General features: G+C 32.9%; 3 protein-coding genes and 1 long non-coding RNA gene across 12 annotated transcripts; 2 read left to right on the top strand and 2 right to left on the bottom strand.

The window, feature by feature from the left end:
* The first annotated feature begins 1,684 nt into the window (after nucleotides 1–1,684).
* On the top strand, nucleotides 1,685–4,220 carry LOC126852262 (ruvB-like 2). Its single transcript, XM_050596872.1, has 7 exons — nucleotides 1,685–1,805; nucleotides 2,216–2,323; nucleotides 2,413–2,847; nucleotides 2,925–3,357; nucleotides 3,428–3,696; nucleotides 3,778–3,883; nucleotides 3,953–4,220. Exons 1-7 carry the CDS (start codon nucleotides 1,800–1,802, stop codon nucleotides 3,988–3,990), a joined length of 1,395 nt encoding a protein of 464 aa, XP_050452829.1. The 5' UTR covers nucleotides 1,685–1,799; the 3' UTR covers nucleotides 3,991–4,220.
* A 140-nt stretch (nucleotides 4,221–4,360) lies between these two features.
* Nucleotides 4,361–71,406, bottom strand: LOC126852303 (uncharacterized). Its single transcript, XM_050596967.1, has 3 exons — nucleotides 71,176–71,406; nucleotides 36,744–36,875; nucleotides 4,361–4,842 (listed from the first exon to the last, which is right to left on the bottom strand). Exons 1-3 carry the CDS (start codon nucleotides 71,279–71,281, stop codon nucleotides 4,814–4,816), a joined length of 267 nt encoding a protein of 88 aa, XP_050452924.1. The 5' UTR covers nucleotides 71,282–71,406; the 3' UTR covers nucleotides 4,361–4,813.
* A 4,780-nt stretch (nucleotides 71,407–76,186) lies between these two features.
* Nucleotides 76,187–80,083, bottom strand: LOC126852304 (uncharacterized). 8 transcript variants are annotated; one of them, XR_007687806.1, is made up of 8 exons: nucleotides 79,418–80,083; nucleotides 78,291–78,366; nucleotides 78,089–78,202; nucleotides 77,838–77,980; nucleotides 77,659–77,711; nucleotides 77,352–77,523; nucleotides 76,620–77,179; nucleotides 76,187–76,561 (listed from the first exon to the last, which is right to left on the bottom strand). It is a non-coding gene; the product is annotated as an uncharacterized LOC126852304 (long non-coding RNA). The 8 variants fall into 8 exon arrangements; XR_007687807.1 differs by having other exon boundaries at nucleotides 76,187–76,800; nucleotides 77,007–77,179; XR_007687804.1 differs by having other exon boundaries at nucleotides 76,187–77,179; nucleotides 77,620–77,711.
* A 10,322-nt stretch (nucleotides 80,084–90,405) lies between these two features.
* Nucleotides 90,406–117,600, top strand: LOC126852240 (serine/threonine-protein kinase BRSK2). Of its 2 annotated transcripts, none has more exons than XM_050596827.1 (13): nucleotides 90,406–91,704; nucleotides 100,965–101,145; nucleotides 101,269–101,409; nucleotides 101,578–101,728; nucleotides 101,919–102,134; nucleotides 102,273–102,472; nucleotides 102,592–102,819; nucleotides 103,295–103,596; nucleotides 106,079–106,227; nucleotides 106,627–106,779; nucleotides 107,012–107,186; nucleotides 113,603–113,814; nucleotides 115,975–117,600. In XM_050596827.1, the coding sequence occupies exons 1-13, from the start codon at nucleotides 91,605–91,607 to the stop codon at nucleotides 116,197–116,199; spliced, it is 2,433 nt and encodes an 810-aa protein (XP_050452784.1). In that variant the 5' UTR covers nucleotides 90,406–91,604; the 3' UTR covers nucleotides 116,200–117,600. The 2 variants fall into 2 exon arrangements, with proteins under 2 accessions (XP_050452784.1, XP_050452783.1); XM_050596826.1 differs by having other exon boundaries at nucleotides 113,603–113,832; nucleotides 115,975–117,597.
* The last annotated feature ends 5,755 nt before the right edge of the window (nucleotides 117,601–123,355 follow it).

Raw genomic sequence — 123,355 nt, 5'->3', positions numbered from 1 at the left:
GAACAATGACCAGATGCAGAGCGGATGAATGATTCGAAAATGAGTTCGTGAGTGAATGAATTTAATAATGAACGAATAATACGGAGCGAATACTTGTACGAAATAGTAATGAAATAGTAATGAATAATGCTGACTAAGAATGCTTGAAGATCTTTTTATTGAATGACTCGAATGCTTGAATGTAAGAATGAATGATTCGAATGCTTGAAGACCTTTTAATTGAATGACTCCTTGAGGTTCAAAATCGCTGGCTTATATACTGTCGAAACAAAGGGTTTTCGGGCCGTGTGCAGATCACGCGTTGCGCTCTGGAATGTTCTTAGGATGATTCAGTGGAGGACTTCTGAGAAGAAAGATTTTTAACAACAATTCTTCTGAGAATTGTCGATCGATATGTTTATCTGCCTATTAAGTTTCGGCGCTCGTGGTCGTAGCCGTCGCGAGTTCTTTCGACTTATCGCTCGCAATATCAGGTTTCACTGATATGAGGCCTCTTATGCGCATTCTTTTCAGTTTAATTAATATTTTATAATATAAAATCCTTAATAATATGGTTGATATTTATGCTTATTAATTTATGGAATCATTTGTTCTATTTATTTCAGTTCTGATAATAAGTTGGCAATTTATATAAAGTTATGGCATTCTATAGTTTAGAAAATAGATATTTTAGATAACTTATATGTATTATATGTAATGTATATAATTTATGATTCCATAGAATATAAGCCTCTTAAATTTATATTTGCGATCGCTTGATCGATACTACAATAAAGCATATTAATTTTATTAAGATCATTTCTTTATGGAAGCATTCGCGCATTATATAATAACCTGTTTTAATTATTATAATTTTAATTATTTATAAAGTTAAATTGTATTGAATATAGTATTGAAAGTTTTGTAAGTGATGTTTTGGATAAAATAATTATAAATATTTTCAACAAATTATTATTATATACGTTTCATGATTCCATAAAGTACGGCGCATTTACTCCTCAATTTAAGAGTGAGTAATTTTTATATATATTTGTCTGTATGATTAAATATTAAAATCTTAAAAGCTAGATATTAGTATCGATATTATCGAGTGTGAAATTCGCTCGCAAGTCCGTTCTTAAAGTAATTAGCAGATTAGTTCTTGAAAGTCACTGCTGTACAGCTAGCTAGTTCTAAATAATGCTTTCTGATTCGTCGATCTAAGGAATTCTCAATTCCTTGCGCCATCGATTATTATTATTAAAAGGATTAAACGGGGAGCACACACTTTTGCATAAGCGCATAACTATAAGCATAAGGAAATTGATTGGTTCATTTCCTTATGCATATATTTGTGGACCAATCAATTTCTTTGTGTTTATGATTATGCGCTTATGCAAAAGTGTGTGCTCCTCGCTTTAAAATATATTCGGTTTTTAGGCTAAATAACCATATGGAACTAGAATGATAAGCGATTAATGAAATTAGTTAACAATTGAAATAAAAGCAAATGGATATTAAATAATTGTTCTATATTCCACAGGTATTTTGCAGAGGTAAAAGCGGTACTTAATTACTAGCTAAAATAAGTTTTTTTAAAATTGGCTGGACGTTACAGAAGTTTAGATGGTGTTACTAGCGAACTTACTTATTTCGCGCATGCGCACTCCATTTTGGCCACACAAAATCGGGAGAGTTGCGCTACTGTAGATACTGTGTTCATGGGCCTGTCTAACAACATTGGTGCCAATGCCAACGAGGAGATTGCGTTATATTCGTAGTTATATTAGATTTAGAAAACACATGTATTATTATTAAGCATGGCGGTAAGAATTTTCTTATTTAAATAAATTTATTACAAATTTTACTACAAATACTCTACTAACTTTACTATCTAAATAAATTATAAATGCATTTTTTAAAATAATTTTATAAGTTTAGTGCAATAAACACAATGTCTCTTATTTATATCGATTAACCTATACCTTTTTTGTGTCTGATATATTTACAATATATTTTATTTGTATTATACTTTGTATAAAACATTAGTGTATTTATATGTTTTATTTTATAACATTTTTTGTAAGAGTTTAATAATCGATATTTTATGCTCTACATCAGTTGGCATAGCAACCAAATATTTGATCAATTTCATTGCAATTATGCATATATTTTGCATATATACAGATTTGGAAAATTTTGATATGTTGATGTATCTAATTATTATTTTTTTCAGGTTATTACTAATATCCAAGATGTTCGTGAAATTACTAAAATAGAGCGTATTGGTGCTCATTCTCACATCAGAGGTTTAGGACTAAATGATAGTTTAGAGCCTCGTAATGTAATTATTTATATTGTGCAAAAACACTTTTATTAATTAAATAATAAAGTAAGCTAAGTCTTGTAATTATTAATTATATATTATATTAGGTATCTCAAGGTATGGTTGGCCAATTTATGGCACGACGGGCTGCTGGTGTTATTCTAGAGATGATAAAAGATGGCAAAATAGCAGGTCGTGCGGTTTTGTTAGCTGGACAACCTGGCACAGGAAAAACAGCTATTGCTATGGGAATGGCACAAGCTCTAGGCATAGATACCCCTTTTACATCAATGGCTGGTTCTGAAATTTATTCTTTAGAAATGAGTAAAACAGAAGCCTTAACTCAGGCCATTAGAAAATCTATCGGAGTCAGAATTAAAGAAGAGACAGAAATTATAGAAGGTGAAGTTGTGGAGATCCAAGTCGATAGGCCAGCAACTGGGGTTGGAGTAAAAGTTGGCAAATTAACATTAAAAACAACCGAGATGGAAACAATATATGATTTAGGAAATAAAATGATTGATTGCTTAATGAAAGAAAAAGTTTGTGCATTTATATATATTTTTTATATTTATATTATAAATAATTGATTTTCATTTTGATTTTGCATTATTTTTAGGTACAAGCTGGCGATGTTATAACAATCGATAAAGCAACAGGGAAGATCAACAGACTCGGACGTTCCTTTACTAGAGCTCGAGATTATGACGCAACTGGTTCACAAACCCGTTTTGTACAATGTCCTGAGGGTGAATTGCAAAAGCGCAAGGAAGTTGTTCACACAGTGACTTTACATGAAATTGATGTAATAAACAGCAGAACCCATGGATTCCTAGCGCTGTTTTCCGGAGATACTGGAGAAATTAAATCAGAGGTGCGAGATCAAATAAATGCTAAAGTTGCCGAATGGCGGGAAGAAGGCAAGGCAGAAATTGTGCCAGGTGTACTATTTGTCGATGAAGTACACATGTTGGATATTGAATGTTTTTCGTTTCTTAATCGAGCATTGGAGAATGAAATGGCTCCAGTTGTGATCATGGCAACAAACAGAGGTATAAAAAAAAAAAATAGAAAAGAATTATGTTATCAAAGAACTGTTAATAATATTTTATAATTATTTAGGTATTACGAGAATCAGAGGCACAAATTATAAGAGTCCTCATGGTATTCCAATTGATTTATTGGATCGTTTGATTATTGTTCCAACAAGCCCATATCAAGAGAAAGAACTGAAGGAAATTTTGAAAATAAGATGCGAGGAAGAAGATTGCGAAATGGCTGATGATGCCTTGACAGTGTTAACAAGAATCGCTTTGGAAACGTCATTAAGATACGCGATACAATTAATTACGACGGCTTCTTTAGTTAGTCGCCGAAGAAAGACTACAGAAGTAAGTAGTATATGTGATGTAATTTATAACATCATGTATTCAGATATTATTGTAATTTTTCTTTTTTTAATTTATATTTAGGTCAGTATTGAAGATGTAAAACGTGTTTATTCATTGTTTATTGATGAAAATAGATCTACGCAATTTCTCAAGGAATATCAAGATGATTTTATGTTCAATGAATTCTGTAAGTAAATGTAATTATTATGTGTAATTTATCTCTCCTATATATTTAAAGTTTGTTTAATTGTTTCAGCTGTTTCAACTGGGGAAAATATGGACGTTTCTCCATAGGACATTAAAAAAGCGCATAAATCGAATTTTTTTATTAAGTGCTATATATTTTACAATATAATTAACATCTATAATTTACAAAGATTAATAATAAAAATTTTTATTAAATATAAAAACAATTGAAACATCTCTTAATATTATTACTCTACGATACTTATTAGCGCAAATATTGTTCATATATGTTAATTATGTATTAACAAATTTATCAAAAATAAATGTTTTGCATTATTTTTTTATCTCTTAATAAATAAACAAATATATTTTACAGTTCACAATTTTAGTAAAGTGGATGTAACATTTGCACACTTAGATACATAACACTACTTATTAATTTTGATTTAACATCTTGTAGATAATAATACATTTTTGATAATAAAAGTATCATTAATAATTGTAACATTTGTAGAGGAGGTATATTATATTTTTGGTGTCGAGTTTTTCTCTTAACCGTATTAGTAGATATAGGCTAGATATAGCTTATATCTGCATTTCCATATTCACTATCAATTCTGAAAATTTATAGTTTATATCACATACACTATAGATTTTCAATACTGAATGTGGGAACGCAGCCATAATATAATATGAAACTATATTTTATTTTCATTGTTTAAATATTTTATCTATTATCAGATTCAGGTTTGCTTTGTTGCTGAATAAGTTTACAAATCATGAATCGAAAAAAAAAAAAAAAATAGTACGAGTTTTACTGCAAAAAAATCTCATTTTTTATGGTTTTGTATAGCGAATAAAGTATTTACTATAGTGATTTAAATACAATATATATATTCGTCTCCATTTATGCTTGACTGCAGTGTATCTCTTATGTCTTCTTCTCCTGGATTTTCTTAACTAGAAAAAAGAAATTGATATTAATCAATAAAATGTGTAAAATATGTAAAATCATTATATAAATGATGTAGAAAACTTGTTTTCGTGAATCCGTGTATTTATCTAAATAATTGGATATTTTTTCAAACAGCATACTATTGTCAGGATCATTTTGAATATATTCAAACATTCTTTCATATAAAACGTTGGTAGAATGTTTTGAACTTTTTAACAAATATTTACATGAAAATTTAATGTGCATATGTGATTATTCTTTTAATTATATATTTATAATACACAGATTTATTATACACATTTATTTAATAAATTGTTAAGAAATTGATGATATAACGCGTGTATTACAATTTGAAAGATGGAATAAGTTAATTTTTTTTGTCAACTAAGTTAAGTTTAAAGTTAATGGTCCAAAAATTAATTAAGTTCATGTTAAAAAGCTATTTAAACAAATATTAACTTATTAAAAAATTAAAAGTCAATTATGCTAAATTAAATATGTTTTTTATATAATAAATTTTTTAATTGTACATTTTAAATTAAACTTTCTAAATTTAGATAATATATAATAAAAAGGTGATCTTTTATAACAGAGATAAACTATTTTTCTTTATATAATAATTAATAATATATATTTTATTTAAATATATAGATATTACTTTTATTTAAATATATATATATATATATATATATATATATATATATATATACTATAATTGTTTATTAAAAATATTATAGTATTTAAAAACAAAACGATTAATAATTAAAGAAGATTCAGTTAAGCGGAATTTCTTGTTTACTCTATCTGCACACGAGCGTTTCATCTTTATCTTTAATTGTTAGATACTCTAACAATAAATTAAAACAATTTAAAAACATTTAATTACTATTAAATTTTAATAAAAATGTCATCTCAAAATTATGATCCGTTATTTTTCCACTTAAAGTCATCATAAGGTCTATTCTTTATAGCTGAACTGACTACATTACAACTGATTACAGTTCAATATCTTTTTCTCTCCACATTAGAAAGAGAAAGAGAAAGATAAGTTCTAAAAACTAGTTCAGCAAGTTCAGCTATAAAAATAGATTTATACTGCAAAATCATCTGCACTAAACATATATATCCAGTTAGCAAAGTCTATTCGAATAGATTTTGCCAAACATCTGCTATAAATTTTTGTCAGCAGAAAGATTGCAGATTGTATACAAAATCTGATATATCATATAATCAATAGCGTAACCAGGGGGAGGGATTAGCGGGATAAATCCCCCCCCCCATCCCCTCAAGTTTTAGAACCAAATATGAAAATGAAAGATTGAAAGCGGAAAGAAAAATAAAATTGTAACCACGGCCTCTGCTGAACGTTCATTTTCAACATTAAAAATTCTTAAAAACTATCTAAGAAATACAATAAGTGAAGTAAGACTAAACAGACACAAATGTACATTCATAAAAATTTGATTTCGTCGATTAACATAGAAGAGATACTAGATAGATATTTAAAAAACTTAGACGCATGCTTCTAGCTTATATTATTTCTAGTTAATATTATTTAATAAAAAAATTATATGTTATTTTGTGATTTTATTTTTTAAATCAAATCTTGGCTATGCCCTTGCATATAATGATAGCAGAATGTCAGCAGAAATATATTACAAGACCTGCTGACATATAATTTGACTGTAGATCAGTAGAAGAAACCTATCAAGATTTGCAGAGAATTATGATAGTAGATTGGCAGCAGAAACTGAACAGGTTTTGCGCAACGCAGTTTGATGTCAGTAGGCGGCAGACACCAAGCAAGATTTGCAGATGGCACATTGGTAGCAGAAATTGAGCAGGGTCTGCTAACATGACATTAGATTGTCAGCAAAAACCGAGCAAGATCTGCGCGCGCGTAATATCTGATAGCAAATTGACAGCAGAAATTGAGCAGAATTTACAGCTTTTAGTCATTTATTGAAATATATATGTAAATATGGTGGCTCAGAGAGTTGTACGTCTGCTCTCTGTGCCAAAGATCTCAGGTCTACCTGATAGAAATATTGAATGATTCGCGATCGCCACCTCTCGGAAAGCAGCGGCAGACCACCGAGAATATTCTTGCCATGAACACCCCTCTAAAAGTTAAGGCCGTTCGGAAGCGCTGTTAAATTGTAAGTCCTATATGCACACCGTAAATATATATTGAGAGATGTATACAGGGTGTCCCATAATTCGCGGATCACCTCTCATGTGCATGTAAAGCATGTTAAACTGAATAGGAAAGTCCTCTACCCTTTTGCGATTTTCACGACAATTAAATAAGAAATTAATTTAAAAAGATAGGCTAATCCGCCTTGTATAAACGCGCGACGAGAAGAGACATCCTACTGTATCGCGATACTAGGTGCGCGGCAAAGCGGTGGGAGGGACACTCTACGAAAGCTATATACGAGCGTGTAGAACACTCCTCTCACCGCTAAAAACGTGAATATTTAATAAATATCTTTGATAGTTACTTAATGAATATGGATACGTATATACGTGAAAATTTAATAAATATCTTTGATAGAATTATACTTAATAGATAAATGATACTTCTCTATCTAAAATAAAATAACAAACAATCAATATAATAACTATAATAATAATAATATTAACTTAAATCTAACTTAAATTAACTTAAATAATTTAAATTAAAAATTCAAAAATTTTTAACTTTCATAATTACAATTAATTCATTTAACTCATGTAACCCAGAAAAAAATGGCCCATATAAATTTATATAAAACATATATAAAGCAAAATATATATATAAATATATATGAAATATGTTCATATATAAATATATACAAATATATATGATTATATATAATTATATATAATTATATATACAGTATACAGTATACATATAATCACACATAATCTTGTATAATATATATATATATATATAAATAATTTGTGAGTACATATGCAAACCAAAATTTTCCCGATAGATTAAAATAAAGATTTTATTTATATAGAAGTTAATTTCTATTTTATATTTTAAGCAGATAATAACAAAAACGATTTTTACTCTTTCGAACAGAAGTCCAAATAAAATAAAAATCAGACATTCATTTGTCCGATTTTCTAAAAATCGGTTTAATCTTGAATTCTTCTGTACGGGAATCGTATCAGAAATTAAACTGTTAAAATAATTACAATGTTATTAGCCGCATTCTGCAGACTTTATATAGAATAAAGTCACCGATATCGTACCGGCTCCTAAATTGTAGCATTTTTATAAAATCCAAAGGCCGAGCGTCATCTACGTATTATGCGAAGTTTATCTAACGCCATAAAGTATAACTTTATGTCGAATTGAACTTGAGTCTACTGCGTGAACATTTTGCATTTCGCCATTATATACACAATAGTTTGAAATATAATAGTCGATAGTTTTTCCTATTTCCAATTAGATTTCCTTTGTAAATTTTTAGATCAAAATTTCGTGCTAAACAAATGTATACAATTAACTGTAATTGATTAAATAATTAGACTAAATTCATTCTGTTTTATATTGAATACTTAAACAATTCGAACAGGTTATGGGTCCAGTGTGCTGAAAAGATATTATAAAATAAAAGGAGATATAAACAATACAGTGAAAAAGAGTGTTAAAATTAATAAATAACATTAGTCGATAAAACAATTTTTTATTTGCCTTAAGTTCTAAGTCATTTCTAGTAGATTTTTTAGCTAATTACGAATCTGGTTGTAAAAATTGTGTATCACGTCAAGTTTTTGAGAAATCCGCAGTCGAAGTTGCTAAAATAGATATTTTTGATATTTTCATATAAATTATATCTTTCGATGAAGACGTGTTACAGTTGGCAGCGACAGCTCAAAATAAAACTCAAGATTTATTCTCAATTTAAACTTAATTTATTCTTTCTTCATAAAAATGCCAGAAGTCGCAGATAAAAAAGATTTTCCTGAAAAAAGTAGTCGAAACATCTATCGAAGTATCTCTCAGTTATATATCTCCAATTGTCTACTTATTAACATTTTTTTTAGTAACACGAGTAACAAAATATTATTCTAATGCCTGGTCTGGGACTTCTTGTTTTTATCTGAAAATATAAATCTTGAATTTTATTTTGAGCTATTACTACCATCTATAACACGTTTCTGTCAAATATATAATTCACGCAAAAGTATGAAAAACGTGTTTAGTTTTGACTGAGATTTTTTCTTGACGTGATATATTATTTTACACCTAGATTCGTAAGCGCTAAAAAATCTACCAAAAATGACTTGGTAAAATTTAAGGCTGAACAGTGTAATTAAAAGATAAAACTGTGTAAAATTAATGTGCGATTAAATAAACTAAATAAAAGTGCAAAGCAAAATCAAAAAAACATAGCGAAAAATAATGTTTAAAGGGCGTTACTACAAAAAATGGTAAATAACATGCGCGTTTAATCGTGATTTGATATAAAGAAAATAAAGAAGCATTTGGTCTCAGTAAAATAAAAATTAAAAGTACAAGCGTTCAGATATTAGAAAATAAAAGATATAGAGAAAACAAACAATTGAAAAAGCAAAATGACAAGGTCGCGGAAGACTTTGTGAATCTGGAGAAATTAGCAGATAGTAATTACTTTCAAACTTGGAAACTTCAATTAAGTATATTGTTTTGCGTAAACGATTTATTCGAGATAGTCATGACAGAAACTGATGAAGCTAAAAGGGACGCGGCGTGGAGAAAGAAAGACGCAAATATATAAAAACTGATTGTAACTACAATAGATAAGAAACCATTGTTTTATATATTAAATTGTACGAAATCGTACGAAATGTGGTCCAAAATTTCGAATATTTATGAGAGAGAATTAGAACAACCAAAATGTAACTTTTAACAGAGTTTCTATATTGCAGCTTATGATAAGAGTACAAATATCGCAACATATATTAACAAATTAAGAAATATCGCGTACAGAAAATTAGAGATTAGAAAATTAAATTAAATATCAAAATTAATAAAAGTATATTGATTTCGAAAACACTGTCTACTTGATTAATTGAAACATTTTGTAAGCGCCTAGGATTTGTCCGAAATAGTTAAGAAAACAGTAGAAAATTTGACTGCTAGATTAATGGCGGAAGAAGCTGGAAATTCTAAAGAAATACAGTAGCTTTTAAAATCACGCAACAAAGATGTTATAATTGTAATAAAATTGATCATCTCGCGAAAATATGTAGAAAGAAATCAAACACAAAATATAAAAGCAAAACAAAATGCTTCAAATGTAATAAACAAAATCATATTGCTAAATATTGTTCAGAAAAGCAAAATAACTCTAGACATGGATATAGGTGTCGTATGTCAAACTTCTGTCACTTTACACCTCTACAGAGTTAGTTAGAAATAAATATTGATATTTATTAATTTAATTTATATTTTTTATAACTGATTAAATATTTTTTAGTTGGATAACAATCATCATGTTCTTCATGTTTCTTGTAATTGTGTGTCAAGTGCAGAAAATAAATGCAAACATATTTATGCTTTAATATAATATATAAACTCTGATAGAAGTACATCAAAAACATCTATATATCAAGAGTGGGGAAAGCTTTCAGATTATCAACTTGATAAAGAACTCCAAGCCACTAATAATTTCCAAAGAATTCAATCGAAAGTCTATTAAAAACTAAGTAAGAATTTCAATCGAAAATCTATATTACAAGACAAAAATAATAATTCCTTTTAATCTTCAGATATCAGATATCTGAAAAGTGATTGTGCATTATTAAGAATTTTATAGGCAAGCAATATAACAGAAATTCAAACTATTGTAAAAAAAATTATAATATTTATTTTGGACAATGTTATGAAAAGATTCAATGATAAGCAAATAAAAGAAACAATTTTTAAATTAATAAATTTATCTAAACATAATATAATTTTCTATAATAAAACAAACATTATGATAGATGTTAAATTAGACAACTTTTATAATATAAATGAGATTTACAGATGATCAATTATTAGATTTGTGCGTAAGAACCAATTATTAGATTTGTGCGTAAGAATAAAAATCAAAGTAAATGCAAAAAATAATTCGATGCAAGATGTACAAGAATAAGTGCGAGTACTAAGGCACATAGTATAAAATGTAACAAAAAAAAGATAAAAATGAATTAGAGATTGAGCTTTTGACATAAAGATTTGAAAATAACTTCTTTAGAATATGAAAAAAAAAATGAAAAAAGAGCTATATGTAATTATATTAATAAATACAATAAAAATGTTCAAATAGTAGATTTATTTGTAAATCCATTTCAACCATGGTTTTGTGCGAGTGTTGATGGCATTGATATGAATAAATTGAAAATAATTAGAAATAAAATGTCATTCATCTTGTAGTTATAAACCAATTTTTGATGCAATAAAAATACATTTAATGTATCTTATTTATACTTAAATGAAAATCATATGATAAAACTTAAAGCTTCCCATTCGTACTACACTCAAATGTATATAACAGGGCTGCATATATGTCTTTTCTATGTATGGTCTACAAAGGATAATTGTTTAGCAACAGTAAGTATTATGTAAGAGATTAAATATTCCTGCAAGAAATAGTTCCTAAAATATAAAATTTTTATTTTCAATATTATTTAAATGCATTATATAATTCTTACATAACTTCTAATGATAATTTATAATAAAAAGTTTTTGTTATTTAAATTATTTGAAGTAAAATTGTTTTTAAAAAATTATAAATTTAATTATTATTCATATTATTAAGTTTCTAAATTTTAAATAAAAATATTAATATTGAATAATTTTATGTATTAAGTTATGTAAAAAAAATGTGAGAAAAATTATTATTAAGTTCTAATACACATTCTAATGTTTATATAACAAATAAGTATTATAATGTAATACGTAAATCAAAATATTTATAATATGTAAGAGATTTTCATAATTCAAAAGTAAAATGTTTTATGAATAATTTTGATTTATATTTAAAGTTTAAATTTTTCAAAAATACAAATTTCACAAAAATACTAATCGTTATCATTATCTGCTATGATTGGCGATTGCAAATTCACCAACATACAGCACATGGTAATGATGTCGTCACAATATGGTAGCATTTAAGCTGAATTTATTTAAAATATGATATATTTGAAGACATTGCATTATACATTCTATGTGAATACATATACTAGCCACTTTATAAATTTTTTCTACTTCCTCTTCTGAAAAGATTCCATTCTTCAAAAAGGCGGTATAACTATTAAAACATTTTTTTCCTTTTTCTAATCTAATTTGTTTTTAACTTGAGGAAATCCTTTGTCTGCAAGAATCTGATCATTTTCTTCGAGTAAATTTAATATTTCGGATGCTATTGTTATTTGTGAATCTGTTGCGTATCCATCAAAATATTTTGATTTAAAAAAAATGAACCCTGATGAAGTACAACTAACTAAAATTTTTATTCTGTATCCTTTATTATATTGGGAGTAAAAGAACACTCGATGTTCAATAGAAGAAGATGTCTCGACCAAGAACTCTGTGCAGTCAAAAATAATAACTCTATTATATACTCAATAATAACTCATTTAGAGTAATTTTCTTTGAAACAATCGGGAAACAATAGTTTCATCTACGACGTATCGACTAGGTCATGTAATAAAATTTTGACAAGCACTGCTCAGATGCTGATGTATAGAATAAAATATTCTTGTTATTATTGTATTCTATTTATATTAAATAGCACATTTAAGACTGAAAAACTTAATCCACATTTCATTTTAAACAGAAATATAAATAATCTATTTTCTTAATTAATTTTTTTTTATAATTATATTGTTAGTAGGAATAATAGGCCGGTTCTAACACAGGTTCTTTGAGGGGGGTGGCGGGTCGAGGGGAAGCCGCGCGGGGAACTTGTGGGCGCGGGGGGTATGACGTCGCGCAGGCAGGGGACGCTTATCGCGAGCAGGGGTCGCTTTTCGCGGGCAGGGGACGCTTATCGCGGAAGCGGACATATTTCAAAGACGAGTGCCGATGTCCGGCTGCTATATTTATTGTAAACAAATAGCATTTATTACACGTGCGGTATGAAGGGAATTTTTTTCTAGGAAGAGTCATGTTCTCGAAGAGACGCTTATCGTGGAACATGTTTAAACCGGTGCATAAAGGCAAGCGCCGATGTCCGGCTGCTTTATAAACATTATAAACAAATAGCGTATATTGCCCGTGCGGTCTGAACGCTGAGAATTTTTTTCTAGGAATAACCGTTTATCGGCACAGGTATAAACAAAAGACGAGAAAAGGAAAGAAGGAGATTTCTTTTTTAATATTAATATAATTTTTCACATGCATGCAATCATTAGCGCTGTCCCTCTCTAACTCACCGCCTTACGAACGCCTCGCGCTATCCCTCTCTAATGCATCGCCTTATGAACGTCTCGCGCTATCCCTCGTCCACTGGTCGCGCCGCGGTTATATCTATTAGCGGTATTATCTATCTTATATGTAAGGAAGGGAAGCGAAAGAAATAGATAATTATTTTTTTTTCATTTTCTTTTAACACATTTATTTATATTACCATATATCACCCCGTTTCAAGGTTTCACACAAAAGTTCATCCACAGCATAAGCTACTAATTCGCAATCTATAATAGATGTTTTATCACAAACGTCGCGCAAAATTTTGACTGCATCTTCTCTCATGGCACTAGGCATATTACTTTGCAAACAAATTGATCAAAGCTCGCATTTACGTCTTCTGTATTCTCATACAATGATGACTTCATCAGGGGTTCTCTTGAAGATCAATTCGTACAGACCAGGTATGCCGGCGTCGATAATTATGTTATCCGCGTTGTCCACGTCAAAACGTTTATTACCGAACATCATTCCGTGCGTCTCGCCCGTCCATAAGTAACCATTCAAATATTATTGTTTTTTCTACAAAGAATTGCGATGTATTAGCACCGATGTCTGACTGCTATAATTTATAAATACTATAAACAAAATTGACGTCGCGCCTGTTACAGACTCTCGAACGTTAGAAACTTAAAACCGTGTGGACGCGAAGATAAACAGACGGATCGGATATTCGAACTTTAAGGTCTACACAGCAGACTTAGGAATTTCTAAACAAAAGATAATGAGAAGAACGACGCATTCACAGATGATTCGATAGCCGAATGAAATATATATATAATGAAGAACGAAGAGCGTCAACACTGCAGTATACAATTTGAGGCGGTATACATCAGTTGAAAAAAGTATAGCGGATACTGTATTGTGTGCCAAGTGTTTAGTATAGAAGAAGATTTTGTGATAATCTTTGGTGATAATCTAGAAAAATGGAACAGATAAACAATAATAATTTCGAGGCAATATTAGACGAGTCTGATGAAGATCACGCATTGTCCGATGATAGTAATTATATTAGTGATCAAAGTGAGAACCTTACGGAAATAGTCGACAGGGTAGTGTCTCATTCGGAAACCATTGCGCTAAATGGACGTACAAAGTTTTGCACCATCTACTTTTGTTATTCCACAGGTGGTGCTTTAGTTTTATGCATTTCGTGCATGATTGCTGTAACAGACACTGATTTCGGATACATGTATGTTATTCGGAAGCATGTGATTGAGTTACATGATGCAGTGAATGGTCGATTCTGCTCCAATTGCAGCAATTGTATCAGATCTTTCCGTGTAATATGTGCCCAATTTGTACACAATAAAAAAAAGAAAAAAAAAGAAAAAAAAACATGGAAAACAGCGAACAGACTGAATGCGACCTGTTGGAGCTGTCGCACCAAGTCGCTACCTTAGGCGAATATTTCGCGTGGACGTAGCGGTGCGAAGAATTTATCAAACAGCTCGAAGAAAGTAGTCGTGCCAAGCGTCCTCGACTCTCGATCGGAGTTCGACAATCTTTGGTGGCCAGAATCGCGCGACTCGAAGGTGTAAAGACTCGATTACAGAGACAGTTTATACCTAGTGGTGGTGATTATAGTGGTAATAATAACGCGGAAAGATTCGTATGGCGAGAGATCGATACCGCGTTCGAAAATCGCGTATTGACCGGTGTAGTGATTAACACAAACTATATCGAACCGCGCCAATTTCTCGAGGAAGTCAAATTGTGCTCGAACACGTGCAAAACGCGATAAAAAACATTTTAATGTGAAAGTGAATACTGTGTTCAACGGCGAGTTTGTGACAGATGACAAGCGAGCAAATAAAAGCATAAATACAAGAAACTATGAACTATTTCGCACATCAGATTTATGCGAATGGTACGAGCAGCGCGTTATCGAGCCTACTTTAGCATCGCTTGAAGAATTTCAAGAACGCAACAGTGAGTGGGCTTTGTCGCGAATTCTTGATTTAACTATAAACATAAACAAGTATAATCCAATGCCCGCGGGATGTCACGTAAAATTACCGCAAGAAATAATGAAGAAGAGAGCAGTAATAAACGTGCAATCTAATGACAATGCGTGTTTCGCGTGGTCAGTGGTTGCTGCTCTATATCCAGTTGAAAGAAATGCAGAACGAGAATCATCGTATCCATATTATACGACAGTGCTGAATCTCCAGGACATTGAGTTTCCAGTGACTGTGAATAAATTAAAAATTCGAACGTGCCAATGATATCTCCATAAATGTATATTGCCTTGAAGAAAAGAACATTGTCCCGATTCGACTGAGCGAACTAAAGAGAGATAACCGTCAAATCACAAAACACGTCAACTTGTTTTACGTAAGATCCACGAGACGACAACGACGGACATTTTGCGTGGATCAAGAATTTATCCCGGCTCGTGAGCTCGCAATTGAGCAAGAAAGAGCACAGAAAATATATTTGCGATCAGTACGTATATTTAATAATAAAAAAAAGTGCAATATATTGGATTGGCAACTAAGTTCCCGCCGTTTTTTTCAAAAGTTTATTTTTCAATAAAAATTAACAACTAATTAATCAATAATATATTCTCCCTTGTTATTTACAACTTCTTCCCAACGTTCAACAAGATTTTCAATACCTCGTTGGTAGAAATCACCCGGTTTCGACTCGAAAAATTCATCCAGCCAAGTTCTCAATTCTGCATCAATATTGAATGAAACTCCGCGCATAGCATTTGAAAGAGATTAAAAGAGGTGGAAATCCGAGCTTTTGCGGCTTTAGAACCTTGATTAAAAGCAAAAAGAAGGAAATGTCGAAAATGCTCATTTTTCTCAACTTGACATTCCATTTTAATGATCTGAAAATTAACATAAATTAACTTGAACAAAAAAAAACATAGATTCCGGTAGAACAAAACATCCTCTTTCGAATGATTTAAAACATTATGCCAAAAACATTTAATGACATGCGGAATGTTAAAATTTAAAAAAACGGCGGGAACTTAGTTGCCAACCTAATATATAAAATATATACAAATGAAAAATTAAATGAAAAAAAAATTTTCTTTTACAGATGTTCACACTACTTTGAATCCGACAACAAGTTGCAGTCGCATACGGTGGACTGTAGAGAAATGAACGAGTGCGCAATCCGTTTACCGAATGAGAACAACAAGTGGCTCAGCTTCGACAATTATAATAGAAAGGAGCGGCTTTCATCCATTGTTTACGCTGATTTGGAGTGCATGCTAAAGAAGACCAACAGTGATCCGACGACGTCTATGTACACATTTCAACATCATGAGGTATTTAGCGTTGGATACTACATGCAGTGTTCGTATGACGAAACATTATCCGCGTATCGCTCTTATCGCGGCGCCGATTATATCGCATGGTTCGCCGACAAATTTGAAAAATTAGCGCACCGTGTAAAAAATATAATATCCACGAATGTCCCTATGGTAACTCTCTCGCACGAACAGTGGGAGACATTTCGTAGCGCGACGCATTGCCACATTTGCGAGAAACCATTCGCGCCGGACGATACACGAGTACGCGGTCATTGTCATCTGACCGGGCGATACCGAAGTCCCGCGCATTTAAATTGCAATTTAAATTATAAGGACTCTTTTTACATTCCAATAGTTTTTTATAATTTATCCGGTTACGATTCATATTTTATTATCAAGAAAATAGCTACAGCGTTTGAAGGGAGAATCGACGTATTACCGATAACGAAAGAAAAATATATATCTTTTACAAAAAATGTTAAACTTGCAGAAAAAAATTATCATATCAAATTGCGTTTTATAGATTCATATAAATTTCTTTTACCCAGCCTTGACAAATTGGCATCTTTTTTAAATAAAGACAAACTCAAAATTTTAAAATCCGAATTTTAAAATGTACAAGAAGACAATTTCAATTTATTAACACGGAAGGGCATCTTTCCGTATGAATATATTGACTGCGTCGACAGGCTGGAAGATACGTGTTTACCGCGTGATTCATTTCACAGTTCTTTGATCGGTGACACTGTATCCGAGAGCGATTACGCGCACGCTGAGACTGTCTGGAAGCGGTTCTCCATTCGCTAGGCGAATACAGTGATCTATATTTAAAAACAGATGTCTTGTTATTAGTAGATATTTTTAAAAATTTCCGCGAAAGTTGCATTAAAAGTTATGGCCTCAACCCCGCGTATTACTTTACTCTCCCCGGTTATACGTGGGATGCCAAATTGAAACATACAAATATTACGTTCGAATTACTTACTGATTTCGACTGATATCGACATGGTTATGTTTATCGAACGGGAGATACGCGGCGGTTTGAGTCAATGTTTCGGCAGATACGCGCATGCTAATAACAAGTATATGCAGTCGTACCGTTCATCGAAATCTTCATCGTATTTGATGTACTATGATGTAAATAACTTATACGGATGGACAATGTGTCAACCATTGCCTTATGCCGATTTTCGATGGGTCGATGACATCTTTGATTTTAACATTAGCACGATCGCTTCAGATTCGTCAACAGGTTATATTCTCGAGGTCGATCTGGAGTATCTGCAACATCTTCACGATGCGCACGCTGATCTACCGTTTTGCCTGATACACGATAAACCTCCCGGTAAGCAGGAAGACAAGCTCCTCGCGACATTATATGATAAAAAGCGTTATGTCATACACTATCGCAACCTGCAGCAGTGTACGCGTCATGGTCTTCGCGTTACAAAAATACATCGCGTATTACAATTTGCTCAATCCGCATGGTTCCGCGATTACATCAAACTCAATACAAAATTTCGAACACTCGCGAGAAATGATTTCAAAAATAATTTGTACAAATTAATGAATAACGCGGAATTCGGTAAAACTATGGAAAACGTGCGCAATCAGGTTGATGTAAAATTATTAACAAAGTGGGACGGACGGTGCAGAGGCAATGATCGAAAAACCGAATTTTCACAGCAGGAGTGTCTTTTCTGAGAATCTGATCGCCGTTGAACTGCGCAAACTTGAGGTAAAATTTAACAAACCGATCTACATCGGTATGTGCATACTTGATATATCGAAAGTATGTTTGAATTTCATCACGAATATATATTACCGTTATATCGCGACAATTGTAAAATTATGTACACCGATACAGATAGTTTAATTTATTACATTAAATGCGACGATATATATGAGAATATGAAACGCGATATCGATACGAGCGATTATCCGGCTAACAATGCGTACGATATACCGCTTGTAAATAAAAAAGTACCGGGTTTAATGAAAGACGAAAATAATGGCGCGATCATGATCGAATTCATTGGACTTAGAGCAAAAATGTACACGTTGCGAGTAGATGGTAAAAAGGATACAAAAAAGGTTAAAGGCGTCAAGAATAATGTCGTTGCGCATACTATAACTTTTGACAATTACACGCGATGCTTGAACGAAGAGATTGAATTGACACGTCAACAATCGTGTATTAGGTCAAAATTGCATGAAGTATATACCATCCGCGAAGCAAAAATTGCTCTGAGTCCGTACGATGACAAGCGGTATATCATACCCTAAAGGACCGATACGTTACCATGGGGACATTACCGAATACCCTTATAATGTAATGTAATACAATGTAGCGTAATGTAACGTATTATAATGCATGTATGTATGTGTGTATGTATCAACTTATTGATAGGAAAATTTATTGATAAGAAATATATATCTATTTTTTCTCTTTTATATTTTATCTTCTTACATATTATATTTTTATCCCATCTTACATATATTTTAGCCATCTTACATATATTATAATATATTTTTATATATTTTAGATATTTTATATGTATTTCATATTTTGCATATGTAAAAATAAATACAGTTTGTGTTAATTAAACGACATTGTCTTTGTGTATCCAAGAATTGTGCGATCCATCGAATCCCAGCCATTTCACGAAAACCTCATCACCCTTCCTGCGTAGTACTTTCTCCACGAGGTACACAGTCAAATAATTCGCGCGACGCAACTCGTACTCGTAGAACGCTCCAGCAATGGATTTTCCGCGATAGTCCTCGAGATAGATTACGGGATTAGTACGCTGCACTTTAACGATCTTAAACACCTCGGTAGTCCAATTCAGTATATAACCTTTCTCGAAAATCGTCTTAAATTTGCTAACGCGTACCGAGTCGCCTATTTTGAACTTTGCTGGACCCGCTATCTTTATCGCGCTGCATACCGTACCCCAGAGTCTTTCGGCGATCGCGGGGATAACATCGACGGGTCGCATACCGATCGTTCGATGTTTGCGCACATTGTAATCCGACACGAGTCGCGGCAACTCATCCACCCATTTATAAGATCCGTTGAGCGTAAACATCTTCCACATAGTGTCTTTCAGTGTACGATTGAATCGTTCGACCGATGTCTTCAACACCGAATACGTGGAATAATAATTAATGTTGTTTCTTCATAAGGCGTTGCACATCGGTGTTGTAAAATTCCTTCCCCATATCGGTTTGCATGTTTCTCGGACATCTCTTACTATCTCGAATTATCTCAGCGATAGCATTAACCGTCTCGCTTCCACCTTTACTCTTGAGCGGTACGGCCCACGCGTACTTACTCAGCACATCTGATGACTGTAAGTATCTGGACTGCAAGTGGTGGCCTCTGTTGAAACGCGAGTACGGACGCATCTCGACGATGTCAGCCTGCCACAGGTCATCGTAACCCTGCACTATGACGTGTCTTCGAGGAAAATTTCTTCTCGCCGGAGCATGCAGTTCCTCGACGAGTCGTAGCTTCTCGATATTTTTATCAGATTTTAATGATGTCATGTTTTTAGCGATGCAACTGGTATTTCGGCGCGTAATAATATGTATGAAAAAATTACATTATCATTTATATCTCAAACTTTTCTTTTCTTGTTAATTTATAATAATGTAAGCTTCGCGAAGTTCCTCGATGATCGACAAGATTTCGTTGTCGTGACCGTTGTGACTTACTTGTCGCGAAGCGTCGAGCAATTGTAAACGATCCACCAATTCGTTGAGATCATCCCAATGCACGTAATCAATCTTATTGTCGGTTAGCGACATCGCACGAGACATGAATACTCCTTTTCCAGACTTTTTCTTTTTCGGTTTGATCGACATCAACGGTGCGATTATTTCTTTGTACTTGTATCCTCTGTTGCCCCGTATTCGACCATGCGCATTGTGATTGTCTTTATGCGCGCTCGTTGCCACAGCATGCTCTCACGTACGTTTATCATCATCTGTATAGACTTCATCAGGGGATCTCTTGAAGATCAATTCGTAAGAGACTAGGTGTGCCGGTGCATCGTACGCCGTCGATAATTATGTTATCCGCGTGTCTATGTCAAAACATTTATTACCAAACATCATTCCATCCTGACCGAGATAAACACCAAACACGTTGTTTATACCGCTATGTTGATCACCGCTCAGGACAGGTCAGATGTACTTTTGACCTAGTGGACCTAACTGATCTCGCAACATTTCTTGACCTTCGGCGTTTGCAATTGATTTCGAACGGACGTTACGAGCGAGTCGTCGGTGGTTTCGAAAACATCCTCGCGAGCAAGTCATTTGGGCATCGTAGGTACGATTCTCATTGTTGCGGACGGTGTAGAAGTTATCGGCTATTCGTCCAGTGAAGCGTCCAAGTTTTGATTTATGCTGTGTCGCTGAGTGATTCAACCAGACGTTAAATTGTTTCTCTCTCTTTTTCAGTGTCGCATCCTTCTCACGCTTCCGGATGATTAACGGTTCGATTTCCGCGTCGATATAACTCCCCGGCTCGTTCTTTAACACGATTGAACTAGAGTTGTCGACAATTTTTTGTAGCGGTCCGATGAGAGGTCTAAAGTCTAATACGATATCCTCCTCGATTTTACCGGTCTTCAAAGCGCGATGTTTCTTGTGAATCGATTCGCTCGATTTCGCAATTTTCCTCGCTATCTTTTCGCGCTCACGAATATCCTCGCTGCCAGCCATGTCGGTAGAGTGTCAATTTCTCACGTTTCACCACGACGTATCGGCAACGACTAATCGCTTTGCGGTATCTCGAACACGTTAAATCCTTTTGCGTACCGACTATCGTTGAGCGAGCTGTCTTTGTCTATCACTACAAATCCATACTTGTGCTGCCAACAATCGCGACACAACGCGCAAAATTCATCGTACGACATATTGGTATTCACGTGATCGTTATACACATGTTTCAGATTGGTACCTTCCTGTTTGAACAGAATCAGAAGGTTCGCATTGTCGCGTATCAGATGTTTAGGTATTCTCGCGTACGTTTGACAGAGATAAAAGCAGTCGACGCTCGAGTGTCGATCCATTGAAAAGTACTCTCTCACCGCATCTTGCTTATCGCATGCCACGTCATCGAACCCGAAGATGGAATTTGGACGCGCCTCGCTCGGCGGATTGACGTCACTGTTGTTGGAAAATAAAATAATCAATTTCGTCGATCGATGTTGTAACGGGCCGCTTCACGAGCGGTTTCGTGCGCGGACAGCGCAATCAGGATCAGGGTTCGTGAAGGGAAACACAATTATGAGACGTTAGGTAAAATATACGTCGTTTATTTGCCTCTCGATGGCAATGGTCAGCTGTTACAATTGTGTACGCTTATACAATAGTATCCGCGGTGTTGTGACGCCGGTCTAGACGGTGTTTTGCGCGTCTTGTTAAAGGTCCCGACTCGTGGCGCGTGTCTACCGGTGCGTTTTGGTAGGCGCGAGGCGCGCGCAGTAAGGCGGGCGTGTGTTGTCAACGCGTGCTTGTGAGCGCGAAGCGCGCCGTGATGTTGTTATGAGCGGCAGTGTTGTTATGTCGAATCTTCGCGGGTGCCCTATGCGAGATTATCTTCGATATCTCGCGGCGTGATATTTACAGATGCGTGAAAGCGCGTACAGGGTGTTACCGGGTGGTCGGTGCGAACTGCAAGGCAGCAGCCTGCAGTTGGTGAAAGCATCGGTATCGGTGACGCGGTGCGTGTTCCCAGAAAACGTTCGTGGGATGCGTTGTTGCGCGCAGTTTGGTCGGGTGTGAGGACCGTAAAGCTCGAGAATACTCGAGGAGAGCGGCGAACTTGTCCACTCTTGGTCTCTACGGAGATTTGTGACAGGAGTCGTCTCTGGAGCAGATAGTCGAGAATTCTCGACGGAGAACACGTTAACCTCCGGTTCACTGTCTTTCGACGGTTTGGAGCAGTTTCTGGAATTGTCTCGTGCGTACTGCTCGAGCGGATTCAGTTGCCGGTCTGGTACAGATCTGTCGGGCTTTTTATACCTAACGGGTTACGGTGCCCGCGTCGTTTACGTCCCCCTCGGGGTGTGGGAAACGGCGCGGGGTTTTTAGCGTGGAGCGCTCAGCGTCCTTCGGGGACGCTTGGCGCTGTTCGGCGGTCGGTGATTTATTCACTGTGTTTGTTGTTATTAAAAATAGGGCGCTAAGCGCCTCTGTCTTTGCCCGACTGATGTTCGCCGGGTGGCAGACTTTCGACGGGCGACGTGTCGGAAACGATGGGGTAATGCATTGTTACATCCCCCCCCCCCCTCCTACTTAAGCTTGAATTTTGAGGCTTTCGGTCTAGACTATTTTGCGGCGGTACCGCAGTTTTCCGTCGGCGGAAAATTTTCATCGTCCATCGGTCCTGCGGTAGACAGATTTTATACCGCCGCGAGACGTGGACCGCGAAGTGTGGCACTGGAGCGATCAGGTCTGGCTCCAATTCCATCATGATCGGCGGTGGCAGAGTAGGGCCCATGGGGACCAGGATTTCGAGCATGGGGGGGGATGTGGTGTCCCCTGATATTCGTCCTTGGTCCGCTTTTTTGTGCGCCTAATTTGGCCGCCTTGAAGGTAGTGGCGGGTGGTCCCGTCGACGGCGGCAAGTGGACAGCGGCGGCGATGGAGTGGCCAGCATTGCTGCCTTTATGCGGTTTATCCTGTCGGACCGCTGGATGGATGTGTCGACTTTCGGTGGCCGTGGTGTTAGTGGCGGTCGGTCAATCGGCCGTGCTTCCAGCACTGTCCCGGGTGAGTCGTAGGCCGGTTCAGCCTCTCCGAGGAGCTTATTGATTTTCTCAAGAATGTCTTCTTCTAAGCTCCTCTTGTTGACTTCTGAGCTGCCGGATCTTTGTTCGTTTTATTTATTTGTCTGTCTATTGTTATCCTCGTTGTTCTCCCCGTCGCTGTTGTCGTCGTCGGATGTCTCCGTTCTGTTGTTGTTTTCTTCGGGAGCGGGTTTAAGGTCCTGGATGTGTACATGCCGGTACCATTTCCCGCTTTTACTTCGGAGATCGGCGATCACGGGCGAGATTATCCGACGCACTTCCAGCGGTCCGATAAATTTCGGCGCGAGTTTCGCGTTGAAGGCGTTCGCCTTGCTTGACAGAGGGTATTCGCGTTTCCAGACTGCATGGCCGATTTGTGGCTGCCACTGTCTTCGTCGCAGGTTATAGTAGCGCTCTTGTTGTTGGAAGCTCCTCGCCAGGTTGATTCATACCACCTCCTCGGCCTCCTGTAGGCGGCGTTGGACGGTATCGGGCATTGGGGCCTCTGAGTTTCGGGGAAGGGCCGGGGCGGGCGGGGTTAATTCGCGGCCGTGGTTTATGAACGCCGGCGTATACCCGGTGGCATCGTGTACGGCGGTATTATAGGCAAACTGTAGCGCCGGTAGTGCCTCGTGACATTCCCGGTAGTCGCGGTCGACGTATTGGGCGATCATCGTCTTGATCGTCCGGTTCGTGCGTTCCACCGGGTTACAATGTGGGGCGCGGACGGGCGCGGTACGGTGCTCCACATTAAATGCTTGGAGGCGGGCGGTTGACTTGAATTGTGTCCCGTTGTCTGCGATGACAATGTCGAAACGGCCGTGTCGCAGTATCACCCGGTTAGTAATTTCGCTGGTTACCGCTTTGGCGGAGGCTTGCCGGAGTGGAGCGAGCTCGGTCCACTTGGAATAGCGGTCTTGCATTACCAGGAGCCACGTGTGGCCGCGGCGTGATTGTGGGAGCGGACCTACGAGATCAACCGTGATGTGCTCCCAGAGGCGGCTTACGTTCGTCGCGTGCATGGTTCCGGCGGATTTCTGCTGCAGCGGTTTATGCGCTAAGCAGCCGGGGCACTGTCGGACGTACCTGGCGATGTCCCGGAATATCCCGGGCCAGTAGCATCGTTCGGCGATCCGGGCGATAGTCTTTGCTCCCCCGTGTCCGGCGGTGGGCGCGTCGTAGAACTGGCGCAATACGTCCGCCTTTTTCTCGCGTGGAATGCACACTTTCCACTGTTCTTCGGTGGGGTTATCTTTGAAATTAAGTGTGTGCAGAACGTGTCGGTATAATTCGTCCTCCCTGACACGGTAGTCCGGATGGGCGGCGGGTTCGCGTGCTTCTTCCATTTTTCGGGTGTACCAACGGCATCGGACGGTCTGGATTGCTCTAACCTCCGGTTGACGGGAGAGAGCATCGACCACGCGGTTAAGAGTGCCGCGGCGGTATTTTATGTCGTAATTGTATTGTTGGAGCTCGAATAGCCAGCGGGCGAGGCGACCGATCGGGGCCTCCAGTTTTTGGAGCCAGAGGAGTAACTGATGGTCGGTAATGACCGTGAAAGCATAGCCTTCTAGATAATTCCGCATCCGGCGGATGCCCCATACGACCGCGAGACATTCGAGCTCCGTCATGCTATACTTCTTTTTGGAGCTGGTCAGGGTGCGGCTCGCGTAGGCGATTACGTCCCGCTCGCCGTCCTCGTAGTATTGAGTTAGGACGGCTCCGAGGCCGCTGATACTCGCGTCGGTTTGCAGGAAGAAACGGCGGTTGAAGTCTGGGCATGCGAGTACGGCGCGGTGGTCAGTGCACTCTTCAGCTGTTTGAACAAAGCTGCCGCTTTGTCTTCTCCCCATGTCTAGCGAGCGTTCTTTTTTGTCAGGCGCGTGAGGGGTGCGGCGAAGGTCGAAAAATTTTCGATGAATCGTCGGAACCAGGAGGCCATGCCTAGGAATTAGCGTATTTGTTTGACCGAACGCGGTTCCGCCCAGTTGGCTACCGTGCTGACATTCTCCGATATGAATCCCGGCGCGGTCTACAACGTGACCCAGATATTTTAACTGGTCCACGCAAAATCGGCACTTCTCAGGGTTCAGGCGGAGACGGGCTGGGCGGAGGCGGCGGAAAACTTCGGCGAGCGAGGTGCTGCTCGAACGTTCGGCTAATAACGATGATGTCGTCGAGGTACACGAATACGTTCGGCTCGAGCGCGGGCCCGATGACGGAGTCGAGCAGGCGTTGAAACGTGGCTGGAGCGGAGTGTAACCCAAAGGGCATGACCCGGAACTGCATTAGCCCCTTCCCCGGTACGGTAAACGCCGTGATCGGCCGGCTCTCTAGTGCGAGTGGTATCTGACAGTACCCGTTCTTGAGGTCTAAAGTGGTGAGATATTGGGCCCCTCCCTTAGCTTATCCAGCGTGGCCGTGACTTGCGGTAGTGGGTAGGCGTCCTTTTCTGTTACTTCGTTGATCCTTTGGAATCGATGCAGAAGCGATGCTTCCCGTCCTTCTTCCGGACGACCATGATGGGCGAGCTCCACGCACTTCGTGACAGTTCGATAATCCCGGTTTTCTCCATTTCCTCCACTTCGGCGTCGATAATTGCCTGCATGGCTGGATTGCGTGGCCGGTATCTCTGTTTGATCGGCATTCGGTGCTTTAGACGGATTTGGTGTTCGGCCAATGGCGTCGGCCTGGAACCTGGGTAGTTCGCGATCCAGGAAAGCGCGTAGATGTTTGCCCTCTTTGGTTGTGCGAGCGGCCAGACCGCCAGTCATCCCGCAGGCCGGATGATGTTGTTGGCGGTGCTCTCGTCGTGGCGGGGCGATGTTCAGTCCTAATTGGCTCCACAAATCTACCCCGATGAGCATGGCTTCTCGGAGGGACGGTAAGATGGCGAATGTATGCGTGTACGTGCGCCTCTGCAGGCGGAGGGGCGCTCGGACATAGCCCCGTGCCTCGGCATGCGTGCCGTCGGCCTGTATCTGCCCTTCCGCCTTGGTTGGTTTGAGGCCCTGCCATTGCATCCTCTCGACCGTCTCGGCGTTGATAAACGAGAGCTCGGAGCCGGAATCCAGGAGTGTGTTGATGAGGAGTGCGGCCGTGGCGTGTATTTCACGCGGTGCTGGGTGTCCGGAAATCGGTCGTAGTATTCCCGGCACGGTTGGCGTTTCCCGGCGGTGGGTGGCAGACCTTAGTGAGGATCCCGTCCTTTCCGCATTGCAAAACCGTCGAGGGGGGCGTTTGCAGTCGAACCGGGTGTGCCCCCGCTGCTTGCAGCGCCAGTAGCACTCTTCCCGGTTGTACATTGCGGCCACGGAGGGTGGGTTAGTGGCGTTTTTAGGCGCTTTCCGGAGTTCGCGTGTCTCTTACTCGATCCCCTCGAATTCGGCGGCTTTCTCGAGCAGATCGCTGAGGTCGTGTACGTCGCGGCGTTTCACGTATCCCTTGTACTCGGGGCGCATGTTTGCGTAGATTCGTGCGAGCCTCTGTTCGCGGGTGAACCCCCCGGCGCGGCGCATCATCGTCATCATCGTGTCGGCGTATGGCGCGAATTTCTCGGTTTCGCGCTGTCACCGGTCGGCAATCTGTCGCTCCAGTTCTTCTTGGTAGCGCGGCGGCAGGTATCGGCGGCGGAAGGCGTGGCAGAAGTCCGCCCAAGTTTCCCAATCGCGGCGGTTATTGCCGGCCCATGCCAAAGGGTCTCCGCGTAATAGTTCCGACAACCCCTTCAGTAATTGTTCGCCGGAGAACCCCTATTCCTCGCGCAGGTCGTCGGTTCGTTCGAGGAACTCTATGGGGTCGCGGCCGTCAAACGGCCGTCCCCACTTCCTCAGCTAGTTTAGGATCGGGTTTTGTCCGGCGTACGATCGGTGGGGATGGCCGGTGGATGCACTTCGATTCGCGGCGTCGGGTGCGGACCGCAAGTTTTCCCGAATTTTTCCGGGTGCGCTTCGAGATGTGCGCGCATATGGCTACGGATCTCATCGAGCGTGCCGGTCGTGTCGAGGTCGTATGCGGCGGCGATTGCGGCGAGTTTTTCCTTAGAGAGCGTGTATATCCACGTTTTCATATTGGACGGGCGGTCCGAGCTGACCAAGCTTCGAGGGAAAAGAAAAAAAATTGTGCTTCACGGACAGGTCCCTGTTCGGGCGCCAATTGTAACGGGCCGCTTCACAAGCGGTTTCGTGTGCGCGGATAGCGCAATCGGGATCAGGGTTCGTGAAGGGTTGAAACACAATTACGAGACGTTAGGTAAAATATATACGTCGTTTATTTGCCTCTCGATGGCAATGGTCAGCTGTTACAATTGTGTACGCTTATACAATAGTATTCGCGATGTTGTGACGCCGGTCTAGACGGTGTTTTGCGCGTCTCGTTAAAGGTCCCGGCTCGTGGCGCGGGGCGCGTGCGATAAAACGGGCGCGTGTCTGCCGGTGCGTTTTGATAGGCGCGAGGCGCGCGCGATAAGGCGGACGTGTATTGTCAACGCGTGTTTGTGGGCGCAAAGCGCGCGGTGGTGCGGACGGCGGTGTTGTTATGCCGAATCTTCGCGGGTGCCCTACAGGAGATTATCTTCGATATCTCGCGGCGTGATATTTACAGGTATGCGTGAAAGCGCGTACAGGGTGTTACCGAGTGGTCGGTGCGAACTACAGGGCAGCGGCTTGCAGTTGATGGAAGCGTTGGTATCGATGACGCGGTGCGTGTTCCCAGAAAAGGTTCGTGGGATGCGTCATTGCGCGGAGTTCGGACGATCGGGTGTGAGGACCGTAAAGCTCGAGAATACTCGAGGAGAGCGACAAACTCGTCCACTCTTGGTCTTTACGGAGGTTTGTGACAGGAGTCGTCTCTGGAGCAGATAGTCGAGAATTTTCGACGGAGGCTGCGAACACGTCAACCTCCGGTTCACTGTCTTTCGACTTTTCGAGTTTGGAGCAGTTTTTGGAATTGTCTCGTGCGCACTGCTCGAGCGGATTCAGTTGCCGGTTTGATACAGGTCGGTGATCTGTCGGGTTTTTTATACCCAACGGGTTACGGGGTTTTTAGCGTGGAGCGCTCGGTGTCCTTCGGGGACGCTTGGCGCTGTTCGGCGGTCGATGATTTATTCACCGTGTTTGTTGTTATTAAAAATAGTGCGCTAAGCGCCTCTGTCTTTGCCCGACTGGTGTTCGCCGGGCGGCAGACTTTCGACGGGCGACGTGTTGGAAACGATGGGGTGATCGTTACATGATGTCAATAAATTCTCTAGATATCGATATTTCGGCTGTTGAAGCGATTTTAATTACACGTACACGTTCTCGAAACATACACCGTGTGGACTTTCTATCAAACTTATCAACACGTTGGTTTTATCGCAATTCGAAGGACCGCAAATGATACCGCGTATAGTAGACGGTAACTGTACCATACTTGCGCATCGCCGCGTTGACCCCCATCGACCGTAATTTATCGTCACAATTCATCACTTAGATTATCGCCAACGTTTGTTGCACGAATTTCATTTTCACACTGCCGACTGAGAGGGCAGTTGGATCGAACGCCTCTTTATAGGTGTACGGAACCGCAAATCGCTCAGTAGCGAAAATGTTCATCTTGCTATCGAAACCTTCCAATATTTTCAATTTGAGCGCCGAACAGTTACAATTTGTGCCGAAAATCGTTTTGCTGCGAATGTGCGATGATCACATCCATTATCTGTGGGATAAATTTCCGGAATATATAAAGGCGGATTCGGAGGTTCAACAATATAGTCGCTGCTACGAACATTACAATCAACCGTGGCAACGAACGCACATCGGGCCAGCACCGTTGATAAAAGATTGCAGCGAATGTCAACGAAAATAGGTAGAGGCCTATTAAATCGCACGATAAACGCACTTCCTATCGAATTACGTATTCCTGGCTATCAATTTTGCGGCCCGGGTACACATTTGGAAAAATGATTGGCGAGAAGTGATCAGGTATAAATCGATTGGACGCGGCGTGCCGCGAGCACGACATTGCGTATTCTCGGAGCACCGATCTCACCGAAAGACACGTGGCTGACAAGATACTCGTTGAGAGAGCGCAAAAACGCATCGTCACGAAAGATTCGACTTTGAGTGAGAGAGCCACAACTATAGCTGTTTGGGCAGCAATGAAAGCTAAGACAAAAATCGGTATGGGTATGAAGACGAAGACGAAGACGAAGAAAAAGACGGATACTTCCAACAGCGAAACGAGGCGGTGTATTGCCGATTTTACCAATATTGGGCGCGCTCGGATCCTTGATCGATGGAGCGGCCGGCGTGGCAAAAGCGGTGAACGAAAGCAAAACCGCGCGGCATCAGCTGGAGGAGCTGCAACGCCACAATCGCGCGATGGAAGGTCACGGGCTTTATCTCGCTCCGTACAAATATGGACAGGGATTGTATCTCGGCCCGTACAAACGTGGACAGGGCGTGGTAACAAAGAAAAAAAAAACGTGAAAGAGATGTTAAATATGCCTACGGTTGTGACAACGAACATACAATTAGAACAACTAGCAAAACGTATGCGTATACCATTCTTTAGAGGTGTTTTTATGCGTGATTCTTTACCAATCGGTGGTATACGTCGAAACGAGAGTGGCATCGTGAATTTGGATAACACCAAAGGACCAGGTACTCATTAGATGGCCTACGCAAAGAGGGAGAATCGCGTTATATATTTCGACAGTTTTGGCAATCTTCGACCACCGAATGAATTGGTGCGATATTTCGGGCGGAACGTGACGAATATACAGTACAATCACACACCTGTTCAAACTTACGATCAGAGTATCTGCGGACAATTGTGTCTGCAGTTTCTTCGTATTGTCGACGACGATCAGTATGAATTTAAAGCCTGACGATGTGCCGTTAAGACTCAGTATTCGTTAAACAGTTTTCCCGACATGTCTATGACATTCACGCTGACTGGGAAGAGTAGCGTCCTCGCGGCACACTACCATCCAGCCATAGATTTGAGCGACGGTGACTACGAGCTCGGTCTAACAAATTTTGAGACTTATCATACGATGTCGAACGTGAATTCCTCGAATAATAAATTTAATTTCGATGAAAATGACACGGAAATTACGATTCCCGAAGGATCGTACGAGATACACGCCATACATGAGTTTTTGAAACGTGAAATTTTACGGAAACGCTCGCGACGCATGTTTCGCTCCGGCAATCGTGTTGATAAACGCGGTGATATCCCATCAGGAGAGGAGACCGTTCGAGCGAACGGTGACGAGGACGAAACTGTAGAATACCCGATAGTACTCCGTGCTAATTATAATATGAAGAGCGAGATCAGATGCGCTTTCAGAGTAAACTTTAACAAATCCAACAACATTGGATCGTTATTGGGATTCTCGAACCGCATATTACAGCCGAGACAGTGGCATCAATCGGACGTACCGATTAATATCATCAATGTAAACATTATCCGCATAGAGAGTAACGTGACCGCGGGTGCATACAGTAACGACAAACGCGTTCATACGATACATGAATTTTCACCGACCGTGCCGCCAGAATATAAGATATCGGAAAGGCCTGCGCAGATCATTTACCTGCCGATCAGTGCGCGGAGCATTACGGATCTAACGATACGTGTCACGGATCAAGACGGACGATTGCTCTATTTTCGAGGAAAAGAGGTCACCATCAGATTGCACGTACGACGGCGACAAAGTTAGTGTGCGATACATGCTCGTGTTGAACGACTCGAAGAAGAACGTGAGATATAATAATATCTTTACCGATAATATCAGTACCGATTGATGATATCATCCGATCATCATCATCATTATCATCATCATCATCATCATCATCACCATTAGGTTGCGTTAAAAGACGAGAAAAAAGCTCAGCGCGTCGAACATTCAATTTTTACAATCTTTGGGCTTCGCGGTACAAAATATCTGAGAAAACATGACCAATATCCTTAACATTGGAGGCGAACCGGTCTTTGACGATCGTATCGTCAAATTGAGACTCACACGTACACCAACACAACGGTTGAACACAGCGACGAGATACAAATATCCATACAACAACAGGATCTGTATACATTGCTGTATGAGAGTTTTCTATACATTGAAAGAAAACTAACGCTAAACAAACCAGCTGAAGAATCTGCTGTAACTCTGGGAAATAATTGCATCGCGTTTATGTTCGATGAGATTCGATACGAATTCGACGATGTGGAGATTGATCGTAACAGAAATGTGGGAATAACTAGCACACTCAAGAATTATGTAACGATATCATCCGATAGAACCGTTGTTATGAGGAACGCCGGCTGGGATGCGCAGACTAATCCGACTGGATACTTTAATTTTTACATATCACTCTACATGTTATTGGGATTTTGCGAAGATTACAAACGCATTGTGTTAACGCTCGTCACGAATTGATTTTAATACGATCGTGCAACAATTGTTTGATTGGAAATTTGGTGTTGGAGCCTGTGATTAACATATTCAAGATACAATGGCGAATGTCACACGTTATATTGAACGAGGTCAACAAGCTGTCGATTCTGAGCGGTTTGGAAAGCGGGCGATATCTCAGCATCTCAGGTTTTCGCTTGTGGGATCTGTATGAGTTTCCGCTATTGCAGCGTACAACCAAACATTCATGGGTTATTAAGACCGCGACTCAGCTGGAGAAACCGCGATACGTTCCGACCCGCAGACAGGTCGGAAAAATGTAATGTCTGAGGATACGAGTCGATTCAACGACTGCAAATTGAACAACGTGAAACTCTATCTGAACTCGGAATGTTATCCGTACGACGATATGAATTTGGATTTCGATAAAAACAGATGGTTGATTCTGTACGATACGTATCAGCGTTTCTGCAAAAATTATTACGGATACGAGTATCTCGAGCCGAATCTCACTGTCACGCAGTTTCTACGCAACGGTCCGTTCGTGATCATCGATTGTTCTCGACAAAACGAATCGGTCAGGAGCGCAACCATGGATGTGACATGGAATTCGAGTGTAAGGAGAACATGCCGATGAATACCACTGCATATTGTCTCATCATACACGATCGCGTGATTCAATACAACCCGTTGACCAACGTTGTGCACAAAATCACCTAAGTGTGGGGGCATAAAACGATATAAAGCCTGTAATGCATTAGGATCAATCGCAGTTTTCTTCTCGATGTGCTGATATAAAAAACGTTATGTCCGTATCAACGTTCGTGGACTTGCAAGGATTCCTCGTCGGGATGAAATTTGTCATAAAGCAGGTGGCGGTGCTGAGAAAGGGGACCATTCTGGCGCATTACATATTTACATGCCCCATACCATGGAATCTTCTCACAAGATCTGACAAATCATGTGCTTCCTGGTTGATTACGAATCACCATGGATTACGATGGGAAGACGGAAACGTGCCGTACAGTATGGCTAAATGTTTGATTACATCGGCCGTGCTTGGTACAGAAGAGGATGACGAGACGTCGACTCTCGTGTCAAGGGAAGCCAGAAACGAGAATGGCTGGTGGATTTGCTTGAAAATTATGCAAGAGAAAACCTGATTATTGAGACTTTGGATGCTGATTATGAAGATATTGATTCTTTAAATAATCTAGATGTTGCTAATACTATGTGGAAAACATGTTAAGAATTGTGCATTACAGAATGTATTAAAAATATTTAACTGATGGTCGCAACGTCAAAAAGAAGTGCGATATTTTTAAAAATAAAAATATGCAAACATTATTAATATGTTTTATCTCTTATTTTCCCCACTCTTTTCCTCGCGAGTCGTTTCTAAGAATTCTTTTCAATTGGCTGTCTCTCCCTTCTCTTCAATTCTGAGCCTTCAATTGGCTGTCTCTCCCTTCTCCTAAATTTCAAAGCATTAATCTCCCACCACATCATACTTTTAAAAATAAACGTATACTCGGTTTTATATGATTAGTGTCACGTCAACTGCTCTACTTTTCATAACCGTTCTACTTTTCATAACCGAGAGACAAAATGTACTCCGCTGAAAAAAGCAGCAATAGTGGTAACGCTCCGCTGAAGGAAACAGCAATAGTGTTAAACGCATGAATTATTATGTTCCTCGAGATGAAATTAAGTCGTACAAGAAACCGCTTGATTCGTAAGTATCATAAAATGTTTTATATATTTTTTATATATGTTTTTTCCATACTTTTCCATATTTAATTGTATTCTTTTTTTTCAGACGTGATAGACCTCGTATACCACGAATTTTGGTACGCAGATTTGCATTGACGCGCACAGCATATAAATACTTGGACATTGGAATCAGCGTGGGACCTGAGTTCTTTGTGGAATTACATCTTGGCGATATTCGAGGAAATCACATAATACTACCTCATGAAACGTGCGAAATATTCATCAAAAGATGTGTCAATATTGAGCTATTCCTGCAGTCGAATACACCTTCTTCGCTAAGAATTGAATATCTAGTAATGGAACATGTTAAAATACATGATGTAAGTGTTGTTAAACTTACAGTAGGCGATTCTTGCTTATACATGAAACCAGCAACTATATTATTTTTATTCGAACTTCCTACTATTATTCCTACTATTGTTCATTTGTAGTAATAATTTTTAATAGTAATGAAAAATTTTCTAATGTTACTGTAGCCAGATCAAGCATTTACCTGTCAGTTTTTATTCTTTTTAAACCATGAAAACTATTTTCACATTTTAACAAACCAGGTGTTCCAACACTTTTATCAACGTATAAAATTGAATTTTCACAACTTTTTTCAGTCGTCTTTTTTTTATTGTATATTATTTTTGGCTCTTCTGGGCAATATATTTGTGTTATATTCGCTATATATATATGCTCTATCCGCTATGAGCGTTGGCACAATCTTTGCCAAACACTCTGTAAAGCTTGCAAAAAGCGATTAATAAGATTAAGATATAATAACTATTATATCAGTTTAATTTATACAATTCCTACGCAAGGAATTCAGACATTGAACTGTGTTCGAGAGCAATGCGATGTAAAGCGCGAGACGAGACGTTAAAGTTTATTGGACGGGCTGAACACGAAAAAAGAATTTAGCACTCACGTTTTGTATATTATGTCTTTAATTGTTAATTAAATAATAAATATACAAATGTCAAATACACAATCTTTAACAAATAGTCTCTGAGTAATTAGAAAAGAAGCAGTTGTCTAAAAAGAATAAGCGGTCATATTATAAAGCGGAGTCAAAAGAATAGCGATCGTCGTAAGTGATTTGTCAAGTCGAATTGCGGTTTGTCTATAAGGCTGTATCTAGCGGTTATTCTGCGCGTGTTAAGCGAGTGCGCCCACTTCTCTAGAGCGAGTTCTTAAATATTCGTAGCGAGAAACGATATTCGTCGCTTGCTACCAATAAATTTGAACTACCGTGATCAGTTCGAATTTCCGAAGCGGAACATTATCAAAATTTTGGTGCGAGATTAAAACACGCACGAGCAATAGGCTGGTATATGTCACGGTGTATGTAACGACCTCGTGTGTCGGTTGTTGTACATCGAGCGCTCAACTGTCAAAGTTGTTTTCGTGATATGTTTGCGATATGGGCTTTGTTAGCGACATAAAAACTCTTAAAGATAATAATGTTTGTATGATTATTATTGTTTTTCGATTTTGAAAATTGTGATTTTCCAAGATGTTGAGAATTTTGCTAAGCCTATGTCGCAAAGTATAATTAATTCAAAATGTCAGAAATCTAAAATGTCAAAATATTTGACGCAATCTCAAACAGATTGAAAATTGTTTAATACATAGTTTCCATTTCTAATAAAACTAAAAATTTGATAATATTGATATTTTTTAATATGCAGGATATTTCAGATTTTAATAGATAAATTTTAAGAATATATAAAGACATTCAAGAAAGATGAGAAAAGACTCGTCGTAATTGTAAATTCACAATTTTTGCATCTGAATATCCGAATATTTTGGATGGAAACAGATTGTGAACTTACACAAAGTTTTTACAAATTTAAACAGACACAAGTTTTTTCTTATCTCTTGCATACTCTAAGTTTACCTATGGCTCCTGAGTAGTCACCGCGGCCATATTGAGATTGTAATGTCAGAGGCGAGAATGACACGCTAAGAATTTTTGCTTGCTATTTTTAAATAAAAAGATATTTTGATGAAATAACACTACAAATTACGTTAGCCACCGACGAGATATCATTAAAGACCGGTGATTTTATGGGATTTAATGTGACTGGAAAAAAAAATTCGCTGCGCGTTATTTTAGTCCATCCAGTTATTGTTTTATTATCGAAAATGTATAGATCTTTTATGTAACTACTTCAAGAACAATAAAATAAACATTTTATTGCAAAATTATTGTTTTATTATTGACAATACAAAGATTTACTTACCTTCAGTAGCGCGTGGCAAACTTTTTTTTGAGTAATATATTAAATTCTATAAGACCATGAATTTTTAATGTTATCTCGTAGATATTTTCAATAATAAAACAATAACTGGACTAAAACAACCGTATGAATTGAATATTTCATGTAATTATCTTTGATGCAGTCAAACAGTCTATAATGTCAACATTCTTTAATTACCTTCGGGCTCACTTGATGGTCACAAAAATTTACTCAGGGTTGACGGTCTTTAGTACTATCTCGTCGGTACTTTAGCACACTTATAAAATTGTCCAAAAACTATTTTCCCTTGATAGTTAAAGTGCCATAAAATGTGTATGATACGAAGCATATATGCTGTTGGTGTAAATTAATCATGCTTTATTATTTCATATTCACCGCCCAAAATAATAGCAGCGGCTCTGCTATCAATCTCACGTTCAATATCATAATATGTATCGATCGGAGTCAGTCGTTCGAAGTCAGTCGCCTGATACGTACGTGTGTTAGAAATCATTTATACTCCAGAATTTTCGAGACTATTTCTTTTGTTCTTTTCTTTGTCGGTTATACCGAAGTGCTATATTAATAAACTATTTCAAAACCCATAATCTCTTGTTTATTTTCACTGCGCCAACATATGCTTTTAGCATTTCTATAGTGTTGTTCTATCAAAATATCTTTTTATTTAAAAGCACGTAGGAATTCTCAACGTGTCATTCTCGTTTTTGACGTCACAATTTCAATATGTAATAATAATATATTTGTGACAACGCGTTTCAATATTACAAATGCATTATTGTAATGTTACAATGTTGTAATATTTCTAAGAGCGGATATTTTATCATTGTCACAGGTTTGTGCAGGAACATTGCAGACATTTCGCAATTTCCAATGTTTCAATATCAGGTTTATGCAACGTTTCTGCAATCTTTCGGTGCTATATGAGGAGTAAGTTACTTTTATAAAGTAACTCTGCTCTTTAATACTTACTGGTTATCAGTTTTATGTCATCTTCCGGTTTGAATGACAATTGGGCCTTCTTATCTTTTGATATGAAACCTAAGCCATAGCCTACCTTGTACACGGGTATTGGAATTACCGTAGATGATATGGGTATCATTACTAGAAAAAAATTATATTTATAATTATTAATTATTAATATAAAAAAATTATTGCACTGAAACCTCGTAATAGTGAATCTTGAAATAACTTTTCATACATCATGGAAGACGTGAGTAGTATGAGTGTTGATAGTGGTATAATCGTGCGAAAACACTATCTGTTTCTTGGCTGCATTGGAATTTAATGTGTGCACGAATCAATAACACAGACTGCTACAGCTCTAAATTTCAAGACCTCAACTTCTTTTGTTTTGAGGTTTTGAGGTTAAGTGAAGATACCCAGATAGCCAAGTCTGTTCAAACAAATTTTGTCAAACGTTTGCTACAAATTTTTGTCAGCAGAAAGACTGCAGACTGTATACAAAATCTGTTATATCAAATAATGATAGCAGAACATCAGCAGAAATATTACAAAACCTGCTGACATAATTTGACAACAGATCAATAACAAAGCAGAAACCAAGCAGAATTTGTACAGAATTATTATAGCAGATTGGCAGCAGAAATTGAACAGGATCTGCGCAATGCAATTTGATGTCAGATTGGCGGCAGAAACCGAGCAAGTCTGCGCGTACGCATTTTGATGGCATATTGATAACAGAAATCAAGCAGGGTCTGCTAACATGACATGATATCAGATTAACAGCAAAAATCGAGCAAGATCTGCGCACGCGCAATCTGACAGCAAATTGGCAGCAGAAATCGAGCAGAATCTGCAATAATTTATTGAAACAATAGTTTATTTGCTTACCGCTATGCAGTATTCATTTTCTATATCTCGTATTCAAGTTCTTGTCATGAGCGTATATGAAGCCTGCAAAATGCGGCTACAACAACATATATAATTATTTCTATCGGTTCAATTTTTTACGATTCTCATACAGGGAATTCAGATATTGAACTGATTTTTGAAAAATCGGGCAGATAAATGTCTGATTTCACTTATTCGTACAATTTCTGTTCGAATAAGCAAAATTATTTAATTATTATTTATGATATAAAATAGAAATCTAAGATATAAAATAGAAATTCTATTAAATGAAATCTTTAATTGTATAAATTAAATTATTTAAATTTTCCAATATTTATTACATTAATATTATATATTTATATATTATTAATACAAAAAACAGAAAATGACGTCCCATGAATGTGATATATCGATTATTGACATCATTTTTGGGTTTCATGAGACCTAATTCAGGATGTCTAATTATTTATGTTATTTTGTGACCAAAATTTATTGTCATTTTGTTACTTGGGATTCTTTAAATGTTTAAATCCATTTAAATGTCCATTTTATATAAATGTCTAGAAGCTGCAAAATCTGCTTGATTTCTGCTGTCAATCTGTTAGCAAATTATGTTAACAGACTCTGCTCGGTTTCTGCTGCCAAGTTATGTCAACAAAGTCTGTTCAAATTTTTCCGGCAATCTGTCGATTTATTATATTAGCAGATTCTGCCGGTAAAACATTAGCTGAATGCAAACGCAGTTGATGTCAGTTTGCTAACAGATTTTGATTAAATCTGCTACCAATCTGCCGTCATACTGCTAACATTTTGCTTAAGGGGTAATCTCGCTTATGTTCAGAGCCTTGAACATTGAGCCGTGCACTATTAAGTGGTTTCAGTGTCGTATTACAAAATAATTATAACTTTTGTAATTTTTTATAACTTTAACAAAGTAAGATCGCTATAGAATATCCTTTAATAATCGCATAATTTGAATAAATAGATTTTTTCTAAGAATATTAATACAAGTCATCATTTTCTAATTTTCGATAAATTATAATGCTATATCTCAAATAAAAATTTTTTATATTATTCATAGAATGGTTTGTTCTATTGCGTTTGTATTTTTTGCTTGTTCCTCTGAAGTTTTTTTTTATTCACATGTAAAAATTTCTCTTTCTTAATCGTTTATGTTTACAAAATTATAATTATCTCAACGTTTTTTCTAACAAAATAAATCGATTCCAAATCAGTCTCACAGAAAATAATTTGAAAAATATTCATATTAAGTCAATCTCTTTAAAAGTCAATAACTTTGACATATGTTGTCATGGTCATAATCCTGAGTAACATTCAAAAAAAGTTTTAACCGTCGCTTGTTTTTATTTAATTTTTATTTATAAAGTAAAAATTGGTTTGGGTTAGGTTAGTTTTTTTGGAAAATGGGAATACAAAAGAAGGGACTCCGCTCCTCCTTCATCCATGCTTTCATATTGTAATGACTATTCAGATAAATAACATCTAACAAATTTTAGCCATCGCTTGTTGTTTATTAAAAGTTAATAAAAAATATGTTTCCGTAAACGAATGATGAAAATCCTTATTTTTCTTATTTATTATTTGTAATATTTTATAATTACATATTTTCGTTATTAATAAGATATATCACAAAATATTTTCTGTCTAATACAACTTTACTAAGAAAATACATGTCTAATATAAAAATAAAAATTCTTTTTCCCAGACAGCACACATATTCAAAAAACATTTAAGGAATGGGGGTGATTACAATAACTACCTTACAATAGCTCCTTTTATTTGAAGGGTCGTTTCTGTAGGCATTTTTGACGAGGAACATGGAAAAAATTATTTAAAAAAAATTTTCGACCAATAGTTTTTGAGATATGCAATTTTAAAGTTTCACAGTTTTAAAGCATTTTATGTTATAAATTAAGAAAAAATAAAGTTTGTTTACGTTGTATTTGTGTAAAGCAGACGTGGAAAAGGTGTTTGTTTACATTTCTCTTCCAAAACTCCTTGAGTTTTTCCACTCCTCATGCAAAGCAAGGTTCAACGCAAATTTATATGTCTAATTGTTTGATAGTGGAGCCTCTCCGCAGAGGGGGCGGAACATACTGCCTCCACGCATATACTTTTTAATGTGAAATGAGGTTCCACATGGGTTTACAACTTTCTACGCAAAGCGAGGTTCAACGCAAACCTATGTGTCTAATTTTTGTGTCTAATTGTACAGACGTGTTAATACACATCAACAACATATACATAACGATTATTGTCTTCGCTCTAAAAAAAAGAAAGACGTAAAGTTATACGTCGGTATCGTTTTGGATTTCCTCGTCCCGTTACTGAAACTTAAAATATGAGAGATGTGGCAACTTCTATTCTAGCAGGTAGAAAACAATTGAAACATAAAAGTAGACTTTATGATCTTCCTCGAACAGATAATGAAGTTAATATAAATGATTATAATCCTGTCTTCTTACCGCATGAGAAGGTAATATGGATATACAATTTATTGATGAAAAATCATAACTACTTACGTGGTACATTACTAAATATATGAATAAAGTAGGAAAAAGTGAGTTGTTTGATACTATCCTTAATAGTAAGAATAATAAAAACAAATCATTAGCCAGTTATCTTTGGAATACTGTTTTACGATTTACGAATAATAGAGAATGTAAAGCTCTCGAAGTTGCTGATACACTGCTAGGTATTTCTTTATATGGAACTGATCAAAACATGACTATCAAATGGTTAGATGTCAATCAAATACAATATAGAAAATTAAAAAATCGCAAAGAAATTGAAACTCTCGATAATCATTATCCACATAGACCAAACAAACTAGAAAATATATCTCTTTATGAGTTTGCACAATGGTACGATATTTCGAAAATAAAACCGAAAAATGAGGACAATGAATATTATAAAATATATATATATATATATATATATATATATATATATAATAATATATATATATATATATATATATATATATATATATATATATATATATATATATATATATTCAATATATACAGGGTGTCCGAAAATTCGCGCAACACCCTTTAAGAAAAGATAGAAGGTGTTATTCTGAACAGAAAAGTCCTGTATCATTTTTTTTCTATAACGCTTAATAAAAGAGTTATTATTGAGTGAAATCTGACCTATCATTGCCGATCTTTAGCTGGACGCACGGTCGGTGAGTCGCGCGCCTGGTAGTGCGCGTGAGCGCTCTGATGTTTATGACAGCTCACCTATATATATATATATATATATATATATATATATATATATATATATATATATAAAATAAATGATTATTATCTTAAAGCGTGGTTATCTTATTAATCATTATAGATATGATGTTAATACACATCCAGAAAATTATTTCTTTTCGTTATTGCTTATGTTTTAACCATGACGAAAATTAGAGGATCTTAGGAATGAATGCGACACTTGCTGAATCGTTTCACAAAGTAAAACTGTATCTTGTAGAAGTATTGCAGTATTACAAAAAATTAAAAAAATTGCAAAAAGCATTTGAAACTGCAAAAGAGTTAGTTCAGCAATGTTTAGATGACGATTTACAAAAACAGCAGCTTCCGGATGATTCTGAAAATCTGATAGGTGTTCAATATATACAGGCTGATGAAGCAATGCAAGATTTTAAAGATTTTGGTGATAAAGTGATTCGAGAAATCGATGTATCTAAAATGATAGCAAAATTAAATACGGATCAAAAACGAATATTCGATAGAGTTATTAATAGTGTGAATTCTGATGAAAAAATTACTTTTTTAAAAAAAGATAAAAAAAGGTGCTACGTATACGCTATGTGAAAAAATATTATATTTAAATAAAAACATTTTAAATAAAAATATTTTTGTATAAAATAATTATTTAAATTTTCTACAAAAATAATGATATCAGAAAAGCGCTAAAAGAATAAAAATTTATGCTATAAAATTTATTTCTTTTATTATTATTTAAATAAAAACAATTTAATCAAACTTACATAACAAGGTATAAAAACTTGGCACGCACGCACGCACGCACGCACGCGCGCACACGCACACACACATACAGGGTGTCCGACATGTAACTGACTAAACAGAAAGTAGAGGTGGATTGGGCCAAACTGAATCGAAAAGTCCTGTACCATTTTGTATATAAGCAATCCGTCGTACATGTCTGCCGATACTGGTCTACCGCTTTCCAACGCGCTCATTAGCTCACATATTTTAATTAATAACACAATGCTATTGTAAATTTTGCAAAATGGTACAGGACTTTTCGACTTTGTTTGGCCCAATCTATCTCCACTTTTTGTTTGGTCAATTACATGTCGAACACCCTGTATGTTGTGTGCGTGCGTGCGCGCGTGCATGCGTCGTGCATGCGTGCGTGCATGCGAGCCATTTTTATACCTTGTTTTGTAAATTTGATTAAATTGTTTTTATTTAAATAATAATAAAAGAAATAAATTTTATAGCATAAATTTTTATTCTTTTAGCGCTTTTCTGATATCATTATTTTTGTAGAAAATTTAAATAATTATTTTATACAAAAATATTTTAATTTAAAATGTTTTTATTTAAATATAATATTTTTTCACATAGCGTGTGCGTGGCACCTTTTTTTACTTTTTTTTAAAGGTAATTTTTTCATCAGAATTTACACTATTAATAACTCTGTATAATCAATAACACATACATATCTGTGATAAACATTATATTATTGGTTGTATTAATTATTGTAAAATGAACTCCCATTCCCCAAAAATAACCTAACCCAAACATAATTTTCATTCGAAAAATAGAAATTGGTTTGAGTTAATTCTTAAGGTTAAGTTAATTCTTTGGGAGCGGCGCTCTTTCCTCGCCCACGCATTTATCTAAATACTTAAATATACAACTAATATAAAATTTATGTTTTTTCTTTCGGATAAGTTTAGATTTTTGCATTTAATGTTTATTTTTATTGTACAATTTAATTGTTAATAATGTTTTAACAATCTGAACTTCTCCATGCATGAGCGTTACATATTTAAGTATTTAATTGTATATTTATATTATTAATTGTATATTTAAGTAATTGCATGAGGAAAAGGCTTTTAGGATTAAATCAAATTTTAGTTTTAAATCAGAAATAAGTTTGGATTAAGTTACATTTTCTCTGAAAGTGAGCTTCCCATAGGAAGGAGGCTCACTTTCCCGGAGAGGGGGACGGAATACATTGCGTCTACGCATATACTTCGCATACTATGGAAAGTATGCATAGAAGTTCATGCCGAAATATATGCAGTTTTATGTTGCAAGCATCAGTCATTGACATCAAAGGCCACTCTTTGATTGTTAATAACTTTATACAATTTTATACAACTTTATATTTATCACACATAATTACATAGCAAATATAATAACGAATATATAAATTGTTATATACAAAGTGTCCCAAAATTCACAGACATGAGATGCACAGTGTAATTATCCATGCCAGAAGAAGCAACCTTTTTTCACAAAATTGCGTTTAACACTACTTTTTAAATGAGAACAATTTTAAGTTAATGATTGAGCGCTCTAAGTTACGCATAAATTAGGCGGCGCGCGTAAGCTATATTAAAAGTTAATAAATCTAATTTCGAGAAAATACTCCTCACATATAATTATGTATAAATTTGTATATAATTATATAAATATTTTTTCTCATTCACGCAAACATATGCATACAGGGCCTTTCGTTAGATAGACATGTCTCCTGCAGTTGATAACATGTATGGCTGCATACTATCCTGCGGGCAATTCACGGACACATCGCCCAGTCAATAAAGATGAAAGAACACGATTTAGTATTAAATCTAGGAATTTTGAAATTTGAAAGGATTTAAAATTTAAAAGATGTAACTTTTATGACCTAAATGATTTCCTTATTTTTTTTGCGCTGCCGCTTGCAAGGTCATATTGGAAAAAATGGACAAAAAAAGAAATTTTTTGCAATATCTCTTTTTTTGGTTACTCCTATGACAAAAATAATTATTATCAATATTATAGAAGAAGAAATTTTCTACAACTTCTGTCTGAAACTTTTTGTCTAAGTCAAGATTATCCGTAAGATTGTCCATAATTATCGAAATATGTTGACCAACTTGGACCATCAAAACGGAGTCGTTTTCAATAATTTCAAAATATTTTGCGAATTTGAATTAGAAGCCTACTGAAGATACCACATTTAGAAAAAAACAAAAACATAAAAAAACACCGATAATTCTACTTCATAGTAACTTGGAAATAAGTTGATTAATAGTTAATTTTTGATATAATCGATAGTCGACAATGTCGACATAAAATTATTAATTAATAATTTTAAAAAATATCGATGGTAGTGTTGATGATCAATGTGTCATTTTCTGTAGTCTGTTTTACTGAAAATAATTGAAAGCCATAACATATAAAAAACTTAAGTAGTAAGACTTAAAACGTAAGCGAATTGACCAATCACGATCGAACAGTAAGGCAGCCATATTGAAACTTAAACAATGCTGAAAATTCCTTATGGATAAATTCTTAAATCTTAAGTCTTACTGCTTAAGCTTTTTTATGTGTTATGACCTTGACACGTTAATTTAATTTAATTTTAATTTATTTGATATAATAGTCGGAGAAGACCCTTTGATCGTTAAAAATAACCCAATTACCTGAGCTGAATTCCAGGAAATCTGAACAGATTTAAAGTGTCTACATACGAATCAATCTGTCAGGTATGATTGGTATGTAGAGGCCTCTAGAGCAACGTTTTTGAAATTTACAAAGTTTTCTAGGAGTGTGGCAACGAGTATATACTCTGTCCAGCAAGAGAATAATTATGGTCGGCGCATAGGCGGACAAAGTGGGGAGATTATGGCTCGGTATCGTATATGCAAATACACAAATGGGCACGCTCAGGCCCAATTATAACTTTAATATAATTTTTTTCAATACAAAAAAATCGAAATTGTTGTAATATATTTAAATTACACAGCTAAATATTTACAAGATAATTAATAATAATTAATAATAATATAATAATAATAATTAATAATAATATAATAATAATAATAATAATAATAATAATAATAATAATAATAACATATTTTTATTAGAAATTATTGTGAAAAATTTTAGATTTTGGGAGACTTTGTAAATACTTCACTGGCAGAAAACAAAAAAAAGAAAGCAGTATGGCGGTGTAAAGGGAGGCTTTCTAGGCATTTTGTGGGCGGAGACTTGTCTGAAATGGATGAGTTTTCGTCCGATCCGTGATTATTCTTTCGCTGGACAAAGTATAGTATAGTTACTATGTAATTATTAATTGATAATTTTTAAAAGTTTGGGTAAAAACAAGCATTTTCAAAAACTCGCAAAATATTACCTAAAAAAAAACCTCACAAAGGTAAAAAAGGTACGCTAAGTATATAGAAAATATTCCTTGTACGCAACAAAAAGTTGAAAAAATATTTATCTCTAAAAAATAACTTATAAAAAAGTTGTTCCCTAAAAAATAAAAAATAAAAACTAAATGAGAAATTAATAATTAAGTAGCCAAGTACTTAGAAATAATTTAGTTTGCAAAGATTTGTAATTTGAAACAATATTTATCATAAAATCAATTTTGCATTTATAGAAATATTATAAATTCTCTCGAAAAAATTAAAATGCATTTTATTTTTATTAAAAGATTACACTATTATGTGCCAAATAAATATTATATATAATATAGAAAATAACATTATTATATTGCATATTTTATTACAAAGTAACACAGTAATTTTAAAATTTTATTATAAATCGTTTTTATTACAAAAAGTAAATCATAAAATTATTTAACTCTTACTGCAATAATGTCGATCATCAATTTTGAGTTTAAAAATGTCTCGTGCCAAACAAATCGATTTGTTTTAAAATTAATCATAAGCTTTACCAGCAGCCCGGTACAAAAAGAGTTAATATTAAAGTGACATAGAAAAACTTGACGTGCCAGCGTGCCTCAGTCGCATATTATGTCATACATTTTAATTAATATATTGATAGTGATTTCTAATAATCTTTTGCTAAACATTTTAGTAGTATAGGGGCCACTATAGCGAGACAGGAATGTCCCCCTTTTCCCCTTGGCGCCAGCACCCGCTGTGATCCCTTCCCCTGTCCCCTGGGCAGGTACCTGAGAAAAAGAGTGGGGACTCGTGGACGTCCACGAGGCGATTTTTTAATTTTAAAATTTTTTTAAGAGTGGGGGGGAGTCGTGGACGTGCACGAGGCAGTTTTTTTTATTTTTTATTCTTTCCTGGGCTGGAACCTGGGTCTTCTGCTTTTCTGGTCGGGGTCCTAGTGCGGTGGGCTAACTGAAATCTTACAAGAGTGAGAGTTAGATGGGGCATTTAAGCGAAGAGTAGGTCTCTCCGGCCCGGCGACCGAGCGCTCCGATTGGATTGTCCTATAGTTGCCGGCTGTTTGATTGGTTCCGACGAGCTGGAAAAACGAGAGAGAAAATAGAGTGAGAGAGAGAGAAAGTGGACAAGATGTCCGAGGTGTCAGAAGCCGGTAAAATATCGGCCGCCGAAGACAGCAGAGATGTCCCATTGCATTCCCCTCCTCCTCCTCCTCCTTCTCCCCCAGCCCTGTGGAAAATCGAAAAATATCGCATGACATACGGTATCTCTCGCCTTCGAGCGTCCTTACGGAAAAACTTCGAACTGCAGCGAGCGCGTCGCCCGCGTCTCTCCTTCTTGCTGAAAAAGAAAAATCACCTAGTGCGGAATTATCAGTTATCAAGATATACAAACGTAATACGAAGCGTTCATGATCGGACATGATTGTCCGCGCCGGTCGAGTCATGCAACGCAGGTAGACGCGATGTCGTCATCGGAGGCGATACGCTATCGGAGATTGAAAGAGCTATGGCGCCGCAGAGTCTAGGACGGAAAGAAGGAAGGAGAGAAAAGGAAAAAATTGAACGTTTTCAGGTAATATTTAAAATTAATATTTTAACATTTACATTAAATTTAACATTTTTATTTACGCTACAGAAATGTTTTGTACAATTTTCTTACATTTAAATATAATATTTATAATATTTACAAAAAGATGTTAACTCTTAATGGACGGAAAATATGGGAATTCGTTGTTTTTCAATTATTTAGCTGCATATTTTCCCCCTCTTTTCCTTATATTTCAGTATATAAGTAAGGCGAGAAAACGCGGAACTTTATTCATTTGAGTTTGCTCGAAATCTTCATTTCGGCTTCGGTACAAGTATTCGTCGTTGTTGTGACCAGTGTTCAACTAGTTCTCGGTAAAAAGTGATAAAAATGGCCGCCGCAAAAAGTATCCAGTGAACGGAAAAGCTAACCGATTTTGTTAAATCTACTCACGTTTGTGATATTAACAAATCGGGCCTCAAGACCGACTTCGATAGAAGAAACGATCAGCGATATTTATTATTATCGACGACGTACGGGCTTAACGCATCGTATACTAAGAAGATTCACGTGGGATTGCAGGCGACGAGTGAAAATTGCTTTGTACCGATTGTAAAATTAACAGGCAATTATGCAGATGGAATATGTCTCGACACCGACACCTGGCAGCAATTTCAAATCAGCATGGAGCAGATGAAGCAGTATTTGTGCGAGAATCAAAAATCCAAACCAAGTCCGATTATTATCAACAATATTTCCATCGGCTTCACAACCGCTTACGGAACAAGGGCAGTGATAGTGAGTTATAAGGAAAATGCGGGACAACCGGCGAATAATAACGAGACGGAGGAGCAGCCCCCGTTGAAGAAGCAAAAAACGTACAGCGTCGCCATTGTGATGCAGAAAACTACTTTTGTCGGCCTGGAAGATATCGCAAGATGTGTGGACGCTCATTTGGCACGGTTAATTCCCATTACCGACACCGTCAACGAGTGCTCCAAATACCTGATTAACGAAATAGAATTAAAACTTCCCTCGTCTTACGTAGATTGTGAAATTATAAAACTTACAATTAGAGGTAATTTTGAAGAAATCGAGCGTGATGTACGAACACAAATAAATAATTTACCATTTTTAGACGTATATTTTAATATTGTATTCGAAGAATTGCTTTCGCTAGGTTTTAATGAAATTGTACGTATAATTTTACTAAAGCGCAATTGTTAGTTTTATAAAAAGAAAAATTTTATTTTCAATAAATAGAATGTTTTAACCTTAAAAACTTAAATATATTTTCTTTACCCTACTTCTTTCCTATTAATCACCTCTCCCTCTTCCTCCCCTCTTCTTTACTATTAACATAAAAATTTTATCGCCTAGTAATATTGCGCGATAGCCGCGCGTTAGACGAACATCTTATTTTTAGCATAAGCATGCATAGAGCACCGCGTACAAGCTCGTAAGCAGCGGTGCTCAAAAACGCTGACGCGAGCTCACCTCCGCGAATACGCTTACTCGCGTCGATTCCGCGGCTGCTTATCAGCTAATTGGCCGCGGTACTTTTCGCTCGTTCGCCGACCGGAAACGCTAGCGCGAGCATGCGGCCGCCGCGGTGGGCCCCGGAGCGCGGATAAGCTTATTATTCCTCGCATACACGAGCAATATTAAAGTCAACAAGATGTCCGAGGTGTCAGCAGCTGGTAAAATATCGGGCGCCGAAGACAGCAGAGATGTCCCATTGCATTCCCTCCTCCTCCTCCTCCTTCTCCCCAGCCCTGTGGAAAATCGAAAAATATCGCATGACATACGGTATCTCTCGCCTTCGAGCGTCCTTACGGAAAAACTTCGAACTGCAGCGAGCGCGTCGCCCGCGTCTCTCCTTCTTGCTGAAAAAGAAAAATCACCTAGTGCGGAATTATCAGTTATCAAGATATACAAACGTAATACGAAGCGTTCATGATCGGACATGATTGTCCGCGCCGGTCGAGTCATGCAACGCAGGTAGACGCGATGTCGTCATCGGAGGCGATACGCTATCGGAGATTGAAAGAGCTATGGCGCCGCAGAGTCTAGGAAGGAAAGAAGGAAGAAGAGAAAAGGAAAAAATTGAACGTTTTCAGGTTATATTTAAGATAAATAACATTTTTATTTACGCTACAGAAATGTTTTGTACAATTTTCTTACAGCTAAATATAATATTTATAGTATTTACAAAAAGATGTTAACTCTTAATGGACGGAAAATATGGGAATTCGCAAGTTATTATATACATCGATAAAAGTGTGAGAATCGAGAAGAATCGAATATGAGAAATTATTCATCTATTATATATCCGTATGGCAGTGAACACCGACTATTAATAAATCTACGTTTTAATAATACAGGCTCACATACTTTGGTTTCATCCCGCGTTACCAACTCGTGGAACGCGGTACGTCGTATTGCTCTGAAGCGTAAATTTATCGAAGTTTCGGCTTTTTCATCGTTCTCCTCATTTTCTGTCTCTTTAGCTAATAATAAATCCCTAATACTATTGAAATTAACAAGCTGTGAGTTTTCATAATTTAAAGTAATACCTTTAACTTTACACGCTTCGTGCGTTCGTCCGTCTGGCGTACGTACGATATAAGCATAAAATTTCGGACCGCCGGATACGAACGCTTCGATATAACTGCCGCTACCATAGCTCTCGAGCTCGTCGGTCATATCGCCTAAAAAATTTCCTGTACGTGGCTCATATTCGTTCGGATCGCCGCTGCTTACGTAGATACATGAATCTGTATCATAATACAAAACACGACGTTCTAATCGCTCTAAATAAGAGTATAATGTTAAACGAGCTTGTGCTGTCGTATATGCCGCTATCGCGACGTTAGTCAATGGGGAGGAAACAACTGCTTCTTGTCGCAGTCGCCATGAAACATATATTACTTCGTCGTTCACGGGTAATATATCGGATATTTCATGCTCGGCGCTCGTCAGCAAAGTTATAAAACGTTGCGGCGATCTCACGACTTCCGTATTAGTCAAATTGGAACGTTGACCGAATTTCCCCAAAAGAATTTAAGCATAGCTTCGCGACAGAACGTAAGCCGGGATTTCGCGCGATGTTACGCTTATCGAGAACAATACCTTCGGTCTTTTCATATTCCCGCAAATATTGTTCTTTAGCATCATCGTCGTTTTCCCCGCATTCGCTCGGCCATCCGCTGGCCTCTTGCTTAAGTTGCAAGAATGTATTTATATATCCGGCGAATAGTCCTCCTTGACGCGTCGTGTGATCGAATCGACTGACTTTGTATTGCCAAATCTCGCTTACCGCCGTCACGAGATAACCTTTTTCAACGGCCTTGCGTAATTCGCAGGACACCCATGTACCTTCGAATTCGCGCTCATCTGCATTGTCGTGTGTGCAAGTCGTTTGCGAAAAGGTTTCACAGCAACTGCGACACAATGCAAAAGTAATTTTCCCTTCACGCGATATGGGAGTATGGGATGAAATAGATTACGCGGAGCGAGTACTCTACAACGTATGAACCCTCCAATGTATTAAAATTATAATTCGGTGCCTTCCCGATTAATGCGGAACATTCATCGCCGACATAAATATCGGGATGACCGATCGGGAAAGCGCCAGTTTTCAAAACATAAGGGTACAAGGAACATACGTCCACGTAACGTATTTTTCCATACCTGTAACTTCATATCGCGTCACAATATTACCCGTGCGTCCACCGAAAAACGCATCGCGCGGATCGAGCGGAGATGTTTCCACCAGCGGGTGATTGTCGAGATATTCGCGCATTTCACGATTATCTCGCATATCACGATCGAAAGAGCATTCCCACTTTTCCATTACAGAGTATTTCCGTTGACGCAGTCTCCACGAGATAGCGAGAGTTCGCTCATAACGTGAGTCGATTGTATCCTTACAGTCCGATGATGAAATCGGTCTGTCGCGATTCAAAGGAAAGCAAGACGGGCATCCGTGCCAAAACATCCGTGAAATTGCAGTACATGCCTTTGCGTCGTTCCTGTCGTATCAGACGTTTCATAATATCCATCGACGAGCGTACCGTCGATTGTACGATATTCACGCGAGCGCCCTGCGTGATTTATAGAATGTCCGAGCTCGCGCTCCATCCATATCAACCACTGTAGAGCTTTACGCGAATGATTATTTGCTTTTCTGTATCCACCTGCCGGAATGACGCCTATCGTATTCGAGTGCAAAAGGTTTTTCGAAAAACAGTCATGCATGTCGAAGCAATAGTTGTGCATTCCTCGAACGGACACACATTTCCACGTTCGATAAAAATTTTTCTAAACGCCATGCATGCTTGTCGAAGAATATCGACGTCGGTACGACAATAGCGAATGATTTCGCGTTGGAAATCAAACACGATGTTTTTGTCGCATATCGGCATGCCATGCAAGAAAGTGTTCGCGCTCTTTTGTTTTCATCGATTCCGGAGAATAATAATGTAAGTCCGGTAAGGGTCCGACATACGATTGGTTTTCGACAGTATTAAATAAATGTGGAAAAATGCCTTTATCCGCCGTATTCTGCAATCCGAAAGCTTTCGGTAAATCGGATAAACGCATCGGCATATAATTTACACTGTCGATGAATTTCGTATGTCCTACCGTTAATACGACGATCTTTGTGCCGCTTAATATTAATTTAGGCTCTAGGTTATTACGATTTTCGACAATATACTTTAAAATAAATTGTGCGTCGAACGCTTTTGCATTATGCGCTATACAGATGATTTGCTTAAAATATTTCGTCGTTCGCGTTGCAAAATCGACAAACTGTTTTACCGGATCGTGACAAAATACGAACTCTCGCACCCCGCACCAACGACACCGCACGGATAAATTATTTTTTCGCGCACGCCTCGCAAATTTGCTGCGCTACGCAAAGAGTGGGGATGTGCTTCTTTACGGTAGTTGTACCTTCGAGCGTCTCATCCTGCCGTGTTTCAAAATCATAAAACACGAATGCTACGCGTTCCTTCTTGTACGGTAACGTTGCCGTTGTCGATGACGAAGTTGACGGTTCGTTAGAGGAATCATCAATGTGTCGAAGAGGCTGCATGTAGCATAAGTGATTCTCCGGCTTTGGCGACTGGCATAATTTGCAGTAAGAAACTCCACATTCGTGTTTCATGCTAAATTTAACGATACGTCCACATTCATCGCAAAATCGTACGGCATTGCAAATACTAACGGATGATTTACCGTCGTATGATTTTACGCTACGATGACGTTCGAAGCACTCCTTACCGAAAAATGCACGTTTACATGCGTTGCATTTTATAATTTCCACGTCTGACTGTTTACACGATGGCAGAATGAAACATCGCGGACATTTACTCGGACAACGATGACCCGTTTTATCGTTCCGATAACCTATATTGCATGGTTCGCAATAATTTCGACAACCCGCGGCGGCATTTAAATTTACAATGGGATTATAATGTCGTAAACGCTCGTAATACATTACATTTAGACGTAGCGCGGGTTCACGTTCGAGTGAAGCGAGTGTCGCGATACCGTCGTACATAGGTTTCGCACCACGAGCAAAAGTGGCGAAATTGTAAACTACAATCGCGATGTTATCAACTGCAAGATAGCGTTGAAAGCGTTCGATTTCTACAATTCCGCAACCCTCATTAGTTATTGTAACACCGGCATTCCTAGTTAATTGCATTGCTAGCTCACGCTGAAGCGGAGAATGAAGATGTCTTATATTATTCCATTTTTCATGCAATTTGCCCGTTCGTAAATTACCACGTTCACAATAAACTCGAGCTACTACGAGTGAACGTGGAAAACACAAATTGTCCACATTATTAATTGTTACTATCGAGCGCTTTGCAACGTCCTCGCGAGTTAATTTAACGCGACCACGACCCGAAGGAACCGAGACATTGAAAACGCGAATATCGAAACGTTCCGCGATATCGAGACCTCCGGCACTCTGCGCTACCGAACTTACGACTCTCCAAATATCCTCGTATGTTAAGTCACGCGCAGGGCGAAACGATATACCCGCGGGTCCATGAGTTAAATTTGACGAATGAAAGGACAGCCCCACATAATCGTCTGGTTGACATGTATTTAGCACATACGCGTGAATTTCACGAAATGCATTTTCTAATGCTCTGTAAATATTTGTATCGTCATGTAACGGACGTATTGCGAAACTCGCTTCTCTCCCCATTATTCCGAATCTCCTAAATTGTCTCGTATTTTCCGCTAATAAATTAATGTAACTAAAATTATTGCCAACCGGTTGTTGCTGTTGTCGTTGCGGTATCTCTGCTTCTTCCTCCTCTTCAATCTCCGCCGCTGAGGGATTAGCGACACGATTTTCTGATTCGTTTTCTTCGCTTCTTTCCTCATTATTTCGAGTCTGCGTCACATGTTCTGCGGCCGGTATTTTTTCTTTCTACTACCACCGCCTCTCTGCACTGTCGAAGCAAAAGAAATAATTAATTATAAATAAAATAAAAATTATACCTAAATTATTTTTATTTTTCTTTAAATTTTGTGATTATTCTTGTTAAAACGCCTTTGAAAATTAATATTTTATTTTTTAAATAACTTACACGAAGACTCCGCTTCAAGCTCTTCTTCGGCCTTACGTTTCTGCATCCTAGCGGGAGTCTCTTGCACGCTTGTACTCGCTTGAGTGTTCCGTCCTATAAGTTATGATAAATTTGAAAATTTTATCATCATCTTATATATTCGTTTACGTTACAATTGTACTATAGTAAATAATAAAACATATTGCTCACCTGTTAAACGATTTCCACGATGTTGCGCTAACAGGAAGCTTATAAGCCCTCCTGCATCCTCCTCCTCATGATTAAACGCCTCGCGCATTTCCACTATTTCACCCGCGATATGTAACAGTTCGTCGAAATCGTTAAAATAACCTAACTTGTACAATGCTGCTAGTACAGTGTCCGAGCAGGCACACGCGAAAGATCGGAAAACCGCGTAATTAATTTCCGGCGATTCGTCCGACAATGAGGATAAATATCGTTCACTGTTTATCGAGGGTGACAAATTCGCTCCTATAATTATACACTTGCGTAATATATTTTTAAGCTCCGCCATTTTTAGAATCGTATTCTTGCAATATATATATATTTTCACGAATAATATACAATGACGCTTTTTACACGGTAGTACACGCAGATTCAAACGCTGGAGGACTTGGAAATAATTTTTTCTAGCCTGTCTCGAAGAATTTATTTAAACGCATATCCCCTCTTTTCGAAAAAAGAAACGCCCATGAATAGTCACTTCTGAAAGACCTCTCTGTTTCTCTCATAGAAGAGCTTTCAGAAAAATCAAAAAGCGTTGAAAAATCGCACTTTCTTTGAAACAATTATATGAACAAAGAGATAATTTTAATTACGTTATTTACAGGTGTTATTTTTTATTTTAATTTTATTGTACAGGCATTTTTGTTATGCTGCTGCTTCAGTAATGATTTTGTCACAAAAAATTTTTTATATTTTCGTAGAAGAAACAAAGTTATGTAAAATAAAATTTTATAATAAAAATTTTTTACTATATAAAAACTTATTCTACGGGTGATAAATTTTTATTTACGCTTTATAACTTATTACAACTGTATTTACGTCCTGTAGAAAAATTTTTCCTTGTATCCTATCTAATCTTTTCTAGAAGTTTCTAGATATTTTTTCGTGTGATTACTTAACAAATAGTTTTAGATTACTGAACAAGTTTGAACTTGTATTATTTATTAATCTTAAATATTAACTGAAAACGTTCAATTTTTCCTTTTCTCTCCTTCCTTCTTTCCATCCTAAACTCTGCGGCGCCATAGCTCTTGGTGTTCACTGCCATACGGATATATAATAGATAAATAATTTCTCATATTCGATTCTTCTCGATTCTCACACTTTTATCGATGTATATAATAACTTGCGAATTCCCATATTTTCCGTCCATTAAGAGTTAACATCTTTTTGTAAATACTATAAATATTATATTTAGCTGTAAGAAAATTGTACAAAACATTTCTGTAGCGTAAATAAAAATGTTATTTATCTTAAATATAACCTGAAAACGTTCAATTTTTTCCTTTTCTCTTCTTCCTTCTTTCCTTCCTAGACTCTGCGGCGCCATAGCTCTTTCAATCTCCGATAGCGTATCGCCTCCGATGACGACATCGCGTCTACCTGCGTTGCATGACTCGACCGGCGCGGACAATCATGTCCGATCATGAACGCTTCGTATTACGTTTGTATATCTTGATAACTGATAATTCCGCACTAGGTGATTTTTCTTTTTCAGCAAGAAGGAGAGACGCGGGCGACGCGCTCGCTGCAGTTCGAAGTTTTTCCGTAAGGACGCTCGAAGGCGAGAGATACCGTATGTCATGCGATATTTTTCGATTTTCCACAGGGCTGGGGGAGAAGGAGGAGGAGGAGGAGGGGAATGCAATGGGACATCTCTGCTGTCTTCGGCGCCCGATATTTTACCAGCTGCTGACACCTCGGACATCTTGTTGACTTTAATATTGCTCGTGTATGCGAGGAATAATAAGCTTATCCGCGCTCCGGGGGCCCACCGCGGCGGCCGCATGCTCGCGCTAGCGTTTCCGGTCGGCGAACGAGCGAAAAGTACCGCGGCCAATTAGCTGATAAGCAGCCGCGGAATCGACGCGAGTAAGCGTATTCGCGGAGGTGAGCTCGCGTCAGCGTTTTTGAGCACCGCTGCTTACGAGCTTGTACGCGGTGCTCTATGCATGCTTATGCTAAAAATAAGATGTTCGTCTAACGCGCGGCTATCGCGCAATATTACTAGGCGATAAAATTTTTTATGTTAATAGTAAAGAAGAGGGGAGGAAGAGGGGAGAGGTGATTAATAGGAAAGAAGTAGGGTAAAAAAAAATATATTTAAGTTTTTTAAGGTTAAAACATTCTATTTATTGAAAATAAAATTTTTCTTTTTTATAAAACTAACAATTGCGCTTTAGTAAAATTATACGTACAATTTCATTAAAACCTAGCGAAAGCAATTCTTCGAATACAATATTAAAATATACGTCTAAAAATGGTAAATTATTTATTTGTGTTCGTACATCACGCTCGATTTCTTCAAAATTACCTCTAATTGTAAGTTTTATAATTTCACAATCTACGTAAGACGAGGGAAGTTTTAATTCTATTTCGTTAATCAGGTATTTGGAGCACTCGTTGACGGTGTCGGTAATGGGAATTAACCGTGCCAAATGAGCGTCCACACATCTTGCGATATCTTCCAGGCCGACAAAAGTAGTTTTCTGCATCACAATGGCGACGCTGTACGTTTTTGCTTCTTCAACGGGGCTGCTCCTCCGTCTCGTTATTATTCGCCGGTTGTCCCGCATTTTCCTTATAACTCACTATCACTGCCCTTGTTCCGTAAGCGGTTGTGAAGCCGATGGAAATATTGTTGATAATAATCGGACTTGGTTTGGATTTTTGATTCTCGCACAAATACTGCTTCATCTGCTCCATGCTGATTTGAAATTGCTGCCAGGTGTCGGTGTCGAGACATATTCCATCTGCATAATTGCCTGTTAATTTTACAATCGGTACAAAGCAATTTTCACTCGTCGCCTGCAATCCCACATGAATCTTCTTAGTATACGATGCGTTAAGCCCGTACGTCGTCGATAATAATAAATATCGCTGATCGTTTCTTCTATCGAAGTCGGTCTTGAGGCCCGATTTGTTAATATCACAAACGTGAGTAGATTTAACAAAATCGGTTAGCTTTTTCCGTTCACTGGATACTTTTTTTGCGGCGGCCATTTTTATCACTTTTTTACCGAGAACTAGTTGAACACTGGTCACAACAACGACGAATACTTGTACCGAAGCCGAAATGAAGATTTCGAGCAAACTCAAATGAATAAAGTTCCGCGTTTTCTCGCCTTACTTATATACTGAAATATAAGGAAAAGAGGGGAAAATATGCAGCTAAATAATTGAAAAACAACGAATTCCCATATTTTCCATCCATTAAGAGTTAACATCTTTTGTAAATGTTATAAATATTATATTTAAATGTAAGAAAATTGTACAAAACATTTCTGTAGCGTAAATAAAAATGTTAAATTTAATGTAAATGTTAAAATATTAATTTTAAATATTACCTGAAAACGTTCAATTTTTTCCTTTTCTCTCCTTCCTTCTTTCCGTCCTAGACTCTGCGGCGCCATAGCTCTTTCAATCTCCGATAGCGTATCGCCTCCGATGACGACATCGCGTCTACCTGCGTTGCATGACTCGACCGGCGTGGACAATCATGTCCGATCATGAACACTTCGTATTACGTTTGTATATCTTGATAACTGATAATTCCGCACTAGGTGATTTTTCTTTTTCAGCAAGAAGGAGAGACGCGGGCGACGCGCTCGCTGCAGTTCGAAGTTTTTCCGTAAGGACGCTCGAAGGCGAGAGATACCGTATGTCATGCGATATTTTTCGATTTTCCACAGGGCTGGGGGAGAAGGAGGAGGAGGAGGAGGGGAATGCAATGGGTCATCTCTGCTGTCTTCGGCGGCCGATATTTTACCGGCTTCTGACACCTCGGACATCTTGTCCACTTTCTCTCTCTCTCACTCTATTTTCTCTCTCGTTTTTCCAGCTCGTCGGAACCAATCAAACAGCCGGCCACTATAGGACAAACCAATCGGAGCGCTCGGTCCCCGGGGCCGGAGAGAGCTACTCTTCGCTTAAATGCCACATCTAACTCTCACTCTTGTAAGATTTCAGTTAGCCCACCGCACTAGGACCCCGACCAGAAAAGCAGAAGACCCAGGTTCCAGCCCGAGTATTTCCAGCCCAGGAAAAATAAAAATAAAAAACTGCCTCGTGCACGTCCACGACTCCCCACTCTTAAAAAATTTTAAAATTAAAAATCGCCTCGTGGACGTCCACGAGTCCCCACTCTTTTTTTCTCAGGTACCTGCCTAGGGGGACAGGGGGGGATGGGATCACAGCGGGGGGCTGGCGCCAAGGGGGAAAAGGGGGGACATTCCTGTCTCGCTATAGTGGCCCCTATACTACTCATTTTATTTTAGGGCACCCAAAGTTTTTTTTACGTCATTTTAATCTTAACCTTTTTTGTATCGGGCTTCTAATAAAGCTTACCCTAAAAAAATTCTTTTTAAAAAAAAATAAAAAAAAGACGCGAAGTACACACGCTATGTGAAAAAATATTTAAATAAAATCATTTTAAATAAAAATATTTTTGTCTAAAATAATTATTTAAATTTTCTACAAAAATAATGATATTAAAAAATTGCGCTAAAAGAACAAAAATGTATACTATAAAATTTATTCCTTTTATTATTATTTAAATAAAAAAAATTTAATCAAATACTTTTGTTTGAAATAGTTATTTAAATTTAAATTTCCTACAAAAATAATGATATAAAAAAATTGTTCTAATTGAATGAAAATTTATGTTGTAAAATAATGTTGTAAATTTTTATTTTATTATTTCCAATATTAAAAAAAATTATATTTAATAAACTGCATAATAATTAAAGTAATAGTATAGCTAAAATCAAATTATTTTATAAATAACTAAATGTACAATATGCACACATTTAAGACTTTGAGATATAATTTATTGAAGGAAAATTTTTCGCAAACTTTAAACCGCGTAAGACAAACTTACACCAAAACAAAGTATAAAAACTTTGGCGTGCCCGGGTAACATAAAAACGTGTACATTTTATAAATATGTACATTATTTTGATTATTTTGATAATAAATGTGAATGATAATACATGTAGATAATATATAAATGTAAATGTATTTATAAATCAAAATTTTAGACTCATAATTATATATTTTTTTTGACACACTTTGTATAAAACTTAATAAAATTTTATATAAAATGTAAATAAATTAGATAAAAATTTGCTTTCAAATTATTCATTCTGTAAAATATACTTCGCAAATTAAAAGAATCTAAATCGTGCTAAATATTAATTATGCATTGATAGCATATATACAGGGTGTCCGGCATCATCCGTCGTGTGCAGGTAGAGCAGGCAAAACTGAGGAGAAAAGTCCTGTATAACTCCTGTGTAAGTCCCCATTTTTTTCTATAACGCTTAATAAGAGAGTTATTGAGTGAAGTCTGGCCTATCATCACCGATATTTAGCTGGACTCTTGGTCGGTGAGCCGCGCGCCTGGTAGTGTGCGTGAGCGCTCAGATGTACGATGATTCACCGACCGGCTGAAGATCGGCGATAATAGGCCAGACTTCACTCAATAATAACTCTTTTATTAAGTATTATAGAAACAAATGGTACAGGATTTTTCTCCTCAGTTTTGCCTGCTCTACTTGCACACGACGGGTGATGCGATTGACGCCGGACATCCTGTATATATATATATATATATATATATATATATATATATATATATATATATATACATATACATATACATATACATATACATATACACACACACACACACACACACATGTATATATATATATATATATATATATATATATATATATATATATATTAATATTGTTTATAAATGATAATATAGATAATTCGTATTATGTTATTCGTATTATGCTATTTATATAAAACTCAATAAAATTTAATATTATATATAAATACGTAATATGATGTTTTACAACACAAATAAATAAGAGACAATATGTTTTAATCCAGGCACGTCAAGTTTTTATACCTTGCTTTGGTGTAAGTTTGCTTACGCGATTTAGAGTTTGCGAGAAATTTTCTTTCAATAAATAATATCCGAGGAGGCTTCGTTTGCTTACATTCCCGATTGCCTACAACTTCGTTTGCCTACAACGTTTTGCCGACAGCTTCAATTGCCGACATTCCCGATTGTCTACAGAGCGATTGTCTACAAGCATTATTGTACACATATAAAAATTAAAAATACGAACGTACGTTTGTATTTTTCATCACATGTCATTATTGTGCACATACACATTGTACACATGATATTATTGTGCACATACATATTGTACACATGACATTATTGTGTACATACACATTGTACACATGACATTATTGTGCACATTGTACACATTCGTATGATGTTAGCCGACGACTAAAACTTTTTTTAAATAATTATGTGTGAAATCAATTGTATTTCGTTTGTAGATGATTGTACATTTATTTTTGTTTGTTAATTTATAATTACTTTTTAATTAATTATTTAAAGTTTGAAATATACCAAAGTATATGCATGGACAGGAAGCACGCGCGCGCGCGCATGCGCACACACACACACGGAGCGGGGGCCTTCGGCTTTCATCCCGCACCCACCCCGCCGGTAGCTGGGTGGACCTTGCTTTACATTGTAATACAATTGATTTCACACATAATTATTTAAAAAAAGTGTTAGTCGTCGGTCAACGTCATACGAATGTGTACAATGTGTATGTGCGCAATGACATCATGTGTACAAAACGTTAATATGAATTTTTGATATTATGTGCACAATAATGTCATGTGTATAATGTGTATGTGCACAATAATGACATGTGTACAAACGTATGTTTGTATTTTTAATTTTTATATGTGTACAATAATGCTTGTAGGCAATAGCTTTGTAGGCAATCGGGAATGTCGACAATTGAAGCTGTCGACAAAACGTTGTAGGCAAATGAAGCTATAGGCAATCGGGAATGTAGGCAAACGGGACCTCCCGAATTATATCCCAATCTTGGATGTGTGTATATTGTACATTTAGTTATTTATAAAATAATTTTATTTTAGCTACACTATTACTTTAATTATAATGCAGTTTATTAAATATAAATTTATTTTAATATTGGAAATAATAAAATAAAAATATTTTATAACATAAATTTTCATTCAGTTAGTTTCATTCATTTTCATTCAAGTTTCATTCACAATTTTTCAATATCATTATTTTTGTAAGAAATTTTAAATTTAAATAACTATTTTAAACAAAAATATTTGATTAAATTGTTTTTATTTAAATAATAATAAAAAAATAAATTTTATAGCATACATTTTTATTCTTTTAGCGCAATTTTTTAAAATCATTATTTTTATAGAAAATTTAAATAATTATTTTAGAGAAAAATATTTGTATTTAAAATATTTTTATTTAAATATAATATTTTTCACATATCGTGTATACTTAGCGCCTTTTTATGTTTTTTTAAAAGGTAATTTTTTTAGGAATATCATTCTTTTTTTTTCATCAAAATACAACAATTCTTTTTGCTTATTATAGATATCTGGATCCTTCAAATTTTTTATTTATTCTTAAAAGTAACGGATAATTACAAATTAGTGTATCAGAAATATACATTATTATTTATAATCTATACTTCTAAATTTTTTGATGAATAATCGTTGTTATTCATGTAGTTTTATTATTAATTATAGAAAAAATAAAAAAATTACGGACAGGTCGTATTTTTTTATAATTTTTAAATTAAAGAATAAATATATTAACTTAAATATAATAATAATATAACTATATTTAATATAAATATAATATTCTAAGAATAATATTCTTAATAATATAATAATTTTATAACTTTGTAACTTTTAATATTATTTAATTAAATTAATATTGCATGACAATTGTTTTGCTATATATATTAATTTGATTAGTCGGCTTTTGATACTTTTTATTCTATGTGAAATAAATCATCTAATAATTTTCAAACTTGATTGATAACAATTGTTAATAAATTTTCATAAGAAACATTTTTTACAACGTAATTATAACTGCATTGCATTATATATATACTATACTCGTTTATATATATTAGAATCTTTAAAGATAGAATCTGGCCACTTAATTAGTTTCGGAAAAACATGGCAGCAATGTATACATATCTGAACAAGTGTAATGCAAAGCAATTATAATTGTGTTATATAAAAAATATTTTTTATGCAAGTTTTATTAACAATTGTCATTAATCAAGTTTAAAAATTATGAGACGATTTATTTCATACAGAATAAAAATTGCCTGTACCAAAAGCCGAACAACTAAACCAATATACAATAGCAAAACATTGGCCATGCATTCTATAATTAAATAATATTAAAATATTAAAAATTTCAATTTTTATTATATAGTTTATATTTTTTATAATATCGTATTTTATTATATCTTAGAAAATTATATTAAATATAGTTATATTAATGTTATTTAAGTTAATTTTTTAAATTTTATAATTTAAAAATTTATAAAAAAGTACAAGTTGTTCGTAATTTTATTATTTAAATAAATATAAATTGTTTGTAATTTTCTTATTTCATTTCTTTTTAAATTATTATGTTTTCCCTAACAATTTCTTGGTTCTGCCATGTTTTTCTAAACTTTGTTTCGACCAATAAAAAGGAACACGCACTATGGCTAGACTCAATTCAGACTTGCACAAATGTAAGCTTTTAGTTTAGATGCGGTTACTATGATAATTTTTCAATCAATCGATCGCTAACTGCAGAGCGTTGCAAATATAACTCAGAGCAATACTAGCGCAATCTTTCGTCAAAAGCAGTAAAAGGACTTGAAGTTTTATTTTATATTATATTATATATATTGTTGATGATGCCATCGACGTTTCTTAAACAAAATTTTCATATTTTGAACTTTGCATCGTAATATCTTTGATCGTAGATCATGTAAAGCAAAAATAAAAACATTTCCCTTATACAGGATGTCCGGAAACTTTTGACACACCCAAAGTGTGAAGGTAGATTAGACCAAACTGAGTCAAAAAGTTGTGTACTATTTTGCAAAATTTGCGATTGTTTTTGCGTTATTAATTAAAATATGTGAGCTAATGAGCGCGTGAAAAACGATAGGCCGGTATTGGCAGATATGTACGACGGATTACTTGTGTACGTTTCTTAGCAATGAAAGCATCATTTAAGAAAGAGGTGACTGCGACTCTATTTCTCGCTTAGATGATGCTTTTGTTGCTAAGAAACGTAGGTAAGATTATTTGTAATAAAATTTTAAAATTACTATTTGTAATAAAATCTGAAATATAATAATGTTATTTTTTATATTATATATAATATTTATTTGGCACATAATAGTGTAATCTTTTAATAAAAATAAAATGTATTTTAATTTTTTCGAGAGAATCTATAATATTTCTATAAATGCAAGATTGATTTTATGACAAATATTATTTCAAATTACAAATCTTTGCAAACTAAATTACTTCTAAGTACTTGGCTACTTAATTATTGATTTCTCATTTAGTTTTTATTTTTTTATTTTTAGGAAAAAACTTTTTTATAATTTGTTTTTCAAAGGTAAATATTTTTTTAACTTTTTGTTGCGTACAAGGGATATTTTCTATGTACTTGGCGAACCGTTTTTTAACTTTGTGAGGTTTTTTTTTAATAGGATATCATTGCTTTTTGTAAAAATTTTTTCTGAAATATATAAAGTATTACATTATTTAGTATATACAAGGATATGACTTTTTTAAGATTTATTTAATAAAAATAATTTTTTTTTAGTAGGAATTATATAAACAGTACCAAATTGAATAATATATCATATTGAATTTGAACAAACACAATCACAATGTGTCTTAATGCTCAATCTCTTATCACTTAATAGGTTTTAAAAAACAATATAATTTTATTTTTATAAATATAATTTTAATACAAAAGTTAAACTGTATAATCAATAAGAATAAATTGTGTAAGTGAATAAATATTAAAATATAGAAAGCAATAGAAAGAAAATTTTGTTTATTACAAAGCAGATTGACTTGTTTCATATTCATATATTTAATATGAATATAAAACAAGTCTATCTTATTGGATAAATGCATACACACAAACAGTATATAATTCTTTTTAAAATGTATTCTAGTAAGAGATAAACAGAAAAGATCAAATAATTTTAGCATTTACTGATTTATTAAATTTGTTTATATATCGCGAAATAATACACAATAAAAAAAAGTGATTAACGGTTATTAAGAATATTGCAAGGAAGAAAAATGATTTTTTCCAGTCAATGTGATATATTGAGCAAAATTAAATTAGCGAAACTGAGCAAATACTTACACTTGAAAATCAGTACATTATCAATTAACATATTTGTGATAAATACATTGTTGGAAAATGATTATGGAAGCATTGAAGGAATATTTGGAGATTTTGACTGACCATGTTTTTGATAAAGATAAATTAGTAATTATACACACGAACGCGCATTTATGCCTAATGTGTATTTATATTTTATATATAAATAAAATTAATGTATAATTAATATTTTTAGATTAATTTACTAATGGCTAAACAATGAATTTACGTTAATATTAAAATAAGTCTTGTAGGAATTGCATCAAAAATAGCATATCACATTGAATACATGTTTTTATTAATTAACTTTATATAATGTAAATAATGAAATGATAAAATTATATCGTAGCATTTCTACAGTGTCCATAAACATTTTCTATATTTGTAATTACTCGCAACTTTTAATTCTGGAAATGTGAATTTATTTATACTTTTATATAAATAAATGAAATTAATGCATAATTCATATTTTTAAGTGACTTACAAAGCACTAAATAATTAGTTGCATGTTTATGTTTATTATAAATAAACAAAAATAAATCTTGTGGGAATTCTATAAAAAATATTACAATATTACTATTATTAAATATTACATATATAGTTGAATTAAAAGCATGAGAATTAGAACCTAAATTAGAAATATTAAGCATTAGTCAAAGACAAGAAATAAGATAATAGTTTTGTTTGTAAATTATATAATAAATGTTGTTTATTTTCTTGGATTAAATATTTTAAAGACAAGATTAAGTTTATTTAACTTTTTGACAATAGTTTTTGATAATAGTTGAATTAATTTTTGTTAAAGCAATGAGAAATGTAAATGTAAAAATTAAAGGTTTATTCGGATAGAGAGCTGCTTTATGCAATATAATATTATCGGAGAGCATCAGAATATCTGTCATTGACAAAAAGTAATTCAAATTTGGAAGAATCAAATTTGGAAGAAGAGTCGATGATTGATGCTCAATTACAGACTTTATTAGATTAGAAGAGAATCTAAAAGTTTATAATAATTTTAGCTGCATTGATTAAAACAGAAGTTTACAATGAAGCTTTAAAAATTGTAAAACATGTTTTGAGGTATCAATTATAAAATGTTAAAGCACTACTTAGAAAAGATGTTGCAAAATCCTAATCTTCTTTTTATTTACTATATTTAATATTTTTTAAAAATGAGTTTAATTATCTAATAAATATATTCTTGATTTATATTTCACATATAGAAAATTCAAATCTGCATATATATATATATATATATATATATATATATATATATATATATATGTATAATGTGTGTACCATAGAAACAGTATTGAAACACAGAAAGAAATATGCGAAAGCTTATGTTATCTTTCTCTCTTTCTCTCTCTATTTAATTCAAAAATTAAATCCAGAAATAAAGGTTTACTATAGATTTTACTATAGAATTAATAACTTTAAATAAAAAGAAATGCTAAAAACGCAGAAAAAGAAAAGTACCTACATCTTTTACTTAATTACTTACTCTTATCATCTGCTTTTATATCCTTTTCACAATTTCTAGTATTTTCAACTACATCTAACATTGTGCAATATAAGTTTCGCGTCTCAATATTGTTCGTGCAATACGCACAATTGTATATACACACATATTAGAATTTTCCATATGTAATATATAAATCAAGAATATGTAAAACACATTTTAAAGAAATATTAAATATAATAAATGAAAAGAAGATTAGGATTTTTGCAACACCTTTTCCAAGTAATGCCATAACATTTTGTAGTTGACACCTCAAAACATGTTTCACATTTTCTAAACCTGCATCATGAACTTCTCTTTTAATTAATGCACTTGTCAAATTATTATAAACTTTTATATGACTTTTATATGTAATAACTTTTATATGGTACTGTAATAAAATCTGCAATTCAGCATCACTATCCAATTTTTCCTTCTTATTTAGATTCAAATTTGAATTTCTTTTTGTCATGACAAATTCTAATGCTCTCCAATACACATTATATTATAAAAGACAGTTCCATACAAATAAACCATTAATTTCCATGTTTATGCCTCTCATTGCTTTAAAAATATAAATTCAACTATTATGTCAAAAAAGTTAAATAGATTGTTCGTTTCTAAAGTATTTCGTCCAAGAAAATAAATAAATAACACTTTTATTATATAATTTATAAACAAACTTATTAGCTTATTTCTCTTCATTGACTGATACTTAACATTTCTATTTCAAGCTCCAATTCTGATGCTTTTAATTCAATTGTATATGTTATATTTTTGATAAAATTTCCACAAGATTTGTTTTAATATAATAATATAAGCATGCAACTCGTTGCCTAACCATTTATAAGTGACCTAAAAATATCAATTACACATTAATTACATTTATATATAAAATATAAATAAACATTCACATTGCCAAAACCAAAACCAAAAGTTGCGAGTAATTACAAATACATAAAATGTTTGTAGAGATTATACAGAAATGCTTTGATATGATTTTATTATTTCATTATTCTATATGAAGCCAATTAATAAAAATGTGTATTCAAAGTGCTGTTATTCATGTGCTGTTACTTTTATGATATTTTTGGTAAAATTTTTACAAGATTTATTTTGCTATATTAACATAAATGTATTGCTTAATCATTTAGTTTAACTTAAAACTATTAATTATGCATTATTAATTGCATTTATATATAAAATGCAAATAAATATTATATACAGGATGTCCGGCATCAATCGCATCACCCATCGTATGCAGGTAGAGCAGATAAAACTGAGGAGAAAAGTCCTGTACTATTTTTTTCTATAACGCTTAATAAAAGAGTTATTATTAAGTGAAGTCTAGCCTATCATTGCCGATCTTTAGCCGGGCGCACGTCGGTGAGTCGCGCGCCTCGTAATGTGCGAGAGCGCTCAGTTGTTACAGTGGGGCACTACTACCAGGCACGCGGCTCACTGATATGCATCCAGGTAAAGATCGATGATGACTGGCCAGACTTTGCTCAATAATAATTTTTTTATTAAGCGTTATACAAAAAAATCGCACAGGGCTTTTCTCCTCAGTTTTACCTGCTCTATCTGCACACGACGGGTGATATGATTGATGGCGGATATTCTGTATATATGAATGCGCGTTTGCGCGTATAACTATAATTATTATAGCTTACTGTTTTAAAAACATGGCCAGTCAAAATCTCCAAATATTCTTTCGATGCTTCTATAATCATTTTTTAACAATGCATTTATCGCAAATATGATATTATGGCAATTAATAATGCACAGATTCACTCCAGTAAACATTCATTCAGTTTCACTAACGTAACCTAACTTTGTCAATATAACATCAATTAAAAGAAATCACTTTTTTTTCTTGCACTATTCCGCGTTATTAATGATTTTTGTTTACTTTAACACTTCTCTTTTTGGTTGCACTATTTTGCAATATTCTTATCACTTTTAGTTTCTTCATTATATTATTCCGCGATATATACTCATAATATTTGTTATCCGCACAATATATACTTTTAACCTTACATTATTATCTTATACATATGCACTTATACAACATTGTCTCTCAAGCCATATTTGCACACTCAAGCGAATAATCGTACATGAGCCCTGCAAACGTGCCTTGAGGGATAAAATCACTTTGCATATGCGTGCGAGCATACGTATGTAAGTCTGAAAGTTGAAGAAATAAATCTCAGAATTCTGAACGAATACGATTATCATACTTCAGGATTGACTGTACCAATCTTCAAGCTGGTCGCAATTGAAAGCTTGCATCCACATTATATAATAAAAGTGCCATTAGATTTATGATTACAGCTTTAGTTCCTGAATTATTTTAATCGAAAATTTATTAAAACGATTATAGAATACATAAAACTCCAGATAAGCTACTTGGTAGCGCCGCGACTCCTGTACGCAGGCAAAACTCTTGACGAAAGAATCTTTTTTTTCTATAGTTAGCGTTTTTTTTATGAACTTGGCGTCGCGACGCTACTGCGTCGCTTGATTCACTTTATTCCGCTGTAGAAAATTATTCAACTTATAAAAAAGTTTCAGACAGTAATTGTAGAAAATTTCTTTTTCTATAATATTGATAATAAATATTTTCGTTGTAGAAGTAATCAAAAAGAAATATTGCAAAAAAACTGGGCTCTTTGCCTATTTTTTAAATATGGTGTGACGAGCGGTGAGGCAAAAACAAAAAAATTATTTAGGATCCAAAACTACACGACTCTTTCAATTTCAAAACTCCTGGATTTAATGTAAATTAAAGTTACTTGTTAACTGGGCCAATATGCCTGTTTAAACATTAGCACTCTGATCAATTAAAACTTATTTGATAAATCTTTTTTCATTAAGCATTGCATATACTATAAGATTTTTTTATTCACTTTTTATCAAGAATATGACTATGCACTTAATGGTCATGAATTAATTGACGCTTTGTATATTGAGTATCAGACTGATATCTATTAAATTTAATTATCGCACTGAGGGACAAAACGATCATACATTTTCGCTGGCTTTGTCTAATGTAAATGCGGACGGATATAAATGTCACGTTTACATATACAAATATTGTAATGACATGCACACATACAAGTATTATACATATTATACATATAATAGTTATATCTTTATGTTAAAATATGAACACCGGCGAAACTCTTAGTATATGCCTAAGAAATCTTTACAAATCATTCAATCTAACTATGATTACACTTTTTTTTTCTTTCCATAAAAATACATCATTTCCCTTTCTGTTCCTCTTTTTTTGCTATTTCTGTAAAATTAAACAATTAAATTTAAATATTGATTTAATCACATAAAAAAATTATTATTTTTCTCTTATTATACTTTCTTTTTCTTTCTCTCATTATAACAATAAGCCAAGAATAATATACAATGTTATTGTACTATTAAAAAAAATGCATTTCATACACTAAAAATTGGATTATTTTCAAACCGCTGAAACTCGATGAAAAATCATCATAGACATAAAATTTTAAAGCTTGAAGTTTCAAACTTAATTAAGTCATTTGAAAGTTACAGATGACATTTTTCAAAAGAATGTTTGATAGAAAAGTTTCACATTTTTTTTGCATAGAATTCGAATCTAAAATAAAAAATTCCATTAAAAAAATATCACTTTCGGTCTTCATCGCCCATTTTACCGATCGGAAGCGGTTGAAAATATTATCATTTGATAGAACATATCTAATTTATAAAATAGATATTTTTTTCTCTTTCAAACCATTTCTTTAATTTTTAAAAATAATTTTTTATGGTAAATTTATTATTATATATATAAAATAATAAATTTACCATAAAAAAATTATTTTTATATATATATATATATATATATATATATATATATATATATATATATATATATATATGTATATATATGTGTAGTGTCGGTTGCAATATCGATAATACATATATTTTGATGATAATATATATATTTTGCATCAATAATATACAATATACAGATTTTTTAAATTTTATTAAGCAATATATGTAGATCTCACGTAATCAAACCTACACATTACTCTGACTGACGTCATTATTCGTTAGGAAGGCTTCTTTGAATTTATAATTTGCGATAAAATTAAAGACAGAATTCTATTTATAATTTCATGCGTCACATATTTTAATGTATACATGTATCCTAATATATATTTTTATTTGTATTTAGCGTGTTCAAATATTTTCTGCATTGCATATACAAAAATTATAAATAGCATTTTGTCTTGATTTTGTCGCAAATAATATGTTGTTTAGAAAGCTCTTTATTTATACCGGTCAAATATCGGCTCACGTGAATTCGAAAGTCTTAAGAAATCGATGTTTATACATGGTGTTCCAAAATTAAATGTCAAAATGTTATGAAGATCGATAAAAAAGTTTTAGAGATTTACTTGTTTTTGCTTCGTTTTGAAAAAAATCGCAAAAAAATTAAAAATTTTTCAGAAAACTTAAAACATTAAAATTATTAGATTTATTGAAAAGTATCATGGCATAAAAATTATAGAGATGGAATTAAGAAAAAGAGAGAATTAAAATCTTCCTGATATAAAATTAGAGGATTATAAATAAATATCGTGATAATAAAAATTATTGTATGTATCTTGTTTACATAAATATTTATTACTTAAATAAATATAATAAATAAATAAAAAAATGAGAGGTTTTTTAATTTCAGTTTACTTATTTATTTATTTATACTCATTTATTTATGTTGTCACTTTCTTAATGATAGCAGAAATGTAAAACATTAACTAAAGTAAACAGGATATAATAATCTCGCGTTATCACGTATTTATTTATTTACAATCGTCCAATTTTACTTTAGGAGGACTTTAATTCTCTCTCTTTTCATAATTCCATGCTCTATAATTTTTATCTCATGATATTTTTTGATAAACTTAATAATATTAATGTTGTTTTATGTTGAATATTTTATTGTATCCTTTATTTTGCAATTTTCTCCAAAATGAAGCAAAAACAAGCAAATTCTTACAGAACTTATTTCCTTAGTTATCGATTCCCACATCCTCATTCACGAAATCTTGACATTTAATTTCAGGACACCTTCTATAGTTAGTAATATTTTAAACGGCACCTTTTTTTTGATTAATATACATTTATAATGAAAATATACAACGATAAAATACTTGAGAGATGTGAGAGTAGCACGGAAGAGTGTCCTGTGTGCACTATATCAATTAACACCAATAATTACGGTGAAAGTTCTTTCCATGCCCACTTCTCTATAGATATAGATGCGTGTATTACTTATATGATTCAATAAGATTCTTTAATCGAAAAAAATATCAATTTTTACAAATTTAAACAAATTTTTCATAATATTAAAACTTTTTTTTTAATGTCACGTTTATTGTTTTTTCGCGTTAGGGGACAATTATAATAAAATCAATATTATTTTTTTGATTGTTCTATTTAATCGGTTTTGAAACAATAATACATTTACGCAAATTACGCAAGCTAAGAAGATTTCTTTTTATCTTTGTTGAATAAAAATAAATTTTAGAATCGCCTCAAAACTCGGAAAACTGTTGTGCTATAACTTTCCGCATGTAATTTTTATTGCAGCACGGATAATAGATCCACATTTTTATTGTTTTGTTTTGAAACTATATTGACGTATGTTGCATAAGTGATGTGTATTGGAAAACATGCGGTTTGTATATAGATATACGGTGACATATGTTATTATTTCTCGTCTGCTAATGAAAGTTTTGATTTCATAGGAAATATACACAGGACATAGCGAAAGTAAGAAGTAGCGACAGAAGGATATTTAAACTAGTCTTTATGAAATGTATCTAAATATATTTTGTTTCAATTTAATTTCTCATTAGCAATGCATTCAAACGAATAGCAAATTGTTTGCTCACCTGGCTCGAAGACGTTATCGTCATTCTTCTTGTAAATCATGGGCTTGGCATATACCGCAACTATCACAGCGACAAGACAAAGGATGATAGTACAGAGAGTCCTCATGTTTAATTGACCGTGATTAGTTGTTGAATTCTCTTTATTTTTCTAGGAAATTTCTCGAAAAAGATTTCTCTGCGTAAATTTGATCGCGAGAAACACCTTACACGGTGGTATTTGATACAATACTATGCTTGGCGCACATTCTCCATGGACCCAAGCAGATGAAAACATGAGTGGGGAAACTTGGAAATAAGGGAACTGGCGCAATCCATGGAAGATCGCGGTTATGCGATTGTGGCAAATCCGCCGCATAAGTTAATATTATAGCATGCTAGTACTAGAGAGTGAGAAGGAAGATCATCGTAACAAACACTTTAAACAAACATTTCTTTCTTATAAGAGAAACACATGAAAATTCAACTTTTATCGGCGAAAATGTCGCATCGCTCGCAGGATCGATCTTTATCTATGATAAACTGAAAAAAATTTATTTTTTTTCCCTCTTTTGTCAGAAAACTGTTTAAAGTTTTTATTTTTATTATAATCTGATTCTAATGTTTGCACTATAAACATTTAACACAATCGTATTACATCCGTGGAGAAAAGTTCATAATATTCTAAAGATATTTTAGTAGTTAGCGCGATTTAATTTATATAATGTCTTCCTCTCAAAAATGAGTAAAAACTATTTTGAACACTTATTCGTCATGATACGCCTACACAGCTTAATCTGCAAGAGTAAACTGTGACAAAAGCAAGATGCTCATGCCAAGGAACGTCAAGGATTTGTGTTAATTATTCTTTACATATGTCATTCGTTTCACCGCCAACGTACACATATACATGGAAAATAAAAAAAGATATAAAATTACAAGCAAAATACATCAAACTTAATTTTTTTATTACGTATATTAATAATTTAATACAACTTAAAGATGCAAATGAATAAATTAATTATTTACAATATTTATTTAATTTAAAAAAAATATAATGAAAATAAAAAAAAATATCAACGATATGATACTAATTACAAATAATTTGATAATTAACAGACATGACAGAAATATAGTCTTGGTTTAACAATTAGGAATTGGGTTAAAAAGTGAAAGGATCTAGTTTGGAGGTGAAACGATGATAGTATATATAACTTTATTCGGGCTTTCTATTCATGACGACAGTTTTGCTCGTAGACATTTTCTCTATTTTTTGCCAACCTGTGGTTGTTCAAACTAAAAATGAAAAAAAATGAAAATAGTTTGAAAAATAAATATCAAAAACGCATCAATGGAAGTAGTCGATTCCTTCTTTTGTTTCTTTCCTTATTAACGATTTTTTTTACATTGCACAAAGAAGGAAAATCCCTAAAGAGATATTGAGTTAGATTCATTGCTAATTGTACTATTTTTATTGAGCTATAAGCTATTATATGACTATTTCTCTAACATATATCAAAATAATGATTAATTTTCAAAAATTTGTAGAATTCTTTTTCTCTCATATTACGATAAAATGAGAGAGAGAAAGAATCTCATAAATACAATTCGATGAAAGTAAGTTGACTTAAAAATTAAAAGCCATAAAAAAATTGGGAAAATCCTGTTAGTACACATCCCGATAGCACACATTCAAACATATCACTAATGTTTAGGATAACTAGCACAATTAATGGATCAAAAGATTCGTACTCAATTGGCCAATTGACAATATAGGCTATTAGATTCCGCTTAAAAAAATTACTTTAAAAAAAAAAATAGAAAAAGAGCGCCAAGTCTACGTGGATCTAAGAAACTAATGTGTATAAAAGCATTGTTCTAATATACATTTAATCCTCTAAAAAATAATTGTAGTTGCTCGTTGTAAATTACATATTTTTGTTTAAAAACAATTAAATGTGTTATGAATCAAAAACACCAATTGATTTTTCTAATTATTTTATGTATAAAAGTATTGAGGTAAAATCATTGAAAAGTGAAATTTATGAAATATTCCATATCCCTTAAGCAAAATATTAGTAGTATGACGGCAGATTGGTAGCAGATTTAATCAAAATCTGTTAACAAACTGACATCAACTGCGTTTGCATTCAGCTAATGTTTTTCCGGCAGAATCTGCTAATATTAGTCGACAGATTGGCGGAAAAATTTGAGCAGACTTTGTTGACATAACTTGGCGGCAGATTGGCGGCAGAAACCGAGCAGAGTCTGCTAACATAATCTGCTGACATATTGACAGCAGAAATCAAGCAGATTTTGCAACTTCTAGACATTTATATAAAATGAACATTTAAATGGATTTAAACATTTAAATATTTAACATTTAACTTTAAACATTTAAAGAATCTCAAGTAACAAAATGACAATTAATTTTGGTCACAAAATAACATAAATAGACATCCTAAATTAGGTCTCATGAAATCCAAAAATGATGTCAATAATCGATATATCACTTTCACGGGACGTCATTTTCTGTTTTTCGTATTAATAATATATAAATATATAATATTAATGTAATAAATATGGGAAAATTTAAATAATTTAATTTGTACAATTAAAGATTTTATTTAATGAAATTTCTATTTTATATCTTAGATTTCTATTTTATCTTAGATTTCTATTATTTATATCATAAATAATAACTAAATAATTTTGCTTATTGAAACAGAAATTGTCTGAATAAATGAAATCGGACATTTATCTGTCCGATTTTTCAAATATCAGTTCAATATCTGAATTTTCTGTACGAGAATCGTATAAAAAATTGAATCGATAGAAATAATTATGTATGTTGTTAGCCGCATTTTGCAGGTTTCATATACGCTCATGACAAGAACTTGAATACGAGATATAGAAAGTGAATACTGTGTCGCATAGCGGTAAGCAAATAAACTGTTTCAATAAATTAGTGCAGATTCTGCTCGATTTTTGCTGCCAATTTGCTGTCAGATTGCGCGTGCGCAGATCTTGCTCGGTTTTTGCTGCTAATCTGATATCATGTCATGTTAGCAGACCCTGCTTGATTTCTGTTACCAATATGCTATCAAAATGCGCACGCACAGACTTGCTCGGTTTCTGCCGCCAATCTGACATCAAATTGCATTGCGCAGATCCTGCTCAATTTCTACTGCCAATCTGCTGTATATATAATAATTATTCTGTTCTATCTATTATATATATATATATATATATATATATATATATATATAATTCTGTACAAATTCTGCTTGGTTTCTCTGTTATTGATCTGTTGTCAAATTATGTCAGCAAGTTTTGTAATATTTCTGCTGATGTTCTGCTATCATTATTTGATATAACAGATTTTGTATACAGTCTGCAGTCTTTCTGTTGACAAAAATTTGTAGCAGACATTTGACAAAATCTGTTTGAACAAACTTGGCTATCTGGGTAGTTTATGTAAAATTGTGCCAAATTAAAATATAAGACATTAAATGTAAGTAGTACAGACTCTTTAAATTAAAAATTTCAAAATCACAATTAAAATGGCAAGTAATTGTCAGCACGGGAGTTAGTTCGCATACTTTAATATATTTGGTAGGATTGCGTTTAATTTTAATTTTTACACTCCGCTGAAGAAGGTCCAAAGCAAGGACAAAACATTCGTTAGTTTATGTAATATCATATTTGTAAAATGAAAATTTGGTTAAAGTATGCGAGAAATCAATTTATAAAAAAAATTGGGGTGATATTATTTAATTAAATTTATTTATTTAAACAAACTGGGTTGATTTTCATATAACTTTGAAAAAGAATTTCAGAATTCAAGATTATCAACTTTTTTTTCGATATCCTATAAATTATTTTAAAATTTCTCGTGAAACTTAAGAATAGAAATTATTTATAAATATTAATAGTTGTTATATATATATATCGCTAAATATATTGTATAAATAATAAATTTGGATATAATTTATTGTAATAATTTTAGCATATTTAAATTTTTTATTAAAAATTGATGAAATATTCACATATATACACACGCGCGCGTACACACATACATGCCATGCATTTACGCATACGTACGCACGCACATACAATGTGTGTGTGTGTGTCTGTATGTATACTTTCTTTTATACAGGGAGTCCCAAACATCTGTGATGTTCGTGAGCGGGTAGAGTATACACTTAAAAAAATGTTTTGCTGATATAAGTAAATTTCTAGGTGTTACAACAAAAATTTATCGCTATATTTCGTATCTTGAATATTATTAGTATCTAAAATATTGTTGGTCACATATAGAATTTATAGCAGCAATATTCTTGTAATATCTTCTAGAAAATTTAGGTCTCATTACCAAAGATTAATCACTGCAGTGAATAAATATGAGCTTTGATACTACAGCTAGAACGATCTTTGTGAAAAATATAGCTGCTAGTTATAATTGCAGCATCGAAATAATATAGCAACATATTCTAGATATCACAGCTAACTTAGTTTTATTATATTAGCTAAATTGATTATACAAGGTGTTCGGAGTCAATTACATCACCCGTCGTATGCAGGTAAAATTGAAAAGTCCTTTACGGTTTTGCGATTTTCATAATAATTATTGAGAAATCAATTATTGCGAAAATCATAAAGTAATAAAGGACTTTTCTTCTCGATTTTACCTATTTTATATCTGCACAGGACACAGATGATTCGATTGACTGGATAACTTTTTAACGAACCTAAAATACTAAACAAATGTATTCACTTTAGAAAAAGAGAGGCGCGTTGACCAACATGGCCACTATATCTTTGTATTCAGGAATAATGAAAAGTCAAATTTTTACCTCAGTATTGTACCTTTCTGATTCATAGTAATTATTTGATCTACCATTATTCGTGAACAGAAAGAAAAAAATAGCGTGGCTTCTTATAAAATATATCTATGTTTATAGGATCAGTATTTATGGATAGAACTCTTAATAAGAGAAGATATATTAATATATTGAAAAATGATAAAACCATCTTATTATAAAGAATAAAGTTTATTTGCAACTAAATAACTAATATATTAATATATTATAACTATAATTAATATATTATAACTAAAACTATATAAATATAACTTCTTATAACAATAAATAAGAGAGAGTGCTTTATTATATATTTCTTAAGTTGTTAAAGTAAATGATGCAATATAACATATTGCTTTCCATCATTGCCTTTACAAAATAACGGGTAAATAATATAAAAGGTTGGTAAAATTGATATTACTTTGACAGTTTGGTAACATTATAAGCATGAAAATGTTCACTATACATTGTACATGAAAGGACATTGCCAGATGGCAGGCAACAGTCACAACTGTGTCAAATAACAGAGTGTGACAATAACTTTAAACCTAAAAAATAATACAAGAAAAAAAATGTCAATGAAAATAAAATCATCCTTAACATTACCTTCTGAAATCTCATCACTTGTTAGAAATAACAAATTATCTTTTAAGGCCTCATATTTACTTTCTTTGTTTTTGAGAGCTTGTATAATTCGATCAAAAAAATCTTGGTAAGAGTTGTAAGCCTTAAGTTTTTGGTCAGGATATAGTAAATCAGGATATAATAAATCAAAATCTATTTCAAACTGAAATAAAAAATTTCGTATTTAAATCGAATTTATCATGCCATAAAATGCAGAGCAATAAATATTATTATATATATTAAGCAAAGTGTATCCAAGTTTTTCCTTTAGAGTGGGGTATTTATTCATATAAGTTAAAATATTCTCCACTTCTTTCTTTTCTTGTTCTACTTGTGCGATTTCTGGAATTGTTTTGCTTTTAAGCTTACTTTTAACATTAGCATTTCTTTTGTTATTATCTTTGCCTTTATTTTTGTTTGTAAACCGAGATTTAGCATGTAATTTTGCAATTCTTAGTTTAGAAGTGTCCGTCCAATACTCTACTATTGACCAAGGCTCTATGTTCTCTTCAAGAAAGTTAAGCTTTTCTTGTAGACATCATCTACTTAAATAAATTAAAACTATAGAAATGCTATAAAATTTTATAAAATAAATTACAAAATAAATTACAAAAATATAAAAAACAAAAAAGTTTAAAGTAAACACCTATTCATTTTCAATATTCATTTAACATTATTAGAAAAAAATGCAAATATAAAAATCGCACAACCAACCTTCTAAATCATCTTGAGAGTTTTGAGTCTCAGAATCTAATTAATCCTTGTTTTGATTAATAATACCGAGTGCTTTGAATTCCTTTTGAATAGAATAGTATTCTGTAATTAATTTGCTTTTAGCCAAAAGTTTCCTTCCATTTGAATATTTGTATGAAATAAAATAAAGATCCTGTCAAAATAAGATCACTATAATTGCAAAATATATATAAAAAGTGTCACTATATATATTTGATAATAACAAAGGCTACGATTTATACTATCTTACACTATCTTCTTCAAGAAATATATGTTGTATAGCACTTACAAGTTCAGCGAAGCCAGCAGTTGAAATTCTTAGAAAAGAGAAATATAAACATTCTAAGAAAAAGAGACAATTTGAAATAATTTAAAAAAAAATTATTGTAGAAGGGTTAATCTAAAATATTCGATAAATCAATATCTTATTAAACAATATAAAATCAATAGGCTTACAAATAGACTTACTTTTCAGATTTGCTTAATTCATCTTCAATAATAATTTCTGTTAATTTGTTTCTATCCTTATCCTGTTTCAAGCAAGGGCCTTGCTTCGCTAGTTGCAATATACATCTGCCCATAGCAGATTAACTTAAAAGAAGTCAAAGTTGCTGAAAAGAAGACTCAAAATTCTTGGAAAATGTAAACCAAATTTTTTAAATACACAATATGTATTGTGTACAAAAACACTTTAGAATATCAGATTATTGATAACGTACCTCACCTCGTATTACATTGGGTTCATTATTCTCTCAACTCCTTTTTTTTTTTGAAGATATATTTTTTGATATATTTGTTTCTTGAATATTTTCGAATGATAAATTTGAAGTATCCTGTGTAAATTAAATGTTCAAAAATCAGAAACTTTTGTTATACTTTTTATGAAATAAATATTTAAGGTAAATATTAAAATATTCTTACTGATTTAGATGAAGAAGGAATAGGATTATTCTCTTTTCTGTCATTAATACATGATATTTTTAAAATCGTTAATATTCTAAAATAGAGAGAAAAAATTAAGAATAAAGTAATAAGTTAAAGGAATTTTAATTACATAGAGATTTTATTTTAGATATACTTTATATTAAAAAAATTTAATATAAATTCTAGTGTATGTGTGTAATAAATTTTTTCGCCATATTCATATTATTCATATTATGTAATAGATTAGATTAGTAAAATATACCAAAAATTTTCTTTTCAATTCATACATTAACAAGCAACTATAAATTTTTATCACAAAGTTCATTTTCATTAAAAATATAAGACATATAAATTTAATATTATATATATTTTTAAACAAAAAAAACAGCTTTGTGTATATTTTAATGTTAAACGCAGATAATGGCATAAAAAAAACCTAATTTATTTTAACATAATGTACAAAAAAAAATTATATTTTGTTTCATTATTTTTATTCTGTAGTTATTCAACATATATATCTGCAATGAGAATAATTAGGTGCCTTTAATATTCTTTATAATTTTCAACACTATATTAACTAATTATGCCACATCTCTATTAATTTACTTTTACTCTCCTTAATTAATTCTTTTAAATTTTTTATAAATCTCATTCTATGGCCAGGAACTGGAATAAGAGAATGTAATATCCTTCCATTCAGGTTCTAATAGAGTTTAAAGTTCATCAACCTCTATACAATTACCTATAAAATATAAACATTTAGATATGTGATAAAATGCTTGTTTGATTGTCATATAAAGTTAACTTCTATGTTTCTCTAACACCTTTTATCAATAAATAAAAATATCACATTGTATGTCTTATATTTCCTAAATTTACATCTGAAAATAAACTTTATGATAGATATTTGATTTGAGATATTTAGATTTGAGAATGATTTATAATTATTTGTTGATGTAAAAATTATAGAGACGAGAGAATAAATTTTTGTTGTAACATAATGTGTTGAATACGAATGATGTGTAAAAGCTAATTTATTCCAATATAAATTGCGAAAAATTAATGTAATTATTTATCTGATTGAAATAGCTAATAAATAAACTTTATGATATTTATTTTCGTACTTATTTTGAAACGCCGATGCGTCGATTGATCAAGATTGATCATGATCAAGATGTCTTTAAAATATCAGGAATCATCATAACGACAATCATGTCATCGTTATTATCTGGCATGATCATAATGAACACAAATATCACAAACTTCACAAAAATACTTTTTAATGCGATTATTTTAAGACCGCGTTTTAACTTCTTCACTTTTCGCTGCTCATTGCACAATGAACCGGCACAGACTTGCATGCAGTGATGCCAGAATGTCCACGCTAGCAACACGCAACCTACAGAGTGCTTTACGCATCACATGAGTTGCTTTCCATTTATATCAAAATTCAGATAATTCTCACTTATGTCGTCATAACTCAATTGAATGCATGTTCCTTTTGATGCTGAGAAAGTGAGATTCAACTGAGTTTCTGCACACGATCGAGACCGTGTGCTTTAGTGAGTCTAGACTCACATACAAAAGTAAGGTTATAAACCTTCAATATCACTTGCAGATTCCTTTTATTCATTGAACAATTGACATTTTATCTGAGTGTAAAATACTCACATAACTGAATGACTCAGTGTCAGTTGAGTGCAAAGGGAAAGCAACTATTTACACGATTTCGCTTGTGTGTGTTCTCTTCCACTACGGGCATTCTACCATCACTACTTGCTGCGAATTAACAGTTGAGCTCGAAACATTGTTTGAAATAAAGTCAGAAAGATTGGGCGTGTCATATAAATATGTTAGGTGTGAGAATCATATATTCATTTTTCTCGCCACTAATCTTTTCTGTGTACCACAGCCAAACTTTATAACAATTATATTTGGCCTTAACATGGATAGGTATCACAGGAAAACCTTCTTTCTAAATTTCATAAACAATTCAGATAAATTCTGTCTTTATCACTTAAATTTAAATGAATTAAGTGTTGAATTAAAAATGAATTAAAACATGCGATATCACAGTACTTATTAATCATTTATTATGTACATCAGTTAATTTTGCGCACCCAGAAAATTTTTGCTATAGTTGCAAAATCACTTTTTTGAGTGTAGTAAACTGAACAAAAAAGTCCTTTACCATTTTTTTCTAATGTTTAATAAAACAGTTATTCTTGAGTAAAATCTAATCAATCAGTCGACCAAGCGCATGTCGGTGAGATGCGCGTCTAGTAGTATGTGTGAACGTTCTGCTGTACAGCGGCACACCACTACCAGGCGCGCGGCTCACTGACGTGTGTCCGACTCCACTATCAGACGCGCGGCTCACTGAGATGTGTCCGACTATGTCTTCCAAAATACGCTAAAAATATTGACAATACTATTTTCGCATTCCAAAATTATTTTCAGCGTACTATAAGAGAATAATAATTACTATCTTTTTAACGAAAGTAGATCCTATGGAATTGCTGACTTCTGGCTGATTCTACACATACTCTTGAGGTAATTCAGTAATGCATGGCGGCTGGCGGTTTTATATAAAATATGTGAAATATTCTTTATTTTATATAAAAATGAGTGAAATATTCAGTCGAAAATACTGTTTTACGAAAAAAAAGATATACTTTATTAATGATACGCCATTAAAAAAATTCGTTATAATAGTAAAATTAATGTATTAATAATATTAATAATATAGTTATTAATTATTTTATAATTAATAATATAATATTATACAACGAAGCATTTTCAGCAAAAATGTTTCAGACAAAAGTTGTATGATTTTGAGGGGGACAAGATGGTGTAATGACACCAATTAATTTTACCTTGAATAGTTACTTGAAGATCACGTGAAGGTCACCTTCAATTTTTTAAATGAAACCGCCTACTTTTTATTGCATATTCTTGTAGCTTATCTCGAGAGCTTTCCAAAACACTAAGATGAAGTGTTTTTCTTTTTAAGTACTTTCCGAGTTATAAGACTTCAAAGTTGCAATATTTTTACATAAAATATCTTGTATGTTGTCATGTTATGAGGTCAAATTGACCCTTAGAGATCATTTCAAATTATGCCACATTCACCCACATGTGTATAGTTACTTTAGCGCTATCTAGAAACGACGTGGAAAATGAAAACGTTTTTGAGCATTTGTTATAAGAATGTTTCTGACAACTCGTGAAAGGCAAGGGGACTCACATTAATCAAGCACCCCAAAGGGAATAGAATTCTACTATGTCTACGACGTTGTTTTTGGATAGCGCTAAAAGTAGGATGATCCGAATTTTTTGAAACATGCATAATGACATGTAGATGAAAAGTTGATTTGACCTTGGAATGATTTAAGGGTCAACTTGACCCTATCACATGACAACATAAAAGATATTTTGTATTTTATGTAAAAATATTGCAACTTTGAAGTCTTATAACTCGAAAAGTATTTAAAAAAAAAACACTATCATAGTGTTTTGGAAAACTGTCAAAATGGGCTTCAAGAATATGCAATAAAAAATATAGTATTCTATTTAAAAATATTAAATGTAACCTTTATGTGATCTTCAAATAACTCTTCAAGGTTAAACCAATGATATCATCTTATGACCCCCTCGAAACTATATGTTGTGACAGTTGAATGCTCATGCTACCAAGCGTGCGGCTCACCGACGTGCGTCCGGCTAAAGATCGGCGATAAAAAATGATAGAGGACTTTTCGACTCAGTTTGATTCGCTCTATTTGCAGAGATGAGCTGCCGAGCAATACACTACTTATTATGTATTGCTGTAGCACTTAACTTTTTGTTTATCTCTTTATCATGTCATCTACAATTGCATAATACTGCAAATGTATTCCGATTTTCATTGCTGCCATAGTCTACTGACAATTTCGGAACGACTGATATATGTTGATTTCAGCAGCAGTACTTTCAGCGCATTTTGGAAGACACCCTAAGTCGGCGCTTAGCCAGATTTTACTCAATAACTTCTTTATTGAGAATGATAGAAAAAAATGATATAGGACTTTTCTGTTCAGTTTATTGTGCTTTACCCGCTTATGAACGTTGTCACAGGTGCTTTGAGACACCTTATAATTTTTATCCGTATACACAAGAAAAATAATATAAAGACTAATTGAAAAATAAATACAAAAATAATTTATTTTTTTTTGAAACCGAGAATTTTGAAAAAATGAGAAAAAATGATCTTTATATAATTATATGCATAAACATAAAAACACCATGCTTGGAAATTAAATCATAATCGTGTTTCAAAACTGATCATACTTTTTCCCAAAAATTTTATATGCTATCACATTGTGATTTAATCTATAAAATTGACAATGCAAGCATACCGGTATACATAGTGTCCAGTGTAATTCGCGGATTACCTCTCGTGTGCGCATAAAGCATGTTAAACTGGATAGGAAAATTCTTTACCGTTTTGCGATTTTCATGACAATAAGAAATTAATTTAAAAAGATAGGCTAATCCGCGCCTTGTACAAGCGCGCGACGAGAAGGATGTCCTACTCTACTGTAATGTGATACTAGGCGTGCGGCAAAGTGGTCGGAGAGACGTTCTACAAAAGCTATACAATTTTCTATTCGTTATTCGTGATATAAATTATATATTTATGATGATTATCTAGTTGTGTTGTAGAGAATAGTAGATGATAATAAGTCAATCACTTATACTTGTGTTTTTAAAACTTAAAAGTGATGCTTCTAATGTTTAACTTCAAATCTAAGAAATCTAAGAAATCTAATAAATAGCAGAGAATGTAAATATAGCAAATACTAATAAATTATTAGTTTTTATAATTATTATTAGTAATAATATTTCTTTCATTAATATAATAAATTTCCTCTTCTAGTTTTTATAAAATATATTAAAAATATGAAAAAAAATATTAAAGAAAGAGAGAGAGAGATTTTGTTCCGTTCAAATAATACAATGTGAAAGTTAAAAGCTAAGCAATTAAAGCTAAATTTGTAGAAATTAAAATATTTTTTTAGAAAAGATTAGAATTTGTGTAGTATTGATTATGTAATTGATTTTTCATATATAATAATTTGTATGTGATACGTAATGTATATTTATTATCTATTTACCTACTGTTTCAAGAAAAGAAATGATTTAATTTGTTCTATTTTTATTATATAGTATATTAATAAAATATTATATAGTATATTAAAAAAATTTTGAATAAACGTGGAATGTGTGCGAATTATATGCCAGTTCTCTTTTTGCATTTTACTGTAAATAACATATTGATTTCTAATTCTACATCGTGATCACTGATATGGGAGAATTTGTTTTGGTATAAAAAAACACAATTGAATTATTGAGGTTGAAATACGGCTTGTTCTTTTAAATTGAATCACCTTGTTAGTAATCATTTCTAGGAAGTGTCAGACATTTCCTCTCTATATTCTTTTCCTTATATATATATATATATATATATATATATATATATATATATATATATATCGATCCTAAGCACCCCTTTTTCTCGGTGTCATCAACTTGTTTCTCTCTCCATCTCATTCAACTACAGTGAAATCTCTTTATTATGCTTTCTCTCTCCACAATGCTCTCCACAATACCACTATAAGTCGATGTACAAAATGATATATTTAAAATTCGCTCTTCTTTATATATTGTTTATTAATTTCAACTGTTAAGTGTAAAATTTAAAATATATTTATTATTATTATATTATTAGTAATTTATTATATAAATTTAAAATATTCATTTATTAAATTGCCAGATTTTAATTTTGCTCAAGTACATAAATACAATAAAAATAAATACAGGAATAAGCTCTTTTGCATCTGCAATTATATATAGGGTGTTTTATTTAACTTGAAAAGATAGGATACGTATTAGAAAGACGGAGCATCTCAAACACTATTGTTTTCTCTTTCTAGTATTCAGTTCGTGTAGTATTCAGCTCTTCTTACGGAAACGGTCAGTCTATTATATAAGTCTATGGATTGTATTACGAATAGCATACGTCCAATATCGGAAACTTCAGCGCAATCTTTTGATCTAATTATTGAAAAATATCACTATTCTATTTTATCTCGAATACTTTTAAGGTCTATTTACACTTATTCGTTCCGTATCCGTACCGTGCACAGATGCTAGATTCGATTCTCTGTGATTAAATTATTTATACTATTTCGTATCCGTATCGTCAGTGTCCGTGCCGACATCGCCGATATTGTTCATGACGATATTTTCACGGAGCGGACGGAACAATCTTAACCGAATACACAATATAACTCTTTAGAAATATCAAAATAATAATACAACTATCTTTCACACAACTTTTTTTTATTTTTAAATATTTATTTTATTTCATAGTTATCAAATATTTTGTCCATTAATAAATTTTGTAAAAATTCACCCTTTGTTTTACGTTGCATCCATGTTTTGTAGACCCATACATTTTTTTTTTTTTTTTGGAGGTTTCTTCTTCATCCAAAATTAATGCTATTACGACTAATTCGTCTTCTGACAGATCTGCCATGATCACGCAATTACATACGTCAGACTGTTTCAAAAAATTGACGGATGCGATCCAGATATGTATAAATAATCATGTTCGATCTTGCCAGTACGATACGGATACGGAACGAATAAGTGTAAATAGACCTTTAATATGTTTATATGTTTATTATATTAAACAAATTTAAACATTTTTGCGTATGGCTTCAGACATAATATTTTATGATGTTGCTCAAACCAAGCCTTACAGATTAGATTTTTGAGCAATACATCATTTATATAATGTAAAGTAAATAGTATTTTATATTTATCTTTTCAATAATTAAACGCAATACATTTTTTGTATTACATAATATTAAATAATATTATTTTTTTAAACAGTAATATACTGCTCTTATCATAATATCAGTGACAAAAAATAATTTATTTTTTCTAAGTTGACAATTTCTTGCTTTTCTGACAGTCAATTCAAGCGCTGACAAGTGAATTCTATCAATGATAGCGGATTTTTGCTGCCAGCAAGAGAGAATCACATTTCATCATTCGAAATGAATACAGCTCTTCTCTTCATGAAATGACATTGTAACTCTAACATCGCCACAAGGTATTATTATTTGTTCTAACCGACAAGTGAAAAATTATGAAATATTTGATGCAATTTCAACTATATTATTTTATTAAGTTCAATCGAGCGCGCTGATTTGACAATAAAATAACGTGTAAAGTATGATTAAAAAGACTAAAGAGATTAAACATCATTATTAATTATGCAAAGATTTTGACCGTATTTATTATAATCATCGATAATTTTTTTCTGAAAAACTAAGAAATATAGAAAATATATTAAAACGATAATAGGATGAAGGAAGCGAACAAAAAAGAAAACAGAAAGAGAGAGAATTATATCTAAACTGAGATATAAAACATGAGATTTTTATAAAATAATAATTGTTATAACTTTCTATAAAAAAATGGGTGTTTTATGACACATGAAAAAGTAAATCATTTCAAGAAAAATGGAATATCTATTTTTTTTTTATTTACTATGAATAAGATTTTGTAGTAAATGTTCGGATTAACTTATATCTCACAGATCGTTTCCATTTTTATATATATTGTAGAGGACATATTTATAAGTAAGACACACTTTGAATTATGTAGCACTCTCTTCTAGTTCCAGAGATATGCGATTTTAAAGTTTCACAGTTTTGATGATTTTTTTGTTATAAAATAAGGAAAAATGAAGTGTGCTTACATTGTATTTGTGTAAAGTAAACGTGAAAAAAGTGTTTGTTTACATTTACAGCGACAGAACCTTTTCTATTTTGCATATACTTTACAACGCGAAGCAAAGTCCACCCTACATTTGTTGTGCGGATAGAAAAGTGTATGCGTGCCTTGAGTGGATGCAGTGAGTTTTGCCCCTTCAGGAGGTTCCACTTCCAAAAAATATAACCTAACCTAAACGAAATTTTAGTTTTAAATCAGAAATAAATTTGGATTAGGTTATATTTTCCGGAAGTGGAACCTCCTTGTAAAGGGAGGAGAGCGGAACTCACTGTGTCCATATACTTTACAACGTGAAGCGAGGTCCATAATTGTTGTGTGGATGGGAAATTCGTAAAGCTCTATTACTATATTTACTTCGAAATTTCTAGCAAAATTGGATAAGCGTACGATTCTAAAGTGTACTAGCAATAATACAATGACAACTAAATGTAAACAAAAGAAATTCTTAGCGGAAATGTACTGACAGTGACGTCAATAAAAAAATATAAACACGCAAGTAAGATATAACGAAAAGATGATACAAGTAAATGCAAAAGTTATGATGGTAAATATTCACATAAGATCACCATCTTCAAAAGTTAATAATCTTAACATATGTTGTCACTGTTCTCAGTAACATGCAAGAGATTTTAGTCGTCGCTTATTGTATACTAAAAAGTTATTAACAAAAGAATTTATGCAATTTTCAGATAATATGTATGTTTTATAACATAAGTCTCTACTATTAATTTATTTATGTGTGCTAAATCGAACGCGTAGGCGTGGCAAGGTAGAGTCTTTTTCCCTGCACCGTCCTCTCAAAAAAAAACTAACCTAACGGAAATCTAATTTTAATTTGAAAAAAATAGGTTTGCGTTAGTTAGGGAGTAGGGAAGGGAGAGTTCAGGGAAAAAGACTAAGCTTTCGATTTACAATGACTACATAGACAATAATCTGATACTATTATGTGATACTGAAACATTTTTTTTTATTTATTATTTATAATATATTACATATTTTGTTATTAATATAACATAGTAGAAATATTATTCAGTATTTTATAATATCAGTAATAGAATACATTTCTGACATAATAATGAAAAATTTGCCTATATGTTCATAATGTACAAAACGTTTAAATAAAAATTCATCTAAATAGAATGTGTATGTGTATATGCTCTACTGATGTACCATAACGTGAAATATTAGCTCGCATATCACGCCATATCCTTTCAACATTGTGACAATTCAGATCAACAAAATTTTTATGGTGATAATAGTATAATGACAGTAATCGTTTTTATTGGTATCATTATATGTTCGCCAACAATCACTGTATATTATAGATCCAGCAATATGTTTCACTGGTTTGATTTTTTACAAAAATAATAAATATGCGATCACTATTGCTTTTCATAACCATCGAATATCCACTGACCGCGTGAAATACGACCTTGATTGTATTTTCTTTTATCAATTTTGGTTTTGCCAATCTCAACAACTTTTTTTAGTCCACCCAATAAAATATTATCCTTATGCAACCACTAATATAATAACTAAAAAAATGATACATTATTTAAAAAACATTAAGCAATTATTTTATTATTTACAGTGATTAAAGAACATTGATGATACATAATTATTAAAAACAACAAATTGTAATTAGTTACTTCTCTACAGAAATTAGTTCAATCCATAACGCACTCATGCTTAATTCATTTTCAAAAAATGTTTATCTTGATGGAGGAAACATTAAAAATAAACGATAAAACAATAGGTTTTTTGTAAGTGATAATTAGAAAACCAGGTATCGTGTAAAGCACTTATTGCAAAGTTATACTTTTTTAATTGACGCTTGCGGTCACGGATAATTTTGTAATAATTTGTAATAATTTGTACATTTAAATATAAAATTAGTATTACAAATACATAATTGTAATATTTTTTCACATCGTGGACATTTAATTTCTTTGCGAATACCTTTTTTATCCAAAAGAAAATTTACTATTTGATCGAAATCGTAAATTGAATAAACTCCTGTAGTAATGTGTTGAACGCTTTTTAGTTCACAATTAATTGACCTAATAAAAGCAGTCGGAAATAAATCAAAATAAACGTTTAGATATGTGTACCTGTGTATCTATATATACAAATGAAATTATGTGGAATTCATATATACTCTGTTCAACAAAAGAAGGATGTTTACAACTTTCGATGCAAAGCAAGGTTCAACTCCAACCTATGTATCTTGTTTTTTGATAATGGAGCTCTTCCGTAGGGGGGTGGAACACATTGCCTTCACGTATTATACACTTTTTAATGTGAAGCAAGATTTCACATGGGTTTACAACTGTTCACGCAAAGCGAGATTTAACTCGAACCTATGTGTCTAGTTTTTTTATAGTGAAGTTTCCAGTAGGGAAAGGAAGGGGAGGGGGAGCGGAAGCCATTGTGTTCACGCATGTACTTTGCAAGACAAAACAAAATTTAGTATCAAAATGCATATATTTTATTTTATTAAACGAGCGGCCGACTCTGATGCATACATATAGTAAATGTATAATAAGTATATGCGTGCAGACAGTGTCCCTTCTGCAGGGACGCTCCACTATCAAAAAAACTAGACACATAAGTTTGAATTGAACTTCGCTTTGTGTGGACAATTTTAAATGTGAAACTTCGCGTAAAAATAGGGATGCACAGGAGTGAAACCCAATCCCTGCCTACGCATTTGATTTAATACATAGTAAATAAATAAAATTGCTAAGAATACATTTTATAAAACGTACATGGTGTAAAAAAAATAACGTTTTATTTAGTAAACTTTTTTGTTAATAACTTTTTAATAAACAATAAGCGACGGCTAAAGCTTCTTGCATGTTACTCAAAACAACCTTGATAACATATGTTAAGGTCATTGACTTTTGAAGATAGTGACCTTATGTGAATGTTTATCGTAACAAATATATATTAAATTAAATGATTTGAACTGAACTTTATTGCAAATAGAAAGACATGCATAATTTCATTTCAATAATGTTAATATTTCGAAATGACAAAAGTAGGGCTATTTGAAACAAATACAACAGTGTATGATATAATGTAAATATTTTACATATTATACGAGTTTTATCGATTTGAAGTATCATGGGCGACATCTATCTTTTCATTTTCTGCCCTGCATTATAACCAATCTCGTGCATTAGGGCCGAAGCACAGACTTTTGCGTAAGCGCATAATCATAAGCATAAGGAAATTGATTGGTCCATAAGCATATGCATAAGGAAATTAATATTAATTGATCTATAATTTTGAGACATCCTCTCTCTCTCCTGTGTGTGTGTGTGTGTGTGTGTGTGTGTGTGTGTGTGTGTGTGTGCGTGCGTGCGTGCGTGCGTGCGTGCGTGCGTGTGTGTGTGTGTGTGTGTATTTATAATATATGTATGGAATAGATAAAAAAATATTTTAAACATTTTATCTTGAAATAATTTATTTTCTCTAAGTATCGTACATATATGTCTATTTATGTGTGTATGTGTATATGTATATATGTATATATATAAAATATTTATATAAAAATATTTTTATATTTTGTCTTTTTTTGGGATAATTTTACACAATAGAAGAAATAAATATATATTTAGTAATATATTAATATATTAATATGTAATATATACATATAATATAACTTCAAAATTATAATATACAAGTTATACTATACACAGACATTATCTACTGAATACAATATAAGACAGCTTGCGTGAATATAATCACCTTTTAATAGGAAGGCACAAATAACGGATTGTATATACCTTCTAAATAACAAAATTAATGAGAGAAAAAAACAAGCTATGAACATCCTTGCATGACGAAGAACCTATTCAACCAGCCTGGATATGAACCACTGGCAATTGTCTTTGTATCGACGGTGGCAGCAACGCTACCCTCGCATATCGCACATTTTGCTACCCCTGAAGATAGACACGCGGCGGTTCTTGTCCGTCACGTTTTCCACAGCCTGATTTGACACCCTCATGTCGTTGTTGGTGGGTTCTCTATACGTGCAGAGGGCGGAAGTGGTCTTCTCGTTATCGGGCGTGGGGGTGCGCGCGCACTGCTTATCCCCCTCTGTGCCCGGCACGTAATCGAACTGGGAGCGCCGTGGTAGTCGTCAGTTCTGTAAGACGGGGCTAAATTTCATCGCTAAAAAATGGCAATATAATTTGATGAAAAGAGCAAAAAAATACATAATCTATATAAAACGTAAAGATAAAGATTTTTGAGGGTTGGCTTTCATTGTGATAAAGAGTTTCGATCGCAAGCATAATCACGCTGCTTATTGCTAGATTATAGCAAGCACCGATGCGTGAAAGCGTGCTGAATAAAATGACTCAAGCAAAAGAGGGTGCCCGTGTGTATGTGCCAGCTCGATCCGAAAGTATCTAGGAAACATTGAGGAGATCGTTAAATGTTTTGTTAGTAAAAGTGCTGAGGAAAGTGGATATCAACGGTTAGCGGGAATTGACCTAGCTATGAATTTGGTTAAAGTCGACGGACAAGCAAAAAAAATCATCGCGAAGTGAAGGAGTTACGAAATCATGAGCGACTAAAAACGGCTAATTTTATTAGGACTCAGTTTAACAAGGCAGGGTGCTGTGTGGTGTCTTTCCTCAAATCATAATGGCGCCCAACTCCATTTTCGTGGAAACCTGGCGGGCTATGAACGATTGATGCAGAAGTGGATACTTTCGTAAATATCTAAATCCCAATACCTCTATATTATTTGCTTGATACCTTACTAATTCAAATGAACGTATCAGCTAATATCAGCAATCCTGTCAATGCACGATCAAAAAGACAACATGAAAAGAATTCGCAAGAGACATCCACCGAAGAAAAAAAATATTCACGATAATGATAATGTTAGCGTGAGTGTATTTAAATATGATGTTTTTGTCTGAAAGTATTTGGCAATCTCTCTCGCCGAACGTCCAATGAATATCGTCTTTTGAAGAATTTAAGCTAGCGAGATAATGACGGATGACATGTGATTTATTATTGTTCTCGATTGATTAAAGTGGAAGGCAACAATAATATTCGCAAATAATTTGTATTTGAGTTGCAATGTGTATGATATTCGAAAAAGAATGGAATACTGATAACAAATTGACATTTAATCGCATTGTTTGTTTCCGGATATTTGTGTCCGAAAAAATTAAAAAAATTTAAGTCAAAGACAATTTATTGAGTCGTCTTTAAAGCATTTCTTATATTCCATTGCAAGTCCAGCCTTAAAATTATTCTACTAACAAAGTGCACAATGCTGCGTCAAATCGCGGTAAAACACAGTAGATCGATGCGCGATCTCATAAGAAAGTGATAACGACGAACGTATAAAAAGGATCGTGTGATTCGATCTCAGTGGCTTGTACAAAATAACTATTCAACCTGGCGGACCAAGAGGAAGGCGGAAGCTCGGCAGCGATGCAGGGCAAAGAGAGCCCCATTGGGTCCAACACCCAGGAGACTCATCAGTATGTCGGCCCTTATCGGCTAGAAAAGACCTTGGGGAAAGGCCAGACTGGTGGGTGGTGCATCATCTCCCTCTTCTTCTTTCTGCTTTCTCGCTTTCTCTTTCTCTCTCTCTCTTTCTTTCTCTCTTTCTCTCTTTCTCTCTTTCTCTCTCTCTTTTTCCCTTTCTCTCTCATTCCTCTTTCTCTTTCTTTCTCTGTCCTATTCTCTTTATGACACAAAATATCTACCATAATTGTTATCGCAATCAGCGATAGCAAATCATAAAAACGATCACAGAAATGTCTAATTAAATCGGTTCAAACTATTGCAGAAATCTCTTATTTCGTCTTAAACACACAGAAGCAAGTTCTGTGTGTTTAAAACGATATAAGAAATATCGCATATGTATTTTTCATTGATGGAAAATTTGAAAATTTATAACTATATAAAGCACAACTATTTAGAAAACGATGGTTTCTTGTCACCAAAACTGGTTCACATCTGAATGCATTGGTCGATATAAGATTGCTATAAAACTTTTCTCAGGCGATTAAGGATGCCGTTTGTACATTGTAATATAAAATACACGCAACTTTTGTGGATTGTTTCATTATTCTTTACTTATGAAAAAAAATTATCTTTTCAATTTTTTAAATCAGCAAAATGTTGCGAATTTTGGTATTATAACAATAACGAGATCTGCGAGAGAAATTTTTTCATATGTGCAAATGATAATAATAATACATTTACATTTCATAATACATTTTTTAAAATAAGGAATAACTTCATTTTTAGAGCATAAAAACAAAATTAATCACGTTCTACAGTTTTTTCTAACATTGAATACGCAATTTTGGTTTCCGGATTGCTCCATTTAGATTGCTCAATTCCATCAAAATTTTGAGAAGAATGCAGTTAATGTAAGAAGAAATGACTATTTAGTATGGCAAAGTATTTTATCATATTATAACTATAGTATGTGACGTGTTGGTTTTATTACAATCAAAATGTTGTTAAGATTTTCAGCCTTAAAAAGATTTTGTTATATCAACTATGGTTAAGAAAAATTTATATTTTAATATATTCTCTGTTATAGAGTCTCTGAATTAGATCATTAATAGTTTATAATTATATTTTTTTGTGGGTAATAATTTTTTAGATCGCTGAATACAAATCTAATATTAAAACTGACAAATTCAATTTGTATATAAAAATTTCTGAAAAAATCTAAATATTATTAAATTTTGGCATTCATACTAATTCTGTCATTTAAAATTTGTTAATTTTGACATTAGATTTGTATTAGGTGTGCAAATTAATTCGATGCCTTTATCTTTAATCAATTATAATTTTGGCTTAAATTCAAATGTTTTCGTGCTGTTTAGTGAATTTTAAAGTGGTAATTTTAAAGTTTAAAATGTTCTACTAGCTGACAATATAACTTCATAAAATAATCAAACTTTACATCGAACACGATGGCATTCGATAAGCAGCATACAGACACTGCATTCTTTTTGCTTTCTTAATTGAAAAAAAATTCTGCCGAGGCTGCAAAGATGATACGCTTTGTTTTGGGGGATGATGCCGTAACGCATAAAACTTAAAAGTGGTACCAAAGATTTTGGAGTGATAATTTCTGCCTTACCGTTAAAAAACGTTCCGCGCGCCGAAAAAATTTGAAGACGAGGAGCTTGAACAATTATTAAATAAAAATCTTGTTCAGAGTCAAGATGTGCTTACGTTACAATTAGGAGTGACACCGCAATCAATTTTCGTTTGCTTGCATAAGCTTGCATAAGGGAAAAATTCAAAAATTAGGCCGATGGATTCCGTATGAGCTGAGCCGGAACACAAGCAGAGGAGATTCGACTCAACGATGTCTTTGTTAACAAGATACAAAATGAAGAATTTTTTTGTATGAAAAAGTAGAGCAAATCATATTTGCAATCTCGGCAGCATTTTTTTTCAATTTAAAAGCAAAAAGAATGCAATGTCTGCTGCTTGTTAGATACCATCGTGTTTAATGTGAAATTTGATTATTTTATGAAGTTATGTTAAATCAGCTGAGAACATTTTAAATCTTAAAACTTAATTCTAATGTTAAATTTGATCACTTCAAAATTCACTAAACAGTAGATATTTGAATTTAAACCAAAGTTATAATTGATTAAAAGCAAAGGCACCAAATTAATTTGCACACTTAATATTTAACGATCTAAAACTCTTAAAACCCCTTTAAGTTTAAATAAATCTAACTGAAAACTGTGATACAGAGATCTTAGTCAACACAATAAATTTCTCTTAAAGGCTAAAAACTCCAATTTAATTTTGATTACAATATAACTTTTCCAACGTGTCACACACATACTATAGTTATAATATAACAACATATATTAAATTGATAGTTTCTTACAATTTCAACTGCAAATTTCTCAAAATTGTGAAATAATAGAGGAATTTGGAAACCAGAATCGTATTCAGCGTCAAAAAAACTACAAGGAATGACTAATCTTGTTTTCATTTTTTTTTTTTTAGAATTGTGTAATGAAATCAACGCAAATTTCCGGCATATACAATTGAACTATCATTTTGCGGCCTTATATAATAAAAATATCAACCTTATGGCTTATGGCATTGCTAAGTATATTTTTGTAAGCCAACTCGATATGGATATTTGGTCATTTTATCAACTTTCCTTCGTTCATTAATCTATTGTCGTTTCGTAAACATTACTTGGGACTTTTTCATCGTTATTGCTGCACGCTATATACTTTAAAATGTGATATGCAAATTTATCTAAAATATATATACATTCCATATAATTTATTATATATACGTAAAGAAAAATTATAAACAAATAATATTTTGAAAATACTATTTTAATAAAAAATAAATAGGAGGAGAAGGAAGATCGCGGAAGAAAAAATAATTAAATCGTGGAAGAAAAAATAATTAAATACTGGATAAAGAATTATTTATAATATGAATCAAAAAGAGAGAGGAAAATGCGTTTACAAAAAGATCATATATCAAGAATATTTGCAGAGAAGTTAACGCGCGCAGCATTAATTTGCTCTCACTTCGAAGGCATTTGATGCTATACGCTCAATACTGATGACATACTAATTATGTTATACAGCGATTATAGGCATAGAGAGCTAGATATGTTTGAACTTAATTATATAAACATGCAGTAATATCTTGAAATATGTATATAAAAAATATATTATTTATATCATTTATATTGTCATAGAATATTGTAAATTGGCAGGATTAGATTAAGATTAGATTATTTATTTCTCTCTCTCTTCCCCCTTCTCTCTCTCTCTTTCTCTCTCTCTTTTTCTCTCTTTATTTTTAAAAATTCACATGAGTCGACAAAAGAAACAAGGCAATAGAAAAATTGTATCAAAATATTTTAAGAACATCATATAATAGACATAAAAAATTAGAATTTATTCCATATATGTATGTTCAAAAAATAATGTTATCCATTATGCACACATCTAGAATTTTGTTCTTAATTATACAGAAAAAGTTTCAACAGAAAAAGAAAATACGACAAAGCAAAATTCTATCATTTAAAATATCACTAAAATTACTGTTAAAAATCTTATATAAATCACCGTTTATCCGCTTAATAAGAGCTAAAAAAATTGACATAATATGGGAATATTTGATATCTTAATTTTATATAAATATTATATATAATATATTATACATATCAATATATGTATATATATATATATATATATATATATATATATATATGTAATTCGTTTTCTGTGCTTTTCACAAAAAGAAATAATATATATATATATATATATACACCTAAGTCTGTTTTTACACGGTCTTTTTGTACACGGTTTTGATATAACACGGTTTGAAAATTGAATATTTTTAATTTTTTTACACGATTTTATTCCATTTAGCACGATTTGAAATTTTATGTACTTAAATTTTTTTTGTCAAATTTAATTTTTGCGAAGTATGTTCATATCACAAAAAAGTATTTATGAAAGAAAAAAGTCTGAAACCATCGATAGTATCGATAGTTTGCGAACACTAGCTTAAAGATTTAAGTGAATTCCCCTTTAGCGCGTACAAACAATTTTTACTGGTCAAAGCAAATGTGAATAGCACTAATTTAGGGAATTCCCTTTATGTGCATACAATAAAATTTACTGGTCAGAGCAATTGAAACGTGTTAATATTTTGTGAACTGTCAATGCAATAAGACGTGTTTGGTAAAGAAATTTTTTGCAGGCAAATTTGATTTTCCATTAAATTTAATTTTAACGCATTAAGATAAAAGGTAAGCCAAAAAATATTTTGTATTTATTCAGTTATTTATGTTTTTAATTTTGTTAAATATTTTATGTATCCCTAAAAGGAAATGTCAGATATAAAACTAAAACGGAAGGCAATTTCTTTGGAAACCAAGATTAAAATTTTAGATCGCCTTCGAAATGGAGAAGGCTCAACTGCTCTTGGTAAAACGTTCGGTTTAAATGAAGCCACAATAAGAACTATAAAGAAAAATGAAATTGCAATTAGGCAATCGGTGATTTCTGGAACGAACCTATCTGTTAAGTCTTCATCATACACTAGAGATGCTGTTAAAGAAAAAATGGAAAAAGCACTCATAATATGGCTGGAGGAAAATGCCCAAAAAGAATTCCCGTAGACGGAAACAATATCAAACAGCAAGCATTAAGGTTCTATAAAATGATAAAAGACGAACAACCGTCTACATCCACACAAACAACTGCTGAGAAGAGCTACGTATTTTCTGCAAGCACAGGTTGGATGAGGGGATTTCTCCATAGGCATGCGCTTCATAACATAAAAATCAAGGGCGAGATTGCTTCTGGAGATCAGAAAGCCGCCGAAGAATACCAACTAAAACTTAAAAAAATAATAGCGGATGGTGGATACAGTCCAGATCAGGTTTTTAACGCTGACGAAACCGGTCTTTTTTGGAAAAAAATGCCGAGAAGAACATATGTGGCCAAATCGCAAAAAGTGCTGGGGGTTTTAAAGTTGAAAAAGATCGAGTCACATTTTTATTGTGCAGTAACGCTTCTGGAGATCGGATGTTAAAGCCCCTGCTTATCAATCGTGCATTAAAGCCTCGAGCAATGAAAGGTGTCGATTTTGATACATTGCCGGTTAATTGGATGGCCAATAAAAAGCATGGGTGACGACTACAGTTTTCACAGAATGGTTCATTAAATATTTTGTGCCAGAAACTAGAAAATATTTGAATGAAAAGGGCTTAGAATTTAAAGTTCTTCTGTTGGTAGACAATGCACCCGGGCATCCTCAGTTGGAACACGAAAATGTACAAGTTTTGTTCCTGCCACCAAATACCACATCCCTAATCCAACCACTGGACCAAGGAATTATCGCAACATTCAAAACTTATTATATCAAACGAACATTCCAGTACATTTTGGACACTTTGGATAGGGATAAAACTCTAACAGTAATTGATGCCTGGAAAAAGTTTTCTATCAAAGATTGCGTTACACATGCTGCTTTAGCATTGTCAGATTTACGACCATCAACCTTAAACGGATGTTGGAGAGCAATTTGGCCAGAATGTGTAAAAGTAAAAATCCTGTGGAGAAAAATACAAACGAATATCCCAATATAATTGCTTTAGCACACGCAGTTGGTGGGGAGGGTTTTGATGACTTGGTATCTGATGACATTGATGAACTGATGATTGATAAAGTTCTTAGCGAAGACGAAATATTACATTTTGCCTCACAGAATGCTGATGTTATAGAAAGCAGTGATAGTGAAGAACCTGTAAAATTAACTGAAAATTTAATTCAAGAAGGGCTTCAACTTGCAAATAAATTAGGACACCATTTCGTCAAAAATGATCCCAATGTCGAAAGAGCTGCACAATTCCAACGTGAGCTGAATTCTTGTATGGCTCGTTACAAGGAATTATACAAAGAGGTAGCAAGAATTGGCGAACAACGGCTCATAACAGAGTTCATTTTTCAAAATGTAGATGCCGAACGAGCAAGAGAAAGTCCAGTTCAAAATTATTCCAGCGATGATAGTGAATGTATACGCGTTCGAAGCAAGCGAATGCGAATAACTGATGACGACAGCAATTAAATTTATGTTGTTGTATTTATGATTATCACTTATTCTATTTTATTTTATTTTTTACCTTAAAAATTGAATAACCTATTCTTTTCGTTCACAACATAGTTTTTTAGTTCCTGAACTTGCCATACATTTAATTTATATTACTTTTAAGATTAGAGTGCATATCTTTTTTATCATTAATTACTATGCTTGTGAAAATAAGCATTATATATTTGATTTAATAAAATAAACATGAATTCTTGTTCTTAAAAATTCTTGTTTTTCACTAATTTTAATAGGTTTTAGAGATTAGGAACAAATCACCCATTTTTGTATAAGATCAATGTCTTTTTTTACACGGTTTTTTTTTTACACGGCTTCTTCTGGAACCAATCTACCGTGTAAAAACAGACTTAGGTGTATATATATATATATATATATATTATATCATATATAAATATTTTTCCATTAAATTTCCATCTTTTTGTGGAAAGCACAGAAAACGAATTACATAGCTAGTAAATTAGTTTTCTAATAACAAATGTGAGTATAGTTCAAAGTTAAAACTCTCGTTTCTATATTACATCTACTGCATAAAAAAATCTCCTGATAATAATTGTAAATCTTTATGAAGCAATTAATAAGCATTTTTAATTAAACGCTACTGAGGGGACTAGAAAGTAATAATATCGACAACAATAAACGTACCAGAGAAAGAAGGACATGCCGATTTGCAAGTGCGCGCGTGTATATGAATGCTAAAATAAATTGGCAGCATAAAATGAGATATATTTCTGTGCTTCGATTAGAACTTCTCTTATCTTTAATATATTTTTTTAGATCAATATTTAATTTTTTGCCAATGGAACTTTTAAAGTTTATGTAAAAATATAAATTAGTTTTTCGTGATCAGCATATAATTTCACAAAAATTTGTTAATGAATTCACACGAATTGGCTTTCAGCGAATGAGTTTCATAGCGGTCATTTCCTCCGGCAGACTATATCGATCCCGTATGCACCTTGAAAGGGGTGCATGCTCTGGCACGTGACAATACGGTGCGTTAATCATACGAATGAATTCCTCTTCACGCTTCGAATTCTGTGATCCACGCGCAAGCGGGTAATGAAATTGCCCGCTCGTGCTTGTGGCACGGTTTGTATTACAACCAGCGGGATTAGATCTGTCGATGAAAAATCAAAAAGAAAAATATATAACCATTCTTAAAATTTCTCGTTATCTGTTTTCGTAGAAACAAAAGATATTTCAGTAATAAGTTTAATAAATGCAAATTTGGCGAAATGATTACGAGAACTCAATGAAATCAAAAGCATTGAATAAAGCAGAATATTATTTTAATACAATTTAATTCAGAAATATTTTTTTGTAAAACTAATTTCCAAAACTGAAGCAATGATCAAAATGATATGAAGAAAGGAAATTTGTATTGCAAAATGTTCAATCGCATTTCGTGGAATTTACTCTTGTGCATTTAAAACAGATTTAAGATTATTAGACTCAAATACTGAAGAAATTAATCAATTTGCTAATAAAAAGATACTAATGTAATGCACTAATATATTGGTTAATATATCAGCTAAGCATATAATATTTATCTTTCACAAATATTCTAAACTGCATGCACAATGCGTGTATACAAATCTCCAGAAATTTCTTTCTACGAACGCATATATTATTGACGTTAAATCATAGATAAATCGTTGAGGAGAAGTGCATTTCAACTTTCTGGTGTTGCTTAATGCAATAGCCATTAGATTTGACGGGAAACGTTGCGTCCGTTTAACATCTCCACAGAGATTGTCATGTCGTCAATCATTGGAATTTAATATCGGACTTTATTTCATGTGATTCTATTGAGGTTGGCTAAAAGATGATCATCGATCATAAAAAGTGTTTTGGATTATTTATAACTTTACGATATAACGTCACAGAAATGTAACATATTTTTAGACAATATGTAAATAAGCGCATGTAATAGATATAGGGAAGCCAACGTGCACGTGAAAAATTATGTTTCGCTCGAGTAATCAAAAAACATTGATCAATTCGTAATAATCGAGCATCGGCAAGATTACTAACAGCTTTCACATAATCACTATATAAAGCTATGCAATTCTTTACCTAAAATTAAACTTTTTACACCTCCAATGCAATTTTATTAATGCTTAATTGCTTTTCATTATTGCTTTATAATGAACAATTTCCTTCTGTTCTTCTTTTCTCCTTTTTTTCTCTTAAGCACATCTGCTTAAACGGTGTACAACCATTGTCGTCATTTAAGTAGATAAAGGCATATGGCGCGGCTTGTTATAGATTATAGATTATGATTTAAGCCAATTTGCTTCGTAAATCTTAGTCATTACATTAACTCTGTTATTTGAATTATATTTTTTATTGTTATAAAAGATTATAAATTTGATTTTATATCTTCTATTTAATAATATGCTGATTGTGTGTAATGCACAATATTTCTGTCATAGTTACAAAATGATATAGCTACAAAATAATGTAGTATCATTTATTGTTGTAAAATCCGTAAAAATATAGTAAGCAGAAAATTTCTTGTAACTGTAACAAATATTTGTATTATATGCACAAATTAATTCGCGCTTGATTAGAGGCGATATTGAACATTCATATTGTCACCACAAATATGATCATGCCATTATAATATAATAGCGTATAATTAGGAGAATAGTTTGCGAGGATATACTGGACAAATAATAACAAATCTATATTTATATTTGATTAACTTAAATTATTAATATTTTAAAACATCATATGACAAAAATTGATGAAATTATTATAATTATTGAAAAATAATTATATATTTTCTAGTAATAATAATTTTTTCCAGTACAAATCTGTCTCAACAAAGCCCGTGACAAGCTTCTCATGATTTATTAACAATAAGAGAAAAATTCGAAACCAATCGTGAACATATATAATTAAAATTTTAATTATACATACATTTTTCTTAATAATATATTTTCAATTTATTATTATCGCAAAATTGTAAAAAACTATATTATTTTTAAATAATAGTAAAATATAAGATAATTGAGCTGTTTATATGTTCTTTGGAACATAACAATTAAATACTTTTAAAAACCAATAATACACAAAAATCTTTTTTCTTTCATTCATTTTTTCCGTAAGTACTATTATAAGGTAAAGAATTCTGTCTTTTTATTTTAGGATTAGTAAAGCTCGGCGTACATTGTGTATTGGGCAAAAAGGTGGCAATCAAGATTATCAATCGTGAAAAGCTTTCGGAGTCTGTGTTGATGAAAGTGGAGCGCGAAATCGCAATCATGAAACTGATCGACCATCCACATGTGCTCGGCCTTTCGGATGTATATGAAAACAAGAAATATCTGTAAGTTGTCAATAAAAATATAATATTTTTGAAAAACTGTTTTTATTTGTAATTTTGAAAAGCACTAATAAAAAAAAACTTTTATAAATTAAGCAAAAATATTATAATTTGAACATTTTTAAGATATCTTGTTCTGGAACATGTCTCGGGCGGGGAGCTGTTTGATTATTTAGTGAAAAAAGGTAGACTGACTCCAAAGGAAGCAAGAAGATTTTTTCGACAAATAATTTCCGCATTAGACTTTTGCCACAGCCATAGTATATGGTAAGCCGCGTATATCGTACATATTGCATAATAGTTCTTATTTCCCAATTTTCCCACTTAATTATACATATAATAGTCTTTTTTTATTTGTATTATATTTTTTTTTCTCGTATATATATATATATATAAAATGTAGTTTTATATATACTTTTTTTGTTATTTTTACAGTCATAGAGATTTAAAACCTGAAAACTTATTACTGGATGAAAAAAATAATATTAAAATAGCGGATTTTGGGATGGCATCCCTACAACCCGCGGGCTCTATGCTGGAAACCAGTTGCGGATCTCCTCATTACGCCTGTCCTGAAGTTATTAGAGTAAGAGCTTTTATTATAATTAACTTTCTCGATAATAATTAATCAATATCAAGTTACAATTAATCAATATCAAGTATAATAAATTAAACGAGTAGTAACTGAACATATTTGATATGTTTTGAGATGATTTTGATATTATTTCAATGTGGCGTAATGTAACATAAAATTTGTCGCTTCTCTTTTTTTGCAGGGTGAAAAGTATGATGGTAGAAAAGCAGATGTATGGTCCTGCGGAGTAATACTTTATGCGCTTCTGGTAGGTGCTTTACCTTTCGACGATGACAATCTGAGAAAATTACTAGAAAAAGTTAAACGCGGACTGTTTTATATACCGCATTTTGTACCGCCTGAGTGTCAGAATTTGCTCAGGGGTATGATAGAAGTTGATCCTGAGAAAAGACTAACGGTAAGATGTTATATATCTCTTTTTAGATTGTAAACAATTTTTTAAAAACGTATATTAAAGCTATTAAATATGTTTACTAATGCTGAAACATTTTGTAAATAAAATTTGTAAATAAAAATCAATGTTATTTCTTTTTAGTTAGCGGAAATAAATAGACATATCTGGGTAACGGCAGCGGGTAAAGGTGAACTGGAATTGGAGTTGTCGATGATGGATGTAGTGCAAACGCACGTTATTCCGTCCGTGGATGCGATTGATCCCGACGTGCTACAAGCGATCGCAAGTCTTGGTTGTTTCAAAGAGCGCGATAAACTCATTCAGGAACTGCTCAGTCCAAAGTAAGATGATTTCACTCTGGTAGAAAGACATTATATTCCACTTCAATCTGTCTAAATTCTGTTAAAAATATATTATAAAAAAATAATTTTGCAAAATAAATAAAAAATTTTCTTTTTAGTCACAACACAGAAAAGGTGATATATTTCCTATTGCTGGAGAGGAAGCGAAGAAGACCGGCGTGCGAAGACGAGCTCGAAGTAATGAGAGGAGGCATAAGATCCGCAGGACAATTAGAAGCTGATCCGCCGAGAAAACGAGTGGATACATGTAGAGTGAACGGAAGTACCGCGCTCAATCTTGGACAAATCAGTTACGGATCACCTTTGACGCCTAGAAGACAGTCTAGGTATACTCGCATATATTTGAATTGAAAAAATGACAATAACATTATGACAAATCATGAAATCCTTCTTTATCCTAAAATTTCATGGTGGAAAATGAGCTTTGTAATTAATCTTTGTATTTTGCGGATAAAACTTATGTACTTAATGAAAGAATTTTGTAATTTTTCAAGCAGCTATGGTTTATTTCAAATCACCATCGCGTGATAGCATCATTATGTCTCGTGTTTCGTATCAAGTCATATGTGTTTCTTTTATGTCGCTTTTTTCTGTCAAATTTAAACATTGCGCAGTTAATTAACTCTCGCATCATACTTGCAAGCTTGAGCTCTTTTATATAAAATATAACTCGAATTATGTTTCGATTCTTTCATTTTGTTCGATTAATACCAATGGGAACATTAATTAAATCATTTAACTTTGTTATGGTTTAATTCATATAATTTGCTATTTCCTTAATTACGTTTTTAATTGTTGCAGCATGAGACACCACGCGCGTCGATCACCAAGCACAGGCGGGTGTCACACTCATAGCTCGCATTCACACACGTCAACGCCGGGTAGCTCACCATTGCATGCGCCTGCAGGTCTATTGAGTCCCCACAGAGTACCGATATCACATGTGGGGCAAACGGTTACCAGTAGTCCACACAGATTGTCCATCGGCAGCAGTACTACTACTACTGCTGGAAATGGCAGTCCCACGAGTCAGAATGTATCGACGCCACCATCAGCGTCGGCACTCACTAATGTCGGCATTGAATTTAATGAGATGCAACCCGGTGAGTTTATTAGTATTACAAATTATGTCTTATTTTTGTCTTTATTTTGCAAGAATACTTTTATTTCTATCAGTCTTAACATTATCAATAATATTGATAATCTTTGTCAATAACATTGTTTGTATTGTTATTTTTATATTTTTAATTTGCTTGGTTTTAATACTTTTTGATGATGTACACTATTTTACATTTGTTACTTGATTACGCATGTATAAAAGAAAAATGCCAATACAGCATGATCAAAACAGCATTTTTATTTTATCTAGGTTGAAAGAATAGAATTGAAAAAATATTATAGGAATAAGAAAATTTTTCTTATTTTTAAAAAATAAAGAATACGGAAGTTAATTAGTATATATTATGCTTTTTCTTAATTAATGTACAAATGCTTTTCACAGTAATTTTTATACAAATTTTGTTCTTAAATTTTTATTTTATACAAAAATTAGCATATTTTAATACTAAATTATATAGTATAATTTTAATATTAAATTATATAGTGTAATACTAAATTATATAATTTTTTCTATTAATTATATATTATATAATAATATATATAATTAAATTTTTAATATATATAATTAATATATATATTATAATATGATATAAATATATTATGTAATAATATATTTTTATACCATCCGTCAATCTGTTTGTTCTGTATAAATGTTTTTTTCAAACATTTTCAATTGTGGTGTTTGTACACATTGTACAAATATGTACATATTGTAAATGTGCGTGCGTGTGTGTAATGGCTATATTGATACACACTATATGATGATTATATTGATCATACAAAATGAATAATAATTACTTATGTTAATTGTACTGCTCTTATTGTTTGAGATCATAGTAAATGTTGGTATTAACTTGTATACTTCATGGGCCATTTTCTTTTTAGCATATATTATAGAGAGTATAAATAATAGACACCTTATGTATGTGCGTGTGCATGTGCGTGTGCGTGCCTGTACATCTGTGTGTATGTGCGTGTACGTCTGTGTGCGTGTGCGTATGCATGTACGTGTGCGTGTGCGTGTGCGTGTGCGTATGCATGTGTATGTACGTGTGCGTGTGCGTGTGCGTGTCGTGTATGCCTGTATGTATGTGCGTGTACGTGCGTGCGTGCGTGCGTGCGTTTAATAACTTTGAATAAATTTTCATTGTTATTAAGCATTCATTCATTAAAAGCTACTTATAAATTATTATTAAAAGTTTATTAAAAGAGAAATTTAAGTATCTAAGTATAACAAAATTATTTATTTCAAACTTTTTTTGTGCGCAAAATTTCAAACCATATATTTTATATAAGTTTACTTTCTTATGGTAACCATGAGATAAACGCGCGGGCAAAGGAAGGGTAGATTCCTTCTTCCTGCTCCTCTTCCTCCCCAAAAAACTAAAGTAATCTTAATCTATTCCTGATTTTAAATTGAAATTAGGCTTGAGTTATATTAGCTCTTTTTGGAGTAGGAGTGCAAGGAAAAGGACTAAGTCCTTTCTATGCCTTCATATTTATTTAAATATTGATTTTTTAATCTTAATAAATATTTAATAAAGTATTTAGGTAAAATAAAATAGCATATAATTTTTTATATCTTATTAAATAATAGTAACATAGTGACAAGTTAATGTAAATAAAAAGAAATTCTTATTGTTAGCGGAACAATAATTTGGAAGCGTATTGACAATGATACAATAACGAAAAAATAAATAAAAAAATATAAACACACAGATAGAATATAATGAGAAGGTGATATAGAAGTACGAAAAGTGTAAAAGATACTTAAAAGTAGGACCTCAGGATCCAAAAGAGACAGCATCATATAATTTAAAGTTTTTTACTTAACATTTCATAAAGTAGCATATTCATTCTCTATAATTTATGTAAAAAAAATAATCCCCCACTCTGTAAAATGTAAGTTAACGGCCGTATTCGACAGAGAAAGTCAATACTCGACATTGATTTGTTGGTTTTAAAAGTAAGAGCCAATCACGTTCGATTGCTACGGAGTGATTTTCTCTGTTGAACATCCAATGTCAATATTTATCAAGATTACTACTAAGCCTGTGGCAGATCATATTATGCTAAATGTTTCTGTGTTTATTGCACAAAATTTTAGGATTGTTTATCAATATTCAAATAGAAATCTCCCAATGCTATCATACAAATAGAAATCTCTAAATGCAATCACGCAAATTTTAGTATCTCCGATATTACGTCTTAACATAACACACAAACGTTGTTTTTCTGATTTATATATAAAACTTGCATTGTAATTAAACGAAAGTGCATAATTTTATTTTATGTGATAATTCTACTTTTTTCAACTAATAATAGTAAAATAACAATTGTATTTATAAAAGTTTGAAAAAATAGATATTTAATTGCAAAAAGAGTAAGTTTGATTATTAGTATTGTTTTAATGTGTTTAAGATAAGCCAAGTATATGTTTTCAAAACGTAACTTGTTTCACAATAGTTGCGGTTGGTATTACACCACCAGGATCGCCTCACACAGGAGCAGGATCTGGAGCTCATCATTGGAAATCGAGATTGACCACGTTCAAGAATTCTTTTCTAGGCAGTCCTAGGTTTCATCGTCGTAAATTGCTCACTAATACCGAGGAGGTAATGTAATAATAGATAATAAACATCTAATTAATTTTTTTTATAATTTGTACACTATAACGTTATATCTCAATTATAATATATGATTATTTAAATTTTAGATGAGCTTAATATAATGCTTAATACAATTTAAAAATTAAAAAATATTTGTCTTAATACAATTTAAAAATCAATAAATAATTTTACGTACAGTGAAATTCCGTTGAAGATCAGTTAAAAACTTTAGTGCAATATAATGAATAAATTATAACATTTCTGTTATATTTATCAGAATAGATTATTTCCTGGAATTAAAATTTGATGAGCACTAAAAATATGTAAAGTGTTTATAAAATATCAAATTAATTTTATTCATATATCTCAGGAGGAATCACAAAGTAAGCTTCCTACTGCATATAGGTACACCTCACACCAGATTCTTCTCCGGAACTAACAAAGAAATCATGGTTTGGTAGTTTGATGACTACAGAAAAAGATGAGACTTTTACCGTCCTGGTTAAGGGAAAACCGCTGGCCAGTGTCAAGGCTGATCTGATCCACGCTTTCTTATCGGTAAATTTATCGAGGTTATCATTTTGATCTAAGTTTAATTAATGTAACCAATATTTATTTAAAATATATTTTAATAGCATCTCTCCTAAATAAACATTAGCCATAAAAATTTTGCGATTTGCGATATAAATTGACCGATCTTGTTTAATTTATGAATTAATGTATCTGCTAAATTAATCTGCTAAATCTCTTTAATATTTAATATTTTATTCTGGGACAAACTTTTGTGCAGATAGCAGAATTATCTCACAGTGTGAGCTCACCGATGTCGTTCAGAGTGGAATATAAAAGAGGTAGCACCACACCTGCCATGTTTCAAAGACAAGTGCGATTTCAAGTTGATATTAGCGCGATCTCGAAGCAACCAAACGAGCCTCTTTTCGCTATCACGTTCACATTATTGAGTGGTAAGTACAGCCTTTATTATAATAGCATTTTTGCAATTTTCTTTTCCAATTAGAAATGTCGTTTTTTAAATTGAATATAATATAGAAATGTATATAAACTAAAAGTTTAGACTGTTTTTTAATTAGTTTAAATTTTTAGTTTCTTTAAAAAGAGGTACAAAGCTTTCGCGAAAATACGCAATAAACACTAGATAGATTGTTAGAAATATTTTACTATTTAGTGTTTGGCAATTATCCAAGCGCAACTAAATCGATGCTCTTCTTGACTCAGTTAATATATATACAATCTTACATCTTATCTGCATATGTATATTCTACTTAGATCTTGCACGATATGTCCGTAGATTCTTTTGACGAATTATTCAGCTTCATGTGGCCGACGAGAATAAATATTTAGTTATTTATTTAGCTCATAAATTCAACTTGTCAGGATCGTATTTATAATCTCATTTATGATAATTATATATATTCTTTATAATATGAAATCCAAGTATATTTTAAGAAACGAAAATAATCTTTACTTCACACACAGAAAAATTTCTTTAGATTTAATAAATTTTGTTGAAACCATAAAATCATAATGCTTGGTCCATACTAATGTTTGAAGTAACAAATATGATTGTTTAATTTTCAAACAACATATTTATTTACTTCAAATAAAATGAATATTGAATATTGGCTTGTATTAATTTATATGCCATAAACCTTACGATAACTGTTACTTCTAGTGGATTATTTTTAGCGCTTCTGTTGGTATAATTTTCATAGCTTGCTGTAACCTTCAAATAGTTAGTCCAAAAACTTTTCAATAAATTTTTTGTTTTTATCTGTTTTTGATTGTCAAACCGCCAAACACATACACCACTTTTACAAACATCTAACAAACTGCTTTGTATAATCATAAGACTACTATGAATTTCCTATATATCATCCATAACTCTTTTATACATCTATATAAAGACATGGAAATTTCTCTTCCTTTCTGCAAAATATTGTCTTTAATTTCAATTTTGTATTTGAAATAGTTCTTAAGTATTACGCTATAAAAGATCTTCCCAGAACTTCAACGATTCAATGAATTTTAATTTTTATTTTATGAAGACTATGACATTGATCTTTAATGGATTTGCGTTTAAACTTTTAGGTCTATCGCACACAAATTCAATTGCATATGCATAGTATAAGATCAACTGGTCTAATGAACATGTTATGTAAATCAATATGGTTTAATGCTCAATATGCTTCTGGATCCAGTCAATTTTATGTTATACATATGCAGCTATGTCAATTCGCGATGGCTGTAATGGTGCGGTCCTATGATATGGAACTTATGCGCAATGCGTAATTGATGGACCAAAGTCTGTCTACTCGCACACATTCCGCCAATTACGATTCGTTGAAATATATTTTCTACTGTCCCATGGAGCAAAATTCGCGGAAGCGCAACTTACGCTTATCAATCAATAAGACTCTTCTTATAGATTCTTTCATTGCATTTATCGGAATAGAGTATATTATTGGCTTACACAGATTACGCTTCCGCGTTTTTCGTTACATGGAACAATAAAGACAAAACTTATGAGGATCGGAATCATACATACATGCATACATCTGTCAAAATTCACATATAATATATAAACTGTCAATATAAGTTCTGAAAAATTATTTATCATTATTTGCAGATTATTGAAAAAATTAAAACAAAATTGGTGTGCATTTCAAAAGGAACTACGTTGCAAGATTGCAAAATTTTATTCATTGTATATAATCGCAAAAAGAATTAAAAATAATAAAAAACAAAAATATTGGGTACGATCTATTTAATTTGGGAAGAAGATTACAACAAAAAGCAAATGAGAATTTATTTAAGAGGATTTCCGTGAGAAAGATAAATTGTAAAAATTTTTAATTCAAAATAGAACTTCCATGAGACACGCTCAAATATGTTTGAACCCTATGACGTCTGTCGACTTCTTTTTTCTTATTAACATGTACACAAGTTTACAATTAATAATAATTAATTATTTAATAATTCTATTAATTCCGCACAATCATTGCAGATAAATAAAAACTTGCGGATAGAAATCGGTGGAACGAATGTAAAAAAGATTAAACCAACCACGAGTGTTCCGCCATTCCGCATTGCGCATACGTTCCGTACCATGGAAGTGCACCATTAGTTTTGGCAGCTTTGTATATTCTTTTCAGATTTATTTCCGTATCTTTTTCTTCTATGGCATAACAAACCTAAAGAGGTCCTTGGCCTCATGGAGCGTTCGCCTCCAAATTTCGCAGTCCTCGGATTTATCCCTCCATTTTCTTATTCTCAGGACTTTTATGTCCTCCAGAACTAAGCACAGCGGTTTCTTGGTCTTCCTCTCTTGGTCTAACGCTGTGTATGTCGCCAAATAACGCCCTCCTACATTCTGCTTCTCCATTCTACATGGCCCAGCCATCTCAATCTGCTTATCCTAATGTGCAATTCAACGTCTGTATCTTCAAAGAGATTGATATAGCTTGTTAAATTTTCTTTTGTAGTCGTTTTCACTTATTTTATTCACTCCAAAAATTTTCCTCAGTGTTTTCCTCTCGAAAATTCCAAGGTTTGCCATATATCTGTTTCAGCGTCCAACATTCCGCGCCATATGTTATGATAGATCTAATAAAAGTTTTATATGTTATTATTTTGTTATTGGTTGTTCTTGATAATTCTCTAGACCTGAATAGTGGCGCGAGGCTAAAATATGCTCTGTTGGCTTAAATCAATCTTCTCTTGATTTCTGTATATTCATTGTTGTCTTCTGATATAATTGAGCCTAGGTAAGTGAACTCGCTGATTACTTCAAAAGAATATTGCCATATAATTATTCTTTGTTCAATCCTTCTCTTTGCTTCCTGAGATCTGGATACTACCATAAATTTAGTTTTGTCTGCATTGATTTGGAGACCCACTTTCCTTGCCTCTTCCTTGATTCGAAAGTCTCTTTGACTACTTTTAGGCTTTTCCCTCGAGGTTGTCCGCATAGCCCAGAATCTGGTAACTATAGTTTAGGCGTTTCTTCTGTTTGTTCATTACTGCTTCCAATACCAGGTTAAATAGGCAATAGATAGACATCGAAGCCTATTACCTTGCCTGACTCCTTTATCTATATTTAATATTTCCGAGATTCCATCATTGATCCGGACACTCCCTTTGGATTCTGACATCATAATTTTACATGCTTGAACTAGCTCATCTGGTACTTCTTATTCCCATATGCCATTTTAAAATTTTTTACTTTTTAAATTTAAAAATAACATCATAAATGTAATGTACTATGCTAAAAGTATATATGCTTCGTATCACACTCATTTTACGGCACTTTATTAACTGTCAAGAGAAAAGCATAGTTTTCGGACAATTTTACTAATGTGCTAAGGCGATTTATAGTGTTATTTTATTATATATTTTTATTTAAAAATACAACACAAGAATTCTCAGCATGTCATTCTCTCCTCTGATGTCATAATTTCAATATGGCCGCAGTGATTACTCAGGAGCCTTGATATACATTTATTACTAAAATTTAATAAGTAAATAAGTTTGTGCACGAATATCCACGCCATGGTTCTTCATTTGCTAGTTATCCCACTTAATTATTAGTACTCTGAGCCTATTGCCGTTATTATCGTTTTTTTACTGCGGAGTACATGCGTACGCAAGAAAGAGACTTTTCCCTTTCTTTTCTGATAAAATTCTAACTTAATCCAAACTTAATTTTTATTTACAAAACAAATTAGTTTAAATTGGGCTAGAATTTTGGAATAAGGGTTGCAGAGGAAAAGGCGAAGCTTTTTTCTGCCTACGCATTTATTTTACAATAAAATAAAACAATAAAATATTTCTGTTTCCATTCAAAAACTCATGTTGTCACATGTCAAAAATTGTTTAAGAATTGGCAAAAATAGGTGAAATTTGTTGATGATAGTGTAATAATCATAATGAAGACAAAGAAGCATATACTACTGTTCAAGTATTGTAGTATATACTAACAAAAAATGTCAATAAAGAAGTTTGAATAAAGCAATTCGAAAAATTGAATATTATCAGGAAAAAAAATGAATTATTTTAAAGTGTCATATCTCAGAAATTAATGGAGTCCGAATGATTTAAATTATACGTGCTTCAGAATTCTATCAACTATAATATGTATATATATATATATATATATATATATATATATATATATATATATATAATATTATAGTTGATAGAATTCTGAAGCTACGTATAATTTGAATCATTCGGACTCATTAATTCTATATATATATATATATATATATATATATATATATATATATATATATATATATATATATAGAGTAGCTTCAAACTCATGTAACTCGGTCAAAAAAAAATTGTAGAAATATTTAAAAAAAGCATTTTATAGGTAAAATGTTGTAATTTATGGTAGTTAAGTTGATTTTTTCGAAAAAAATTTTTTTATCGAGCTGCAGAGTGTCAAACTGTACGTAATTTTAAGGAACAAAACAATGTGTTTCTTTTTTGCGCACAACACAACACAAGGAAGATAAAAATACAAAGAAGACATAATTTTTTTACATCACCGATAGTGCGTTAAAGTTGAAACTTCGTTGAAGCTTTAAAATACTTTTTTAATTTTTTATCTACGATGTTTATTCGTCGATTTGAAAATGGCCCAATTTTTAAGATATGAAAAGTGTTCCCTATTTTCTTTTGAGTATTGTATACAATATATATATATAAGAGGATTCAGAACAACCTGATGTCCTTGAAATGTCATATTTTTTTAACAAATTCCAAGTCGTTTTGTCTTTTACAAAATTTTATTTGAAGCTTAGTTTTAGGACTCGTATAGTTTTTAAAACATTGAACGAGAAAAGTTTACTGAATTAAATATAATTTTCCGTATACATTTAATAGAGTGTATTTTTAGCGGATTAATTTATTTAAACTTGGCAAATAAAATGCGAGGAGCGGTATCCTTTCTCCGCTTACATGTAAAAATCATAACTTTTTATAATTTTTATAATTTTGATAAAAAATCACTATATTATTACTAATATTTACTATTATTAGCTCCTCGCATTTTATTTGCTAAATTTAAATAAATTAATCTGCTAAGAGTACACTCTATTAAATGTATACAGAAAATTATATTTTATTCAGTAAACTTTTCTCGTTGCTATTATTAAAATTACTACAGTTTAAATTATTCTTATGCGAAAACTTGCAAACTCATGCACAACCGTATAATTATATATCTCATTTTGTGTCCAAAGCATAGGAAAATATGGGATGGATTTCACTTCGCACAGAAAGTTGTAAACCCATGAGAAATCATGTAATTATAAACCTCGTTTTTTGCGTCCGAAACATAGAGCGATATGAGATGGACCTTGCTTCGCGTAGAAAGTTGTAAACCCGTATAAAATCGTATATAATCCATATAACTCGATAAACCTTTTTCATTAAATATCTAAAAAATCATACGAAATCGCCAAATTAAACAAAGTAAATATTCATCACTCAGTAAATAATCAGCACTCTCGCCCTTACAACATATATCAAGATCAAAATCATCAGCGAGGTATCCACTAATGTAAATAATAAATTACCATGTAAAATATAAATTACCATTTATATACCATAAATAATTACCAATTATTATATTTTTTACCATTTTCTCTTATAAAATGACTTTTTTATAGAAGTCATGAAAATTATTTTTAGAAGCTTTCATTTTAACCTGAAAAAAATTTTATACAAAGTTTCAAAATCGAAGCTAGGCTCTTTTTGAAACTCCACCCAAAGTATTTTATTACTTACAAAAACTTCTTACATATGTATATCCACCTTTTTGACATAATTGCCATCCGAATTGAGGCACTTGTCGTAGCGCGGCACAAGTTTTTGTATGCCTCAAAGTACGGTGCCGCCAAAATGAAATTTCAGCCAATTCCTAGTATTGCTCATTAATTTCTCGTTGCTCTTGAATTGCTGCATTTCTAGCCATATTTTTATGCGTATGAACAGATGAAAATCATTCAGTGCAAGGTCCGAGGTGTAGCTGTACGATGAATAGTCGAATTTCCAAGGATAGAATCTGCCCATATTTTCAATTGGCTAATTGGGAACTAGAACCTTCTGTTTCTGTTATATATATAATGTATACTTAAGTTTTTAAGTTTTTCTGTAAATAAAAATAGAGACAAATCAATTAATAAAAAAAAAAAGAAAAGACCAATTGGAGCGTAATATAGGCTTTTTTTTCTTTCTTTTTTTATTGATTTGTATCATTTGAACTTCGGTTTATTGAATTTCTATTATTACAAATAGAGAATGTCAAATTAAGAATACAGTTGATTATAATGCAATTGATCAACATTCGCAGGAAACATTCGAAGATTCAGACGAGTGTGTGAGCATATTCAATCGCAAGTGTGTTCGAGAAATGTAGGTATAAGCTTGGGAGGACAAAATAGAGCTGCACCTCCTAGTCCGAGAGCCTCCAGGAAATTTACCACGGAAATGAGTGAAAGCTCCAGCTGCGGCAGCGACACCAGCGAACGGCTCTTCCTTAGTCCTCATCCAGCTACCAGACAGGTAGTCTGTTTTAACAAGGTAGTGCATCATCTCCATTATCTTTGTCATCATTAACGTAAATAATATCGATTTCTTAATTACTAAATCATTGCTAAACCAAGTTAAAATTATTTATTTCATTGCACCAAGTTTTGTAAAACATAAAATCTTATTTTGTTTAGAAAGCCCTGAGAAAAGTCATTCATATATATATATGATTAAATATATAATTATATCTATATAATTATATACGTTCTTTCACACACACACACACACACACACACACACACACACACACGCACGCACGCACGTACGCACGCACGCACGTACGCACGCACGCACGCATGCATATACGCACACATACGCATCACACACATCGCACATCATGCAGCATCATGCGCACGCGTCGCACGCACGCACACTCGTGTGTGTGTGTGCGTGTGCGTGTGTATGTATGCGTGTGCGTGCGGTAAGTGCGTATGCGTATGCGTGTGCGTGCGTGTGTGTGTGTATGTGTGTGTGTGTGTGTGTGTGTGTGTGCATACGACTGCTTCTTTCTCTTGTATGACTTCTATCGGTATACACAATAAAAATAATTAAAAAATAATTAGAAAAATAGTTCTCTTTTTTTATTAAACCAAGAGTTTAAAAAAAAAATAAGAAAAAAATGGCTTTTATATGTTATATAATTATGTATGCATATAGCCAATTTTTTATATATAATTAATTTTTTTTACTTTTTAAATTTTATTTTATTTAAAAAATATAATACAAAAATTATTTTTTATATTATGTTATTATTTTATTATTATTAAATTATTTTATATATAAATATATATATTTATGTTTGATTATATGTATATGTGGATTTTTTCCCTGATGCTACAATTTATTCCGCAAGAAATAGAAACTTTATTTTAAAAGAATTTTTTTTATATTTAACTTGAGCCTATTTAACTCGAGTCAATGCTTCAAATTATGTGAAATTAAGCGCTGAGCACTGTTTTTCCGAATTTAACTTATTATAGTATGCTTTATTTTAAACTTCCATAACTTTTTTATAATTTAATTTTTATAATTTAAGGATTAAGTATTTGAAAATAAAACTCATCATATTTCTTTATTATTAAAAGATAAAATTTATTAAAATTTAATTTATATTTCTTTTATGAAGATATTGTATGAAAGTGGCAAATATATAAGATTATAAATATTTATTGGTATAATTAAAAGCTTATATACTTTAGTATTTTTTAATGATATGATAACACTCAAATCAATCAAATTCATCAAGTTAACAAATCTTGAAAAATACCAAAATGTCCGCATATTAGCAGTATAATTGAATCTATGTATACAGGATTATTCTCAGAGATTACTCGACAAATTGCGGAAGCATATTGTACAAATGCAAATAAGAAAAAATATCATATAAACTTTGACTAGAGAAATGCTTTATTACAAAGTTATAAGCAAATATTGAAACGGAGCATGAAATAGATATCCATTGATTTTCCACTGTACAGTATATGAAAAATCGAACATATTTAGTGCAGAATATAAAAGATCGAACATGTTATCTTATCTGTGTATTCATATTATGTTTATTATTTTTAAAAGATTCAGTATGATTGTTAGTTTTACATAAATAGCTATTAGATTTTAATAGTTGTGTGAACTAGCAACTACTAAGCAACTACTCAAAATGCCAAGAATATTCTTAAATGAGGAATATACTGATATATACTGATTCTGCACAATAGAAAATCCGTGTTACTTGTTTTATATTCTGTTTTAATATCTACTTGTAACTTTGTAATAAATATTTCTCTCTGTAATAAAATATTTCTCTCTATCTAAACTTTGTATATTTTTTCTTGTTACTATTAATAGAATATCCTCCCGTAATTTATCGAGTAAACTCTGGAATAACCTGTATATGTATCTTTGACAAATAAAATCTCAAAACAAATGCTTGTTAATGTTGTCTTTTGTTTTAAAAATCCAATTACAGCGTTATTGACATTTGACATGCTTACATTGAGCGCTTATAGCGGTGTAGCTAGTAAAAAGATAGATCTATCCATTCGCTCGTTCAATGATGACTCATAAAACGAATAGATCTACCCGATCAGTCGGCAAAATGTTAACTAACATATTGTGTGTGCCTGTCGATTTCAGATCGACTCGGATATTGAGTCGGATACTTCTGTGTTTGACGTAAAATCACCAACTCGCGAAAACGGTAGAAGAAGCTCGACGTCGACAAATAACAATAATGCCCTACCAGGCGACACAACATCGACGCCAGGCAGCTCGCCGAAAGCAGTGCGAAGTAATTCAGAAAGCCAGAACACGCCTGAGAAGAAATGTGTCACCACAATGAGTGGTAACAACATAGCGTGATACTGTCAGAACCTTCGCTTTGAATTCCGATCAAGCCTGAAGAACTTGTGGGACAGTGCTCAGAGATTCTGGTGAGATTTCCTTTGATGAACGCTTAGAACGTTTTAACAGAAAAGGCGTATAAATCACATTTATGCAATGTCATTGCAACACAGAAGATTGAGGTCTAACATTATATATGAATATTTCCATCAGTAAGCGAGAAGATCAAGGGGCGACAATGGGGATACTGCAGTCATTTGTTATGTGAACGAGATTTGAAACATCGAAATCTTTAGTGCAAATTCTATATTTACTTTTCATTTTCGGAATTAAGACATGCTTGATTGTGTTTCGAGAAATACATGCATAAAATTTTCTTTGAGCAATTCGAATCTAAACCATATCTAGAAGTTAAAATATAATATATAAATGTAGATATCTCATATTACTGTTCTGTTCATAAAATAAATAATTCTCTGCAAAAGAGATATTATTTCTAAATCGCCTCCAGGTAAAATCACCATGAATAAAATCAGTGGTGTGTATGTTAATAAACAAGCCTACACGATGCGACACAAATGAAGAATCACGAAGAAAAACGAAGAAAGGGATTCAGGAAATGAAGTGTAAAGTATATTAAAGATGATGTGTTTGTTATAAATAGAGAGAGAGAGAGAGAGAGAGAGACTCTTAAGTGCAATGATATAACATTAGTATTGTTTTTTTGTCACATTAGATATTATTACAAAATGGCATTTCCCTGTACAATAATTACTGATTTTCATCTGTTAAGTTTATAAATAATGTTTTTGCATTAGGCATGTTTTATTCGTTAGCTAGAAAAATTACAAGTGCCGTTGCTCGGAATACGTTATTGTTATTTTGATAAATTATAAATTATGTTATGCAAATTCTAATTTCTGCTCACTCATATTTTGTTATTATAAGTTATAATGTAATCTTTTTATTGATTTTATAATTTTATTATATCAAAACAAGTTAGCTAAATTCATACCAAATGCATTCCCACATCCATTGAAAAATATGAACCTGGTACAATCGAATTCAAAAACCGCGCGTCGAGAGATTCTTTCCACGCACGATGAAAAAAAAGCAAATTTTCATATAAATATTAAAAAATATTAATAACAAAAACAAACATCAATCTCATATTATTATGCGCGAGAAAAAATGAGTATATCCATATATATCATATATCCCCGTATATCATATATACAGGGTGTCTCAAAGTCGGCGCATTACTTGCTAATGACAAATTCTTGAGATCATTTTTTTTAGTAAAAATGTTGAGGAAAATCATCATTTTTTGTAAGTTTCCAATTTTTACCATCATATAGCCTTGTAAATAAGCTTAAATTCAGCATAAAATTCTATAAAAGTAAACTTTATCTAACAAATTGATTAAAGAGTGTTTTTATGTTTGTAATTTAAGAGTGTAGTTTTATTAATCTTTTAGCACCACAAAGTTTGCGAACTTTTTTCCAATCACTTATAATTTGGAAATTATGATGCCTTGACATTTACGCTGAGGAAAAATCATCTCCAAATTCCAAGAATCTGTCATTAGCAGATAGTGCGCTGTAAAATTTTGTATATGCAATGTATATTTACAGAGTATCCGGTAATAATCGTGTCACTTCTCATGTGCAGATAAAAAAGGTTAAACTAAATAGAAAAATCATCTACCGTTTTTTAATCTTTGCAATAATTAATGAAAAATTAACTAAAATAGATTGACCAATGCGGATATTTGAATAACGTCGCGAAAAGACGACCCATTATGACGCGGTTTCTAGGCGCATGACAAGGAAAGAAAGGAGCGCTCTATGATTATAATCATAAACATATAGAATAGATCGGCCCTCTTGTCATGAGAGGCAACGTGGAATATGAAAGACAGCAATCTCCACTTTTTCTATCCTTGCTTAAATAAGAGCAGTAGGAGTACGAATGAGGAAAACACATGTGCATGAAAAGAGGCATTTGCTCTCTTGTCTTCACCTTCTTCTATCAGTCCTCATTACGCACTAAAAGAAAGAGGTAGAATGTTATTATTCCTTTATGTTTTTACGATGCCTTTCACGACAGAGACTATCCTATATATCTATAATTATAATTGTTGCTATCTATGGAGCACTTTCCTCCCCCCTACCCGTTTTGTCGCGTGCCTAGTAACCGCGTCATATAGGCCGTCTTTTCTCGCCACGCGCTAATACTCGCGCGCATTAGTTGATTTTTTAAAATTTATTTTTTATCAATTATTGTGAAGATCGCAAAATCGTAGATTTTACTACTCAACTTAACTCTCTTTTTCTACATTACTTTTTATTAGGTGAAGGTGTCAAAAAGTTTTGAAGATCATCTCAAGTCTTTTTAAGTAGAACTTTTATTTTTTATTGCATATTCTTATAGCCCTTTCTATCTCTATAGCCCTTTTTGAAACCATTTTAAACTGTAATAAAATATTTTTTTATTAAGTAATTTTTGAGTTATTTTATATCTTAATCTAATATATTTTAATATAAAATATAAAATATTTAGTTTTTAATAATCTTACCGTAATACTTTTATGGACAGAATAATGAGACAAATCAATTGGTATAAAAAATTATTGTTTTTAAAAAAAGTATGTATTTATTTGCAATGTATTTTTTAACAATTTTTGTTTTCTATACCAATTGATTTATCTCATTATTCTGTGTATAAAAGTATTACGGTAAGATTATCAAAAACTAAATATTTTACGAGATATTTTATATCAAAACATGTCAGATTAAGATATAAAATAATTTGAAAAATATTTTATTATAGAATTTTGAAAAAGTTTCAAGAAGAGTTATAAGATAATGCAATAAAAAATAGAGAATTTCATCTAAAAAACTTGAATTTAAATCTTTTTGGCGCCTCTATCTAAATAAAAACTAAAACTATAAAAATGTAACCCTTCCAAAATAATTTCAGTTTTGTCTAAAATCAATATTTATGAAGCTATCTTAGAAGGCAATTTCTAGTGACTTACTTTGTATAGTTTCTTGCAAAAAGAAAAAATTATTGACTCGATAAAGATACGAAATCTATTATAAATAAATTAAAAACACATTGATTAATATAATTTATATAAAAAAAGAAATAAACATATGTGTACACACGCATGCACATACGTATGTAGATATGTATGTATGTGATAAGTATGCATATTGTATATATGTCTATATGTATATATATATTCATATATATATATATATATATATATATATATATATATATGCATGTATGTATATACATACATAGATCGATCGAAATATAAATAAGACTTTTTAAATAGGAGCAGGATACTTTAACTTGTTGTTATAACAATGATGCTGCTGTTAGTGAACGTATCTAGACTCGCTTTAAACTGCGCGTTTGTGTCTAAAATCAGTTGTTTAATAGTAAGCACGATGAATGAACAGAAGATGCCTATCTTGATTGCGCAACGCATAGTTATTAAATTTTTAACGCACGAACAGGCATGAACGTTAGCTGAAATTTTGTGGGAATTACGCGTACAGTTCGGTAAGAACATTATTGAAGTCTCAAATATGGTGTATATAATATATACAAATGGCATAAGTTTTTTTGTAAAGATTGAAAAAAAATTGCAAATTTGACTTATGCGCGTCGATCAAGGACAAGCATTACGCCTGAGAATATTCAACAAATTCTTGATTTTATTGAAGACGATTGATGAATAACTTTTTGTAAAATTAGTAAAGGTATTGGCATAATGATGATACTTATTGAAATGTGCAAACAATTGTTAAGAATAAATTACGATTACAAAAAATCTGCACGATGGATGCCTCGAATTTTGAATCAGAAGGTCGTAACGGTCGAAATTTCTCAAAGGCATTTGGATCGCCATACAGCAGAAGGAGACGCATTCTTGATACGTATTCTCACATATAATGGATTTATTTAAACCCTTTAAAAAAACTTTAACGGAAGAAAGATTTTCCAACCACGATTAGATGAAAAATTTCGTGCGCAATTGACTTTGTACTCGTTCTATTATTTTTTACGAAGCAGATATAAAAAAAACTGCTAATGCAGTAACAAAAATGTATAAAAATTAGTGAATGCTATGTAGGAAAATAATTTTGTGTTAGTTTTCACTTATATTAATCGAATAAATAATTTTTGAAAAAGTCTCGTTTATATTTGATTCATTCTAGTATGTATGTATATATGTATGTATCTATGTGTATATGTATGCATGTATGTATACACATATATATGTGCGTGTATATATATTAATGTATAAAAGTTCCATTTAAAATAGCTGTTAAACGGAAAGAAAAAAAGAAGACCTTTAACAAATAGTCACAAGAGTAAATTTGATTTGATATACTGATATACATTGATAATTCTCTTCTGTATGTTTTAATAATCGTAAGTGTTCACTCTTTTTCTCTTCTCCTCTCTCTCTCTCTCTCTCTCTCTCCCCCCTCTCCTCTCTCTCTCGCTCTCTCTCTCTCTCTTCTTCCCACTTCAAACCATAAAAGGTTTCTTCCTTAGAGCAAGAAAAAATATCCTCTTATAACTTTGTCAAAATTGCAAAAGTAGCACAACGTAATTATATACAATTTATCTTTGATTTGTGTACTTTCATATAAAAGTTTTTTTATTTTTGCGTTCCTTAAACTTCTCTCTTGGAGCAAAAAGGAGCAGTTTCTTATAATTCATTCCAAATTACAAAAAAATATATGTAATTTAACTATATAAAATATATTTTCGATTTATAAGCTTTTATGTTAAATTGGTAAATATGCATATTAGGTTACACCTCACGATGATTTTGACCTTGACATATGTTGTCAAGGACATAACTCTGAGTAACTTTTGCTTATAACTTAATCGGCGATCTCTTATAGTTTCCGAGATATGCAATTTTAAAGTTTCACAGTTTTAATGTATTTTCTGTTATAAAATACGGAAAAATAAAGTTTGTTTACGTTGTATTTGTATAGAGCAGTCGTGGAAAAAGTGTTTGTTTACATTTCCGGGAACGAAGCTTCTTGGATTTTTCACTTTCCACGCGAAGCGAGATTCAACGCAAACATATGTCTAAATTTGCGATAGTGGAATCCCCCGCAGGGGGAGGGGCGAAACAAACTGTTTCCGCATATATTTTTAATGCATAAATATAAAGTGGAAAGTTATAAACCTATGTGGAATCCCACTTTGCAATAAAAAGTGTATGCGTGGAGGCAATGTGTTCCTCCCTCCAACGAGGGGACTCCACCATTAAAATTAGACACATTGGTTTAGATTGAACCTCGCGTGAAAACTTGTAAACCCATGTGGAACTTTACTTCGCATTAAAAAGTATATGCGTGAAAAGAGTGTGTTCCACTCCCTCTCTCCTTTGGGGGAGCTCCACTACCATTAAAATTAAACACATAGGTTAGCGTTAAACCCATCGACATAGGATGGACTACTGATGACCAGTGGAAGAGGAAACGTACGAGTAGAGTGAGAGGCAGATAATACGGGGTCACGTTTGTCTCTTTCTAACAAAACTTGATTGGTTGGAAAAAAATGCTAATCTTATCTGCCTCTCACTCTACTCGTATGTTTCCACTGGTTATCAGCAGTCCATTCTATATGTCGATGGTTAAACTCGCTTTGCGTGGAAAGTATAAAAACCCGAAGAGCTTCGTCTCTGGAAATGTATACAAACACTTTTTCCACGTCTGATGTACTCAAAGTCAATGTAAATAATTTTTATTTTTCCTTATTTTATAATAGAAAAATCATTAAAATTGTGAAATCATAACTTTAAATATCTCAGAAATTATAAGAGACCGCCGGTTAAGTTATAAGAAAAAGTTACTCGCAGGGTCATGTCTTTGATAACATATGTGAAGGTCAAAATCATCGGTCAGGTGTAACCTAAAATATGCATATTTACCAATTAATTAAAAATTGTTATAAGAATTTAATTTCAATACTTGATATAAAAGCACTTGATATAAATCGAAAATATATCTTACATTTTTAGATTATCTAATTTTTTGTAATTTTAAACAAATTATAAGAAAATGTTTGCTACAAGAGGGAAATGGTTTCAGAGACATGTAGCATATAATGCCTGAAATACCTTGATATAAAGTGCATAATTAGCATATAATTCTATATATTTGTTTTATAAAAGTTTGTTTTTAACATGAGAAGATCTGACTATCCGACTGGCTGCCTATTCAGCTCTCCACTAAAATTTTTTTTTTAACTATAAGTGAAAATCTTTTTTTGTACATTTTTGAGAGCATAATTATATAATTATTTCATTAAATTTTTGTAGACGGGAAAGAAGTAGCTAGATAACTAGTCCAAATACATAACATTTCTTCTATATAAATTAGCAATTTTAGTGAAAGAAATAAATCTTTTAATAACTTGTATTCAATATGGCTATTCAATATTTTATTTTTGCCTTAATAAAATTATTAATGTTATCGTCACTTCAAAAAATTGCTTCATTGTTGAATAAATTTCTATTGAAAAAAAAACACTCACATTTGATAGTACCATTATTTACAACTAAAATAAAGAAAAGAAATAATAAAAATCTTGATTCTCGTTTCTTTCAACATTTTTTGTGACTTTAAACGGTTTCAAAGTCAAGAATTGTTTACTTCAAATTAGTTAAATTTGTATATATCTGTACTTTTATGATACATTAAAATAAAAATATAATCTATTTAGAAAACACAAAATAATTTTGATATAATCTTCAAAAATTAAAACAAATTATATTATTAGATTCTACCCAAAAAAAATTAATAATAATAAAGGAAATTTTGTGTTACATTTTTCTCCTTTGTTTTAAAAGTTATTTCAAAAAACATTTATCTAGAGAGACTATGTATACGTATACATACATATATACATATGTTTCGCAACTGATGATACAATCGAAAAGAGAAGAAGATATTTTTACATGAAAATATAAGTTAAAAAAATAGAGAATAAACTGTTTTCATACAACGTTCCATTTTCCGAAAAAAAACTTTTAATATTCAAGATACATGTACACTTAATTATATCTGGATTCAATGGATCTCATTATCTCTGTACACATTAGCATTAATAAATATTGTCATAGCAAGAC

Source organism: Cataglyphis hispanica, chromosome 10 (genome assembly GCF_021464435.1).
Source record: "Cataglyphis hispanica isolate Lineage 1 chromosome 10, ULB_Chis1_1.0, whole genome shotgun sequence".
NCBI classification, from domain to species: Eukaryota; Metazoa; Arthropoda; class Insecta; order Hymenoptera; family Formicidae; genus Cataglyphis; species Cataglyphis hispanica.
The sequence above is the reverse complement of the archived record's forward strand: the minus strand, read 5'-3'. Positions and strand labels throughout refer to the sequence as shown.

What these genes read in the sequence shown, in the direction of transcription:
- LOC126852262 (XM_050596872.1), top strand. An exon ending in ATTGCTTAATGAAAGAAAAA is followed by an intron (nt 2,848 to 2,924) that starts GTTTGTGCATTT and finishes CATTATTTTTAG; the next exon opens with GTACAAGCTGGCGATGTTAT. An exon ending in TTTTATGTTCAATGAATTCT is followed by an intron (nt 3,884 to 3,952) that starts GTAAGTAAATGT and finishes TAATTGTTTCAG; the next exon opens with CTGTTTCAACTGGGGAAAAT.
- LOC126852303 (XM_050596967.1), bottom strand. Translation starts at nt 71,281, where the DNA reads ATGAGGACTCTCTGTACTATCATCCTTTGTCTTGTCGCTGTGATAGTT. An exon ending in CGATAACGTCTTCGAGCCAG is followed by an intron (nt 36,876 to 71,175) that starts GTGAGCAAACAA and finishes ATTTTTTTCTAG; the next exon opens with TAATGATACCCATATCATCT. An exon ending in TGACATAAAACTGATAACCA is followed by an intron (nt 4,843 to 36,743) that starts GTAAGTATTAAA and finishes TCTTTTTTCTAG; the next exon opens with TTAAGAAAATCCAGGAGAAG.
- LOC126852240 (XM_050596826.1), top strand. Translation starts at nt 91,605, where the DNA reads ATGCAGGGCAAAGAGAGCCCCATTGGGTCCAACACCCAGGAGACTCAT. An exon ending in ATCCTGAGAAAAGACTAACG is followed by an intron (nt 102,135 to 102,272) that starts GTAAGATGTTAT and finishes ATTTCTTTTTAG; the next exon opens with TTAGCGGAAATAAATAGACA. An exon ending in CAGGAACTGCTCAGTCCAAA is followed by an intron (nt 102,473 to 102,591) that starts GTAAGATGATTT and finishes TTTTCTTTTTAG; the next exon opens with TCACAACACAGAAAAGGTGA.